Source organism: Macaca thibetana, chromosome 5 (assembly GCF_024542745.1).
Source record: "Macaca thibetana thibetana isolate TM-01 chromosome 5, ASM2454274v1, whole genome shotgun sequence".
Classification (NCBI taxonomy): Eukaryota; Metazoa; Chordata; class Mammalia; order Primates; family Cercopithecidae; genus Macaca; species Macaca thibetana.
In genome coordinates, this window is record NC_065582.1 from 120,247,355 (window position 1) to 120,388,105 (window position 140,751).

General features: G+C 37.2%; 2 protein-coding genes and 1 non-coding gene across 5 annotated transcripts; 1 reads left to right on the forward strand and 2 right to left on the reverse strand.

Moving 5' to 3' along the window:
- Positions 1–17,544: 17,544 nt before the first annotated feature.
- TMPRSS11A (transmembrane serine protease 11A) lies at positions 17,545–80,563 on the reverse strand. Of its 3 annotated transcripts, none has more exons than XM_050790012.1 (10): positions 80,432–80,563; positions 58,839–58,960; positions 56,921–57,048; positions 44,071–44,138; positions 41,992–42,152; positions 35,911–35,949; positions 34,523–34,694; positions 30,753–31,012; positions 26,283–26,425; positions 17,545–18,779 (listed from the first exon to the last, which is right to left on the reverse strand). In XM_050790012.1, the coding sequence occupies exons 1-10, from the start codon at positions 80,440–80,442 to the stop codon at positions 18,618–18,620; spliced, it is 1,266 nt and encodes a 421-aa protein (XP_050645969.1). In that variant the 5' UTR covers positions 80,443–80,563; the 3' UTR covers positions 17,545–18,617. The 3 variants fall into 3 exon arrangements, with proteins under 3 accessions (XP_050645969.1, XP_050645970.1, XP_050645971.1); XM_050790013.1 differs by having other exon boundaries at positions 17,729–18,779; positions 56,930–57,048; positions 80,432–80,501; XM_050790014.1 differs by lacking the exons at positions 35,911–35,949; positions 80,432–80,563 and having other exon boundaries at positions 18,618–18,779; positions 56,930–57,048; positions 58,839–58,924.
- Positions 80,564–111,547: 30,984 nt separating this feature from the next.
- LOC126954427 (transmembrane protease serine 11G-like) lies at positions 111,548–139,959 on the reverse strand. The gene is given in 13 exon segments (XM_050789951.1): positions 111,548–112,726; positions 112,728–112,807; positions 114,954–115,096; positions 118,326–118,581; positions 119,820–119,962; positions 119,965–119,994; positions 120,755–120,810; positions 131,168–131,311; positions 131,977–132,044; positions 135,843–135,961; positions 136,541–136,662; positions 137,774–137,901; positions 139,900–139,959. Coding segments are annotated over 13 exon segments (1,428 nt in total). The 3' UTR covers positions 111,548–112,647.
- Positions 124,873–124,979, forward strand: LOC126955771 (U6 spliceosomal RNA). Its single transcript, XR_007726071.1, has one exon. It is a non-coding gene; the product is annotated as a U6 spliceosomal RNA (small nuclear RNA).
- Positions 139,960–140,751: the final 792 nt, after the last annotated feature.

The window sequence follows — 140,751 nt, forward strand, 5'->3', positions numbered from 1 at the left end:
CCCATGTTCTTCCTGTTATAGCAGAAGAGGTTTCCTCATCCCTTGGGAGGCTAATCTTTTCATTGTGCTCTGTATTCATGTCTTCTTCTCTCCTTTTTCTAAACCTGTTTCTCCAGTATTCCCTATTTCCACAAAGTCCACTCCCATTTACCCAGTTTTGAACTCCAGAAACCTAACAAACTAAGATGTCATCCTTGACTCTATCTCTTTTCTTGGTGCCCTATGTACCTAAATATTTATTGAACCAATTTCTTTCCCTCTCATCCCCACTGCCACTACATGACTCCAGGCCATGGTAATCATCAGCTTGATCATTGTCACAGCCTTCTAATTGGCCCTTCTGCCTCTAATCCTTTTCCCACTCTGGCTTACTCAGCTATAAGAATGATGATTACAAATTGAATTATGTCACTATTCTTTTAAAAACTCTTCAATAGCTTCCCGTACACTTAAGATAGAATCTGTTCTCCTTAACATGGGTGGCAATGCCCTGTAGTATCTGGCCCTTGCCCACGTTTCATGCTCATTCCCACCATACCTCTAATACTCTACACTCTATCCATTGAATTTCTTTTAGTGACTTCAATATGCTACCCCTCTATCTCTTCCAGTTCTGTTCCTTTAGCTTGGATTATCTTTTTCTACCTCTTTCAATAAACTTTTTTCTTAGTTCCCAAATCAGAATAATCATTAAGGTCTACTTATAGGCTTTTTCTCTTTCGGTAGGTTGGTTCCTCTGCAGTATGATTCATCATCAGTTTACTTCTCCTCGTATACTCATTACAACACTCAGTATACTTTTTAATTTTATTTTGAGACAGGATCTCACTCCTCCATAGACTATGCTGGAGTGCATTGGCATGATTGTGTCTCACTGTAGCCTTGAACTCCTGGGCTCAAGCAATCTTCACACCTTGGTCTCCCTAGTAGCTGGGACTACAGGTGTGCACAACCATGCTAAGCTAATATCTTAATTTTTTGTAGAGATGGGGGTCTTGCTAGATTGCCCAAGTTGGTCTTAAAGTTTTGGCCTCAAGCAATCCTCCCGCCTTGGCCCCCCAAAGTGCTGGGATTATAGGAGTGAACCACTGTGCCTGGTCTCAGCATACTTTTTTGAAATTTGCCTAGGCAGTAGACAATAGAGTCCACAAAAGAAAGGATTGCTATGTTCTCAAAGCCAGTTATCCTTACCTGGCATGGGGTTAATCATTCATTTAATAATTTCAATAATTTATATAAATTACTCAACTAATTTATTTGAATAATTTTTGAATTATTGAGTGAGTAAATAAACCTTCACTGCTTTCTGCATACTGTAACTGTGTTTCAGCTGTTACAAAATTCACTCTTAGAGCAGACATGGAGCTATCCTTCAGATCCTTCTTCAAGACAAAGCTTAGTGCTTAACTGCAAAGAGTATGAGTGTCTGTCTTTTAATTACAGATTTGTTTTTTATTTAGGTATGGTGAGGCTAAGTGATCAGAAGAAGACTGCCACTGAAAAGACAGCTTGTTACTCCCAGTTCCCAAGAGGAGGGTGCACACCATGCCACACAGTGAAGCATGAGGGTCACTCAGAAGGAAAGGGGTGAAAGAGGTACTCTAAGGAAGACCTTTATTATTGTTTCTGTGGTAAGGAACAGGTGGGACAAGGTAAGCAGGCTTCGGATTGGCTAGTTTGAATAATTTCAGGGGCTCTCAGGTGCAGGGGGTGTCATTAGTTGCATGATACCTGGCCCTGGAGTTTAGGGCGAGGCCCTAATAGTGGCTTGGAGTATAAGAGCTCCATAAGACAGGTGGGAAGGGTTGGCTTGCATATGACAGGCTAGTCCTAAGGAGTCATTTGCTATCTTTGGGAATTAGTTAGCCCTGGGTGGGGCAGTCCCTCCAGGGTCAATAAGGCTGCAGATGTGAAAGCATCAGAAAAAAAGGACATGCTTAGTACAACATGACAGTCTAACTAATAGGTTTGTCAGGGCCTTCCTCAGCTTTCAAGCCAAGAACATGTTGTTTTCCCAGTGGCCCCCAAGCCAGTGACTGAGCAAGGTGATGATACAAGAGTCTAGCTATTTCCACTCAAGATGGATTTCTCTAACAAGTAATATTTATTTCAAATTCCCTGTTGGCCTGGGAGAAATGTTGTCAGATTGTCACTGCTCTCTGACAGCTACCCCTGCCCAGTCCTGCTTCTTTCCATTTCCTTTAACAGGTGTTACTTTTCAATAAACTTTTGTACTTTAACTTTGTGTATTTGCTGTGCTGAAACCCAACTTGTAATAGCTGATACAGAGACAACTTCAGGAAAATAGGCATCAAGATGAGACTTATTCACTACCCAGCTGGTAATGAGGACTTGGTGGTAGGTGGCAAGCTGGCAACCTCTAACAAAAGGTGGTAGTCTGTTGAAATTTTCATTAGGAGAGAGGTAGGCCAGCAAGCTAGTAGAGGTGAATGCACGAGCCAGTGTGATGATTCACATATTAAAAGGCACGGGGGACTGGGGTGATAAACATAACGAGAGTGAAATTGCATGGTTGCTACTTGGTTGCTTTTATGCCCAATAGGCAGATGATGAAAAGTCGAGGGCAATGAACGTAATTAAAAAGCTGAGTACGTGATCCAGAGACTCCTTTTGGTAGATTATTAAGAAGCCCTAACCTTAGTGGGTGAGCAGGAAAAGATGAATACCAAGCACAGAATTGGATAGAGTGGCTGAATTTCAATGATGGTTAAATGCTCAATTGAAATAGATCTGCTCTTCTGAAGTCAAGGCTCTAGTTAAGAAAACCTGGGACCTGATGCATGGGATGTGGACATCTAGCTAGATGTCCTTGAAAGTTTCAACTCTGCAGACTTCTTTTGAACCTGTGGCCTTGCAGAAGTGGCCCCACTTTTTTCAATGATAGCTGGCACTGTGAAGAGATACTGGGCAGGCCTTTTCCCCACAAGGCAATAGCTCATAAATTAGGAGCTGTGTGCCTCTCCTCTCCTGGTCACCGGGCCTATCAAAGTTAAGCTGATTATTATCACAACCAGCTGGGAATGTGTCAGGCCTGAAGAGGGAGGAAACAATCTACACCCCAAATGTGCTGCATAAAGTAGCCAGCAGGCGGCAGCAGAGACCGTGGGAGTGCCTTCTGTGGGAAAGGATCCTGACGGTGCTTGGTCAAGGGGATTGGAGCATAAAGCTGGATGAGGAAAGTTTTGTTAATTTGGGAGTAATCTCTCAGTATACAGGATTTAACACCTGACAAGGTGCCCAGGGAATGGTGTAAACTTGCTGTTGGAGTGACTCTTAGGAGTCTGGAAAAAGTGATGGCCCATCCTGAGCAAGGTTGAAATGCTAGGATTGTTATGGAAGACAGTAGAGGAGGGGATTAAAGGACTCAGAGAAACGGACATGGTGTAATGTATAACCTTATGTGAAGCCAGAAGACCCATTAGAAAATTATATTCCCTGGGAAAGTCCAGATAATAAACGAAGACCGTTAGGAATATGCTGGTGAGAGGAGCTGGTGGAATATGCACTGGGAGAGGATCAATTTGTCTCATTTTGCCTGGGACAATCCAGGCTTTGAAATGGAAAGTATAGCATCCTGGAAACCTCCTCAATCCTAGGCAAACTGGCATGATTGGTCATCTTAGATCAATATCATTAAGTGCTGGCAGGATGGACACATAAATGACATGGCCGCAGTGGGCAAGATGGAGGTCCTGCCTATGCCCAGCAGCAAGGACTCCCACTTACCAGCAACAATGTAACAAATGTCTCCTCAGAATGCCAACCTGCCATCAACCTAGATAATAACTACACCCACTGGATAATTCTGTTACTCAAGGGGGCCAACTGGACAGTCAGTGGCAAATTAGCTGTATTGAATGCCTTCTATCCTGGAAGGACCAGCCATTTCTTCTCACAGGAATGGAAATCTATGGCAGATATGGGTTTGTCTTGCCTGCCTAGAGGGCCTTAGCCAACAGCACTATCTGGGTTGTTGGAGACATTCTAACTGCATAGATACCTTATAATTGAAGGGAGCCTCTCCTGTCTCCCAGAGATTTTTTTTAAATAACTGATTTCATTGTGATTGTTATAAGTCATTAAAATATGTTGTATTGTCCTGCTCATTTGGAAGGGGAATAAATAAATTATTTTCACTTTTTTAACATGTAGAGACAAATTCCAAAGAAGTCACAGGTTGTTTGTTTTGTTTTGCTTTGCTTTCTGCTATGAAATATGTTCTTTTCAGGTTGTGACTAAGTATAATTTGAGTGTGACATAGAGTTGATTTTTTTTCCAGTATCATGACATTTATATCTATCTTTTCATCTTAAAGGAATTCTTGAGCAGTAATAAGCCTGTATAATATAGAAGGAAATCAATTATAATCTTTTAAAAGCCAGAGACATTGTCTTATTATGTATTGATGTAGATATATGGTAATATTTTAAAGTAGTTATTCTGGAAAAATATATCTATAGCTGTGCAGTGTTGTAATTTAAGGGCCTTAGAACCCATGGTATGAATTCCTATGGTGAGTGCTCTTTTTAAGAACCTAATAAGAACACACACCAGGCCTCTGCACGAACACAAACCAGGCCTCTGGCAAAGATGCAGGAGAGGAAGAACAAGTAGAAGTGTTGTGGAAAGCAAAGTTACATTAAATTTTGACATAAAAACTGTTTTGTTGATTTTTGGTTTTAGATGCTTTAAAGGAAACAACATAGGCTGGGCGCGGTGGCTCATGCCTGTAATACCAGCACTTTGGGAGGCCGAGGTGGGCAGATCATGAGGTCAAGAGATTGAGACCATCCTGGGCTAACATGATGAAACCCTGTTTCTGCAAAAAATATAAAAATTAGCTGGGCATGGTGGTGCATACCTGTAGTCCCAGCTACTTGGGAGGCTGAGGCAGGAGAATCGCTTGAACCTGGAGGTGGAGGCTGCAGTGAGCAGAGATCACGCCACTGCACTCCAGCCTGGCGACAGAGTGAGGCTTCTCTCAAAAATAAAATAAAAAATAAAAAAATAAAGGGAACAACATTTATCTGTTTAAAATGGAGCGATTAGACTACAACAAATAATAATAGCAAACAAATAGTAAAAAGTCTCCCACCAAGGGAGGGAATTACCTGGAAATATTTACTAAGGTCTCAGTTGCTCTGGGGATGGATGTGTATTGGGGGAATAAAATATAGATGATTAGGAAGTTCTTAAGAAAATATAAGAAATAAATGGTAGAAAGAAATGTGATAGAAATGTAATGTTGATTATCCCAATATATATGAATTGTTTCAACAGAAATAGTAAAAGACAATGATTCTTCTAATGGTTTTTAAAAGAAGAAGCAGTTAGCAGAAACCAATGCATTAGTAGATACATAACTGAAACAAACAAAAAAAGTTAAAGAGGAAGAACAAAAACAGCAGATTACTACACAGACACAGTATAGGTAGAAGTCCAGAGCAACAACATTAACACAGATAAGAAGTATAATTTGTATCGATAAAAAGTACACAAAAATGCAACATCTTAAAAATGAGAAAAATAATGTAACAACAGACACAGAAGAGATGAGAAATGCTAACATTATGTGAAACTATGATAAAAATATTGAATCATAAGAAAATAATTTTATGAAACATGAAAATTATTGAAATTCATTGAAGAAGTAGGAAACTTGAAGTGAAAAATAACCATGGAAGAATGGAAAACATTATATACAAATTTTTTTTTCTAAAATGATCTGGACTCATAATGTTTCAAGAAGTAGTTATTTCCTATGTTAACCATTTTTAAGAACAGAACATGCAGAAATCTTTTCAATTGATTTCATAATGTTCACATTATCTTGATTAATAAAAATCTTGTTAGAACACTCATAAATAGACTAATGTGACTCTGAGGAATTATTAACTGTATTTAAGTATATACGGTTATTTAAACATGTACAGTTAATAATTGTATTTAATTATGTACAGTTAATAATTCCTCAGAATTAACTATTTTCTCTAGATCAAGGTATGAAGGGTTGCTTAAGTGGACTTCAAGTCAAACACTGCAATTCAAAATGTTTGTTCTTATGATCAAGTTAGGGTTTGTATTTGAAAATGCTGCCATTGTTTTTGTTTTACTTGTAATAAACATAACACGTCCTGCTAGATCTTTAGTCACACGAACCTTTCATTGAACTTGGATTTTTTCCTGATTTGGCTCTGGGGATCCTCAAGGGAAATTTTATAAAGTATGTTAAGGCAGACCATTTCAACAGCACCTTTCAAAGTTGGTGAAATTTTGCTTAGCTCTCTCTGTTTTTAAGGTTTCATGATATTACATTGGACCCACTCAGAGAACTTAGAATTATCTTAACTACATGTTAATACTTGGTAGCTTTATTTACATCTGCAAAGTTCCTTTTGTCAGGTAGCATAACACATTCATAGGCTTGACACTGGCGAAATTAGGTTGTCAGGGATTTGTCAGGGAAACTTTTCTCTGGGATATCTAACTAACTGGAGAATTTGAATCATTTAGCTCCCAGGCTCCAACTAATACAGATGATCCCTCAAAGATAACTGGAGAATTGCTATGGATAATAGTGTCTAACAGAATGCCAAAACCTTCTCAGATGGCCCTGGAGGGCCCAGAATTCAGAGGTGGTTTACTTCATGAGGACAGTAAGTCAGGGAGTGACTCAACCTATGACTTTTTCTGTGCTATGATGCTACCATAGTTTATCAGTACAGCCCATGCAAAATATGCAGTAAGTTATGCAAAAATTTTCAAAATACTACATAATATCATCTAATATGCCCAAGCCAATAATGCTTATGTGAAGGCTAAGGACAGATGAGGGTAATCTGAGAAATCGCTTTCTTTTCCTGACTGTGGAAGCTACTTGTTACCTTTGATTTTTCCCACTAACATTGGTATGACATTAGCAAAGAGGTCTCCAACATCCTCATGAGGCTATTAGATACTGCACTGACCCTCTGTCTGCATCATCACCATCAGTTTCCACAGAACTTTAAGTTACGTGATATTCAGCTCTTCAATTATTTAAGAAAAATAGTTTTGGTTCCTATTCTCTGCTTATACCCATTGATCAAGAGTTTCAATTTGATTATTACAAAAATTTCTAATTTTACGTTTTCTCTCAACACTAAAATTCAGCCACAGAATTCTTCAGCTATGGAAGAAGTAATTCCCTTATTCTAACTCCCTGCACTCCTTCATCCAGAACTCTATATTCTCCTTTTATACTCCTCTATATTCCCCACATCTCAAAGGGCCTTTGAGGATCTGGTAGCTTTTTTTAAAAAAAAGATTGTGTCTGGCGTGGTGGCTCATGCCTGTAATCACAGCACTTTGGGTGGCCGAGGTGGGTGGATCATGAGGTCAAGAGATCAAGACTATCCTAACCAATCTGATGAAACCCTGTCTCCACTAAACATACAAAAATTAGCCAGGTGTGGTGGTGCACACCTGTAGTCCCAGCTACTCATGAGGCTGAGACAGGAGAATCACTTGAACCTGAGAGGCAGAGGTTGCAGTGAGCTGAGATCGTGCCTCTGCACTCCAGCCTGGTGACAGAGTGAGACTTCATCTCAATAATAATAATAATAATACATAAAAAAATAGATTTTATTTTTCAGAGCAATTTTATGTATGTAGAAAAATTAAAAGGAAAGTACAGAGAGTTTCCGTATATCTTCTTACCACATCACGTGCACAGCCTCCCCTACTATCAACATTTTGAACCAGAGTGGTACATTTGTTATAATTGATAAAGCTACCCTGATATCATTATCAACTAAAATCTATAGTTTACACTAGGGTTCACTCTTGGTGGTGTACATTCTGTGGGTTTTGACTTGTGTACAATAACATGTATCCACCATTATAGTATGGTACAGAGTAGTTTCACTTCTCTAAAAATCCCTGTGCTCCATATATTTATCCTTCCCCACTTAGCAACCCCTGTCAACCACTGATTCCTTCAAAATTGTCTTCTTTCACTTAGTAGTATACATTTAAGGTTTCCATTGTATGGATGTGCCACAGTTATTTTTTTTAATCCACTATCCTTCTAAAGGACACCTTGATTACAAGTTTTGATAATTATAATGGCTATAAACAACTACGTGCAGGTTTTTGTATGGACATAAACTTTCAACTCATTTAAGTAAATACCAGAGAGAATGATTGATGGATCATATATAACAGTATGTTGGCTGGGCGCGGTGGTTCACGCCTGTAATCCCAGCACTTTGGGAGGCCAAGGCGGGCAGATCACAAGGTCAGGAGTGCGAGACCAGCCTAGCCAACATGGTGAAACCCAGTCTCTACTAAAAGTACAAAAATTAGCTGGGCATGGTGGTGGGTGCCTGTAATCCCAGCTACTTGGGAGGCTGAGGCAGGAGAATCACTTGAACCTGGGGGGTGGAGGTTGTAGCAAGCCGAGACTGTGCCACTGCACTCCAGCCTGGGCGACAGAGTGAGACTCCATCTTAAAACAAACAAACAAACAAACAAACAAACAAACAAAGAGGATGTTTAGTTTTGTAAGAAACTGCCAAACTTTCTTCCAAAGTGGCTATACTGTTACACATTCCCTTGATAGCTTTTTTTTAAAGCACTTGGGAAATCTATAGCCCAATGCGGGAGTGCCACCAGCATAGTCTCTGGGATACCAAGATCAGGTGCAACAATAGTGTATAACCTTAGGGAAGACTGCTGGGTAGAGTATATTCTCTGAGGGTTCCTCTGGCCATTGCCAGGGTCTAGAAGTCTGCTGAATAGTTCCCTCTGAAGTGTTGGCAACTATTAATATTTCTCTTGTAATTTGGAGCTTCAGTTTCCACTCCATCTACATCTATTCATTCTTTCACAGTTCTCATCTATGCCCAGTTCACTAAGAACTCACTCTAACTTATATCTACCTATCTCAGAAACATTAACCAGAGGCAGAAAATCCAAGTGTTAGGTTCTCAGCTAACTACTGTTTCTGCATACTCGGAAGCATATTGTCTGGAGGGAGAAGTCAATGTAGTAACTCACTTCCTACCTCAGAAATGTAGCAGACACATTTTGGTTCTTTTAAGGAATAAACTTAAGGTAGTATCTTTAATTTTCCATCCTTATTTTTGCCACCAATATTGTTACTTTATTATAATATGCCTGATTTTACCATTTGTTGGGCTAAGAATTAGGCTTTAAATGTCCACATTCTTTTGAACCTATTCTCTAAGTGGGTTTGGATCCAGATTCCCTTCCCTACCAGTTACAATCTTCAGATTAAAAATGTGTAAAATGGCTTTTGATTTGTCTTCTCTCCAAAACTTGACCTCAGAAATTTTAACATTAGCTCAAAATACTAAGTTAATACTAGCTCAAAATACTAATACTACATTAGTTCATATACAAGTGGTTTTTAGTTACCGAGTCTTTCTCTAAGTTTGGATATTTCAGGTACCTCCTTATATGGAGAGTGTTGATACTCTCACTCATTGTTTCCCAGTCTTTTGTTAGCTCATGAGCCCCAGATCACTTTCATTAGTATATTTTTTGAATTACAGTGTGACATTTAGTATTTTTCTGCTTTATTTTATTTAGTGACTTCTGGTGTAGGAGGAGACTCCTGAGCTTAGAAAATATCAAAACAGTTTTAAAAGTTAGTTTACCAATTAAATCCCATGTGGGCAGTTTGCAGATGTTTTCTCCCATTCTGTGGGTTGTCTTTTCTCTTTTTTGATTGTTTCCTTTGCTGTGCAGAAGATTTTCAACTTGATGTAATCCCATTTGTCCATTTTTTGCTTTGGTTGCCTATGCTTGTGAGGTATTATTGCTCAAGAATTTTTTGTCACTGAGTGCTGCGGCTCACGCCTGTAATCCCAGTACTTTGAGAGGTTGAGGCAAGTGGATCACCTGAGGTCAGGATTTCAAGACCACCCTTACCAATATGGTGAAACTCCATCTCTACTAAGAATACAAATATTAGCCAGGCATGGTGGTGTGCACCTGTAGTCCCAGCTACTGGGGAAGCTGAGACAGGATAATTGCTTGAACCCGGGAGGCAGAGGTTGCAGTGAGCTGAGATCATGCACTGCACTCCAGCCTGGGTGACAGAGAAAGACTCTGTTTCAGAAAAAAAAAAGAACTTTTTGTCCAGACCAATGTCCCAGAGAATTTCCACAAAGTTTTCTTGCAGTAGTTTCATAGTTTAGAGTTTTAAATTTAAGTCTTTAATCCATTCTGATTTGATTTTTGTATATCATGACAGATAGGGGTATAGTTTCATTCTTCTGCATATGGATATCCAGTTTTCCTAGCATCATTTATTGAAGAGACTGTCTTTTCCCCAGTGTTTGTTCTTGGTACCTTTGAAAAAATGAGTTTACTTTAGGTGTGTGAATTTGTTTCTGGATTCTCTATTCTGTTCCATTGTTCTATGTGTCTGTTTCTATGCCAGTACCATGCTGTTTTGGTTACAATAGCTCTGTAGTATAATTTCAAGTCAAGTAATGTGATTCCTCCAATTTTGTTCTTATTGCTTAGTGTAGCTTTGACTATTCCAGATCTTTTGGGATTCCATATAAATTTTAGGATTATTTTTTCTATTTTTGTGGAGAATATCATTGGTCTTCTGACAGGGATTGCATTGAATCTATAGATTGCTTTGGATTGTATGGACATTTTAACAATATTGATCCTTCCAATCCATGAACATGGAATATCTTTCCATTTTTGGTGACTTCTTCAATATTTTTTTATTAGTGTTTTATAGATTTCAGTATATAGATCTTTCACTTCTTCAGTTGAGTTAATTCCTAGTTATTTAATTTTATTTGCAGCTATTGTAAATGGAATTATGTTTTTAATTTCTTTTTCAGATTGTTTGCTGTTGGCATATGGAAATGCTAGTAATGTTTTTGTGTTGATTTTTGTATCCTGCAACTTAACTGATTTTATTTATCAGTTTGAATGGTTTTTTGGTGGAGTCTTTAGGTTTTTCCAAATATAAGATTATGAAGTTGTTTTTTTCTTTTTTTTTGATGTAGACACTTATAGCTATAAACTTCTCTCTTAGTACCACTTTTGCTGTATTTCATAGGTTTTAGTGTGTTGTGTTTCCATTATTATTTGTTTCAAGAAATTTTTAATTTCCTTTTTAATTTCTTCAATGACCCACTGGTCATTCAGGAGCATATTATTTAATTTACATGTATTTGTGTAGTTTCCCAAATTCCTCTTGTTATTGATTTTTAGTTCCATTCTATTGTGGCCCGACAAGATGCTGGATACTATTTCAATTTTTAAAAATGTTTTAAGTCTTGTTTTGTGACCTAATCTGTGGTCTATCCTTGGGAATGATTCTTTGCTGAAGAAGAGAATGTGTATTCTGCAGCCATGGAATGAGATGTTCTGTAAATATCTATTAGGTCCATTTGGCCTATGGTGCAGATTAAGTCTGATGTTTCTTTATCAATTTTCTGTCTAGAAGATCTATCCTTTGCTGAAAGTCAGATGTTGAAGTCTCCAGCTATTATTATATTGGACCTATCTCTTTCTTTAGCTCTGATCATATTTGCCTTATATATCTGGGTGCTCCAGTGTTGGGTGCATATACATTTAAAATTGTTGTATCTCTTGCTGAATTGACCCCTTTATATTAATATAGTGACCTTGTTTGTCTCTTCATATAGTTTTTTTCTTGAAATCTATTTTGTCTGATATAAGTACAGCTACTCTTGCTCTTTTTAGGTTTCCACTGGCATGGAATACCTTTTTACATCCCTGTGTCTTCATAGGTAAAGTATGTTTCTTGTAGGCAACAGGTCATTGGGTCTTTTTTTTTTTAAAAAAAATCCATTCAGCCACTCTATGTCTTTTGATTGAAGAACTTACTCCAGTTACAATCAATGTTATTATTGATAAGTAGGAATATATTTGAGCCATTTTGTTATTTGTTTCCTGATGGCTTTGTGATCTTCTCTTCCTTATTTCTTTTTCTCCTATCTTCCTTTTAGTGAAGGTGATTTTCTCTGGTGATACAATTTAGTTTTTTGCTTTTTATTTTGTGTGTATCTGTTGTATGTTTTTTTTGGTTTGAGGTTACCATGAGACTTGCAAATACTATCTTATAACCCATTATTTTAAGCTGATAACTATTTAATACTGTTTGCATAAACAAACAAACTAGCCAACACACAAATAACAAAGACTTTATGCCTTAATTTAGATCCCCTGCTTTTTAACTTTTTATTGTTTCTATTTATATCTTATTGTACTGGCTTTGTCTCGAATAGTTATTGTAGTTGTTGTTTTTGATTGGTTCGTCATTTAGTCTTTCTACTTAAGATAAGAGTAGTTTACACAACACATTTACTGTGTTACAATATTCTGTGTTTTTCTATGTATTTCCTATTATCAGTGAGTTTTGTATCTTCTTATCTCTTATTGTATTAACATCATTTTCTTTCTGATTGAAGTACTCCCTGTAGCATTCCTTGTAGGACAGGTCTGGTGTTGTGAATTCTCTCAGCTTTTGTTTGTCTGAGAAAGTCTTCATTTCTCCTTCATGTTTGAAATACATATTCGCTGGATGTACTATTCTGGGGTAAATATTTTTTCCTTCAGCAATTTAAATATGTCATACTACTCTTTCCTGACCAGTAAGGTTTCCAATGAAAAGTCTGCTGCCAGATGTATTGGAGCTCCAATGTATGTCATTTGTTTCTTTTCTCTTGTTGCTTTTAGGATCTTTTCTTTATTTTTGACCTTTGGGAGTTTGAATATCAAATGCCTTGAGGTAGTCTTCTTTGGGTTAAATTGGCTTGGTGTTCTTTTACCTTCTTGTACTTGGATATTGATATCTTTCTCTAGGTTTGGAAAGTTCTCCATTATTATCCCTTGAATGAAACTCTTTTACCTCTATCTCTTTCTCTATTTCCTCTTTAAGGCCCAAAACTCTTAATTTGCCTTTTTTAGGCTATTTTTTAAATCTTGTAGTTGTGCTTCATTTTTTTCTTATTTTTTCTTTTGTTTCATCTGACTGTGAATTTTCAAATACGCTATCTTCAGACTCACTAATTTTTTCTTCTGTTTGATTACTTCTGCTATTTAAAAACTCTGATGCATTCTTCAGTATGCCAATTGCATTTTTCAACTCCAGAATTTCTGCATAATTCTTTCTAATTATTTCTATCTGTTAAATTTACCTGATTGCATTCCGTATTCCTTCTCTGTCTTGTCTTGAATTTCTTTGAATTTCTTCAACATAGCTATTTTGAATTACCTGTTTTAAAGCTCACATCTCTTTCTTTGTCCAGGATTGGTCCCTGGTGCCTTATTTTGTTCATTTGATGAGGTCACATTTTTCCTGGATGTTGTTAATACTTGTAGATGTTCTTCAGTGTCTGAGCTTTAAAGAGTTAGGTATTTATTGTAGTTTTCTCAATATGGGCTTATTTGTACCCATCCTTCTTGGGAAGACTTTCCAGATATTCAAAAGGACTTGAGTGTTGTGATCCAAGCTCTATCTGCTTTAAGGGGGCACCCAAGGCGCAGTAACACTGTGGGTCTTGCAGATTCATAGAGTACCACCTTGATGGTCTTGGACAAGATCTGGAAGAATTCTCTGGATTACCAGACAGACTCTTGTTCTCTTTCCTTACTTTCTCCAATGTGAATGAAGTCTCTCTCTCTCTCTCTCTCTCTCTCTCTCTCTTTTCTAAGACACTTGAAACTGGGGATGGTGTAACACAAGCATCTCTATGGCCAACACTACTAGAACAGTGCTGGGTCAGACCCAAAGCCAGCACAGCCCTGGGTCTCACCCAAGGCCTGCTGTAACCACTCCCTGGCTATGACCTATGTCCATTCAAGGCCATAGGACTCTACTATCAGCAAGTGGAAAAGCCAGCCAGGCCAGTATCCTTCCCTTCAGGGTGGTAAGTTCCCCCCACCCCTGGGCATGTCCAGGGTGCCTTCTGGGAGCCAGGGACTAGAGTCAAAAACTTTAGAAGTCTACCTGACTTTCTATTGTACTGTGCCTGAGCTGGCACTGAAACCAGAAGATGCAGTCCTTCCCTTTTCCAAAGGCAGAGGAGACTCACCCCATGGCCATCACTGCCACAGGCCCATGGGAGTACTGCCAGACTACCATTGATACTCCCCTAAGGCCCAAGGGCTCTTTCGTCAGCATGCGGTGAATTTTGCCTGGCCTGAGATTCACCCTTTAGGGTGAATAGACTCCCTTCTGGTCCAGGGAAGGTCCAGAAATGCCACCCAAGGGTCAAGTCCTAGTTGGAGACCCCAAGAGCCCACTTGGTGCTCTATCCCCCTTTGGCCAAACTAGTACCTAAAGTGCAGGACAAAGTCCCTTTTGCGTTTCCCTCTGCTTTTCTTAAAGGAAAGGAGTCTCATAGCTACCATAGCTAGAAATATGCTGAGCCTCATCTGAGCCCAGCACATCTTAGAGTCTTACCCAAACCCTTCGACATAGTACCTAGGTATTGCTGCTGGTTCTTCAGGGCCCAAGGGTTCTTTCGTTAGCAGGTGACGAATCCTGCCAGAACTGGGTCCTTCCCTTCACGGAACCAGGGAGGGTCCCTTTTGGCCCAGGGTGTGTTTAGAAATATCATCCAGGAACTAAGACCTGGAAAGAGGGCCTCATGACTCTGACCAGTGCCCTATCCTGCTGTGGCTGAGCTTGTATCCAAGATGCAAGACAAAGTCCTTCCCACTATTCCATCCTCTCTCCTCAAATGGAGGGAATGGTTCTCTTTTGGGGCTATGAGTTGTGCAGCCTGGGCTTAGGGGAGAGGTGATGAGAGTACTCTCTCAGTTGGTGTCTCGGTAGGTTACATGTCCCCTCCAATCCACTCTCTCTGCACCCAGTTCAGCACTGGGGCTCACCTAAGTGTTTCAATCCTTGTTGCCTAGCCTGCCTGTCAAGTTTATTTGGAGCCACAGTGCACTTTAGCCCATGGTGGTGAGGCTCGCAGGAACACAAAGTTGGACCACTGGGATAGATTATTCTCCTCTGATTACGGCTGTTTTATATACTCCCTCCATGTCAGCTAAGTTTAGTCTATGTTTGTTTTCTGTTATAATAGGGCAGCACTGAGTTTAGTGCCTCAAAAATACTGTCATATCTCTCTGGCCAGCATACCAAAATATTCTTTGCACCACACCGCTGCTTCTGGGCATGGGGGAGCCATGGTGTCAGTGATTCAGGACTGTTTCTCCTACCTTTTCAGTGCCTCCCTCAGTGATATAAAGTTAAAACCAGATACTATGAGTTCTCGCGTTATTTTTGGTTCTTATGAAGGTGATCATTTTGTGTAGATGTTAAATTGGTGTCCTTTGGGGAGGGGGACAATCAGTGGAGGCTTCTATTCTGTTATCCTGGTCCACTCCTCCCCAAATGAATGTTAATAATACACTAAATGGTCAGACTTCACCACTGTACATATATTCATGTAACAAAACTGTACTTTGTACCCCCTAAATTTATACAAATAAAAAATATAATAGAAAATGATTATTTGAGAACATTTTATTGGCATTGCCAGTGATGATTGATTAGATTGTGAAATCAATTTAGGAGACAGGGTAAATGTTTTTTTTTTTAAAGTGGAATAGAATTGTATAGCATAGAGTATAATAAAGTAGAAAATATTAGATTTCATTACATTTTGTAATGGTAAGTATTGTTTTATGAAACTTCTGTTTCAATTTTTGTATGTATTTGGTTTTATATGTATGGAGCTGTGATGTATAACATATTTCCTACTGTGAATTGTGGTCAAGGTAGAGAAACTGCTAGAGGGTGTTTTTCATGAAGCCCTGTTTTCATGGAAAAGGTTAATGGTGCTCTATGACTATACTCTAGTTCAGGCAAAAGCATTAGACAAATTCTTTGAGCACATTATGTTTGGGAACATCAGTCTGTATTTGAAACAGCCACAGACTGAAGCACCAGTCATGTATTCTGTCATTTCTTTTAAGAACATGCTAGTGAATGTTCAGCTTGATCAGAAAACTATAGTTTCTGAATATTTGGTGTCATAACTTTGAGTCATCTCTCACATTTCTAAAAATGATCAAATGAATCCAGAATAGTGGTTCTCAATAGTGGATAATTTTATACCTTAGGGGACTTTTGCCAAGTCGGGAGATATTTTTGATTATAATAATTTGAGAAAAGGGGTATGCTACAGGCATCTAGTGGGATGCTGCTAAGTATTCTACAATGAACAGGATAGCCCTTCACAATAAAACATTATCCAGACCAAAATATTAATAGTGCCAAATTTGTGAACTCAACTTCAGAGTGATCCCAACTAGTTATTTAAAAGAAATGTGATTTTAATGACAACTGAAAGATTCATGATATTGGCCCAAAACGAACTCAGTCATATTGTTTGTAGAATACTCTGATCACCAACTTTATTAGATTAAAAATGACATATCAATCAATATCTGCTTACATGTGACCCAAAATGAAATGCTGCACCAAGAGGTTTAAAAATACAAAGTTTATAATTCTACGATCATTTCCTGAATCTGAACATCCAAAGTCAGCATTAAATTTTACGACCACAATATAGAATAATTTATATGCCTATGTATATTTATATATGAAGAAGAAACTTTGTCTTGAAGTGAATTCAGAGAATTGGCAGCCAGCTGCCTAAATGAATCTCATCATTTAAAATTCTTATCTTAAGAGTTTTCTACCTTAATACAGGTTCAATAGCTCTGACTTAAAATTTTATAGATCTGTTGATTCAACAAAAATAGGCAATAATAAAGATACTTTACAAGAAAAAGGGAAGGTGAAACTGGTGCCTGTGTTCTAGGCCCATTGGTGATGCAGACTACCTATTGCTTCTCTGAGTCATTTATATATAACAAATACATAGTTTTCTGGCTTCAGTTCTTTTAGACATAACATAAGTGTATTGGCCTATGTGACATGCAATCTCTTCTAAGCTTTAAAATTCTATGAGTCTAAATTATGAATCAAGTGTTTTATGAATGAACTGCGTATCTCTTTCGGATATTTTAGGATTATTTTTGTGACTTCTCAATAGTACATGAGGGAAATTATTATAAAGCAAGTTCATCATTCCAATGATTTGTCTTATATTTAGACTACATGAGTAAATGACTCCCCAGTCTGCAGACTGTAATGTTTCACAAGCATTGCCAAGCAGAATAACTGCTTCCACAAAGCCTTAATTTAATTGTATTACAAAATACAATAAAACATTATCCAGACCAAAATATAAATAGTGCCAAGTTTGTGAACTCAGCTTCAGAGTGATCCAAACTAGTTATTTAAAAGAAATGTAATTTTAATGACAGTTGAAAGATTCATGATGTTGGCCTTACTCTCCTAATGACTTCAGGAGACACGTTGCTTATGGAGTATGTTTTCTCTTTTGAACCACTTTGTTTATGTGGTCCAAAAGAGAAAACATCCTATATGTTATATGTTATAACCACATGTGTTATATGCAGTAGGTGCTCAAATTTTATATTTATTTTCAAATTTTTCTAAAACTAGGGTTTTATGGTTGCAATAGTTGGGACATTGCCATAAGCTTTATAAGCTATTTGGCTGTAGAAATGCAAGGGCATACAATTTTTCTTGCTACAGAGGAAGACAATATTCTTTGATTTTTCAAGGTATTAGTGAATTCTTATTTATTTCAGGCATTTAACCATACAATAATAATGTACAAAATTTCCCCCTTGTGGTCAAAATGTGTAAGTGCATCTATGAAATGTCAAATTTCTTGTGCCTGTGTTTTGGGACTTATGAAATCACCATCACCTTCTCCCAAATTTTTAACAAATATATAGTTTTGATCAACTAATCACTCTTCCTATATATCATTCATTAATCTGGATTTTTCTGGTTATATATGTGGGATAGGAATATCTATGAGTGTGCTTGTGTGTGTGTTTGTGTGTGTGTGTGTAGAAAAGTCAACAAAAAATTAGAGGCTTTATAACTAAAAAATGTTAGAAGATCTCTGACTTGCTTTACTATCAGACTTTGTTTCCTACATATGGCTTTCTTTTATTTGTGTCCCTCAAATGGGTTTAGAAGTAGAAAATTCATTTTTTATGGTGGAAAAGTGCTTTGGAAAATCTGATTGAATAAGGAAAAAGCAAAAAATATTTGTGAGCTCTAGAGAAACCTAGGGAATTATACAAGGGTTTCTTGAACACTATGTGAGTTCAAAAATGTCTCAGTTAAAAGGAGATCCCCTTGATAAAGACATTTTAAAAATCTCATGGACTAACTTCAAAAATATGTATTGAGTCTCATTTGTACTTCAACATTCATGATTTAAAGAGCTGGGTATCTCTATTGTATGTTTCAAGCCAGATCTATTACTTTACAAATAAAAGTCCCTTATAAATTGGCTAAGGATTATTGGTTGATTAAAGTGATTCTAAATAACTTACGTTGTATGTTTCATGTTGCTAGATCCAGTAATTTAATATCACTTTGTTGTACTACACCCATTAGATAGTTGAATTCTCACGCATATATGACCTGCATACAGCTCTCTTGGTTTAACTTTTATGGCAAATTAGAGGCCTGTTTTTGAAGCAATCCAGTTTCGGTAATAAGTCACTTGTGTGTAGACTCCAGGCTTGTCCCTTTGACCACAGTTATCTCCCCAGCTCACAATTCCAATGAGATACCAGGTGTCTTTCAGATCCCTTGTGACTAAAGGTCCCCCAGAATCACCCTGAAAATAAAAACGTAAGAAAAGAGAAAGAAAATTAGCTAAACATAAAGCTCATTATTTAAGATATTTTGATGAATCACATATTTTGTTACTAGACAGTACGTGTATAGATTATCAACACAGAATAATTAATTGAGACATGGATTTTAAAATTACAAAGAGCCTTAAGGTTTAACTTTCACATTTAAAAAATAAAGTTTATTTTGTTAGAATAAACAGCACTTAGTTAAAAAAGACAAAAACGAAAGAACATGAAGAGGCTTGAAAAGCAATTATGTCCCATGTTTTCTCACACAGGCTGTTCTCCAAGAGGTAGCCACTTCATGCTTGTTTAATAATTTCTTATAGTGTCTAACTCCTTATCATTGGATAATATGCTCAAATTACAGTTTCTAGATTTAGACAGTAAACATCTATTTTTTCTTATGTAGTTAGTTATTTAGTTGTTTTACAACTTCTTTGCAACTTTTCCACACCACGTCTTTACATTATAGTATCTCTATTTTTGGTTAAATTAACAGCCTATGTTTAATACCAGTTGGAAAATTTTATTAATGGAAGAGTCAAGTAACATATTTGCATTACAGAAATCTTTTTTGGCTCTCCTAGAATTAATAACACAACTTTTTTTTTCATGTGGATAGTTTTCTATGTACCTGGTAAATGTTGAATGCTCCAAAAGATCTACCAACACCTCACAATAATCTTTACTAATGTTCAAGGACCTCAGATGGCTTGTTAGTTCTTTTGCTTCCTCTGAAACAGTTCCACCATATCAACACACACACACACACACACACACACACACACACACACTCTTTTCTTACTTCTGCTCAAATTCGAGCTGGTTATTTTAAGCCTGGTGCAGAGCTATGATGTTGGGATTATATGATACCACTCTTTAGTGTTGGATTAACAGTTTCAGGTCTTATGTCTTCCACTTTCTTGATTTATTCCCTAATTTTGCTGAGGTACCCCCTCAAGTAGTTTTCTAAGAAAGAGGGTATCAGAAGTACATTTTTTTCAGTCACTGCTTATCTAAAATTCTTAATTCCACCCTCACAATTGGTATTTAGTTAGCATGGGCAGGATTCTAGGTTGAAATAATCTTCCCTTTGATATTTGAATGCGTTTTCCACCATCTTCTACCTTCTAGAGTTACCGTTGAGGAGTTCTATGTGTTCTGATGCTTCTTCCTTCAAAGTGTTAAGATTGTTCTCCTTATCCCTGGCTTCTGACCCTTTATGATGGCATGTCTTGGAAAGAACTACTTCATTTATTGTGCCCAGCACTACTTGGACCTTTTCTTCAATAGGATGCCTGTAAGCTTCAGAACGAGGAGTCTTCTTTATTATTTTTTTTTTATATTGTACACTCATGTTTTATGTTTTCAGAACTCTTATTCATTTAATGTTGGACCTCCTGAGTTTATCCTCTAACCTTCTTAATTTTTCTGGTTATTTTTCTCCTCTGTGTCTTTTTTTTGTTCTTTCTGAGAGATTTCCTTGATTTTATCTTCCAATCCTTCCACTGGATTTTAAAAATTATGATTATATTGTTGCTACATTTCTGGAGATGATTCTTACTGTTTGGTTCTAGGGTGTGGTGCTAGAAAGCAGATTGTAAGTTCTGTGCTTTTGTGCTGGGTGATGTTATGGTTTGAATGTGTGCCCAAGAGTTCATATGTTGGGGAAACTTAATCCCCAATGAAACTGTGTTGAGAGATGGGACCTAAGAAGAGGTGATCAGGTCATGAGGGCTCTGCTCTTGTGAGTGAATTCATATTATTACCATAGGGGTGGGTTTGTTATCGCAGGAGTAAGTTCCTGATAGAAGAATGAGTTTGGCCTTCTCTCCCTCCACCCATCTTGTGCTTTCTTTGCCCTTCCACCTTTCTGCATGGGATAATGAGGCAAGATGTGGGGCAAGATGAAGACCACATGTGGGACCCTCAACCTTGGACTTTCCAGTTTCTAGAACTGTAAGAAATACATCTCTGTTCCTTATATGTACTTAGTCTTCAGCATTCTGTTACAGCAGCACAGAATGAACTAATACAGGTAGGTAGGAGGGCTTCTGGGCTGATACTCTGTATTCTAGTAGGGGCCTCTCAAATATCAGTATATGGAGGTATTTTTTTTCCCCCTCTAGACTGTGGGCTTCTCTAGAGAAGAATCTTGCAATTTCTTGCAGGGAGAAAGTTGGAGGCATTATGTATATCTGCCTGCAGCACTTTGGGAGAAACCATGGGAAGAGGTTGAGAACTGCTTTCACATAATCCCACCTTTTCAGGCCCCCTCTGCTTTCTACTATATTTAGTGTCACTGAGTTAAAGGGCCTCAGATTCAGCTGCTACAGAGTACAAACTTCCCATCTCTGGAGTTTAGATGTTTGGAGAGAGGTGGTAGAGGTGGGGAAAGTAGAGATGTGATATGGATTAGACTGATTATTTAGGATAGGGAGAAATGGGGTGTTCCAAGTACTCTCTGTGAAGTCTTTACATTTCTGCACCCATATCTCCCAAAATATTGGTTTTACTTAAAATTGGTATTTCACTCCCCTCTCCACCCAAGACATTTATGTTTTAACCTCTTCTTTACTAAGTCAGTTAAAACTCCTCCATCTTCTCTTTCTCTTTCAAAGTTTTGTTGGAGTTTTTTTCAGTTTTCTCTCTTCTGGTTTTTATTAGTTGATAGCTTTTTTAAGTACAATTTGTAGATATATAGAAAATTGTATTTTGTAGATGATGCCAAGCAGTTTTTCAAAATGATCGTTACGGGGTTTTTCTGTTTTGTGTTTTTGAGCCACTCTTTGTCTCCCAGGCTGGAGTATACTGGCGCAATCACAGCTCACTGTAGTCTCAAACTCTTGGGCTTTCGCAATCCTCTCACCTCAGCCTTCTGAGTAGCTGGGACTACAGGCGTGCACCACCACACCCAGCTAATTTTTACATTTTTTGTAGAGATTGGGTCTCACTTTGTTGTCTAGGCTAGTCTTGAACACCTGGGCTCAAGCGATCCTCTCTCCTTGTCCCTTCCAAAGTGCTAGGATTATAGGAGTGAGCCACTACACCTGACCTTATCTGCCTTTATGGTCATTTTGATGGGTTTGGGGGAAGAGCAGAGATGAATTTGAATGTAAAATCTCCATGCTTAGATATTTCAATCTACACATTTTAAAGATGAACAAAGAAGAAACCTAGAAAATCTGGCTAATACAAAATCATAGCTAAGGGTACAGTGGAATAGAGAAAAAAATAGGAAGTCCGACTTCTTGTCTAGTATCCAAATGAGGGCAAATTAAAACCCACCCAAGAGTAATAAAATGCCAAACGTAATTTAATCTTTCTTTATACATTCAAATGTTCCTTTGGGCTTTCATCAGGAACATCCATGATTACTGTACTGTACGTGAACATTTTTTGAAGCTATAGTGGACTTAGTTTATGTTCTAGAAATGGACTTTTCTTGGCCGGGCACGGTGGCTCAAGCCTGTAATCCCAGCACTTTGGGAGGCCAAGACGGGCGGATCACGAGGTCAGGAGATCGAGACCATCCTGGCTAACATGGTGAAACCCCGTCTCTACTAAAAAATACAAAAAATTAGCCAGGCGAGGTGGCGGGCACCTGTAGTCCCAGCTACTCGGGAGGCTGAGGCAGGAGAATGGCGTAAACCCAGGAGGCAGAGCTTGCAGTGAGCTGAGATCCGGCCACTGCACTCCAGTCTGAGCGACAGAGCGAGACTCCGTCTCAAAAAAAAAAAAAAAAAAAAAAAAAAAAAGAAATGGACTTTTCTTAAGTGTCTTCTATTAGCACCATGGTTTCTTGACATTCATGTATGGTCAGCTTCTGCCTCCCTTTGGAGCATTGTTTAATAGAGTTTTTTCAATTAATGTGATACGGATTAGATCAGTTTAAAAAAACAGTATAATGATCTTTTCACCATTTCCTTAAGTTAGAAAGTACAGGATTTAAAAAAAGAAAAAAACCCCAAAAGATCAACTGAGATAAGATATAACGGAATTTATTAAATATAACAAGAAACATTCCATGCACTGTGAAGGGTATGGAAACAGATAGGTGGAATTATTCAAAATCCTATTCAGAGCATTAAAAAGGCATTGGGCTACTTGTAGATGAGAAAAGATAATTATATTACCATGAGCATCCTGGAATTTATAACTGACATCAGTTTATCAGTGTTTCTCAGACTTCATTCTGAATAAACGTTATGAAGGGAAGTTCTTAAATGCAGATCTCTAATGCCCACCTCTAAAGATTCTGTTGGACCAGGGTGGGATCCTAGGCCTGCACTTTTAACAAGCATCCCCACTGATTTGTCTTCAGGCCAGCTGCAGTGCACTTTTAAATTGTAAATTTAGACAGATGATAATTCAAATAGTATTGCTTTCCCCTTCTTTCTCTCTTTCTTTTCACTAATTCTTATTTCCTCTTCCTTAAATAATCAATCACTTAAGAAAAATTCAATCAGCAAGGAGCCTCCACAGTCCTTACTATCTATTTGAAGAGGCAGGGCACAAAGACAGCAAGAAGTCATATTGAGTGTCAGGTGAATCTTGTGTCAGCTACTAACACAAAACGACAGGGGATACAGTGGTAACAGACGTAGGATTTTCACACATGAAAAGATAATTAAGCTAAAACTTGGGCTATTAATTGGTAGGAAGACAGGGGACATTCTCCTAGATAAGGAACTGGCATGGGTGGAGGTCCTCACTTCCTTACTTGTGTATCTCAAAAGCACCTCCAACTCCATGTGGCTGATGCTGGACCCATGCTGTCTTTCTAGATCTGGACCTTTGTCACTCTTTCCTAACTCATTGATTATTATTACAATCCCTGCAGCCTCTCAAGCCGGGAGTTTATTTTATTTTTGTTTTTTAGGCCATGAATTGATATATCATTCTTTGCCCCACCCCTTGTCTCCAACCATATGAAATCCATTACTTCATTTGCCACTGTTACCTCTAAATATCTTTGTCTCCATGTCACCATATTCATCCAAACTAACATATTTCACCTGGATTTTTGCAGTACATGCTGATTGATCCTCAATTGCCCTTTCCCAGATATTTTCCTTACTTTCACCAGAACACTTCTCACAATATTCAAATTTGATCATTCCACCCTTTTAATTTAACAAATGTCTGAATAGTACTCACAGTATACCAGGCAGTGTTTGGGGAGCTTTACACATATTAACTAATTTAATATAAATCTCTTGATTAAAACTCTTTAGTGGCTTTCTATTGTCCTTACAAAACAGGGAAAAAATAATGTGGCTCACAAGGTCCTGCAAAGTCTGACTTCAAACAAACTCTTCTACCTCTTCCTGTACCACTGGGTCATGTGCGTTCTGTGTTCCACCATGTGATGTTTCAGCTCCTAGAATTCTCCCTGCCCCTATCATCATTTGAAATCTTCCTGGATACTAGTTCACTCCATTCACCACTTAGCTTCACCACCCTAGCTAGTCATGTTCATTTCTTATAAATATACTCATGGAACAATGACCTTCTCCTTCCAAGTTTTCTTTTTCATTGGCATAATTTTTTGATTCATTCATATCTGATCCACTAGACAGCAGTTTTCCTGAAAGCAGGTTCCAGGAAGGTTTTTGCTTGTGAGACTACCTTCGGTATATGTACGATGTATAGTAAAGAGTAGGGCACTCAAACTTTTTTTTTAGTGAATAAGTGAAGAGAGTTAGAATAAATGGAAAAATGACCAGGGACAGTTCTTGACTAATTTTCCTATACAGCAGGTTCCCAGCAACCTGATTTTAAATTATAGGTCCTTCAGAAAAATGTTGCAAACATCCACCTATCATTTTCTAAAATGATTTTCAGTGCCACCTTGACAGAGTTCTCTAATCAGTGTAGCAGCTGCCTATGTGGTAATTACAACTAGGGATCCTTTTGTAAATGCTTAACTGAACTGGAAACAACAGTGGAATCACGAATCTTGATCAAGTTGTCCAAGCCTTTCATTTCTGGCTTTCCTATAAGCAATTCTGATCCTTTTCTCAGTTGTGTTTGGGTCTTGCTTGGCTAGACCTCTGGTTGAAAAATTAGCGGCTCTTTCTCTCTCCTTTCCCCCCAAAACATGCTTTAGGACCAATCTTGTATATACAGGATGGGATTTATTGAGTTCTATATCAATAATTCGTAAATTGGAGAAAGACTAGCTGATGGTGGTGCTTGCACTTCTGTTGTATCAGACTAGGCCCCTCACCATGTGCCCCAGTTACAATCACTGTATTCCTGTCTTGGATCCTTGTACCTGCACCGCTGCCCTGATAATTTACCCTATTTTTCTGTGACTAGAGTCTTGTTTTATCACTTACTTTGCCCAGTTAGGCAGAAAGCTTACCTCTGCTCCCCAATCCAGTGAAGCCTCTCCAATGCAGTGAAACCTCTCTATGATCACCAATCCCTCCTAAAGCTTTTCAGTAATCTCATGGTTCACCTGAATTCCCTGGTCCTGTCTGCTCCAAGACTCCTGCGCTTTCCACCTGTTTCCCCATGGTATGGTCTTTTGTTGGAATCTAAATTCTGCCTGCCTTCCTCCACGTTCTCGGCAACTGAGGCTGGCTGCGAACCAGATCCTGCTTTTGCCCAGTCTCTATGCTACATAGCTCCCTGCTCCTTTTCCGATAGAGGTCGCGCATGTGGTATAGTTTGTGAGACTGGACAGGGCGTTCTGCCACCTGATATCAATAACATTCCATCATTTCCACATAGTGTGGCCTCCTTAGAGTTCTAAAGAATCTCATGTTAAAAAGCAAGTGTCTCCAGGAAGAAACACACTTGTACCTTCACTGGAAAACATGCATGTTAGAAGGCAGAGGAGGGCACTGGGGAGGACCCATGGAATCACAGCATGGCCTATTCCACCTTCTCATGGTTATCTACTTGTTTCTCCTCTCATCCTCCTCATGCTGAGACCCAACCGATTACTTGGAGTTCCCTTAGATATGAATTGTAATTTCACACCTTCATATTTTTGGCTATGCTTTTTGTCTTTTCTATAACATTATTTTCTTATTCTGAAATTGGGTAAGTGTTATTTATTCTTCAGGCCTTATTTACATCTCATCTCTGATACGTGTTCCAAAAAATGTTTCCTTCAAGGAAAATATTTGCTTTTCATTATATTACTTATAACATCACTTTATACTTCTCTGTTTATGATTTTTTCTTTCTTGAATGTGAGCCCCTTGAGAAAATAAACTGCTTTATTAATCTTTGGATTTCTGGTTAAGAAATTCTAATTTTGTTTGTTTGATAGCATCACAGAAACTCTTACTTCAATTATCTTAATAAAACATTTAAAAGTATTTTCTGCTGTGAAATTTGCATTTGTAACTTTTTTGAGCTAACATGATACTTATGTTTTGTCCTTATGTAAAGAACATATAATATATCCTGAGCCACATAAAAAATTTTGAGTTAGTAATATTAAAAAAAACCCTCCAACTTACCCTGCAGGCATCATAAATTCCTTCCATATATCCGGCACAGAACATTCCAGATTTTATATCATTGCCATATACCTGTGGTTGCTTGCAGACATCATCACTTATGATTTTTACTCTGGCTTCTCGAAGTTCATTTTGGGATTCCCCTTAAGAAAAAATAAAGTTATTTTAGTATTTACAATCAGCATCTTTGGCTAGAGTGAAGTGAGCAGACTTTCCTAATATATTTTTCATAGTAAAATTGTCAATACAGAATGAGGTTAATATAAGCAGTTTCTACAGAAAAGAATTTCTAGTTGAATCTGGCACATCAAATGATAATTATTGTCCAATCACATTTTTATAAAGATTTCTGAAAGCAAGTAAGCCATTTGGATTCTTTTTTCTGGAAAATTTAACCTTAAAAATAATCAGTTCGTATATTTCAGGAAGGCCTTTTATCTTTTTTAAAGCTTTTATTTGTGGGTTCCAGATTGTTCCCAGAAACTTTGCATGCCTAGATAGTTTTCTCCTTTGGCTTGATAAAATGCCTATAATACTCTGTACATTTATTTTATTATTTAAAGTTTATGATGAGCTTTCATAAATATAAAATATATGTGAAATATATATGTTATATATCATACATATATATAAAAATGCATTAAATGGCAATGATTTCACTTCTAATGTATTACAAGTTGGTGGCTGCAGACTGTAAGCTAGATTCTGAGTTTTAGAAACCAGTATTTATGGCAGGCTACGTAGAAAACTAAGAATAGCACAAGCATTCAGGGATTCTTTATACCAAACCATATATTGATTGGGAAACCATGACCTCACGGTTGGCAGAATTCTAAGATGGTCCCCAAGATTCCCGTGTGATTCCCCTCCTCCCACGTATGGGCAGGATCTGTGAATGTGATGAATGAGATTCTTGTGATTAGGTTATGTTATACAGCAAAGATGAGGGAGTTTTACAGATGCGATTAAGACGTCTAATGAATTTGACTTTGAATTAACCAAATGGAGATTATCAAAGGTGGGCCTGACCTAATCTGCTGAGCCATTTCAAAAAGGGCGAGCCTTCCTGGAGTTCAGAGCCTCTTTCCTAAAGAGTTAAAGCAGCACGTTCTACAGATGTAAGTCATGGAATTCTGCGTTCTACAGATGCAAGTCATGGAATTCTGCCAGCAACCTTGAGCAAACCCTCAAAGGAGCCACAGATGCGACCACAACCCCAGCTGACATCTTGATTACAGTTTGGTGAGACCCTGAGAAGAGGAGTCAACTAAGCTGTGTCTGAATGTCTGACTCATTAAAATGTGAGATAAAAATAAATGAGTGCTGTTTTAAACTGTTTGTGGTTATTTGTTACACAGTTATAAAAAACTAATACAAGAATACAATATATCAACAGCTATAGTCACCATGATGTATGAGATATCTCTTAAACTTATTCCTCCTATCTAACTGCAAGTATGAATTTGTTGGCCAGCATCTCCCCAACCCCTTCCCCTGTAAAGACCCCCAGCTTCTGGTTGCCTACTGATGATATATTATATTCTTGAGAAATGCTACGAGAGTAGATATTAAGTGTTCTTGCCACAAAAATGATAATTATGTAAAATAAGACATTTGTTAATTAGCTAGATTTAACACTCACAATGTACATATACTATACTTCAACATACCATGTTGTACATGGTAAGTACATGCAATTTTTTACATCAATTTAAAAAATAACTAAGTACATTTGAAAAAACCCTAATACAAACACCAGTTTCTTTAGAAGACCATTTCCAAGATTTATTTCTGAAGAAATGTTTGCAAACACATTTTTAAAAGTGCTCAGAAGATTTAAGTGTGTATCTCAGAAATATGCTAAGAGATTTTTCAAATTATTCTGTTATTTGAATACAATTGGTTTATATACATTATACACACACACACACATATATATATATATTGCCTACTATTTCATCAATTAAAAACATTCATGGCCTGGCACGGTGGCTCACGCCTATAATCCCAGCACTTTGGGATCACGAGGTCAGGAGATCGAGACCATCCTGGCTAACACGGTGAAACCCCGTCTCTACTAAAACTACAAAAAAAAAAATTTAAGTGTGTATCTCACTTAAATTTTTTTTTGTAGTTTTAGTAGAGACGGGGTTTCACCGCTGGGCATGGTGGCGGGTGCCTGTAGTCCCAGCTACTCCGGAGGCTGAGGCAGGAGAATGGCGTGAACCTGGGAGGTGGAGCTTGCAGTGAGCCAAGATCGCACCACAGCACTCCAGCCTGGGCAACAGAGTGAGACTCTGTCAAAAATAAAAAAAATAAAAACAAAAATAAAAATAAATAAATAAATAAATTCATGTCCGATGCTGAGAAGAGTAAAGTAAAACTAACAATCTATATATTGTAAGTAGGTGACAGTGCAAATCCACAACTTCTTCAGCAAACCAGTTGGTAAAATGTATTTCAAGTCATGAAAAGCATAGCCCATAAATTCTGGACATCCCTGAACTATATCTCATCTTCTATAAAAATACTTCTTGCAAAATATTGATTTTATCAAACAATCAGCTTTTTATTTATTAACTTTCTCTATTTTTTAATTTTTAATTTTATTCATTTCTATTCTTATCCTTATTTCCTTCCTTACGTTTGTTTTAGGTTTATTTTTTTCTTTTTCTAGTTTCTTGAAGTGACAACTTAGTTATTGATTTGATATCTTTCCTTATAATATGCATTTTCTATAAATTTCCCTTTGTACACTATTTTAGCTGCATCTGGCATATATTTATATATTTTTGTTTTCATTTAGTTCTATGTGTTTTTACAAATTTCTTTGAGGTTTTCCCTTTATTTACACATATTTTTAATTGGTAAGCATTTGGGGATTTTTATATTATCTTTCTGTTACTGATGTTTAGTTAGATTCTATTATGATCAGAGAATATACTTTGTATGAGTTCAATTTTAAAAAACTTCTTAAGGTTTGCCTTACAGACTTGAATATGGCTTCTCTTGGTGAGTAACGAATGGGTGTTTTAATCTATTAATGTACTTAATAGATTAAGAATGATAGGATAATTTATTTAATAGATTAAAAGCACCTGTGGGTCACTCACCAAGCGAGGCCATATTCAAGCAGGGTGGAGTGCTCTGTAAGTGTCAGATTCTGCTGCCATTCACAAAGCATTATGACAGGTATTTTTCTGTGTCAATCTCAAACTCCTGAAAGACAATGATTTTTCCCACCAAGACAAAGGGGATTTGTGATGTCTTTTTCCCATGACTGTGAAGCAGAGAATGCAAGCTCTATCTTCAGAGAAAATCTATCCAAGAGAGTGCAGACCTAGGGAGGTGTCAAGTTTACAGCGGCACTAATCTACTGGAATTAATAAACTATAGGTAATATTTTCTGTGATTGGTAATAGAACCTTAAAGAAAGCAATGCATGTCTCAGTCTGTATAAGATGGAAAAAAAAAAAAAAAACACATGGAACATCTGGAGAAAATCTAGAGACCCTAAAAGCTATTCCTGCCTATGTGAGTGAAAGATTATTCCTAGTTCCTTAATGGGAGACTGACAATCAAAAGCTTATTCTTTATAATTTCTTGCATATAAATAAATTGTATAGAATCCTGCAAATAGATGTAGTCATTCTCAGAAAGCCCTTTTGCATTTTCTCAAGCCCACTGTTAAAGAAACTCTCTAGCTGTTGTTATACATATGTACCTGGACCACATGGTAGAATCCAGAGCACGTCTCACTAAGATTGCCTAAAAAATTCAATAACTAAATCATCATTATTTCTTACGAGACTAAGTTTAGTATATCAAGTTGAATCCTTTTAGAGAGGGCAAATAATTTGACAATTTATCTCTACACGATTCTTATTCACCATCACACTTAAATTAGCCTCTTCAGTACTGAAGCAAATTTTGCAACATAGGCATAAAGAATATTTGAGTTAGCCACTCAATCTGAGTTCTCCTAGACACAGCTGGAACAATAGAAATTAATGTGAATTCTGGCAAAGAAAAGAAGTAAATGTTCCTTTCTGTGTATTTTTTCTTGGTTGAGGATGATGTAAGTGTTGAGGTGTTATTAGCCACCTCTGACACTAGGTGAAGCTAGCATCCCTCTGAATGAAGCCAACACAGAGAAAAGCAGGGGCAAAAAATTCAGATTCAGAGACGCAGAGCCAGATGACATCATATAAACTCCTGTGTCTGAAGTGACACTTATTATGCTTTTTTGACTTCTAAATTACATGAGCCAAATTTGTTGAAGTTTTTGTTTCTTGGTTTTTTATTCTGCACCGGTTAATGTGAATTGAATTTCTGTCACTTGCAAACTAAGAACCTTAACTAATCCAATCAGACTGTGTGGAAATGTCTGTCAGTACAATATTGATGGAGATGAAATCACATTGCCCTAGACAGGGCTTAATGCTCTGTTAGCTATCCTGAGATACCCACCACCATAGTAAAGTGCTCCAAATCCTGTGATGTAGACAGTTGAATTTGGTTGGAAGGATGCAGAGGCTTCTGGCAAACATATCCGGCGTATGTCATCTGAAAAAGTGACTCTGTAAGAGACCTGCACGACAGCAATGTCGTACTCTCTTGATGCGGAGTGATAGTTCTCATGGACAATAAATCTTTTGACATTTCTTTTCATTAAGGGAGGGTTGATTTTTGTTCCAAAACTAACAGTCCATTGATGTGGATTTTTATACCTGGAAAAGGTTAGAAATTAACAGAATATATATAAGCTGCCCAAAGTATATGAACGACATTAATTGCATTGAGGCTATTATAAGAGAAATACAATCCTGAGAATACTTGGCTGTGGTTATAGTTTTCTTTGATCATCTAAATATAATCTATTGCTAATGTTTTGAAAGATAAAACATATATAAACACCATATTAGAACTGATATTTAATACAAAGCTATTGAATTTTGGAATTGTAATACACATAAAATATCATTCATTTATCCCTTCCACAAATATTTACTGAGCATCTATGTGCTGAGCCTTATCTGAATTACTGGAGATAAAGTGATGAACAAGACCTAAGGTGCCTGCTCACAGCAGTATAAGATTCTAGAGAAGGAAAAGGATCAAAACAAGCAACCAAGTGGATAAATAACCTTAAACATTGATAAAGGCTATGAACAAAATACAATAGGGTAATGGAATAGAGTACTAACAGGTCATTATGACTATTTTAAGAATGCATTTGGGCTAAGACATAGTAAATGAGGGTCAGTGTGAGGAGATGAGGGAAACAAATTCCCAGGCAAAAATCCCAAGGTCTTGCATCGAATGGGCTGCAGTCAGAACACAAGGGAAAGAACGGTTGGGGGTGAGCTTGGAGAGGTAAGCAGGGACTAGATTTTAGAGAGTTTCATAGGTCACGATAAAGTGCTTACATTTTATTCAAGTGATACGGGAATCTACTGGATAATTAAGACAGAGAATAATGTAGTCTCGTTTACATTTTTAAAAATCATGTTGGTTCTTTCTGGAGAATAGATTCTTGAAGGTCAAGAATGGATGTGGTAAAGTCTATTAGATGACTGCATAGTCCTTTGAGAGATGATCAAATGTGGTAAATGTGGTTGACTTCTAGCTTGTGGGCTTGGACAGTGGGTAGATTGTGGTACATACAAGGATCAGAAAAATCATTTAGTAGCAATGGAAGATGATCTAGTAAAGACTGTGCTTTATACTTAAGGAAAATAAAGCCTGGATAGGTTACACTATTTGATTCACATCACATGTCTGCCTGCCTCTGTCTGCTCTTCCCTTTATAAAACACTGTCTCCCACCAATTTATATTATTTGTATTTTTCAGAAGACTTCCTGCTTTATTTTATTATATGTGACACTAGCTACACATCTGTCTTAGTGTATTTAATTATTGGAAGCGTATTTTAAGGAAGACACTGACAAAGTCTCGAATGTTCAGAGAATAAGAACCAATGTAGTAGGGCATCTGGAAGTTGGTTCTGCAAAAAGGAGGTAAATACATATACATATTTTTTTCACACACATATATATGCATATATATGTACATATATACATTTTTAGAAATTCAGGGTTACATGTGCAGGTTTGTTACACAGATAAACTTGTGTCATGGGGTTTTGTTGTACATATTATTTCATCACCCAGGTAATAAGCCTAGTACCCATTAGTTATTTTTCCTGATCCTCTCCCTTTAGCACTCTTCAGTATAGCAAAGACATGGAATCAACCTAAATGCCCATTAGTGATAGACTGGATGAAGAAAACGTGGTATACATATACCATGGAATGCTATGCAGCCATAAAAAGAATAAAATCATGTCCTTTGCAAGGACGTGGATAGGGCTGGAGGTCATTATCCTTAGCAAACTAAAGCACACAGTAATGATATTTATTTTCACTCATGGTTTGGATATTCTCACTCATTTTATGTTTGGTCTAAAAAAGAGAAACTAAAGAATAGCTGTTACACGAATGAAGAGATAAAATTGGTTCCTGTTGTTCCAGATGAAAAAAACAAAAACAAAAACAAATATTGACGGTGGAACTTAATAGAGTGCAGATTTGGTGTTCAATGCTATAAAGATATTTGCAAAAATAGAACTATCTAGCACAAAAATGGCTAACTTTGGCAAAGTAAATTTCCCGTTACTTTGAAAAACCAGACACCAGCATAGGGGATTTCTGGCTTTCTAATATATCAGCTTACTGAGCTCTTACAGCTTTCAAACATTAAGGATTTATGTAGATTCTTTTAAAAAATAGATTACTATTTTTTAAGATGGGGACTTGCATTGTCACCCAGGCTGGAGTGCAGTGGTGCAATCATAGCTTGCTGTAGCCTCAAACTCCTGGGCTTAAGGGATCCTCCTGCCTTAGCCTCCCAAGAAGCTGGGATGATAGGCATGCACCACCATTCCCAATGGGGTTTCACTATCTTGCCCAGGCTGGTCTTGAACTCCTGAGCTCAAGTGGTCCTCTCGCCTCGGACTCCCAAAATACTGGGATTACAGGCACGAGCCACCATGCCCAGCCTAGATTCTTAATATATATTTTCTTCAGAATATTAAGAGTCTCTATAAAGATTTATGCTCTTAGGCAGATAAAATTTATTATAGTAACAAAAGTTAGAATTTTACAGGTCAAAAAGAATGTGAAAAGATCTAGTCTATCTATTACCTAATATACTAAGGTTCAATAATTTGCCCAGCTCTCCAACTGCCTGGGACATATTTTTCCCACTAAATTCTGCTGCCACCTACTATATAGAGATACTTGAGAAGTCTTTGTTATTACCATAATAATTGGTAATGAAGAAGAAAGGCAGTACAGTTAATCTACTTAGAAAAAAATCTAAAATTTTAAATGTAATAGTGATAAAAATGACTGGTTATTATCTTGAAAAGTAAAATTAAAAGTTATAAAAAGTCATTTTATCTTATAAATGACTTTATAATTTAATATACATTAATAAAATGTGTGCATTCAGAAGCAATTATATGATAGCACAATTTGCTATTCTTCACTTCAGCTTTGTGTTTTGTGGCACTATTGTGAAGAGGTGCTCTATTATGCAAAGGTCACATTGAGTAGCCCAAGGGCCTTTCTGAATCCTTTGATACTCCAGGAATCTCTTTTGAACTGCCTGTCTTTATCATGCTAGCAAGCTCTCATTTTGGTTGTAAACTGTTCTAATTCCACAGATCTCCATGTGTCAATGCTCTACATTTGATCTGCTGTTCTGGTTCTCCATCATTACAGTTACCAACTTCCTGCATTTATTGAAAATTTCCATTTTACTTTGGAATTAGTTTGATTTTTTACGATGAGTAGGAGACTGGCCCAAGTGTTTGGCAGAAACAGGCACTAGTTTTAAGTGGAGAGCATTGTTTCACAAAAGATTAATGGTGTATGTTATTAGTGAATATTTTGTGTTAGGATGTCACAAAATAGTTCTGATTCCTTACACAGTTTCCTTATTAAAAACTTTGAGGAAATGATTGATGAATACTAGGATAATGACTGTTACTTCCTTTATTCCCATCAAATTTCTGATTAAGTATGCAAGTGTAACATTATTTTAGAGAAGAACATGAAATAACTTTTTCTTACTTTACTTCAGTAATATTTGGGACATTAATTGTTACCAAGAATATGACAAAACTCGGGGCTTTTTAGCAGAAGTGGGTTCTAACTTAAGGTCAATAACTTACCTCTGGAAGCAGTGTGCTGCAGTGACAAGCCATGTATTACTAATTAAGGTGGCCCCACACTGATGGATGTTATCATGCTGAAGGGAAGCTTGCCAAGGCCAGGCCGCCTTGGGTGCAATGACTCCAGATGCTATTCTGTTGACGTGCAGTGGAACAATTCGTTTACCACAACCTGAAAAAGATGAGATCATTAAGTTATAAGAAACATCTTGTAATTACAAGAAATGACCCCATTCTTACTTGCCTGAAGACATTTTTCTATACTACTCCTCCTACCCAGGACACTCACCCTACCTGTCACTGGATTCATGGCCTCTTCTCTCTCACATTTCAGAGTTCACTTTCTCACTCTGTGAGACCAGGTTAGCTGACTCTCTGATGGACTCTCATAGCACTATGCACTTCCTCTGCCATAGCATTTATCACACTATTTTCATACTGCCTGATTTATTTATATCTTTCTCTACTTTGAAATTCTAATTTTAGAGCAGGGATCATGTTTTATTCACAATGGTACCACCAACTCCTGGTCTAATTTCTGGCACTTGGTAGATGTTAAAAGATGCTTGTTGAATGAATAAATACATGAATAAAAATACTTAGGGTGTTTGCAAGACACAGAGGCAAATGCATGAACATCACTGCTCAAATTCATCACTATTTTTGTAAAATCTTTCGAAATATAGGCCACAGTGATTTGAAGTGATTTAATGAAGCCACTGTTAGCGATTAAGATGAATATATTAAGCATATTTCTTTTCTTCTTCTTTTTTTTTTTTTTTTTTTTGAGGTGGAGTCTCATTCTATCACCAAGGTTGGAGTGCAGTGGTGCGATCTCGGCTCACTGCAACCTCTGCCTCCCGGGTTCAAGCAATTCTCCTGCCTCAGCCTCCCAAGTAGCTGGGACTACAGGCGCCTGCCACCACACCTGGCTAATTTTTGTATTTTTAGTAGAGATAGGGTTTCTTCTCCATGTTGGTCAGGCTGGTCTTGAACTCCTGACCTCAGCATATTTCATAGATAACTTGTCAGTCACAAACAATGGGTTTTATCTCCTCCCTATTAATTACTTTCTCATTATTTTATTTTGTAGCAGAAAGTACATTTTATGGAATTTTTAAAAATTAGAAAAACAAGTCCAGTATTCCCAATCAGAAATATATACTTTCTTCAAATTGCCCCAAAAGGTTACCATGGCAATTTTTTTCTTGAACATGACTAAAAGATCAGTCCATGAGTTAGAAAAAAAAAGTATTTAAATCTATTGTACAAATAGTTATTATCTCTCAAAGAAAATTTGGAGCACAGATGGGCAAATATGAGCAAATATTTGAAAATGTCCTTTCTGATGTGAAAATTACTTGTTTATATAAGCTAACTCGACTTACTTGCTTGGACAGTTAACTCCCCTGTTGATGAGCTCATTGCTGAAAAACAAGACAAAACAAATAGTGATAATTTGATATTTTCCTGGTTGGTCTCAATGACCAGGAATAATCAGAGGATATTGACCATACATGGATTCTAGACAGTTGAACATACAGATTAATTAGGAAAATGGCTATCTGATACAGTATCTGTGCACAGTTTTTGTAGAGACTTATAGGCAGCCTCTAATTAGGTGGATACTATCACAAGCAACGGGTGAGTAAGGCACAAATAGTGGATGACTACAGCCCACAAATAGTTTGTATTAATAGAGAACTATGGTTTTCCAGCAGTTCAGGGTAAAGCTTCTTTGTATTCCACTTCAGAAGATGGGTAAATGGGACAGAGGAAACAGGTTATATTAGTTCATTTTCACACTGCTGATAAAGACATATCTGAGACTGGGTAATTTATAAAGGAAAAGAGATTTAATGGGCTCAGAGTTCCATGTGACTGGGGAGGCCTCACAATCATGGAGGAAGGCAAAAGTCATGTCTTACATGGTGGCAGGCAAGTCAGAGAATGTGAGCCAAGTGAAAGGGGAAGCCTCTTAAAAAACCAGCAGATCTCATTCAGTACCATAGAACAGTATGGGGGAAACTGCACCCATGATTTAATTTATCTCCCACCAGGTGCCTCTCACAACATGTGGGAATTATGGGGGCTACAATTTGAGATGAGATTTCGGTGGGACACAGCCAAACCATATTGCAGGTAGACTGTCTTACAGGCCTCAAACTCAGCCTCAGCCAGAACAGATCTGCTTTTTCTCTTTTATTTACTTCGAATTTCACATAAACCTTTCTTTCTTTCTTTCTTTTTTTTTTTTTTGGTTAAAGGGTTTAGGATGAAAAAACCTTGAAGACTCTCGCATAAATGATATTTTAAATGCTTTTTAAACACAGTTCCTAAATACTAAAATTGCTTTTTTAAAACAATAAACTGTTATGTATTTCTTATCCGAATATTGGTAAAGGCTAGTTATTGGACACAATCCAAGATTAAATTCTGTCAACTTCCAAAAAAGTGAGGAATTTGACTAAGGAAACACAAATATTTAACTTGTATACATGTATCAAAACACCATGTTGTATACAGTAAATATATACAATTTTTATTTGTTAATTATATCTTACTAAAGCTGGGGAAAAATAAAGTTGGTGGAAGTTTTCATGAAAATTGTGATGATTTTCAAGTTAAAATGACTTAGCTTACTAAGCAGATGAGAATAAACTGTTTTACTTTTTCCTACCAGTGCCATGTTTCTCAGACACATTCTCAGTATTCTATTCCCCATTATACAAAATAAGATTGTTTCATTCTATTAACTTTCTACAAATTCCACTGGGGAAACTAGTGATGATAAACTCTACAAAGTGGGTGCTTTTGAAAATATCCAATTCAAGTATACCCTTAAAGGCACCCCAAATCATTGTATGGTGAAGAATCAATTGCTTAGGACCATCAATTGCCCAAGACCATCAATTGCTCTTGGTGCTTACTCTATGGAAGGAATTCAGTTTACCATCAAATGTAGTTTAAGGCAGTAAATTTATTTCGTTTTTAATAAAACTATATATTTTGTCCTTAGTAATGCAATAAAGTGGAAAATAGCATAAAGTTAGAACTCTTCAGTTAAAACTTTGTCAACTTAGCCTGAGTAGGATGCAAGTTATCCATTTCCAGGAATGATACCAGGGTAAGTAGTAATGGTGGTGAGTATAACCAGATTTTTAGGTAGAATGATTACACCTGGAAACAAACTGTCAATATACAAGTAACTAGTTTCTAATTTTGACCAGAGATTTTTACTTTCCAGGTACGGAAATGGAAATAAACATTAACACTTTAGTTTTGAAAGCGACCACCTCCTAACAAGGTTCGGAGTGGGAGAAAGCTAGTTAATATTCAGGGCTCTACAGGCTACAAGTATCATGAAGCAAAATCATCTGACACGTAGGCAGTGAGCTGCTTGACTACAGTCTTGGCGTTTGCAATGCAAAGAAGTTGATTTTAGCTTTGCTTTGTCACACTGTGCCTCCTGAAGGACCCACACCACAGTTTTTTTGTCAAAACAAAATACAGATTCTTGACAAATTATAAATAAATCTTGGGCTACAGGGTTATTTCTAGACTTAATCTAGAATCTCTACAGTTTTCTGTTTATTGGTAGTCGAAAAATTATGTGTTCCCAGGAAGCAATGTTTTTGTCTATAAAAATTGCCTTAAAAATTCTCCTGAGCTGTCCACTGAATGTGCCTTTCTTTTTCTTTTTCTTTTTTTTTTTTGAGACGGAGTCTCGCTCTGTCACCCAGGCTGGAGTGCAGTGGCCGGATCTCAGCTCACTGCAAGCTCCGCCTCCCGGGTTTACACCATTCTCCTGCCTCAGCCTCCCGAGTAGCTGGGACTACAGGCGCCCGCCACCTCGCCGGGCTAGTTTTTTGTATTATTTTTTTTAGTAGAGACGGGGTTTCACCGTGTTATCCAGGATAGTCTCGATCTCCTGACCTCGTGATCCGCCCGTCTCGGCCTCCCAAAGTGCTGGGATTACAGGCTTGAGCCACCGCGCCCGGCCGAATGTGCCTTTCTTAAGTGCTAGTGATGGCAGCTACAGGCTGTCTGGAGCAGTGGCAGCAAGAGCGGACGCGGGAGCAGCAGTGACGGTGGTGGGTCCCCTGTGCCCCACATCCCTGAGGCAGCCGACTGTGCCGCCCCCAACCTCATGTGACCAGGCAGGACCCGCTCCCAGGCCTGGAGCCTCTCCTACTCCGGAACCTGGCCCAACGTTGCCATTCTCGACCATGGCCACTGCAGGGTGGGTGTGAGGAGAAAGTTAATGGAGCTCATCCCTGGGAGCCCCCCAGAGCCTGCCATCCTGGAAGCTACTGCAATGGGACTGGGCCAAATTGCCCACTGGTCTGGGAGCAGGGAGGTCAGGCACGAAGGGGTGGGCAGAGAGGTGCCGGAGGCAGAACTGGGCCCTTGCAGTTGGAGAGGTAGGTGACTAGGAGATCGTGGGACTACCTGCCTGCATAGAGGAGCTAGACCACTCTAGGGCCTACTGTCTGCTGAAAGCTGAACACTCAGTGGGACAACTTGCCTGCAGAGAGAAGCTTCTAACTCCAGGGCCTCCTCTCTGCTAGGAGCTGAACACTTGCTTGGACTCCCTGGCTACGAAGAGGAGCTGCCCACTGTGGGTCTCCTGTGAGCCATTCTCTTGCTCAGTAAACTTCTTTCTCGTCTTGCTCACCCTCCACTTGTCTGCCTACCTCATTCTTCTTGGTCTCAGGACAAGAACTCAGGACCTGCCAAATAGCAAGACTAAAAGAGCTGTAACACAAACAGGAATGAAACATACCCCTTGCTGGCCACATTGTAGGCAAAAAGAGATAAAAGCTGCAGCCTTTTAGGGATCCCAGACCTGGGAGCTCCCCAAGCCAGGGCTGTGACTCCCTCTTTGGGACCCTGCGGTTCCTGTCATCTTCAAGCTTCCTGGGTGCCACCACATTCCCAGGTGCCAGCCAGAGAAGCCGCTTGCAGTGAGCTTTGTCCAGCCACAGCCTCACAGAGAGCCAGCACACCTGTGCCAGCACCTGGAGCTGCCCATCATGCTGCAGCCAGTGTGTCTGGCTGTGGGCAGTGACCAGACCCCGTGCTCACTCACACAACTCTCACAGCTCCATGCCTGGGTTGGCCTTGGTGGGCATGGGATCCAGGCGGGTAGCAGGAGGTGGGCAGTCTACCAGGTCAAGTGGGCAGAATGAGCCCAGTGGGCCAGAGCAAAACCTGAGCAAAGGCACCAACCTCTGGCCACAGAGGTTTCTGGCCAGAAAAGCAACACCCCCTAGGATCCCATATCACTAATAAACACTATTCTTTTTACATTTAAAAATTCTGAAACTTTCAAGGATCTATCTGCTACTAGTCAATCACTCAAATTAATTATTTCAGGTTTCCAAAGCATGTGCACAACGTAATAGCTTTCTCAGTAGTAACAGCCCCTTTATTCCACATTGTGTTTTCTATTTCCTTGTATATTCTTATAATCTCTCTGTGATTTCAGGAAGAACAAACATTATCATTGGAATTTTACAGATGAGAAAATGAAGACAAAGGCATGAGTCAATTATTTGGGTGGTTCTGTAGTAACTTAGTGGAGTCAGAATTGGTCAGGTAACACTCTCCCTTTTTTTTTTTTTTTTTTTTTTTTTTTTTTTTTGGAGATGGAGTCTTGCTTTGTCACGCCCAGGCTTGAGTGCAGTGGCGCAATCTTGGCTCACTGCAACCTCCGCCTCCTGGGTTCAAATGATTCTTCCCCCTCAGTCTCCCAAGCAGCTGGGATTACAGGCGCCCGCCACCAGGCCTGACTAATTTCTGGTATTTTTAGGAGAGACAGGGTTTCACCATATTGGCCAGGCTGGTCTTGAACTCCCGACCTCAAGTGATCCACCTGCCTCGGCCTCCCAAAGTGCTGGGATTACAGGCGTGAGCCACCGCGCCCAGCCTCAGGTAACTCTCAAATCAGTTTCTCCATTAGCATATTCTGCCTTTTAATTTAGTACAATTATTAAAATAAGCTGAAGTTCAGAAGCTGAGCCTATAAAAAACAAAAAGACCAGGTAGTCAATGAAAAATTTATGCTTCACTCTGGTTTCAGATAGTTCAGGCTTTTACATTCCTGACAAATTAACTATTTATTGGAAATTACACAGAATGCATCATGTAAGTTATCAGAATGGCCATTGTTTTACAATTTCTATTCATTTGCTTCCCCATCTAACAAAGAAGATGGATTAAGCACTTGTCAGGTTGCTCCCTTCTGGCTGGGAGAGGTCCTCAGCTTTATTCCCTAAGTAGCTGACTCGTTGTCACATCAGCAAACATCTGCCCATTCCATTACCTCACATTTTTTACTTCCTTATTTGGTTTCCTCTTGAAGAGTCAGCTAGACCCTTACAAGGGTAGAGTGTCCTGTTTCATGTCTGATAAAAATCGCTTGCCCTGAATCTCTTCTGTAACTCTCTTAGGTCTAGTATCCATTGAAATTTGTAGGGGAAATCTGTACTTGTCTGCTGGAAGAAGATGCTGTGAAAACAGCTTAGTGGACGAGGGTAAACAAGTTTCTCTCTAGCTGGCTGCCTTAGAATCTTTAATATGGTACCATAAGGAAGAGTTTCCGAGAAATGAATATCATAGCCAGAATTTTTAAGATGTGTTTGACTATAGAAACCTTTTTTAATTGGAGCCTTTTAAGAAATTAGAGATTTAAATTTGATTCTTAGCTCCTTTTAATTACTGAATTCCTCAACCCTTTTTGCGTGAATTTCACATCTATAAGGGTGAATTTGCATATGTCACTGGAATATAAAAAGAAATTAGTTACTTCTGGTAAAGGCAATAAAGATAGACCTTGATAAAGGTTCGTTCTCCTTAATTGAGGGAAGTGATAATGGTATAATGGGCTAAGGGTGAACAACAAAAAAAAAGAGAAAAGTGGAACAATGTACACATAGTTTCAGTGATGTTTTCCTAGACTGTGATTTTTTAAAGCATTAATGGTAAAATAACTCTAACGGCTTCAATGTTGGCTTGCCATTTTCCCAAATGCCCATAGTAAAAAAAGCTAACAAAAATTTTATGTCACCATATATAGAAACTATCAATAAAAGTATGTCAATAAATGAATTTGTGTTTTAGGAAGGTCCCACCCAGAAAAACAATTATTGCCAAACCCTTAGTATTTTCACTTGCTTAGTCACGGAGGCAGTGCCTAGCTGAGATTAGCCCTCTGTTGTAAATCCTTGCCTTTATTTTGGGATGAGTGCCAATCAGTTACTGTTGGGAAAACCACTGGATGACTAACTTCAGATGTGCTTACATTAGAGACTAATACACCTTGAAATGTCACATCTTTAACTTGAATTTTTTCATCTGAATTCTAGCTATTATTTGGAATGGAAATAATGACAAATAAATTTGAGATTAGTCAAAATATGAACCTAATAGAGAACTTCATATCACACAGAAGGGGACCTCCTTACCATTAACTTGAACTGATGAGGCATTTATTGGCAAGGCTCTTAAATTCCTCATCTTCTGATTTAAGAAGTTTTGAATTTTCTTCTCTCTTACTGCCCTTTGCTCAGTAGAGGGGAACTGGAACACCATAATGACATCTGCTTTCACACCATCTTCCTCTGGACTATGCCACACAAAAGAAAGGTACATTTTCAAAGAATACACCTAGAATTGTCCTTCAGCGTTTCCTGTATCTTCCTCCCTTGAATGATCCCTCACTTGCTGAGAGTGTCAAGTGCTGATTGTCTCATGTCATTCTGACCCAAGGTCATTTAATATGTTCCCTCTTCTAGCTTTCATTATGTTTTCAGTGCATTTCCCCCAATTAATTTGAAGGATTGTTACAGAAGCTAGGAATGACAGACGTAAAAAATCATCATCAAAATTATAAGCTTTGAGAGTGTAGAAGAAGCCTTCGTGTTTTCTTAGGCTAATCAACTGTGTATTTGATACCTGAATCACTTCTACAGGGTCCATGACAAATGGCCCTCTAATGACAGTGCAATAATTAAAAAGATAGTAAGTTTAATTTTCTAAAGAGGCTTGTTTCTCTTTGGTCAGCTCTGAGTTCATCGTTTTGAGTTGAAATATGTCTCCCTATATCTCCCATTCCATAAGGCCTAGGTCCACCAGTTGGAACAAACATAAAATAATTTCCTCCTCTAGCCCAAATATTTGAAGACAACAATATTGTGGTCCCTGAGTCTTCTCCAAATTAAACATGCCCAATTTCTTGAACTTTTATAATATAAACAGATTCAAGTTCTGTTACCTGAGGAACTAAACTTTTAAATACTCTCAAAATAGGAAAACCAATTACAGTTAAAAAAAAAACCCTGAAACTAATATATATTGATCTGTTATCTCTCCTATTGTTTTTAAACAAACAAACAAACAAAAAAAAAACTGCAAAAAACACTAGAGGCCCATCTCCCTGAATCTTTTTTGGCTAAAAGGAAATTCTGAGACAATTTATGTAATTTTGTTCATTTAGGCTCTGGAAATATAAAGATCTAAATAACTAGAATTTTATATCAAATTGGCAAACAGATGACTAATTTTACTTCTTAAATCTGAGGAATTAACATTTTTACCAAGTATTATATAGTGATGATGGCTACCATCCAAAGGACTTCACGAGAGTATGATAATGTTGCTACAATAATATGGTAAATGAGAATTTGAAAACAGAAAACATGAAATCTAGAAAGTTTTAGTATTTATATGCTTTTTCTCTCCTAAGTATTGTAGAAATTACCCAATTTATGTTATAAAATCCTTATGGAAGTCACTACTCAGTAAAGACATAGAGAACTTTGGAGTACACCTGCCAACAAAGCATTATTAGTCTATTGGTAAGAAAGTGATAATTATTTTCTTCAAATAAATCAAAATCTGAATATATTATTTTTCTTTAAGAAATATGAGTCATACAGGTTCATGCATTTATGTATATGACATGTATGTTCTACTATGTAATTTTTCAAAATAACACAATTGAAACTTCTGAGCAATATCTACAACTGATATGAGTCTTCCCCCTCCACCACAACAAAGAGAAAATTTATTACAACAGGAATATATTTTTGTTTAGGCATGCCTCATGTCGTTAGTTTTCATTAATTTGTGATCCCATTTTGTAGCCAAGTTTGCCTGCTTAACATGTTTGAAATAATATAGTTGTCAAAAGAATACAACTTGGTGCATGCAATGACAAGCTGCTGGGTTTTCCCCAGGTCACGGGTTCTGGTAAGTTCCAGGCCTCATAATAAGTTGATGGGGTTTGATTCCTGGTTCTGTCACTTTGGGAAACTGTCAGTTGGGGAACTTTGAACATATTTCTTACCCTCCCTGAATCTTAGTCTTTTTGTTGACAAAATGGTGGTCAGCCTTATACTCAAAGACTGCTTTAAAGACAATGTTTATGAAAAATTGTAGCCAAAAGCCTAGTCCATAGAGACATACAATACATGAGGGTCCCTGTCTCCTTTGTTCCTTTTCCCTCCAGTCTTGTGATTCCACTTTTGCCCAACCATACATACGTCAGTCTGACTACTTGATTCTTGATATAGTTCTTCTTCCAGGCTGAATCTATAAATATCTCATCCACCTGTTATATAACAAGAGGGAAGCTACGTGTTAGTAATATCTTTTATAATAAGAATATGTCTTTGATTAATGTTAAAGCAATGGAAAATTTTTTAACAGAACTAATATCATTATTTAAATTGGTGGATCTTAGCCTTCACAGTGCAACAGAATCATTTGCTGAATTAAAAAAAATTGTGGCCGGGCGCAGTGGCTCACGCCTGTAATCCCAGCACTTTGGGAGGCCAAGGCGGGCGGATCATGAGGGCAGGAAATCGAGACCATCCTGGCTAATACGGTGAAACCCCGTCTCTACTAAAAATACAAAAAATTAGCCGGGCGTTGTGGTACGCGCCTGTAGTCCCAGCTACTTGGAGGCTGAGGCAGGAGAATGGCGTGAACCGGGGAAGCGGAGCGTGCAGTGAGCCAAGATGGCGCCACTGCACTCCAGCCTGGGCGACAAAGCGAGACTCCGTCTCAAAAAAAAAAAAGAAAAAAAAAAAGAAAAAAAAATTTATGGATGCCAGAGACCCTCTCCAATAATTTTGATTTTGATTGGTCTAGAGGGGACGTAGGCACTCATATTTTTAAAAAAACCTACCCAAGTAATTCTACTGTGCTAGAGCAGGTTTCTGGAGTAGAAGGTATCTTGCTAAAACACGATAGAAGGAGTAGCAGAGAGATACAGAGCAGAGATGGGATATTCAGGGAGGCTTTGAGTGGTGACAAAGAAAACCCTGCCTCAGTCCTGGATCTGAGCCTATGCTACTGCTCACAAACTGGGCAACCTTGGCAAAGTTACTGAATCAATTTGAGCCTCAGTTTTCGAACCTGTAAAACAAAGATATTGGTCTGCTACTCATAAGGCTATGAAGGTTAAACACATATAAAATGCTGGGTAAGATTTGATAGTTAATTGCTGATGGTCCTCTAGCCTCCATCCTGGCATTATAGGTCTTAGCTCTGCAGGTCTTCACTTATAACGGGTAAGGAGGAGGCATTAGGGATTTAGGAGAGAGCCAAACTTTTAAAATTGTTGTTGATTGTGGACCCTAGGGTAAATCAGGGAGGAAAAAAGGATTAGGTGGTATTCCAGTATTAGCTCAAATTTGTTACTCAGTTTATGTCACCAAAGTCGGAGAAGCAAAGCCACTGCTTTTAGTTCATATGCCTGGCTTTAATCTACTGCCACAGTATTGTGATGCTGTGGTCTATCACACCTGGCATTTGGCTTGCAGTATCCCCTAGCACTCACTTCATAGAAATAGTGTCATCTCAATGTGGGATGGGGAACTACAGTTCATGTTGGACAGAGGAACCAAATGTGCACACAAAATATCCTAAATTCTCAAGGAATGAGAAGAAAAACCAACTGTCATGACTGAAACACACACACACACACACACACACACACACACACAAATATCGGGAAAACTGTTTCAGGGATCAAGAAACAAGTTATAACTTCCTTAGCACACTCAGGAATTCATAAATACTTCATCAGGAACTGAATTATTTGATTTCTTCTTTAACTCTTATTCCGTAAAATAAGAAATATTTTCATTCCTATTAGAAATCTGTGACTCAGAGGCAGTATGTGAATTTCCCTGGCATCATACAGATACTAGTAAGCTGGGACTGAAACCCAGGTCTTCTATCTGTAGGGTGCTCCTCTTCCCACTCAATCACACAACCACCCTGTTAAATGTGATGTAAATTTTACTTCAGTTTCTTTCATAGAACACATAGTAATAAGTTATCAAATAATTTATTAGCCTAAAGTATAAAACTTGTAGAGATATAGATTTGGTAATAGCCTTAAACTTAAGATCAAAGATAGCATTTAGAAAATAAATTGCTAGTATCCAAAATATGTCTTTATTGGTACTTAAAGAAAGAAAGCCTAAATGGGCTGAGGTGGTGTGGGGCTTATATGCTAGAAACAAAATTCTTTTGGAAGACATGTTTTTGAAAGGGTGACTTTGTTATAATAATTTCTCTCTCATCACCCACAGCCAGCTCTACTACTCAGTATGGAGGCAGAGGAGTTCCCCCCTCTACAAAAAAAAAGGCAAACAAAATGGAACAGGGAGAAAAGTGATACAATTTAGAAGGAAGAAAAGTAAATAGCAGTTGGGTATTTAAAGAAGTTTGTTTTGTAATTACCCTCTGAATAAGTTCAATCACAATTGATTCCTGGCCATTTGTAACTTGTTGGTGAAGGCATTGGATTAAGTTTTTGACTCTGGATAACATCATCAATCTGGCAAGGTGCCTGCTATGAATATCTAAACCAAGCATCAATTTTATCTTTGAATGGTTAGGTTGTCTGGGAAGATAGGAGCTGAAAAAATAACATAAGAAGAATCTAGGCAGAAGAAAGTTTGGTGATCACAATAATAAAAAGGATTCTTCTTTATAAAATTCTAGGACCCTCTCTCTAGAAAAGTCTCATTTACTAGATCTGAGGAGGGCTTGGAATCTTTAGGTGATACAGGTAGTCTGAGGACAACGCTTTGAGAAATGGGGTAGAGGGACTGGTAAAAAGAATTCTTATAAAATGAATTTACAACAGGAGGAAAATCAGAAAAAACATGAACATAAGTTTTATTGTTGAATGGAGCTTATGTATAAACTAGCTTTCTAAAGACCTGGAAATTGTTTCCATGGCAGATGATGGCTTTCATTATTAGAAGCATTCTCTCCGCCAACGTTCTGGCATTCCAAGTTCCCAGAAGTTTCAGAGAAACTTATACATTTAAAGCTGTGTGCCAGCTTGTTATAAATCTATATCTATGCAACCTAATAGCATTAGCAGTTTGTAAATCTATCCTACCTCCTTCTTTAGGGCATTTCTAGAATTTTGTACTTGGAGTTTGTCTCCTAGCATTGAACAGAAGACCCTCTTTCAGGGTAGTATCTCTTTCTGCTTGATGATTTTGACATGCTAGAAATTACACTGAGATTAAGTTCCAAGAGGGCAATTGAAGATTAGTTGGGTGTTTAATGAAAGAGTGAGGGAGAGGCTGTCAACTCAAACAAACAGACTCACCCAGCCATTCAGCTCTCATTCCTGAATTAACTCTGTTTATACATGTTGCCTGCTTTTCTCTGCAGATGCTTCCTGGCTGGCTCCCCTTACAGCAGTCTATGTATTCACTTAGGGAGTGTTTTGTGGCTAACACTGCAAACCGCAGGTACATATGTCACCAAAGACTGGCATATGGAATGTAAATGAAATATAAAAGCTGTTTTTTCCAACATAACACCAGGTGAGCTCCTTAGCTTTAAAGAAACCAAAACTATGCTGTGAAAAAAACTTTACATCCTATTGCTTTCTCCTAATTACAACATGAGTAATATGCAAAGGATATTATGTAAGAGGGCTTTTAAAAAACACTTTTCGCCTTAAATAAAGCTTCACTGAAGTTTCATTGCCACAAGGATTGAACTCAAGGTAGAAATAGAGAATTTGAGCTTTGGAGCCTCTGTTCACAATGTCAGACATTCAAGGTCCTCTCCCTCTGTGACAAACCTGCCCGGCCCCATCTTCAACACCACCAGTTCTTTCAGGCGTGGCCCTCATTTTCCTGCATACTCGCCCCTCTCAGGCTGTTCCTTTGGTCTGTAGCAACCTTCTCATTCTGCAAGTTCTATGTTCCTGAATCACAACTATCCTTCAAGGTCAATCTCAGATAATACCTTCTTTGGGGATATTCATTAATCTCAAACTAATCTGTCTTCCTTCTGTCTCAATTTTTCTAATTCCTCTTACACCTTCTATTCTTTAATGTAGACATTCATTATATATTTATGCAATATATTCACTATATATTTATTCAAATATATAGTCTCTTTTGTTAAATGGCAAACCCTTTATGCATAGAGCTGGCAATTTATCTTTTCATACTCTAGAAAATAGCATAGTGATTTGCATGTGTTGGTTTGAAGTATATTTTTGTTGAATAAACAAATGAATAAAAAGGTGAGAATTTATTTATCAGAAAGTTTTGCATTTACCAGGAAAATTTTACAAGACTTTTTAAAGTGTTTGCTTTACATCAGGTTGAGATCAATGCTCCTAGAAAAAAAAGAAAATTGCACATGAATTATTGGAAGGGATTTTTTTCCCTGTTTGTGGACATTTTCAGGTAATTGATTATTTGTGGAAGGCTCCTCCTTGGTAAGACTGTAATAATTATAATAGTAGGAATCACTGTTGTCTGCCATATATGCACCAAGCACAGACGTCATTGTGTTTGAACTCATTTGCTTTCAAATCAACCCTCTAAGGTGAGTACTATGATTATCCACATTTCATAGAAGAGGAAGTGACTTGCCCAAGTTGACACAGCAGTGAGCCACAGAGCTCACTGAAACAAGGGCCATGTAGCTTCAGAGCCTGTTAATGCCTTCATAGTGCCTGCCTCAAGATGAGCATGCAGGTAGGTTCTCACTAAGACCTCCTACCCACTGATGGACAGCAAGCAGTTTGTAAGTGGATCAGAAACTGTTGCACCCCTCTCCAAAGGCAGCCTATTTTCTTTACTCCCCAAAAATAAGAACCATAACCTTGGTAGTTTTTACTGCAATCCTTTAAAATTTGTGTCATATCCATATAAAACTCCAGGTGTTTTTTTGATCCAAGAAGTCAGCTATGAACCATTCTCTCAGGCCTGGATAGAGGTTAGTCAACCAGAGCACTGAGTGATGTTCACAGAATTTTGAGGCTTATTAGCCTTCTTGGGGTCAGGTCTAACTGACCAGTGTCATACATGCTGTGTGGGTGTGGAGGATGCCATGAAACTGTGACTTTCAGATCACCCTAAACAAAGAGGTAATCAGATCATCAAATGGGATGTGATACTTTGTGATGCCATCAGTCATTTCTTTGATTGCACTGGTCCTTCTTCAATGTTTCTTTGTGGAATGTCAGAAGGAAATGGACAGACATCTGTGACTAATCACATGTAACAAGTAGCAATATATGAGATATCCATATCCCAAATTGGTTTACATTTCTGAAATTATGAGGCAAAATATTTATAGAATTTAAAAGTTTGCAATTTAGGATTTTAAAGAATAAAGTATTAACTTTCGGTGTACCACAAAAACCTAGATCTTTGAATTGCTTTTTTAAAAGAGGAAAATATCTCATTTGGATCTATTTAAAGCTGTACTAAAAATATTTAAAACCAGGATACCCAAAGCAAGGGAAGGTCATTATTTAGAAAGTTCATGTCCTCTCCAGATTTGTTGTCTTCTAAATCTCTCAATTTGATTCGTTTATGAGAGAGAATCATTTTTCTTAGCCTTTTATAGTGCCTAACATGACATCATGCTGTATTTGCTGAATGATGAATGATGAACTACATAGATCCTCTTGTGAAGACTATGCTGTATTTATAACTTTATCAGGAAATTTAGAAATAGTTCATATTACTTCTTTTCTCAAAAAACTTCCCTCAAAAAGCATACTCATTCACATCTTTCTTCCAATTGTAGATTGTTCACACTAGATATATATACCTACGTCAATATATCCATCAGTTTCCTTCATCTCTCTCTATTACAGTTCCTTCTACCTTTGCCTTCCTCACCAAAAACTGATACAGGGAAATGAGAACGAGAATATTTTTCTATAGTAAGTGTATCTAATGTATCTGTCAAGAAAAAGTGAGCTAGCACAGCATAGAGGATTTATAATCTTTATGGATTTAAAAAATTAAATGAGAGAAGAATTGATTTAGATTTTAATAATTTTCTCTTCTATCTTAGCTGAGTCCTTTCCTGACAGTAGAACAATTTAGTGGAAAGAGCACATGTATGGAGTTACCTAGATGACTTCAAATCTCCCCTCCATCATTTTCCAGCTATGGACCTTAATTTCAGAAGCTTGGTTCTCTTACCTGTAAAGAGGAGATAACAGTGCCTTCCTTGTGGTGTTACATCCATGTTGCTGCAAAGGACATTATTTCATTTTTTTTTTATGGCTACATAGTATTCCATGGTGTGTGTGTGTGTGTGTGTGTGTGTGTGTGTGTGTATATATATATAAAATATATATGTATATAGATACCACAATTTGTTTGTCCAATCCACCACTGATGGGCATCTAGGTTGATTCCACATCTTTGATATTGTGAATACTGTGGTAATTAATGTGACAGTGCATCTGTCTTTTTGGGAGAAAAGTTTATTCTCCTTTGGGTATACACCCAGGAAGAGGATTGCTGGATTGAGTAGTAGTTCTATTTGGTACTTTGAGAAGTCTCCAAACTGCTTTCCACAGTGGCTGAACCAATTTACATTTCCAACAGTATTGAAGCATTCTCTTTCTTCCACAGTCTCATCAGCATCTGTTATTTTTTTACTCTTTAATAATAGCCATTCTAACTGGTATGAGATAGTATCTCACTGTAGTTTTGATTTGCATTACTCTGATGATTACTGACGTGGAGCAGTTGTTCATATGTTTCTTGACTGCTTTGTATGTCTTCTTTTGAGCAGCGTCTTTTCATGTTCTTTGCCTACTTTTTAATGGGGTTATTTGGTTTATTTTGCTTGATGAGTTGTTTAAGTTCTTTACAGATTTTGGACATTAGACCTTTTCAGATGCATGGTTTGCAAATATTTTCTCCCATTTTGTAGGCTGTGTGTTTACTCTGTTGATAGTTTCTTTTATTGTACAGAAGTTCTTTAGTTTAATTAGGTCCAACTTGTCAATTTTTGTTTTTGTTGAAATTGCTTTTGATGACTTAGTCATAAATCCTGTGCCAAGACTGATGTCTACAACATATTTCCTAGGCTTCCTTCTAGGGTTCTTACATTAATTGTTTGTGGTCTTACATTTAATTCTTTACTCTATCTTGAGTTAGCTTTTGTATGTGGTGATAGTTAGGGGTCCAATTTCATCCTTCTGCTTCTGACTAGCTAGCTATTCCAGTACCATTTATTAAATAGAAAGTTCTCTCTCCATTGCTTATTTTTGTTAATTTTATCAAATATCAGATGGCTGTAGATGTGTGGCTTTATTTCTGGGTTCTCTATTCTGTTCCATTGGTTTATGTGTCTGTTTTTGTACCAGTACCATTCTGTTTTGATTACTATAGCCTTAAATTATAGTTTGAAGTTGGGTAGTGTGATGCCTCTGGCTCTGTTCTTTTTAATTAGGAGTGCTTTGGTTATTGAGGCTTTTTTTTTTTTTTTTTTTTTTTTTTTTTAAGTACTGTATGAAGTTTACGAAAGCTTTTTCTAATTTTGTGTGGAAAATTATGTTGGTAGTTTTGTACAAATAGCATTGAATCTGTAGATTGCTCTGTGCAGTAGGGCCATTTTAACAATATTGATTCTTCCAATCCATGAGCGTGGAGTGTTTTTCCATTCATTTGTGTCATCTCTGATTTCTTTCAACAATGTTTTGTAATTTTCCTTATAGAGATCTTTTACCTCCTTGGTTAAATGTATTCCTAGGTATTTCATGTGTGTGTGTATGGCTACTGTAAATGGGATTGTGTTCTTGATTTGGCTCTCAGCTTGGACATTATTGTTTAGAAATGCTACTGAATTTTCTACATTGATTTTGTATCTTGAAAATTTACTGAAGTTGTTTATCAGTTTTGGAATCTTTTTGTAAAGCCTTTAGGGTTTTCTAGGCATATAATCATATTGTCAGTAAAGAGAGATAATTTGGCTTCCTCTTTTCCTATTTGGATGTCTTTTACTTCTTTCTCTTGCCTGATTGCTCTTTCTAGAACTTCTAGTACTATGTTGAATAGCAGTAGTGAGAGTGAACATTCTTGTATTGTTCCTGTTCTTAAGGAGAGTGCCTCCAGCTTTTGCCCATTCAGTGTGATGATGGCTGTGGGTTTGTCAAAGATGGCATTTATTATTTTGAAGTATGTTTCTTTGATGCCTAGCCTGTTAAGGGTTTTTATTATCAAGGGATGTTTAATTTTATCTAAGCTTTTTCCACATCTATTGAGATGATTGTATGATTTTAATTTTTAATTTTTTAATTTTTTTTGAGATGGATTTTTGCGCTGTCACTCAGGCTGCAGTGCAATGGCGTGATCTCAGCTCACTGCAGCCTCTGCCTCTTGGGTTCAAGTGATTCTCCTGCCTCGGCCTTCCGAGTAGCTGGAATTACAGGCACCTGCCACCATGCCACCATGCCCGGCTAATTTTTGTATTTTTAGTACAGATGGGGTTTCACCATGTTGATCTCAAACTTCTGACCTCAGGTAATTTGCCCACCATAGTCTCCCAAAGTGTTGGGATTACAGATGTGAGCCACTGTGCCTGTATAATTGTATGGTTTTTGTTTTTAATTGGGTTTATGTGGTAAATCACATTTATTGATTTACATATGTTGAACCAGTCTTGCATCACAGAAATAAAGACTACTTGATTTTGGAAAATTCACTCTTTGATGTGCTGCTGGATTTGGTTTGCTGGTATTTGGTTGAGGATTTTTATATCTATGTTCATCAGGGATATTGGCCTGTAATTTTTCTTTTTTCATTGTGTCTTTGTCAGGTTTTGGCATCAGGGTAATGCTGACTTCATAGAATGATTTAGGAAGAAGACTCTTCTCAATTTTTTGGAATAACTTCATTAGAATTGGTCCTAGCTATTTCTTGTATGTCTGGTAGAATTTGGCTGTAAATCCTTCTAGTTTGGGCCTTTTTTTCCTTTTGGTTGGTAGGTTTTTAAAATTATTGATTTAATTATGAACTCAATATTGGTCTGTTCAGGGTTTCAATTTCTTTCCTATTAAATCTTGGAAGATTGTGTTTTTCCAGGAATGTACCCATTTCCTCTAGATTTTCTAGTTTATCTACATAGAAGTGTTCATAATAGTCTCACATGATCTTTTGTATTTCTGTGGGATTGGTTGTAATGTTACCTCTGTCATTTCTGATTGTGCTTATTTGTATCTTCTCTCTCTTTTTTTCTTTGTTAATCTAGCTAGCAGTCCAGACTGGTTTTGGCTGACTCACAGAGGACGCATAGTAAGGGTTTCGTGTCCTCAGCTTCACCTTTTAACATCAAATGGCTGAAAACTCCACCCTTGGATCATGCTAATGCCACCATTTTTTGAACATGCAAAACAGTAAGAGGCATAAAGCTCAATTGCACATGGTCATGTTTCTCCTTTCATAAGTATTTGTGACTTCCACTAGAACTTATTGAACATGTATACTTAGCCAGCTCATTCAGCATAAATTCCTGGCTTATCCTTCCCTCCCTCGAAGTGCATGCTCTCAGCTTCTGCTGGATGCCATGCTTCTCTGCCTGCAGGATGACCAGCCTACAGTAATCAGACATCAGTAATGTCTGATTAATGGACTCTTCTCTGAAGGATGATATGAGAGATGAGATATATCTGCTCCACTATCTCAGGGAACAGGGATGGATTATAGCAGTATCTAAATATGAACTCATTTTACTTTTGCATCTCAATTTGCATTCAAATCAGTAAAGCCCAAAGAGAGGAAGAACAGGACCTGCCACCTGTCTTCCTTGGTTGTCTAATTAGCACCCATGTAGGACAGAAAGAAGAATCTGGTTGTATTCATCGGGATTTAGCAACAATAAACAGGTGTGGCTCAGGATGAGGCATAAACTCTTCCCGTAATTCTTCTAAAGCTAACCTGGTGGGAGATGGGAGGAGAAAAACACCTGTCTTATTTAAACAGAGTTAAAATAATATAAAGCCTTTTCTGACCATGGGAATCTTTGTCCGGTTTTGAAGTTTTTCTGTACTTACTGTGCTCGACATATAATTTAGCCCTTAATTACATCATGTCATGATACTCAGTTCCATGTGTGTTACTCACATCTCTCCAAAAAGATTGGAAGCAGTTTGAGGAGACAGATCATGTTTCCTCTTCTGCAAGACCCAGGTGCCAAGAAATGCATGCAATGAGCTCAATAATCACATCACATGTTAGGAAAAGCCAAGATATTTTAGCTATTTATATTTAAAAACTGGCTCACTATATGAATTAAAAAACTGAATCTACCTAACCTCTCATCCAAAGGTGGATTCCACATGTACTAGAGACCTAATGTAAAAGATAAAACTATAAGGTTAATAAATAACATAGTAAAATATTTTTATGTCTTAGAAGGGAAGGAGGACTTCTTAAAGAAAAGCTTCAAAATACAATCATAAGGCAAAACAGTGAAAAAATGATTACCTCAGTTACAGATTTCTGTTTTGTAAAGAACAACATGGTCAATATTAGTAGAAGACAGAATGGATAAGTGCAGTGTCTACAACCAACACACTATCAATATCTAGAAAATGTAAAGAACTTCTGCAAAGCAATACAAATAAGGTAAAAAATGAAGTCTAACAGAAAAATAGGCAAAGAATATGTACAGGCAATTTATAGAAATGAAAGTCCAAAAAGTTAGTAATTATACATAACAATGCACAAACTCATTAGTAATTAGAACATGCAAAGTAAATCACAGATAAAATACTACTTTATACTTATTAGTGTGGCAAATTCAGAAAGTCAAATAATTTGAAGTGCTGTGGACTGAATGTTTATGTTCCCCTGAAGTTTATATTTTGAGATCCTAACTCTCAAAGTGATGATAGAGGAGATGGGGCCTTTGGAGGAGAGTTAGGTCATGAGGGTGGAGTTCTCATGAAAGTCATTCGTGTCCTTACAAAAGAAAGTTCTCTTATGGCTTCTGCCATGAGGGACACAGCAAGGTGGTGTTCTATGAACCAGGAAGCAAGCCCTCACCAGACATCTGCTAGATCCTTGATCATCTTCATCTTGGAACCTTCAGCCTCCAGAACTATGAGAAATAAGTGTTCATTGTTTAAGATACCCAGCCTATGGGATTTTTTTGTTGTAGTAGCCTAAACATACTAAGATACTAAGTGTTGGTTAGATGTGGGGACATGAAATCCTCATGCATTGTAGATGGGAGTGCACACTGATTCAGCCATTTTGAAGAGCAAACCTGCGCCAAATGGTCAAATTAAGTATATGTGCATTCAATGACCTAGTAATTCTGCTTCCAGAAGTACTTGCATGGTCTATAAGGGGGTAAGTAGGAGTCTGTTTAGTGTGGCATTTCTTGGCATGACAGGCAGGTAAAGTATAGTAGATACACACTATGAATTAGCAGTTAACAGCAATAAACTAAAGGTATATATAGTAACATAGATCTTTTTAAAAGTTCTCAGTAAAAAGAGGTGAAACAAAAGTGATTTATAACACAAAATGTAAGTTAAAAGCATGTGCATGCAAAACAGCAAAACATATTTTTGTAAGAATGAATACAAACAAAAGAATACCTCATGAAACAGAATGGTTGCCTGGAAGGGGGAGGGTAAGCGCTTATGCTATGGTGATAAAGGAGGATAAATAAATAATGCAGGTACCCATGATGATAATATGTCCTTATTTAACTTAGTCTTAGCCTTTGAAGGAACACATGCTTAGCTGAAACTTAAAAGTCCATTTTTAAATAGAGTTTCTGTTCATCATGCACTTCTGCTTTTCTCTCACTTCTTTTAGAGCCTTTGCATTCTTGTCCATTTACTTCAGTGAAGACAGAATTGCTTAGTTAACTTACAACAACAACAGTAACCATAGTGTTGGCCATAAAACATCAATTAAACAAATTTCAAAAATTCCCAGTAAATTGTAACATTTTCCATCATTCAAATAATGTGTTTATCTTTTTAACTAAGGCAAGTTAAGAGTTTTCTTTTTTTACATTGAGGAGGTTATGTGGAGTCACTTAGGACTGGAGGAGTAGAGGAGGTATTTGGGTGTATAGGTGCAGGCTCCAAGTTCATCCTAGCATAACTCAAGAATTGATTGCAAATGCTCTTTTATAAGATGCTCTGCATGTGAAAGAATGAAGAATCTATATCAATCTGTAGACATTAACTATTGGTTGGGAAAGATGAAACCACAAAATTAAAAAATTGTGCATGATTTAATGTTAACTGAAAATAGAGATTATAAACTCTACGATATTATTGTAAATATGATGCCATTAGGTATACTATGGACAAAGAGCAAATGATCACAGGAAGAAATGATAAATGATTTGAGAAAGAAAGTGTCTTAAAAATGGTTCTTTGACTAAAACAAACCAACACATTTGTCCTTTCTTTCTTTTTAAAATAACTCTCTGCTTCTGTGCTTCCTTGTCAGAAAAATTAATTTAAACCTCGTTATCGAGTGAGAGTTCATGGGCATTCTGAGTGGAATGATTATATAACTGAGTGTGCTTTTTTCTTTTTGGGAGCAGTCTTGCACTTTAGCTTTAACAAAATTATTAGCATTTGACTTGATTACTACAAAGTAAGTCTGAGTTTTTGTCTTTATCAATACACTTACAAGATGAATGTAAATTCTGAAAATACTCAAAATCTTAAAATGCAGTCTTACAAAAAAGTGTGTGGACTTATAAAAACTAGTTTTGGTATGATTAGGCTTTTCTTCTGGGGAAACTAAGTGGAATTGGGGAAGAAATGGGCTAGGATATCTTGGCCTCAATTCTCTTACCTTTAAATAAGGTAGTTGAGTTAGAAAGGGGGGCTTATTAGAATCACCCATTTGTTAGACATGCAGATTCCCTTACTCCCCTCTCCCGACCTACCCATCTCATCAGACTCTGATTAAGCAGATCTGGGATGCGGCCTAGCAATCTGCAAGATGATTCTAATGTGGGTGGTCTGAAAATCATGTTTTTAGAAATGGAGAAATGATCCACAAAATTCCTTCCACTTACATTATTCTGTGATAAAAAGAAGTTTACCTGACTCACCAAATTTTCGGTCGTCTCTCGTAAGTCCTTAAGTTGATATGTGTTGCTTTGTCCAAAATTGTTATTGATTTGTGGATCTAAAATTTTAAAGGAGCCATGATAGTACTCCATTTTTTGGTCTGTAATGGAAATGAAAAATAGGAAACTAAATGGTTTGGACAAAGATTTCAGAACCCAATTATAGTGGGGCCAATATAAAGTCTTGAATATGTCCCTGAGCTCCTTCATATTTGAATTTTGTTTTAAAAAATTAATGTTTTATATTAATTATAATAGCTGCCATTTATTGAGTTTCTACAATATGCCAGACACAGTCCTGTGCAGTTTTCATGAATTAGCTCATTTAATCCTCACACCAGCTCTCTAAGATTGGTATCATCTTCATTTTACAGATAAGAAAAGTAAGGCACAGAGGCGTTAAGTAACTTGTTCTATAACTAGTAGGTGGCCTGTCCAAGCTTTAAATCCAGTCTAGCTGTAGATCCTGAACATTTCATTGCTACATTGCTCCTTGCTGAGTTGAAATGTGTACCACCATACACTCTAGTGGAAGTAGAGATAAGTGAATGTCCTTGTGAATTTTGATTTGTAACAAGACTGTCAGGCACACTAAGAAAAACTTGAAAAGAAAGTGTAGAGAGGAGCTGTCTTGAGATTGAAGACGAGACTAGTGTGCAACAGGGATAAATCTATTAGGAAATATAAGAAAGGAAAGTAGTTGGGACTCCTAAGGAATTTGGTAATCTGAGGAGTAAGGCCCAGAGTGGGTAAGACAGCTACAGAGTTAAAGATAGAGAATGGAATAAACACAAGACAACCTAAATCCTTGAGAAGCCTGGCTCAGGGAAGAGGCAGTGGGTTTCCAGACTACAAATCAAGGAAAGAAACAGGGATATCAGGAAGGCATATGTCTTAAGTGGGAAATCTCTGACCTTGGAATATCTTTTTGGACGTCCTGATTACTTATCCATGTAAGTCATACTGTTATCAAACCTTACTCTCATTGGGCTTTTATGCAACCACATAAACAGACCTGAGAATCTTTTGCCAATGGTATAAACTACAGCTGGAGTTGTCATATAAGGCCTAGGACTATGATCTTAAGCCCTTTAAGGCTCCAGATAGAGTCTTTGCTCCCCCATTTAGTCTGTGGAAGGTGACAACAGATAAGACCATTAAAGTGAGCAGCCTGAGTTATTTATCACATACATTCATGTGAGAGTGACATTGTAGAGATTTGTCAAAAAATATAAATGGCTTGTATTCTCAGAAAGAGACTCAATATGAAAAAAGAATCTTGAAACGCATTATTTGTGTAATTACAAGTATATTTATTGATAAAAATATACTCCCTGAATATTTTTTTGGCAAGAGTAAATTTTTTTCTCTAAAAATAAATGATAATATTGTGTCATACTATAGGTTTTCAATCATTTTAAAATTCCTTATTTTATTAGACAAGTGCTTTTCTTTTGCCTTAGAAATGTTGGACAGAAAATGATGGTTCATGAGTAAAAGAGCCAATTTTAATAACTAATTTATCATACCTTTACATTTTAATATATAATAAGTGATGAGTTGTTTATTATAATTACTAGTAAGTTTCAGACGATTACAATTTTTGATCTTTTTGTGTAGATTCTCACACAAATCTAGATTGAGAGTTCTAAGGAAATTGGAAATCTGTCTACTTTGATTAAGCTGTATCCTGAGTATCCAGAAAAGTAGTCACATATAATAAGCATTTAGTACTTGCTTATTGATGAAATGACTGAAACAATTAAACATACTCTGTGGAAATTTGCAGGTAAATGTGCAATTTTTTAGATGAAATTACATTTACATATATGTAAATGAAGCTTTGCTGAAAAATAAAATCATATAGAGTGAAATCCTTAATTTTACTTACGAAATACTAGGAAGTGAACCAGGAGACCTATGGTCACTGCCACCACTGTCAGGGACAACACAATGAGAACGGCAATCATCCATGGCTTCAGATACCTTCTTTGGGTGCCAAATCCTACCGTCCTGCAAAAAGGAAGGGCCCACTGGTCACTCTCAGATAGTAATGCTGCAGGTTTTCAGCTCTCCTTAGACAAGTTCAAGCTGCTGTAGCCTGCCTTTCCCTGCAACAAGTTGTTGGTCTTTAATTTTGTTCAACGTCATCTTGGCCTGAGGAGATGTGTTTAAAAAAAAAAAATCAGGATCTGGGAATCCTAATGTTGCTCCTGGTTTCTATTCTACAGGCATTTGATGGCCTCTTTGTGGCAGTCAGGAATGGTTTCTCTTAGCAGCATGGTTCAAGGTGGCACATATGCTTGAAAAGGGACCATTCCGCCTTTCTACAGCACTTTATTATCTCTTTCATCTATCTATCACTTTAGAGTTTACGAAGTGATTTTAAATCTATATTATTTTTATCTTTTATCTTTTATTTTTAACTATTATGAAAATGTTCAGACATAAAAAATTACTAAGAATATTATAATTGAACATCCATATATATATTATTATATATATATAATTATATATATATAACATCCATATATATTATATATATATAATATATATAATGTTATTACATCAATTGTTAACACTTTTGCCATATTTGGCTCATTTGTTTTTTTCTGCTGCTCTATTTTAATGGGAAATAAGACATCATGTCTTTTTACCAAATCATTGTTATAAACAATTAGGATATGTCCAACATAACCATGATACTATTAACACTCCTAAAAAATTAATAATATATCTGCCATATCATCTAATGCCCAGTCCATCTTCAATTTCCCTCCATGGTTTCATTATAATTACAAATGGTTTGTAAAAGCCAGGACATAATCAAGGACCGTGTAGTGCACTTGGTTGTTATGCCTTTTTAATCTCTTTTAATCTAAAAGAGTCCTGCTTCTTTTTGAGTTTTTAATGACATTGACCGTTGAAGAGATCAAGCTAACCGTCCTTTAGAACATCTTACTTTCTGGACTTGTCTGAATGCTTTCCTGTGGTATTATTTAACTTGTTCTTCTATATCCCTCATTTCCTATAAATTGGATTACCTTTAGATTTTCTTTAGATCTAAAGTCTCGATTAGATTTTGGTTAAATTCATTTGGCAAGAATACTTCAAAGGTGGTGCTGTGTATTTTATATTACATCACACCAGGAATAAAAATTTTTCCACAATTTTGGAGGAAAAAATAACTCTGCTGTTCTTCTGGCACCTATGACCAGCAACAGCACTTATCACATTGAATCAAATATTAGTTTGCGTGTATGTTCACTTACAGATAGCTTCTCAATGGGCTACATTAATCTTGTTCATCTTTTTACCACTAAGACCCAATAAGGCACCTGGTACAGAGTAGGAATCATATAAATCTGTGAGAGTCAGCCAGGAATGATACTAACATTACACAGGAAATAACAGAAGATGAGAGGGAGGATATCTGTTTAAGGGCCCAGGTCAACTAACTCCTGTGCTTGTTCTCTAAAACTTGCTATCATAGTGAATTTTACTTATCCATTTTATCGGAGTTCATCTCTTTATGTGTATATATTGATAGTCTAAATTTTTTTTGGAAAGAGAGGATATTTTTCATAGTTTCTTCACAGGATCGGTTGATTTATAAAAAGTTTTTCTTTTGACTACAAAACAGGGGTTTTTTTGGTTGTTTTTATGTGGTTTTTTTTGTTTGCTTGTTTGTTTTTTTGAGACAGAGTCTCGCTCTGTCACCCAGGCTGGAGTGCAGTGGCGCGATCTCGGCTCACTGCAAGCTCCGCCTCCCGGGTTCACGCCATTCTCCTGCCTCAGCCTCCCGAGTAGCTGGAACTACAGGTGCCCGCCACCACGCTCCGCTAATTTTTTGTATTTTTAGTACAGACGGGGTTTCACCGTGTTAGCCAGGATGGTCTCCATCTCCTGACCTCGTGATCCGCCCACCTCAACCTCCCAAAGTGCTGGGATTACAAGCGTGAGCCACCGCGCCCAGCCTTATGAAACTTTTTTTAATATATGAATGCCAGGATAAAAGGTAAAACTGTTTGGACCTAAAATAGTTAAGAAGATAATAGTTTGGCATAAGTAATAAAATTAATCAAGAATCCTAGTGGAATGTGAGAGAACTGAATTCTATTGAGTAAATATTGACCATGTGCGCACTGACTGATTAAAAATAATCTAGAGAACTGGCTGTGGAAAGGCAGCAGGTCCTCTGATAGACACGAGCTAACATGCTTGAATAGAACAACAAACAGAAGTCCCATGGGACGTGACATTATTTAACATCTTAAATGGCTTAAAACATATATTCATAAGTGAAGGAGAAGTTAAAGACTGTTTAGTGTAATTGAATTACTTTCCAAATGAGGAAAATGAAGTCCAGTGATGATTAAGTAATTTCTCCCGTATAATAGAACTACTAGTTATCTCAAACTCAGGTCTTCTAACTTCTAGGACACAAATTTATTCTCAGTGCCTCTCGATTGATTTCATTCAAATTATTGAATAAATTTATCATTTATGTATTAATCTATTCATTCAGTCATACATGTTCAATTTGTTCAACCCTTCATTTTCTCATAGAAGCTTATCAATATGCCTTCAAGTCATTTGAAAAGAAAAAAAGACCAAAGGAGAAAAGTTAAAACTCAAGGAAATTTATAAGCTTTCAATCCATTTTCCAATTAGAGTACGGTTCCTCTGAGTAAGATAAATGGAGAAAGTAGATGAAAGAATCACATTTCCCACCACCAAGACACACATAAAGTCACACTGATAGGAACTGAACCGTGGGATCAGAGCTGAAGAGTGGTTCAATACCCATTGACATACTGATCAAGTGTCATGGAAGTCATATCTTCAAATCCCACAGAAGGAGCTGTGAGCATCTGAGGGAAAATGGTGGCCAACAGACTAGAGTGATAAGTTGTTAAAGAGTGTTTCTCCTTCTGAGGAAACATTTAGATAGTATAGCAGATGTGCGCTGCCAGATTACAAAAGCTGCAGAAGCCATAGGATAAAGCTGCAGCTACTAAATCCTACATGAATAAATTTTCAACTTACTGCCCACTTTTATCAATATAAACAAGGAATACATAAAAACAAAAATGTATCACCACTGGGCGCGGTGGCTCACGCTTGTAATCCCAGCACTTTGGGAGGCTGAGGTGGGCAGGTCACTTAAGATCAGGAGTTCAAGACTCTCCTGACCAACATGGTGAAACTTCATCTCTAGTAAAAATACAAAAATTAGCTGGGTGTGGTGGTGTACACCTGTAATTCTAGCTACTTGGGAGGCTGAGGCACCAGAATTGCTTGAACCCAGGAGGCGGAGGTTGCAGTGAGCCGAGATGGTGCCACTGTACTCCAGCCTGGGTGACAGAGAGAGACTCCATCTCAAAAAGAAAATATCATCACCTTCCCATTCTGGAGAGGTCATATTAGTCATTTTTGGAAGATTACTTCAGATTTGAAAAGAAATACACTTGGTAAAGGCTTTTGGAATCTAACCTTTTTGAAATTAAAGATGCACCATTTTGCTCCTGCATTTTTTTATGATTTGCTTGTGTTGATAAAACAAACACAGGTGTATTAATTTTCTATTGCTTTGTAACAAATTACCACAAATTTAGCAGATCAAAGCAACACCTATTTATTAGCTCACAGCTCTGTATGTGGCATGGATGGGCTTTCTGCTCAGGATCTCACATGGATGAAATCAAGGTGTTGATTGGGGCTTTCTCATCTGAAATTTGTGATCCTCTTCCAAGCCAATTTAGGTTATTAGGCAGAACTCAGTTCCTTGAAGCTGAACTGAGGTCTCTGTTATCTTGCTGGCTGCGAGTCAGAGGCCTCTCTCAGCTCCCAGATGCCATCCATTACTTGTCACTTGGCCATCTCCGTCTTCAAAGCCAGCAGTGGAGAATCTCCCTCACAACAAATCTCTCTCACACTTTGAATCTCCCTGTGGGAAAGTCCAGGCTCTTTAAAAATGTCATACGATTAAGGTAGGCCCATCAAGGATACTCTCCTATCTTCAAGCCAATTGATTTATTGGGACCTTTATTATATCTGCAAAATGTCCTCACAGCAGCACCTAGATTTAGTGTTTGACTGAATAATTGGGAGAAAGTGTATGTACACCGGAGGGTGGGAATCTTAGGGGCTCTCTTAGAATTCTGCCTGCCATAACTGAAAATACTATGACTTTCAGGAAAATGAACAGAAACCTATAGCCTTCAAAGAAAGCATGTGAGATTTAAATATTCTTTCATTTTTGTAGGGGTGGTGAGGGAGAACTATTTGATGAAAAGGGAATTTTATGGTAAGCATAGAATTAAAAATAACTAAGGGATATTTTACTGAGGTAGTAATTTTGGAAATACAAAGTAAACTCTTAAAAATTAAAATGGGAAGAAAGCTAAAAGTAATCCCTGATTATGACTACTTGACACTCTGCAGTCTTTGGGGATGTTATGGTGACTAAGAAGGAGCCCGTGGTGAGGTGGAAGAGCCTTGGTGGGCCAAGGCAAAGGTAGGCATCACCTTTGGAGGTGACCTGGCCAAACAAGAGATGGGGCAGACCCTTGTGGGACAGACAGCCCAAATGGATGTGAGTCCCCAGAGTACAGATGATCCTTATTCACAGTAACACATTATCCTTACTCAGAGTAGCACAACCTATAATTTCCATGAAATCCAATTAGACCAAATCCATTAGACCTTCATTCAGTTTGATTATTTGGGATTTAGAAGGATGCAATCATGCCAGTTTTTTTCTAAATATGCTGTCAATAAAAACATGGCGATAATTTGAATAATTTCGTGACTTTTCTTTCTGCAATCTTGCAGACTGAAAGACACATTCATTGAAGAATATACAAAGCAGGATGGATTGTTAATGATCAGAGCTGGGAATTGCAGTTTCTCAGTAAGAAAGTTCTAAGCTGGCAACTTCTGTGTACGTGAATTCAAAGACAACTTGAGTCAAGACAAAGACATTGTAAACCCTTTACTTCACAAGGGTCTTACTTTTCCTAGAAAAGCCTTTCCCTGCAGGCAGCCACTTAGGCAACTCCAGGATCAACCATATGCCTTTATCATTTTATCTCTAAGCTCCAAGTCTCTTCTTTTGGGGAGATTTTTTTTTTGTTTTTTTGTTTTTGTTTTTGTTTTTTTGCTTTCTTGTAGATATATTAACAGTGTATAAATGTAGATGCATGTGACTATTACACAAATGCCAATTTACGACAGGATATTTTTCCACAAGTCTTCATAAAGAAGTCCAAAATACACTATCTGATTTTAAAAGGGATTATTGGTCAGATTTTCAGGCCAAACTACAAGTCTACTTAACTCCTAATGTAACAGAACAAAGGTTCTAAGGTACTAAATTCTGTGGAGCCATTTCACCCAGAAAGCTTTGCTTCCATTTTTCTAGCCTAGGACCTATTTCTGAAAGAAAGTTCTTATAGAAGCAAAGTGATAACTCTACTTTTACTAAAGGAAATTCTGATTCTTTTTGAGAGACTGAACTTAGTCATTTGCTACAAGGAAAGCAACCTTTTGTGGTGACTTAATATACTCTGATAAGTGGATATCTGTCTGGGTATTCTATGACTGTTGTAGAATGACCATTTAATACCCAAAATGATAGAATATAGAACTGCTATTTAGGAAGTGCTGACTTTGTAGGGATTGTTGATATATTTTATTCTACAAACATTATTGTCAGTAGAATAATTTGTAGTCATTTTGTAGGTGAATAACTTGCTCAATTCATGCAGCCAGTACGCAGAGTTAAAACCTACTGTGGCTGTTATGACTTAGAATCCTATTTTCTCTGTGATGTCAAATTGCCCTTGGGAAAGACTTTTTTTCCTTCTTCGGAATAGGCTTCCTTTTTACCCAAATGGATAATTTGTGGAACTTTAAGTAGCATAAAAGGTAAGTGAAAGGTTTTATAAAGTGAGTGTAGAGGTGGTTTTACTGATAAGAAGCTCCACCAATCTTCATTGTGATTATGTTTCAAATTTGACTTTGCTTTCATATCTCTTCCCTTTCCACTGGCTTTAAATTCTCACATACTTTCAAAAAGTTAGAATTCCTTTGCTCCCCATCCCCACAGAGGTTCCCATAATGGTGGCCAAAGTAATGTCATGGAAAAGAGGCATGTGAGATAAATGTGTATGGAAAAATTAGTGACCATATTTGGAGTTGTTTGTAAACTTCAAAGTCTTTTACTTAATTTGACACTTTTTTCTATTCTTCTAAATATTCTCTATATGTTTTAATTCTTGATATGTTATGTGTACACATATCTTCTTCCTCCTAAGTGTGCAAGATCTTGAAGATGGTGAATAAATCATACACAGCATTGGGGCATTTCTTAAATGGTGTTTCCAAGTAGTGGGGGGAAGAGAGATTTCACGTATTCAAATAGATTTGGAAAAAATAGTTTAAATCAGCAGCCCCAGCCTTTTTGGCACCAGGGACTGGTTTTGTGGAAGACAAGGTTTCCATGGATGGGGGTAGGGGGGATGGTTTGGGAATGAAACTGTTCCACCTCAGATTATCAGACATTAGATTCTCATAAGAAGCGTGTAACCTGGGTCCCTTGCATACGCAGTTTACGATAGTGTTCATGCTTCTGTGAGAAGCTAATGCCTCTGCTGATCTAACAGGAGGCAGAGCTTGGGTGGTAATGCTCACTTGCCTACTGCTTACCTCCTGCTTACTGCTGTGCTGCCTAGTTCTTAACAGGCCATGGACTGGTACAGATCTGCAGATCTGCAGCCCAGGACTTGGGGAGCCCTGGTTTAAATAAAGTTAAATAGAATCCTCACTTATGCAAATCTTAGCGCCTTTAATGGTTTCAAATGAGATTAAAGATGAGCAGCTTTTCTTAGTGTTTTTTTTTAATATATCTGAGAACTAATATAACCCCAGGGCCTAATACACCACCTAGCTCTTACAGACTTGAAAACTACTGGTTGAGTTAGATTGAAATAACAGTTTTCCAAATATACTTTTTACTCCCATCTCTACTGGGATGGTGGTAAAAAAGTATTTCTTGGGGCCAGGCGTGGTGGCTCATGCCTGTAATCCCAGCACCTTGAGAGGCCAAGGTGGGCGGATCACGTGAAGTCGGGAGTTCGAAACCAGCCTGACCAACATGGAGAAACCTTTTCTCTACTAAAAATACAAAATTAGCCAGGTGTCGTGGCGCATGCCTGTAATCCCAGCTACTGGGGAGGCTGAGACAGGAGAATTGCTTGGACCCAGGAGGCAGAGGTTGTGGTGAGCCGAGATCGCACCATTGCACTCCAGCCTGGGCAACAAGAGCGAAACTCTGTCTCGAAAAAAAAAAAAAAAAAAAGTATTTCTTGGGATCCTTCTGCTCCACAGAACAGTTTTGAAAAGGTGGTTCTAGATATATTCTCATGGGATATCTCATGGTCAGGTAGGTCAACAGAAGAGGAAGAATCAAAGAAAATATTTTCTATTCCTTCTGTCTCTACCTCCCAGATATGAGTAGGGGTGAGGTGCAGCAAAGAGGGAATTGCAACATTGAATAAAATACCACCGTGAATCCAGACCAATGTAATTCTCTGCGGAAAATGATGAAGAGATTCAGGCTGAGCTGAGTTTGGGGAACTCAGGGAAGGAAAGTTAGGAGCCAAGAAAAGAAAATATGTCATTTCCTCACCTGCCTAGAAAAATGCCTTCATCCTGGTCCCAGGGACAGAAATTAAGCAAACTAACCAAAACAAAACAGAAAAAGGGAAAAATTAAAGCATAACTGAGGAGATCGAGGCTGAAGGCGATTGAGAGCACCTTTCCTGGGTTCCCCATGGATGTATACTTCATCCCCTTGGAGAGATACTTCAATCGCCTGCCACTTCAGGACAAGCACACAGATACTCACTGTTGATCACATCTGGCCTGTCAGGCCAGAGTTCCTACACGTTCCTGTTGCCCTGCCTTTCCTCTAGCATCCATCCAACCCTTATCAGTGAAATTAATTTCAGTTTCTTATCCCTTCTAGATCTCCCTGCCCTCATTCAGTTAATGGTCTCTCTCTAGTTGTATCTTGAACTATGACTGGCATTTAACTCCCTCTCACCTTGAGATATTAGCAAAATATAGAGTTTTATCATCCTAGCTTATAGCTGCAGAGGCTTTCTTCAATAGCATTGAACTCAGACTTTGAATTAATGATAGAGCACAGTCACATATTAGTTTAAATTAATGTGATGTGAGTGAACTGACTTCTAATTGGGAGTGGTATAGCATTAACAATAAGAGCCAATATCTGGAGCCAGACTGCTTGAGTTCAAGTCCCAGTTGGCCACTTGCTAGCTTTGCAATGTGAGGCAAAGCATTTGACCCTTTTGTGTCTTAGTTCTTCCATTTGTAAAATGCAAATAAAATTGATACCTATCTCATAGGATTTGTATGAAGATTAAATGCATGAATACATATTAAATGTAACCTACATAGAGTAAATAATATATAAATGTGAGATGTTATCATTCTTTTTATTGTTATTATTATTACATACTTGATAGAAATCAGCCATGCTGAGAAAATGAGCATTTTCATGTGAGGATATATTTTGTATGTAATTTTGATGACAGTAGCATTTTGGATTTTAAGATCATCTTGGAGTTGTCCCATATGAGGGAGTTTAGTTAGGTAAGGTATCAGGAAGTGCCAGAACATTTTTAATGCAACATTAACCAACAAAAAGTGTACTCAGTGTGGCCTAGAATGACATAATAAAAGGAAAATGCTATTTAATTAGTACACTATTAAAAATTGATTAAAGGGTTGAGCCACAAAGTAAAACTTATTACAGAATGTTCTACTTTTCTAGAAAAGGTATGTAATGCTTAACATTATGCAGTGTGTGTGTGTGCATGTGTGTTTATGTATGCATGTGTGTGTATGCACACTTAGCTTTAACATGTTTTGGCACTAGGTACAGTATCACCTACAAAAGTTTGTAAAGTATATATCAGGTTGGCGGTTAAGGATCATGTTGAAATGATATGCCTGTGTGCAAAAGGAATTGTTTGTATTCAAATGCCTGTGTCAGGGTCCTGTACAATGTAAATATGCCTTAACAAACTACTTCTATGAATTTACCAGCCATTACAATCTTTATGATTTCTTCTTTGTCCTTTCTTTTGTCTGTCTCAGGATCCATTCAGCTGTCCATCTATCTATCCATCCATCCACTCATCCACCCGTTTTTGTTTCCCACAACGTTTTAGTGGGCCTCTACTATATTTTAGATGTCGTGTTTGGCTTAGGGAGGCAGGGATGAGTAAGACATGGTTTCTCTACCCTCATGCAATTCATAGTACAATCTTTACTACTTTAGTCTCAAGCTGTGCTATGACATCGAAAATAATGAAGCATTGTAAACTTATTTTCTGTAAATATTTAAAATAACACAAATAACAAATTTCCATTAAGTTAACAAAAAAATGAGAGTTTAAGACTTAAAAAAAAGAGACCTTCTGTGGGCATCTTGGTATTGCAGATATGGAACTACCTTTTAAGGTCAGTAGACTTTGGTGTCAGTCCTTGCTTATGACTCTAACATGTATCTTGAGTTTATAAAACCTCTCTGAATTTCAGTTTTCTCCCCTGTAAACTGATGATAATAAATACTACCTAGAGATGTAAAGCCATGAAGTGAGTAAATGAAGGACTCTAGCATAAGTCCTACTCTGGGTCAGGAGTTGTCATATAGGTGATCTCATGTAATTGTCGCTACAGCTTGATGTGGTAGGCTTTATTATTGCCATTTTACTAATGAGGAAACGGGTTCAGAGAGGAAAAACAACACAAGTGGCAGAGGTAAGGTAAGGGAAGTACTTATTTGTCTCACTTAAAAGCTATCTGTTCTGTTTGTAACCAGATCACCTTGATAATGTTGTAAAAAAGCCTTTAATAGTGTATATTCAGATCTTGCTTATATTACTTTCGTATCTCCAGCGGGTAAATTTCTTGTCATTGCCAGAGATATTTCAGAAACATATCTATGAATCTGTTGGGAATAAGAAGATATGGATAGCTTCAGTTTAATGTCCAGTAACTCTGTGATCTGAGGCAACATTTTCCCCCTATAAAATAGGGCAGGCATAGGGACTAACTCACACGAAGATTGTAAGGAATAAATGAGATAATGTGCACAAAGTGATTCAAATTTAGTAAGTGTATAATAAATGGTAGCTGTCGATGTGTTACAAATGAATCATCACCCACTGTGGAATCATATATTTATCTGATCATAAATTCTTACAAACTAGGCTTCCAAGTACTTTATACACATTTCTGTCATCCTCTCTCTTTATCTATCAAATATTATTCCTTATATGGCAGTGATACAGTTTGGCTGTGTCCTTACCCATATCTTATCTTGAATTGTACCTCCCACAATTCCCACCTGCTGTGTCTTGGGAGAGACCCAATGGGAGGTAACTGAATCACGGGCGTGGGTCTTTCCCATGTAATTCTCATGATAGTGAATAAGTCTCATGAGATCTGATGGTTTTATAAGGGGGAATTTCCCTGCACAAGCTCTCTTCTCTTGTCTGCCACTATGTAAGACATGCCTTTCATCTTCTGCCATGATTTGAGGCCTCCCCAGCCACAAGGAACTATGAGTCCATTAGACCTCTTTCTTTTGTAAATTGCCCAGTCTTGGGTATGTCTTTATCAGCACTGTGAAAATGGACTAATACAGTAAATTTGTACCAATAGAATGGGGTGCCACTGAAAAGATACCTGGACATGTGGAAGCAACTTTGGAACTGGGTAACAGGCAGAGGTTGGAACAGTTTAGAGGGCTCAGAAGAAGACAGGACAATTTGGGAAAGTTTGGAACTCCCTAGAGAGTTGTTAAATGGCTTTGAACAAAAACCTGATAGTGATCTAGACAATGAAATCCAGGCTGAGATGGTCTCAGATGGAGATAAGGAACTTGTTGGGAACCAGAGCAAAGGTGACCCTTGTTATGTTTTAGCAAAGAGGCTGGTGGCATTTTGCCCTACCCTAGAGATTTGTGGAACTTTGAACTTGAGAGAGATGATTTAGGGTATCTGGAGAAAGAGATTTCTAAGCAGCAAAGCATTCAAAAGGTGACTTGGGTGCTATTAAGGCATTCAGTTTTATGAGGAAGACAGAACATAAAAGTTCAGAAAATTTGCATCCTGACAATGTGATGAAACAGAAAATCCCATTTTCTGAGGAGAAATTCAAGCTGGCTGCAGACATTTGCATAAGTAATGAGGAGACGAATGTTAATCACTGAGACATGGGGAAAATGTCTCCAGGGTATGTCAGAGGTCTTCAAGACAGCCCCTCCCATCACAGGCCTGGAGACCTAGGAGGAAAAAATAGCTTCGTGGACCAGGTCCAGGGTCACTTTGCTGTGTGCAGTCTAGGGACTTGTTGCTCTGTGTCCCAGTTGCTCTAGATGTGACTAAGAGAGGCCAAGCTACAGCTTGGGTCATGGCTTCAGAAGGTGCAAGGCCCAAGCCTTGGCAGCTTCCATGTGGGGTTGAGCCTGAAGGTACACAGAAGTCAAGAATTGAGGTTTGGCAACCTCCATCTAGATTTCAGAGGATGTATGAAAATGCCTGGAAGTCCAGGAAGAAGTTTGGTGCAGGAGTGGGGCACTCATGGAGAACCTCTGCTAGGGAAGTGCAGAAGGGAACTATTGAGTCAAAGCCTCTTCACAGAGTCCCTACTGGAGTGCTGCCTAATGGAGCTGTAAGAAGAGGACCACTGTCCTCCAGACCCCAGAATGGTAGATTCACCAACAGCTTTCACCATGTACTGGGAAAAGCCACAGACACTCAATGCCAGCCCATGAAAGCAGCCAGGAGGGAGACTGTACCCTGCAAAGCCACATGGTTGGAGCTGCCCAAGACCATGGGAACCCACCTTTTGCATCAGTGTGACCTGCATGTGAGACATGGAACCAAAGGAGATCATGTTGGAGCTTTAAGATTTGACTGCTCTGCTGGATTTCAGACTTGTATGGGGCGTTTAGCCCCTTTATTTTGGCCAATTTCTCTGATTTGGAATGGTTCTATTTATCCACTGCCTGTCCCTCTGTTGTGTCTAGGAAGTTACTAACTTGCTTTTGATTTTACAGGCTCACAGATGGAAGGGACTTGCCTTGTTCCAGATGAGACTGTGGACATTTGAGTTAATGCTGAAATCAGTTAAGACTTTGGAGGACTGATGAAAGGCATGATTGGTTTTAAAATGTGAGGGCATGAGATTTTGGTGGGGCCAGGGGCAAAATGATATGGTTTGGCTGTGTCCCCATCCAAATCTCTTCTTGAATTGTAGCTCTCATAATTCCCATGTATCATGGGAGGGACCTGATGGGAGGTAATTGAATCATGAGGGCGGTTCTTTCCCATGCTATTCTTGTGATAATGAATAAGTCTCACAAAATCTGATGGTTTTATAAGGAGGAGTTTGCCTGCAAAAGCTCTCTTCTCTTGTCTGCCACTGTGTAAGAAAGACAATCATGCCTTTCACCTTCTGCCATGATTGCGAGGCCTCCCCAGTCACATGGAACTGTGAGTCCATTAAGTCTCTCTCTTTTGTAAATTGCCCAGTCTCAGGTATATCTTTATCAGCAGCATGAAAATGGACTAATACAGGTAGACATTTGGAAAAGAAGCTAAACAAATCAAGAAGAGGTTGCTACAAATCAGCTTTTACATTTGAATGATAAGCACATTATTTCAATTCATTGACTATAGACAGAACCTTATGGATTGACTAGTATTGTGAATATTTTACTCAAATTCTAGAAAACCTAGGAAATAACCTTCTTAACATCAACCCTGGTGAAGAATTTTTGGTGAAGTCTTCAAAAGCAATTGCAACAAAACAAAAATTGATAAGTGAGACCTAATTAAACTAAAGAGTATCTGCACAGCAAAAGAAACCATCAACAGAGTAAACAGACAATCTACAGAATCAGAGAAAATATTCACAAACCATGCATCTGACAAAGGTCTAATACCTAGAATCTATGAACAACTTAAATCAACAAGCAAAAAACAAATAACCCCATTAAAAATGGGCAAAAGATATGAACAGAAACTTCTTAAAAGAAGACATGCAAGTGGCCAAAAACATGAAAAAATGCTCAACCTTACTAATCATCAGAGAAATACTATCTCACACCTGTTAGAATGGCTACTATTACAGAGTCAAAAAACAGCAGTTGCTGGTAGGGCTGCAGAGAAAAGGGAATTTTTATACACTGTTGGTGGAAATGTAAACTAGTTCAGCCACAATGGAAAGCAGTTTGGAGATTTCTCAAAGAACTTAGGACAGAGGTATTTAACACAGCAATCCCATTACTAGGTATATACCCAAAGAAAAACAAATCATTATGCCAAAAAGACATGTGCACTTATATGTTTATTGCTGCGCTATTCACAATAGCAAGACATGTAATCAACCTAGGTGCCCATCAATAGTGGATTTTGGTTTTTTAAAATGTCATAAAGATACTCCTCGAGAAGAGCAACTCCAAGACACATAATTGCCGGATTCACCGAGTTGAAATGAAGGAAAAAATCTTAAGGGCAGCCAGAGAGAAAGGTTGGGTTACCCACAAAGGGAAGCCCATCAGACTAACAGCAGATCTCTCAGCAGAAACTCTACAAGCCAGAAGAGAGTGGGGGCCAATATTCAATATTCTTAAAGAAAAGAATTTTAAACCCAGAATTTCATATCCAGCCAAACTAAGTTTCATAAGTGAAGGAGAAATAAAATCCTTTATAGATAAGCAAATGCTTAGAGATTTTGTCACCACCAGGCCTGCCTTACAAGAGACCCTGAAAGAAGCACTAAACACGGAAAGGAACAACCAGTACCAGCCATTGCAAAGACATGCCAAAATGTAAAGACCATTGATGCTAGGAAGAAACTACATCAACTAACGAGCAAAATAACCAGTTAATATCATAATGACAGCATCAAGTTCACACATAACAATATTAACCTTAAATGTAAATGGACTAAATGGTCCAGTTAAAAGACACAGACTGGCAAACTGGATAAAGAATCAAGACCCATCAGTTTGCTGTATTCAGGAGACCCATCCCACATTCAGAGATACACAAAGGCTCAAAATAAAGAGATGGAGGAAGATCTACCAAGAAAATGGAGGACAAAAAAAAAGCAGGGGTTGCAATCCTAGTCTCTGATAAAACAGACTTTAAACCATCAAAGATCAAAAGAGACAAAGAAGGCCATTACATAATGGTAAAGGGATCAATTCAACAGGAAGAGCTAACTATCCTAAATATATATGCACCCAATACAGGAGCACCCAGATTTATAAAGCAAGTCCTTAGAGACTTACAAAGAGACTTAGACTCCCATACAATAATAATGGGAGACTTCAACACCCCACTGTCAACATTAGACAGATCGACGAGACAGAAAGTTAACAAGGATATCCAGGAATTGAACTCATCTCTGAAGCAAGCGGACCTAATAGACATGTACAGAACTCTCCACCCCAAATCAACAAACTATACATTCTTCATAGCACCACATTGCACTTATTCCAAAATTGACCACATAGTTGGAAGTAAAGCACTCCTCAGCAAATGTACAAGAACAGAAATTATAACAAATTGTCTCTCAGACCACAGTGCAATCAAACTAGAACTCAGGACTAAGAAACTCAATCAAAACCACTCAACTACATGGAAACTGAACAACCTGCTCCTGAATGACTACTGGGTACAAAACGAAATGAAGGAAGAAATAAAGATGTTCTTTGAAACGAATGAGAGTAAAGATACAATATACCAGAATCTCTGGGAGACATTTAAAGCAGTGTGTAAAGGGAAATTTATAGCACTAAATGCCAACAAGAGAAAGCTGGAAAGATCTAAAATTGACACTCTAACATCACAATTAAAAGAACTAGAGAAGCAAGAGCAAACATATTCAAAAGCTAGCAGAAGGCAAGAAATAACTAAGATCAGAGCAGAACTGAAGGAGATAGAGACACAAAAAAACCCTCCAAAAAGTCAATGAATCCAGGAGTTGGTTTTTTGAAAAGATCAACAAAATTGATAGACCTCTAGCAAGACTAATAAAGAAAAAAAGAGAGAAGAATTAAATAGATGCAATAAAAAATGATAAAGGGGATATCACCACCAACCCCACAAAAATACAAACTACCATCAGAGAATGCTGTAAACACCTCTACACAAATAAACTAGAAAATCTAGAAGAAATGGATAATTTCCTGGACACTCACACTCTCCCAAGACTAAACCAGGAAGAAGCTGAATCCCTGAATAGACCAATAGTAGGCTCTGAAATTGAGGCAATAATTAATAGCTTACCAACCAAAAAAAGTCCAGGACCAGATGGATTCACAGCTGAATTCTACCAGATGTACAAGGAGGAGCTGGTACCATTCCTTCTGAAACTATTCCAATCAATAGAAAAAGAGGGAATCCTTCCAAACTCATTTTATGAGGCCAACATCATCCTGATACCAAAGCCTGGCAGAGACACAACAAAGAAAGAGAATTGTAGACCAATATCCCTAATGAACATTAATGCAAAAATTCTCAATAAGGTACTGGCAAACCGAATCCAGCAGCACATCAAAAAGCTTATCCACCATGATCAAGTGGGCTTCATCCCTGGGATGCAACGCTTGTTCAACATACACAAATCAATAAATGTAATCCAGCATGTAAACAGAACCAAAGACAAAAACCACATGATTATCTCAATAGTTGCAGAGAAGGCCTTTGACAAAATTCAACAGCCCTTCATGCTAAAAATGCTCAATAAATTCAGTATTGATGGAACATATCTCAAAATATTAAGAGCTATTTATGACAAACCTACAGCCAATATCATCTTGAATGGGCAAAAACTGGAAGCATTCCCTTTGAAAACTGGCACAAGACAAGGATGCCTTCCCTCACCACTCTTATTCAACATAGTGTTGGAAGTTCTGGCTAGGGCAATCAGGCAAGAGAAAGAAATCAAGTGTATTCAGTTAGGAAAAGAAGAAGTCAAATTGTCCCTGTTTGCAGATGACATGATTGTATATTTAGAAAACCCCATCATCTCAGCCCAAAATCTCCTTAAGCTGATAAGCAACTTCAGCAAAGTCTCAGGATACAAAATTAATGTGCAAAAATCACAAGCATTCTTATACACCAGTAACAGACAAACAGAGAGCCAAGTCATGAATGAACTTCCATTCACAATTGCTTCAAAGAGAATAAAATACCTAGGAATCCAACTTACAAGGGATGTGAAGGACCGCTTCAAGGAGAGCTACAAACCACTGTTCAGTGAAATAAAAGAGGACACAAACAAATGGAAGAACATACCATGCTCATGGAGAGGAAGAATCAATATCGTGAAAATGGCCATACTGCCCAAGGTAATTTATAGATTCAGTGCCATCCCCATCAAGCTACCAATGAGTTTCTTCACAGAATTGGAAAAAAACTAATTTAAAGTTCATATGGAACCAAAAAAGACCCTGCATTGCCAAAACAATCCTAAGTCAAAAGAACAAAGCTGGAGGCATCACGCTACCCAACTTCAAACTATACTACAAGGTTACAGTAACCAAAACAGCATGGTACTGGTACCAAAACAGAGATATAGACCAATGGAACAGAACAGAGTCCTCAGAAATAATATCACACATCTACAGCCATCTGATCTTTGACAAACCTGACAAAAACAAGAAATGGGGAAAAGATTCCCTATTTAATAAATGGTGCTGAGAAAATTGGCTAGCCATAAGTAGAAAGTTGAAACTGGATCCTTTCCTTACTCCTTATGTGAAAATTAATTCAAGATGGATTAGAGACTTAAATGTTAGATCTAATACCATAAAAACCCTAGAAGAAAACCTAGGTAATACCATTCAGGACATAGGCATGGGCAAGGACTTCATGTCTAAAACACCAAAAGTAATGGCAACAAAAGCCAAAATTGACAAATGGGATCTAATTAAACTAAAGAGCTTCTGCACAGGAAAAGAAACTACCATAAGAGTGAACAGGCAACCTACAGAATGGGAGAAAATTTTTGCAATCTACTCATCAGACAAAGGGCTAATATCCAGAACCTACAAAGAACTCAAACAAATTTACAAGAAAAAAACAAACAACCGCATCAAAATGTAGGCAAGGGATATGAACAGACATTCCTCAAAAGAGGACATGCATAGAGTCAACAGACACATGAAAAAATGCTCATCATCACTGGCCATCAGAGAAATGCAAATCCAAACCACAATGAGATACCATCTCACACCAGTTATTATGGGAATCTCTAAAAGGTCAGGAAACAACAGGTGCTGGAGAGGATGTGGAGAAATAGGAACACTTTTACACTTTGGTGGGATTGTAAACTAGTTCAACCATTATGGAAAACAGTATGGCGATTCCTCAAGGATCTAGAACTAGAAATACCATATGACCCAGCCATCTCATTACTGGGTATATACCCAAATGATTATAAATCATGCTGCTATAAGGACACATGAACACATATGTTCATTGCGGCACTATTCACAGTAGCAAAGACTTGGAATCAACCCAAATGTCTATCAATGACAGACTGGATTAAGAAAATGTGGCACATATACACCATGGAATACTATGCAGCCATCAAAAAGGATGAGTTTGTGTCCTTTGTAGGGACATGGATGCAGCTGGAAACCATCATTCTCAGCAAACTATCACAAGAACAGAAAACCAAACACCACATGTTCTCACTCATAGGTGGGAACTGAACAATGAGATCACTTGGACTCGGGAAGGGGAACATCACACACCGGGGCCTATTATGGGGAGGGGGTAGTGGGGAGCGATTGCATTGGGAGTTATACCTGATGTAAATGACGAGTTGATGGGTGCTGACTAGTTGATGGGTGCAGCACACCAACATGGCACAAGTATACACATGTAAGAAACCTGCATGTTATGCACATGTACCCTAGAACTTAATGTATAATAATAAAAAAAATTTTTTTTAATGTCATACATGTAAACCATGGAATACTATGCAGCTGTAAAAAAATGAAGTCATGTCCTTTGCAGCAACATAGACGAAGCTGGAGGCCATAATCCTAAGCAAACTAATGCAGGAACTGAAAACCAAATACGACATGTTCTCACTTATAAGTGGGAGATAAACATTGAGTACACACAGACATAAACATGGGAATAATAGACACTGCAGACTACTAGAGAGAGAAGGTTGGGAGGAGGGCATAGGTGGAAAATCTACCTGTTGGGTGCTATGCTCACTTGCAATATATCTGTGTAACAAACCTGCAGATGTATCCACTATAGCTAAAGTAAAAGTTGATATTAAAATTAAATTAAATTTAAAAACAGTTATTCTTCTCTTAGAAATGACTAAAAAGAAACAAAGACAGTTAAGTTACCCTATTAGTTAAACTCAGGCTCTGGCTCTATTGTTCAGGTTGAAATTCCAGCTCCTCCACTTATTAGCTTGTGATATTGGGCTACTTTCTTCACCTATAAAATGGAGATAATATTACCTAAATCATAGGATTGCTGAGAGAATTAAATGCACCAACGTAATGTAATATGTATATTATAGTTTGAATGCTTATTTATAGTAAGCACTATGAGTTTGCTGAAAACTAGCCCAAAAAGTAATATTTAATTGGTAATTTATAACAAGTTTAGTAATTAGTAACTAACATGGAGAGTTTGCTAGTTTTAATTCTGAAGGTATAAATTTAGAATATATTAGGAAATGCTCATGGCAAATTAAAAGCTGATTAAAGCAATCATCTGAAGTGAAATTAAAATATAAAACATGAAAGCTTACAAAGGACTTGCCCGGGACTATCTTTTTCTCCAAATGTGAAGAGGAAGAGGAGAATTCTGATTTTTTGTATTTATTAAACAATACTGAAAAAAAAGAGCTATGGGAAAAGAGAGATGCCAGACTTCTGGGAACAGGATAAGAATCTCACCTGAAGAAGTCATTTGGTATTTTATCTTTTGTAAGAAAGATAATTGAGGTACTTAAGTGAGTGAATCATTCAATTAACAAAAGTGTAGGAAAAAGTAGGTGTATGGCTATTCCTAAAGGAAAATTCAAACAGAGATTTACACCAAAACAGAAAGAATCCCTGCAATATAGAGAAGAGAGTAACAGAACCCATAGAGAAGAGATCTAAGCATATGAAAGAGCTTAGATCTTTCTTTCATAAGCAGAAAGAGCAAACATATGAATCGAATATATTTGACAAGGCTTCCACATTGTGTTTCTTGTTAATAGAGAAGTAAGAATGGCAAGCATGACTGTAGAACATATTGTGGAATGACTGTAGGTGAGACATAGGGTATTGTAGTAATTATTAACCATCTGCTTTGCCTCAATCCTTAAGCCTACCTGTTGGTGTGATGTGATATCTCTTGCAAATCTTCCAAATCCTAAATTAATATTGCATGAATTTGGCTTAAAGAAACCATAACTATTCAATGTTTCCCACCATTTCCTTTCTTTTTCTTTTCTTTCTTTCTTTTCTTTTTTTTTTTTTTTCTTTTTCTTTTTTTCCTTGAGACAGAGTCTTGTTCTGTTGCCCAGGCTAGAGTGTAGTGGCATGATCTTGGCTCACTGCAACCTCTGACTCCCGGGTTCAAATGATTTTCTTGCCTCATCTTCCCAAGTAGCTGGGCCTACAAGTGCATGCGCCACCATGCCAAGCTAATTGTATTTTTAGTGAGATGGGGTTTCACTATGTTGGCCAGGCTGGTCTCTAAGTCCTAGCCTTAAGTGATTTGCCTGCTTCGGCCTCCCAAAGTGCTGGCATTACAGGCATGAGCCACCACACCCAGCCTGTTTCCTTTCTTTATCAGCAGGTCTCACTGATGTCTGGAACAATGGCATTGACCACTGATTCTACCCTTGTAACTTACTTCCTTAAGCTGCAAACACTCCTATAAATATATTAATGTTCATAGAAAAGGACACTTTTGGTGCCCATGAGTTTGATATTTTAAAAGAATGATTTGGAGAATACGAAATATGAAAAACTGAAAATCCTGTTTTACAATATCATGATTCTATAAACATGGATATGCATTTTCACATTCAATATACTTCAATAATTTAATAGTAAAATATTAATTTTAAAAATATTTTTTAAACAGTATAACATTAATGCTATATATTTTACATCTGCTTACCCATTCATTTGTTCAACAAATATTTATGGAGTGCTGGTTATGTTTGAAGCATTGAAGACCCTTGCTGAGGGTCTCAAGAGACTTTTTGTCAATTACTATGTGGTTACTGAGGGACTGATACAAACATGCATTTTATAAATGGGGAAGGAAGCCTAGTGAAGTTCACTAACTTAGTGATCAATCTCATATCAAATTACCATCTCTGAAATTCACCGAGTGGAATCCTTGCCACCCAGACAGGCTGCAGTAGCTGATAAGGAAGCCTGGATTCTAAGGAGATGAAGACTCCAAGGAATTATAGCCATGATTCTGGCTTCCGACAGCCCTCTAGACCTGGAGATGTCCCTTAACTTCTGTTTTCCTCAAATTCCTTGCTTTAAAATGGGAGTTAATGATACTTGCGATACTTGTTCTACTTAGCCACAAGGCTGTCTTAGCTATTAAAGGAAATAACATACATAAAGATGTTTTGAAAATAGTTTAAATCTAAACAATGGTGAAATATTATTATCATCATGGCTATTTAAAATCACTATTTTAACTGTATATAAAGTTATGCCAAGGAATCTTATTTTTTCATATTCTTTGCACATGGCATACCCCATTTTGAAAAACAATATCCAAATAATTTATGTATTTTTCTTCAAAATGTAATAGGAAGAATTGTAGCAAATAGGCATATTTTCTCAATATTGAGCTCGTTTTCTCATTTTCCCACATGGAAGCCCTGAGTCTTCTACAATGGGGGCAGGTGTCTCTGCAGCTTTTTACCTCTCAATCTGCATTAGTCCCACAAGGACCCACCAAAAGTACAAGTAAACACAGCGAAAGAGAAAACGCTATAGAAGCTAAATTTTATCAATATTGCTGAAAGGAGGCTTGTTTTAAAACACATAAACACCCTCCTTCCACAGACACAAAAAATCAAAACCAATTAAGACACAATGTAATATAGTTTTTCATTAGCCTTTTCTAAAATCTTACCTATTGAACTTGGCCACATGAAATAATGCCAACTATTTTTATGCAAAAATGTTGATTTTACAGACAGAAATTAATTAATCCAGGATGCTATAATAATTCCAGAAATTTTAAAAAATCCAATGCAGATTGAATCCACTAAAGACACCTCACTAGCAGTCCTCTACACATCAGGAATGTGGCCACTGATAGTACAGCAAACAAGCCATCTATAAAACAGAACTGAACTTACCGATACATCATGTACAGGAGGAAGAATATGATCTTGCAGGTCTGCACCCACTGAACTCAACTTTCTAATCAACTATATGACATCTCTAAATGTATTAGAAGTCTACGGCTCAAAGAAATAAGGAAACAAATTACAAGTAGTTGAAATGAAACTAGTTAGACAAGTCTGAACAGAGAAGTTTCAACCCATGGAATACCTTGAAGAAAGCCACAGACAGCATAGTCCCAACAAGAAAGCAATATTTTTTTTGGTATGGACTAATTTTGTTAAAGGAGGAGAAACTGGTTACAAAGATTAGAATGAGAAATATCTTAGGAATGTACTAGAATTCAGAGTTTAGAAAAGATTATGGTAGGTATACAAGTATCTTAAAGAAGCTGTCACATAAAAGCTCTAGATAAAAACAAACAGATCTTCTTGAAATCTAAATACATAATAAAAATATAACTCAAGAAACATTCCATAAATTCATGTTGAACAGCAGGTATCTCCACATCTTACAGAAGTATAGTGAATTTACTAGTACATAATAATTTTTTTAAATGCCTACTTCTGAGAGTACAGGCAAATAAATTAATATAAAACTATATGTTTCCTCAAATGACTTAATGTGATAAAAATTGAGAGACATTTATCAGAATGAAAAAAAGAGAAGAAATAAACATTTTCAATTAGACAAACAACATATGAATACATGACCTTTGTAAAAAAAAAAAAAAAATGAGACTAAAACCATATTTGATCATGACCTAATCTTGGTCCCTTTCCTTCTCCCTCAGAAGCAACTAGTGTTAGGAGGAGGGGTGTTAGTGCTTATAATGCATAAAAACCATTCATGCATTTTAATTTAAAAGTATCACATTGTATACATTATTGTGTAGTTTGGTTGTATTCTTTTAACATTGTGAAGATCATTCCATTTTGCAAAACACAGATCTCCCTTATTCTTTTTACCAAGTGTATGAAGGACGAAAATATTTAGTGTTTAGCCTTGATCATACTCTTATAACCAAATGGTACCCATTTAAGGGGTAACACTACTTTAAATAGAGGTTTTCCACAGTCATTGCTTCTAGCACTTGAGGAAAGCACATTTGAAATCTTTCTACACGGTACAACAGAGTGCTTTACGTGCATAGCCTCTCTAGGAGGGCCAAGGTTCAAATCTCAGAAGTTTCCAAGTCTGTAAAATAGGAATAATACTAATTATCATCTTTTGGGTTTTTTTGTGAAACATATATGAGTTAATGTTGTGCACGTAAAACGTTTAAAATAGTGCCTCATGCAATGGAAGCATGGAAGAAACATTGGCTATTATTATTAGGACTGTGCTTTGTTTGCATATGTTTTCTTAGCTAATATTTAATAGATAAAACCTTAATGAAGGTTATTCTATTGATACAAAGAACACACATAGGAACATTCTTTCCTTCCTTTTCCTTCCTTTCCCTCTTTTTCCTCCTTTTCTTCTGGCACAGTGCTTCACAGAATACTGAATAGGGCATGGACTTAGAATGGAATTCTGACTTTGTTAGTTAATTTGAACAGGTTACTTAAATCCCTTGAACATCATTTTTCTCCTATTTACAATGGGTTAATACCATCTATATGCAAGACCTTTGTGAGTATTAAATTGCGTAATGTATGTGAAATTGTCTAGCACAATGGCAATAAACAACAGCTTCCATTGTGAGTGGTAGAAGTCCTCATAGACAGAGCTCTAACATTGGAGAGAGATACACCTGCCTGCAAATCCTGGATTTACTCTGTAACTGCTGGTTGATCCTTTTGTGTCTTAACTTCCTTGTCCATAAATGGAATTAATAATAGCTTTCCAGACTATTGTAGGAATTATATGGAACAATATATGCAAAATGCCCCTCACACTATCTGGTACAAATAAGGGAATCATGGACTATATTAAGGTAAAAGATGACTGCTCTGAATGCCAATGTGGCAGAACATAAGAATTTTGTTCAGAATCTCTCTGTGCATCCTAATGCAATCTGGCTTCTTAGCTTTTTGTGTATTTAATGGTAGGAGTGTAGAAGACTAAATGTCTGAATATCAGCATAAACTCCAGAATTTGCAGTGGGAATTTAATAAGCTATAGGCCAACAGGAGGCAATATGACAGCAAGCAAGAAACATAAAACTTTGAAATAACCAGAACCAAATTTCTGTCTTCTACTAATTACAGATTTGAGTAAATTACCTAACTTTCTGTACCTAATTTTTCTTCTCTATTTATAGTAATATATGTACAAATTAAATGAGAATAGCTCAATGGTATTATGCTGAATAAAAGAATCCAGATTCAAAAGGTTACATATTGCATAATTCCATTCATATGACATTTCTAGAAAAGGTAATACCAGAAAGACAAAAACAAATTAGAGATTGTCACAGTATGGTGATGGCAAAGAGGGGCTTCATGACAAGGAAATTTTGGGGGAGATGAAATTTTTCTATGTCTTGTGGTGTAGATTTTAAGACTATATGTGCTTGTCAGGGGTGGTTCCAAGATGGCCGAATAGGAACAGCTCCAGTCTACAGTTTCCAGTATGAGCGATGCAGAAGATGGGTGATTTCTGCATTTCCAACTGAGGTACAGGGTTCATCTCACTGGGGCTTGTCAGACAGTGGGTGCAGGACAGTAGGTGCAGCCCACCGAGCATGAGTCGAAGCAGGGCAAGGCTTTGCCTCACCCAGGAAGTGCAAGGGGTCAGGGAATTCCCTTTCCTAGCCAAGTAAAGCTGTGACAGAAGGCACCTGGAAAATCGGGTCACTCTCACCCTAATACTGCACTTTTCCAATGGTCTTACCAAACGGAACACCAGGATATTATATCCCGTGCCTGGTTCGGAGGGTCCCACGCCCATGGAACCTCACTCATTGCTAGCACAGCAGTCTGAGATCGAACAGCAAAGCAGCAGTGAGACTGGGGGAGGGGTGCCCACTATTGTTGAGACTTGAGTAGGTAAACAAAGCGGCCTGGAAGCTCCACCCACTACAACTCAAGGAGGCCTGCCTGCCTCTGTAGATTCCACCTCTGGGGGCAGGGCATAGCCAAACAAAAGGCAGCAGAAACCTCTACAGACTTAAATGTCCCTGTCTGACAGCTTTGAAGAGAGTAGTGGTTCTCCCAGCATGGAGTTTGAGATCTGAGAATGGACTGCCTATTCAAGTGGGTCCCCATCCTCCAAGTAACCTAACTAGGAGGAACCCTCCAGTAGGTGCAGACTGACACCTCACACAGCCAGGTACCCCTCTGAGATGAAACTTCCAGAGGAACGATCAGGCAGCAACATTGACTGTTCAGCAATATTCACTCTTCTGTAGCCTCTGCTGCTGGTACCCAGGCAAACAGGGTCTGGAGTGGACCTCCAGCAAACTCCAACAGACCTGAAGCTGAAGGTCCTGACTGTTAGAAGGAAAACTAACAAACAGAAAGGACATCCACACCAAAACCCCATCTGTACGTCACCATCATCAAAGACCAAAGGTAGATAAAACCACAAAGATGGGGAAACAGAGCAGAAAAGCTGAAAATTCTGAAAATCAGAGTGCCTCTCCCCCTCCAAAGGAACGTAGCTCCTTGCCAGCAATGGAACAAAGCTGGATGGAGAATGACTTTGATGAGCTGAGAGAAGAAGGCTTCAGCTGATCAAATTTCTCCTAGCTAAAGGAGGAAGTTTGAACCCATTGCAAAGAAGCTAAACACTGAAAAGAGATTAGACGAATGGTAACTAGAATAACCAGTGTAGAGAAGTCCTTAAATGACCTGATGGAGTTGAAACCATGGCATGAAAACTACCTGATGAATGCACAAGCTTCAGTACCCGATTCAATCAACTGGAAGAAAGGGTATCAGTGATTGAAGATCAAATGAATGAAATGAAGCAAGGAGAGAAGTTTAGAGAAAAAAGAGTAAAAACAAATGAACAAAGCCTCCAAGAAATATGGGACTACGTGAAAAGACCAAATCTATGACTGATTGGTGTACCTAAAAGTGATGGGGAGAATGAAACCAAGTTGGAAAACACTTTGCAAGATATTATCCAGGAGAACTTCCCCAACCTAGCAAGGCAGGCCAACATTCAAATTCAGGAAATACAGAGAATGCCACAAAGATACTCCTTGAGAAGAGCAACTCCAAGACACATAATTGTCAGATTCACCAAAGTTGAAATGAAGGAAAAAACACTAAGGACAGCCAGAGAGAAAGGTGAGGTTATCCACAAATGGAAGCCCATCAAACTAACAGCAGATCTATCAGCAGAAACTCTGCAAGCTAGAAGAGAGTCGGGACCAATATTCAACATTCTTAAAGAAAAGAATTTTCAACCAAGAATTTCATATCCATCCAAACTAAGCTTCATAAGTGAAGGAGAAATAAAATCCTTTACAGACAAGCAAATGTGAGAGATTTAGTCATCACCAGGCCTGCCCTACAAGAGATCCTGAAGGAAGCACTAAACATGGAAAGGAACAACCAATACCAGCCCCTGCAAAAACATGCAAAATTGTAAAGACCATCAATGCTAGGAAGAAACTACATCAACTAACGAGCAAAATAATGAGCTAACATCAAAATGACAGGATCAAGTTCACACATCACAATGTTAGTCTTAAATGTGAATGGACTAAATGTTCCAATTAAAAGACACAGAAGGCAAATTGCATGACGAGTCAAGACGCATCAGTGTGCTGTATTCAGGAGACCCATTTCATGTTCAGAGACACACATAGACTCAAAATAAAGGGATGGAGGAAGATCTACCAAGCAAATGGAAAACAAAAAAATGCAGAGGTTGCAATCCTAGTCTCTGATAAAACGGACTTTAAACCACAAAGATTAAAAGAGCCAAAGAAGGCCATTACATAATGATAAAGGGATCAATTCAACAAGAAGAGCTACTACCCCAAATATATATGCAACCAATACAGGAGCACCCAGATTCATAAAACAAATCCTTAGAGACCTACAAAGAGACTTAGACTGCCACACAATAATAATGGGAGACTTTAACACCCCACTGTTAACATTAGACAGATGAACAAGACAGAAAGTTAACAAGGATATCCAGGAATTGAACTCAGCTCTGCACCAAGCAGACCTAATAGACATCTACAGAACTCTCCACCCCAAATCAACAAACTATACATTCTTCTTAGCACCACATCACACTTACTCCAAAATTGACCACATAGTTGGAAGTAAAGCACTCCTCAGCAAATGTAAAAGAACAAAAATTATAACAAACTGTCTCTCGGACCACAGTGCAATCGAACTAGAACTCAGGATTAAGAAACTCATGAAAAACTGCTCAACTACATGAAAACTGAGCAACCTGTTCCTGAATGACTGCTTGGTACATAACGAAATAAAAGCATAAATAAAGATGTTCTTTGAAACCAATGACAACAAAGACACAACATACCAGAATCTCTGGGACATATTTAAAGCAGTGTGTAGAGGGAAATTTATAGCACTAAATGCCCACAAGAGAAAGCAGGAAAGATCTAAAATTGACACTCTAATATCACAATTAAAAGAACTAGAGAAGCAAGAGCAAACACATTCAAAAGCTAGCAGAAGGCAAAAAATAACTAAGATCAGAGCAGAACTGAAGGAGACAGAGACACAAAAAAACCCTTCAAAAAAATCAGTGAATCCAGGAGCTGGTTTCACTCAACAAAATTGACAGACCTCTAGCAAGACTAATAAAGAAGAAAAGTGAGAAAAATCAAATAGACTCAACAAAAAATGATGAAGGGGAGGGGGCGGAGCAAGATGGCCGAATAGGAACAGCTCCAGTCTCCAACTCCCAGAGCGAGTGACACAGAAGACCGGTGATTTCTGCATTATCAACTGAGGTACTGGGTTCATCTCACTGGGGAGTGCCGGATGATCGGTGCTGGTCAGCTGCTGCAGCCCGACCAGCGAGAGCTGAAGCAGGGCGAGGCATCGCCTCACCTGGGAAGTGCAAGGGGGAAGGGAATCCCTTTTCCTAGCCAGGGGAACTGAGACACACAACACCTGGAAAATCGGGTAACTCCCACCCCAATACTGCGCTTTAAGCAAACAGGCACACCAGGAGATCATATGCCACACCTGGCCGGGAGGGTCCCACGCCCACAGAGCCTCCCTCATTGCTAGCACAGCAGTCTGCCATATCGCGGCAAGGCAGCAACGAGGCTGGGGGAGGGGCGCCCGGCATTGCTGAGGCTTAAGTAGGTAAACAAAGCTGCTGGGAAGCTCGAACTGGGTGGAGCTCACAGCAGCTCAAGGAAACCTGCCTGTCTCTGTAGACTCCACCTCTGGGGACAGGGCAAAGTAAAAATAACAAAAACAGCAGAAACCTCTGCAGATGCAAACGACTCTGTCTGACAGCTTTGAAGAGAGCAGTGGATCTCCCAACACGGAGGTTGAGATCTGAGAATGGACAGACTCTCTGCTCAAGTGGGTCCCTGACCCCTGAGTAGCCTAACTGGGAGACATCCCCCACTAGGGGCAGTCTGACACCCCACACCTCACAGGGTGGAGTACACCCCTGAGAGGAAGCTTCCAAAGCAAGAATCAGACAGGTACACTCGCTGTTCAGAAATATTCTATCTTCTGCAGCCTCTGCTGCTGATACCCAGGCAAACAGGGTCTGGAGTGGACCTCAAGCAATCTCCAACAGACTTACAGCTGAGGGTCCTGACTGTTAGAAGGAAAACTATCAAACAGGAAGGACACCTACACCAAAACCCCATCAGTACATCACCATCATCAAAGACCAGAGGCAGATAAAACCACAAAGATGGGGAAAAAGCAGGGCAGAAAAGCTGGAAATTCCAAAAATAAGAGCGCATCTCCCCCGGCAAAGGAGCGCAGCTCATCGCCAGCAACGGATCAAAGCTGGACGGAGAATGACTTTGACGAGATGAGAGAAGAAGGCTTCAGTCCATCAAACTTCTCAGAGCTAAAGGAGGAATTACGTACCCAGCGCAAAGAAACTAAAAATCTTGAAAAAAAAGTGGAAGGATTGATGGCTAGAGTAATTAATGCAGAGAAGGTCATAAACGAAATGAAAGAGATGAAAACCATGACACGAGAAATACGTGACAAATGCACAAGCTTCAGTAACCGACTTGATCAACTGGAAGAAAGAGTATCAGCGATTGAGGATCAAATGAATGAAATGAAGCGAGAAGAGAAACCAAAAGAAAAAAGAAGAAAAAGAAATGAACAAAGCCTGCAAGAAGTATGGGATTATGTAAAAAGACCAAATCTACGTCTGATTGGGGTGCCTGAAAGTGAGAGGGAAGATGGAACCAAGTTGGAAAACACTCTTCAGGATATCATCCAGGAGAACTTCCCCAACCTAGTAGGGCAGGCCAACATTCAAATCCAGGTAATACAGAGAATGCCACAAAGATACTCCTCGAGAAGAGCAACTCCAAGACACATAATTGCCAGATTCACCAAAGTTGAACTGAAGGAAAAAATCTTAAGGGCAGCCAGAGAGAAAGGTCGGGTTACCCACAAAGGGAAGCCCATCAGACTAACAGCAGATCTCTCGGCAGAAACTCTACAAGCCAGAAGAGAGTGGGGGCCAATATTCAACATTCTTAAAGAAAAGAATTTTAAACCCAGAATTTCATATCCAGCCAAACTAAGTTTCATAAGTGAAGGAGAAATAAAATCCTTTACAGATAAGCAAATGCTTAGAGATTTTGTCACCACTAGGCCTGCCTTACAAGAGACCCTGAAGGAAGCACTAAACATGGAAAGGAACAACCGGTACGAGCCATTGCAAAAACATGCCAAAATGTAAAGACCATCGAGGCTAGGAAGAAACTGCATCAACTAACGAGCAAAATAACCAGTTAATATCATAATGGCAGGAGCAAGTTCACACATAACAATCTTAACCTTAAGTGTAAATGGACTAAATGCTCCAATTAAAAGACATAGACTGGCAAACTGGATAAAGAGTCAAGACCCATAAGTCTGCTGTATTCAGGAGCCCCATCTCACATGCAGAGACATACATAGGCTCAAAATAAAGGGATGGAGGAAGATTTACCAAGCAAATGGAGAATAAAAAAAAGCAGGGGTTGCAATACTAGTCTCCGATAAAACAGACTTTAAACCATCAAAGATCAAAAGAGACAAAGAAGGCCATTACATAATGGTAAAGGGATCAATTCAACAGGAAGAGCTAACTATACTAAATATATATGCACCCAATACAGGAGCACCCAGATTCATAAAGCAAGTCCTTAGAGACTTACAAAGAGACTTAGACTCCCATACAATAATAATGGGAGACTTCAACACTCCACTGTCAACATTAGACAGATCAACGAGACAGAAAGTTAACAAGGATATCCAGGAATTGAACTCATCTCTAAAGCAAGCAGACCTAATAGACATCTATAGAACTCTCCACCCCAAATCAACAGAATATACAATCTTCTCAGCACCACATCGTACTTACTTCAAAATTGACCATGTAATTGGAAGTAAAGCACTCCTCAGCAAATGTACAAGAACAGAAATTATAACAAACTGTCTCTCAGACCACAGTGCAATCAAACTAGAACTCAGGACTAAGAAACTCAATCAAAACCGCTCAACTACATGGAAACTGAACAACCTGCTCCTGAATGACTACTGGGTACATAACGAAATGAAGGCAGAAATAAAGATGTTCTTTGAAACCAATGAGAACAAAGATACAACATACCAGAATCTCTGGGACACATTTAAAGCAGTGTGTAGAGGGAAATTTATAGCACTAAATGCCCACAAAAGAAAGCAGGAAAGATCTAAAATTGACACTCTAACATCGCAATTAAAAGAACTAGAGAAGCAAGAGCAAACACATTCGAAAGCTAGCAGAAGGCAAGAAATAACTAAGATCAGAGCAGAACTGAAGGAGATAGAGACACAAAAAACCCTCCAAAAAATCAATGAATCCAGGAGTTGGTTTTTTGAAAAGATCAACAAAATTGACAGACCACTAGCAAGACTAATAAAGAAGAAAAGAGAGAAGAATCAAATCGACGCAATTAAAAATGATAAAGGGGATATCACCACCGACCCCACAGAAATACAAACTACCATCAGAGAATACTATAAACACCTCTACGCAAATAAACTGGAAAATCTAGAAGAAATGGATAATTTCCTGGATACTTACACTCTTCCAAGACTAAACCAGGAAGAAGTTGAATCCCTGAATAGACCAATAGCAGGCTCTGAAATTGAGGCAATAATTAATAGCCTACCAACCAAAAAAAGTCCAGGACCAGATGGATTCACAGCTGAATTCTACCAGAGGTACAAGGAGGAGTTGGTACCATTCCTTCTGAAACTATTCCAATCAATAGAAAAAGAGGGAATCCTCCCTAACTCATTTTATGAGGCCAACATCATCCTGATACCAAAGCCTGGCAGAGACACAACAAAAAAAGAGAATTTTAGACCAATATCCCTGATGAACATCGATGCAAAAATCCTCAATAAAATACTGGCAAACCGGATTCAGCAACACATCAAAAAGCTTATCCATCATGATCAAGTGGGCTTCATCCCTGGGATGCAAGGCTGGTTCAACATTCACAAATCAATAAACATAATCCAGCATATGAACAGAATCAAAGACAAGAACCACATGATTATCTCAATAGATGCAGAAAAGGCTTTTCACAAAATTCAACAGCCCTTCATGCTAAAAACGCTCAATAAATTTGGTATTGATGGAACGTACCTCAAAATAATAAGAGCTATTTATGACAAACCCACAGCCAATATCATACTGAATGGGCAAAAACTGGAAAAATTCCCTTTGAAAACTGGCACAAGACAGGGATGCCCTCTCTCACCACTCCTATTCAACATAGTGTTGGAAGTTCTGGCTAGGGCAATTAGGCAAGAGAAAGAAATCAAGGGTATTCAGTTAGGAAAAGAGGAAGTCAAATTGTCCCTGTTTGCAGATGACATGATTGTATATTTAGAAAACCCCATTGTCTCAGCCCAAAATCTCCTTAAGCTGATAAGCAACTTCAGCAAAGTCTCAGGATACAAAATTAATGTGCAAAAATCGCAAGCATTCTTATACACAAGTAACAGACAAACAGAGAGCCAAATCAGGAATGAACTTCCATTCACAATTGCTTCAAAGAGAATCAAATACCTAGGAATCCAACTGACAAGGGATGTAAAGGACCTCTTCAAGGAGAACTACAAACCACTGCTCAGTGAAATCAAAGAGGACACAAACAAATGGAAGAACATACCATGCTCATGGATAGGAAGAATCAATATCGTGAAAATGGCCATACTGCCCAAGGTAATTTATAGATTCAATGCCATCCCCATCAAGCTACCAATGAGTTTCTTCACAGAATTGGAAAAAACTGCTTTAAAGTTCATATGGAACCAAAAAAGAGCCCGCATCTCCAAGACAATCCTAAGTCAAAAGAACAAAGCTGGAGGCATCACGCTACCTGACTTCAAACTATACTACAAGGCTACAGTAACCAAAACATCATGGTACTGGTACCAAAACAGAGATATAGACCAATGGAACAGAACAGAGTCTCCTCAGAAATAATACCACACATCTACAGCCATCTGATCTTTGACAAACCTGAGAGAAACAAGAAATGGGGAAAGGATTCCCTATTTAATAAATGGTGCTGGGAAAATTGGCTAGCCATAAGTAGAAAGCTGAAACTGGATCCTTTCCTTACTCCTTATACGAAAATTAATTCAAGATGGATTAGAGACTTAAATGTTAGACCGAATACCATAAAAATCCTAGAGGAAAACCTAGGTAGTACCATTCAGGACATAGGCATGGGCAAAGACTTCATGTCTAAAACACCAAAAGCAATGGCAGCAAAAGCCAAAATTGACAAATGGGATCTCATTAAACTAAAGAGCTTCTGCACAGCAAAAGAAACTACCATCAGAGTGAACAGGCAACCTACAGAATGGGAGAAAATTTTTGCAATCTACTCATCTGACCAAGGGCTAATATCCAGAACCTACAAAGAACTCAAACAAATTTACAAGAAAAAAACAAACAACCCCATCAAAAAGTGGGCAAAGGATATGAACAGACATTTCTCAAAAGAAGACATTCATACAGCCAACAGACACATGAAAAAATGCTCATCATCACTGGCCATCAGAGAAATGCAAATCAAAACCACAATGAGATACCATCTCACGCCAATTAGAATGGCGATCATTAAAAAGTCAGGAAACAACAGGTGCTGGAGAGGATGTGGAGAAATAGGAACACTTTTACACTGTTGGTGGGACTGTAAACTAGTTCAACCATTATGGAAAACAGTATGGCGATTCCTCAAGGATCTAGAACTAGATGTACCATATGACCCAGCCATCCCATTACTGGGTGTATACCCAAAGGATTATAAATTATGCTGCTATAAAGACACATGCACACGTATGTTTATTGCGGCACTATTCACAATAGGAAAGACTTGGAATCAACCCAAATGTCCATCAGTGACAGATTGGATTAAGAAAATGTGGCACATATACACCATGGAATACTATGCAGCCATCAAAAAGGATGAGTTTGTGTCCTTTGTAGGGACATGGATGCAGCTGGAAACCATCATTCTTAGCAAACTATCACAAGAACAGAAAACCAAACACCGCATGTTCTCACTCATAGGTGGGAACTGAACAATGAGATCACTTGGACTCGGGAAGGGGAACATCATACACCGGGGCCTATCATGGGGAGTGGGAGGGGGGAGGGATTGCATTGGGAGTTATACCTGATGTAAATGACGAGTTGATGGGTGCTGACGAGTTGATGGGTGCAGCACACCAACATGGCACAAGTATACACATGTAACAAACCTGCACATTATGCACATGTACCCCAGAACTTAAAGTATAATAATAATAATAATAATAATAAAAAATGATGAAGGGGATATCACCACCGATCCCACAGAAGCACAAACTACCATCAGAGAATACTAAAACACCTCTATGCAAAGAAACTGGAAACCCTAGAAGAAATGAATAAATTCCTCGACACATACACCCTCTCACGACTAATCAAGGAAGAAGTTGAATCTCAGAATAGACCAATAACAGGCTCTGAAATTGAAGCAATAATTAATAGCTTATCAACCAAAAAACTCCAGGAGCAGATGGATTCACAGTCAAATTCTACCAGATGTACAAGGAGGAGCTGGTACCATTCCTTCTGAAACTACTCCAATCAATAGAAAAAGAGGGAATCCTCCCTAACTCATTTTATGAGGCCAGCATCATCCTAATACCAAAGCCTGGCAGAGACACAACAAAAAAAAGAGAATTTTAGACCAATATCCCTGATGAATATCAATGCAAAAATCCTCAACAAAATACTGGCAAACTGAATCCAACAGCATATCAAAAAGATTATCCACCATGATCAAGTGGGTTTCATCCCTGGGATGCAAGACTGCTTCAACAGATGGAAATCAATAAATATAATCCAGCATAAAAATAGAACCAAAGACAAAAACCACGTGATTATCTCAATAGATGCAGAAAAAGCTTTTGACAAAATTCAGCAGCGCTGCATGCTAAAAACTCTCAATAAATTAAGTATTGATGGGACGTATCTCAGAATAATAAGAGCTATTTATGACAAACCCACAGCCAATATCATACTGAATGGGCAAAAACTGCAAACATTCCCTTTGAAAACTGGCACAAGACAGGGATGCCTTCTCTCACCACTCCTATTCAACATAGTGTTGCAAGTTCTGGCCAGGGCAATCAGGCAGGAGAAAGAAATAAAGGGTATTCAATTAGGAAAAGAGGAAGTCAAATTGTCCCTGATTGCAGATGTCATCATTATATGTTTAAAAAACTCCATCATCTGAGCCCAAAATCTCCTTAAGCTGATAAGCAACTTCAGCAAAGTCTCAGAATACGAAATCGATGTGCAAAAATCACAAACATCCTTATACACCAGTATCAGACAAACAGAGAAAAAAGTCTTGAGTGAACTCCCATTCACAATTGCTTCAAAGAGAATAAAATACCTAGGAATCCAACTTACAAGGGATGTGAAGGACCGCTTCAAGAACTACAAACCACTGCTCAGTGAAATAAAAGATGACACAAAGAAATGGAAGAACATTCCGTACTCATGGATAGGAAGAATCAATATCGTGAAAATGGCCATACTGCCCAAGGTAATTTATAGATTCAATGCCATCAAGCTACCAATGAGTTTCTTCAGAGAATTGGAAAAAACTAATTTAAAGTTCATATGGAACCAAAAAGGACCCTGCATTGCCAAGACAAACCCAAGTCAAAAGAACAAAGCTGGAGGCATCCTGCTACCTGGGTTCAAACTATACTACAAGACTACAGTAACTAAAACAGCATGGTACTGGTACCAAAACAGAGATATAGAACAATGGAACAGAACAGAGCCCTCAGAAATAATACCACACATCTACAACCATCTGATCTTTGACAAACCTGATGAAAACAAGAAATGGGGAAAGGAGTCCCTCTTTAACAAATGGTGCTGGGAAAATTGGCTAGCCATATGTAGAAAGCTGAAACTGGATCCCTTCCCTACACCTTATACAAAAATTAATTCAAGATGGATTGAAGACTTAAATATTAGACCTAAAACCATAAACACCCTAGAAGAAAACCTAGGCAATACCATTCAGGACATAGGTATGGGCAAGGACTTCATGTCTAAAACACCAAAAGTAATGGCAACAGAAGCCAAAATTGACAAATGGGATCTCATTAAACTAAAGAGCTTCTGCACAGCAAAAGAAACTACCATCAGAGTGAACAGGCAACCTAAAAACTGGGAAAAATTGTTTTGCAATCTACTCATCTGACAAAGGGCTAATATCTGGAATCCACAAAGAACTCAAACAAATTTGCAAGAAAAAAACAAACAACCCCTTCAAAAAATGGGCAAAGGATATGAACAGACACTTCTCAAAAGAAGACATTTATGCAGCCAACAGACACATGAAAAAGTGCTCATCATCACTGGCCATCAGAGAAATGCAAATCAAAATCACAATGAGATACCATCTCACACCAGTTAGAATGACAATCATTAGAAAGTCAGGAAACAACAGGTGCTGGAGAGGATGTGGAGAAATAGGAACACTTTTACACTGTTGGTGGGACTGTAAACTAGTTCAATCATCGTGGAAGACAGTGTGGTGATTCCTCAAGGATCTAGAACTAGAAATACCATTTGACCCAGCCATTCCACTACTGGATATATACCCAAAGGATTATCATGCTGCTATAAAGAGACATGCACATGTATATGAGGCGCTATTCACAATGCTAAAGACTTGGAAGCAACCCAAATGTCCATCAATGATAGACTGGATTAAGAAAATGTGGCACATATACACCAGGGAATACTATGCAGCCATAAAAAAGGATGAGTTCATGACCTTTGTAGGGACATGGATGAAGCTGGAAACCATCATTCTCAGCAAACTATTGCAGGGACAAAAAACCAAACACCGCATTTTCTCACTCATAGGTGGGAATTGAACAATGAGAACATTTGGACACAGGAAGGGGAACATCACACACCGGGACCTGTTGTTGAGTGCGGGTAGGGGAGAGGGATAGCATTAGGAGATATACGTAATGTAAATGACAAGTTAATGGGTGCAGCACACCAATATGGCACATGTATACATATGTAACAAACCATGTTGTGCATATGTACCCTAGAACTTAAAGTATAGTAATAAAAAAAAGACTGTATGTGTTTGTCAAAACTCATAGAACTATTCACTAAAAAGGTAGATTTTATTTAATGTAAATTATACCTCAATAAAATTTACATTCAAAATAGAAAAACAAATATCATAATTATTGCAAATAAACAGCACTCATCAAAGGTCGGCCATTGCCATCACTACTTTACATGCATTATCTTATTTAATACTTCACAACAGCCCTTTGGGGAGGAATTAACCTCATTTTACAGAAATAAAAACTAAGGCTCATAGATGTGAAATAATTTGACTAGTCTCACATGTCTGTAAATGATAGAGCCAGCATTTCCCTCCAGGTCTTTCTGACACCAAAGGCTCTCACCTTTATCATTTAGAATTACTATATGAATGGTGCTTGATACAAATCTAGCTCTAAAAAATAATAGTTTACTTTTTTCCCCATCACCAGCTGATTATGGAAGTTGGGGGTGGGGAATAGCAGCCCTTGTCTACTATTTAAGTCTATCTTTTATGATGTACCCCCTCAAACAACTACAACGTCCCAATATAACTTCCCTGATGTGATGGGAACAAAGATGTAAACTAGTATGATTGTGAACAATCACATTTTTAGTGTGGAGGTAATTATTTTTTGTTTCCCTTTGGGCATCTACTTGAGTACCTCTCAATAATTCATAATATGTATAAATCACCTGGACTAGTTTATGCCTAAACCTTACTTGTATAGTTGAAATTTATTGCAGAAAATCCTTCTTAAGATTTTTAAAAATTGTTAATAATTTAAATAGGCATGGTACTGCTTTGCTATTATCTCATATTAATGTGCCATTATAATGAAAAAATACTACAGTGCATAGGAATTATATCATGAGACAATAACAACATACTTACCTTGAGGAGGATGTAAGATACTTCTCTGACTGAGATTTTTCTTCAACGGATGTTATTCTCCTCCCTGCAAAGAAGAAATTACAAAACTGATACCGGGTAACAGGTAAATATTGTCATGTTGTAAATGAAGTGAGAAATAGAACATAGCTTATGAGTCATTGTACATGGTAGCTCATACCCTATTGTGTTACGGTATTTCAGAGAAGCCTAATATGGTAAATGTCATGGCATTCCACAGGTAATTTGTTCAGTTCCTATTATATTCCTATGATGTACTTTAAGATTAGGACAGTAAAACAAACATCATTAAGATCTGCTCCTTACATGTATATCATCAACTCTTTTTTCTTCGACTTTTATTTTATCTTCTAAGGTACATATGCAGGATGTGCAGGTTTGTTATATAGGTAAATGTATGCCATGGTGGTTTGATGAACATTCAGCCCATCACCTAGATATTAAGTCCAGCATCCATTAGCCATTCTTCCTGATGCTCTCCTTCCACCCACCACCCATGACAGGCCCCAGTGTGTGTTGTTCCCCACTATATGTCCATGTGTTCTCATAGTTCCATTCCCACTTATAAGTGATAATATGCAGTGTTTGATTTTCTGTTCCTGTGTTAGTTTGCTGAGGATAATGGCTTCCAGCTTCATTCATGTCCCTGCAAAGGAAATTATCTCATTCTTTTTATGGCTGCATAGTATTCCATGTTACATATGTACCACATTTTTTAAAACAGTCTATCATTAATGGGTATTTGAGTTGATTCCATGTCTTAGGGGTATTGTGGATAGTGCTGCAATGAACATACACATGCATGTATCTTTGTAATTTAATTAAATCCCATATGTCAATTTTTGCTTTTGTTGCAATTGTTTTTGGAGTTTTTATAATGAAATATTCGCCTGTGCCTATGACCTTAGTGGTATTGCCTAGATTTTCTTCTAGGGTTTTTATGGTTTGGAGGTTAACATTTAAATCTTTAATCCATCTTGAGTTAATTTTTGTATAAAGTGCAAGGAAGGGGCTAGTTTCAATTTTCTGCATATGGTTAGCCAGTTCTCCCAGCACCACTTATTAAATAGGGAATCCTTTCCCCATTGCTTGTTTTTGTCAGGTTTGTCGAAGATCAGATCTTTGTAAATATGCAGTCTTATTTCTGAGTTCTCTATTATGTTCCATTGGTGTAAGTGTCTGTTTTTGTACCAATACCATGCTGTTTTGGTTACTGTAACCATGTAGTATAGTTTGAAGTCAGGTAGCATAATGCCTCCAGCTTTGTTCCTTTTGCTTGGGATTGTTTTGGCTATTTGGGCTCTTTTGTGGTTGCATGTGAATTTTTTTTTGAGACAGGGTCTCATTCCATCCCCCAGGCTGGAGTACCGTGACATGATATCATCTCACCGCAGCCTCCACCTCCCAGGTTCGAGTGATTATTCTGCCTCGGCCTCTGAAGTATCTGGGATTATGGACAATCTAGTGGGTGTGATTGATGTCAAATTTTGTTGACCCTTTTCTGTGTCAATTGACATGATTATATATTTTTCCTTCTTTAGCCTGTTAGTATGGTATATTGCATTAATTGATTTTCAAATATTGAAACATACTTGCACACTTGGAATAAATTTCATTTCATCATGGCGTATTCTTCTTTTTATATATTATTAGATTCAATTGGCTAAAGTTTTGTTTAGAATTTTGTGTCTAAATTAATGAGAGATATTCATCTGCTGCTTCCCATTTTTGTTTCTCTGGGTTTAGTATCACAATAATACTGTCTTCATCAAATGAATTAGAATTAGAAAATGTTTCCCTTTCTTCTGTTTTTTTTTTTTTGTTTGTTTGTTTGTTTTGTTTTTTTTTTTGTGGAAAGGATCATGTAAAATTGGTGTTAATTGAATGTTTTTTGAAAAATTCTCCAGTGAAACCATTCATGCCTGAAGATTTTTTACTAGAACTTTAATTAAAAATTCAATTTATTTAGTAGTAGGAATATTTAAGTTATCTATATTATCTTTGCTGAGTTTTGGTAGTTTGTGGTTTTCAAGGAATTTGTCCATCTCTTCTAAGTTGTTAAATTTATTAATGTAAACTCATTTCTGGTATTCCTTAATTAACATTTGAGGGCTGCTAGCTCTTTTGTAATATTCCGTCATTTCATTCCCGATACTGGTGATTTCAATCTTCTCTATTTTAATCTTTATCAGTCTTTCCAGAAGGTTATCAATGTTATTAATTTCCTCTTAAACAGTTTTTTTGTCACTAGTTTTTCTCTGCTGTTTCTTTGTTCGCAAATTTATTGACTGAAGTTTTTATCTTGATTAATTTTGCTCTTTATTATTTCCTGCCTACTCCTACTTTACATTTATTTTGCTCTCATTTGCTTGTCTCTTGTAGTAGAAACTTAGAGTATTGATTTTACTCTTTATCTTTCTATAATGGGTTCCCAGTTTTACTCCATTACAAACAGAGCACTTACTTTATATGATTTTAATTCTTTTAAATATGTTGGGGATAATTATCCAGAATATGTCTATCTTGAAAACTGTTACATGGATGCTTGGGAAAAAAAAGTGTATCTTGCTGTTGAGTGAAGTGTTTTATAAATGTCCATTGGACCCTAGTGATTGATAGTGTTGTTTAAATCTGTATCCTTGCTGATTTTCTGCCTGGTAATTCTATCAATTGTTGAAATCAGAGGATGTTGAACTTGCCAATTACATTGTACATTTTTCTTTATCTCCTTTTACTTCTCTCAGTTTTTGCTTCATATATTTTGAAGCTCTGTTGTTTGGTGTATGAACATTTAGAACTGCTAAATATTATTGGTGGATTGATCCTTTTAGAAGTACATATGTGCCTCTTTGGCCCTAGTAAGTTTCTTCGTTTTGAAATTTACATGTTCTGATACCAATATAGCTATTACTTTTTAAATAGTTTTTATGATTTATCTTTTTCCATCCTTTTATTTTCAACTTATCTATGTACCTATATTTGAAATGAATTTTCTTTTTGTTGATTAAAAAATAAAACAAAACTTTTTTTTTCTTCAATTTTTAAGTTCAAGGGTAGATGTGCGAGATATGCAGTTTTGTTACATAGGTAAACATGTGCGATAGTGGTTTGCTGCACAGAACAACCAATCACCTAGGTATTAAGCCCAGCATCCATTAGCTATTCTTTCCTCCTCCTATGCCCCACTCTCCAACAGGCCCAAGTGTGTTGTTTCGCCTGTGTGTGTCTATGTGTTCTCATCATTCAGCTCCCACTTATAAGTGAGAACATGCAGTGCTTGAATTTGTGTTCCTGCATTAGTTTGCTGCGAATATGGCTTCCAACTCCATCATTGTTCCTGCAAAGGACATGATATTCCTTTTTATGGCTGCATAGTATTTCATGGTGTATATGTACCACATTTTCATTTTCTGCTCTGTATTTAATAGGCATTTGGGTTGATTCTGTGTCTTCGCTATTGTGAATAGTGCTGCAATGAACATACATGTATGTGCATCTTTGTAACAGAATGATTTATGTTCCTTTGGTTATGTAAACAGTAATAGGATTGCTGGGTCAAATTGCATTTCTGCCTCTAGATCCTTGAGGAATTGCCACACTGTCTTCCACAATGGTTGAACCAATTCACACTCCAACCAACAGTGTAAAAGCATTCCTTTTTCTCTGCAACCTCACCAGCATCTGTTATTTCCTGACTTTTTAGTAATAGCCATTCTGACTGACATGAGATAGTATCTCATTGTGGTTTTGATTTGCTTTTCTCTAATGATCAGTGATGTCGAGCTTTTTTTCATACGTTTGTTGGCTGTATGTATGTCTTCTTTTGAGAAGTGTCTGTTCATGTCCTTTACTCACTTTTTAGGGAGCTGTTTTTTTTTTTTTTTTCTTTCTTTTAAATTTGTTTAAGTTCCCTGTAGACTCTGGATATTAGACCTTTGTTAACTGGATAGATTGCAAAAATTTTCTCCCATTCTGTAGGTTGTCTGTTAGCTCTGATTATAGTTTCTTTTGCTGTGTAGAAGCTCTTTAGTTTAAACGATGCTATTTGTCAATTTACTTTTGTTGCAATCACTTTTGGCATTTTCATCATGAAATCTTTGTCTGTGATTATGTCTTCAATGGTATTGCCTGGATTTTTCTTCTAGGATTTTTACAGTTTTGGATCTTCCATTTAAGTCTTTAGACCATCTTGAGTTAATTTTTGTATACGGTGTAAGGAAGGGGTCCAGTTTCAATTTTTGCAGGTGGCTAGCCAGTTCTCCCAGCAAAATTTATTAAATAGAAAATCCTCTCTTCCTTGCTTGTTCTTGTCAGGTCTGTTGAAGATCAGATTGTTGTAGATGTGCGGTCTTATTTCTGAAATCTCTATTCTGTTCCATCAGTCTATGTGTCTGTTTTTGTACCAATACCATGCTGTTTCAGTTACTGTAGCCATGTGGTATAGTTTGAAGTCAGGTAGCATAATACCTCCAACTTTGTTCCTTTCGCTTAGGGTAGTCTTGGTTATTTGGGCTTTTTTTGTTCCACATGAATTTTAAAATAGTTTTTTCTATTTCTGTGAGGAATGTCAATGGTAGTTTAACAGGAATAGCATTGAATGTATAAATTACTTTGGGCAGTATGGCCATTTTCACAATATTGATTCTTCCTATCCACAAGCATGGATTCTTCCTTTCCACAAGTTTTTCCGTTTGTTTGTGTCCTCTCTGATTTCTTTGAGTAGCAGTTTGTAGTTCTCCTTGAAGAGGTCCTTCATTTCCCTTATTAGCTGTATTCCTAGGTATTTTATTCTTTTTGAGCAATTGTGAATGAGAGTGCATTCATGATTTGGCTCTCTGCTTGCCTGTTGTTGATGTATAGAGATTTTTGCACATTGATTTTGTATCCTGAGACTTTGCTGAAGTTGCTTATCAGCTGAAGAAGCTTTTGGGCTAAGACAATGGAGTTTTCTAGATACAGGGTCATGTCATCCGCACACAAAGTTAATTTGACTTACTCTCTTCCTATTTGAATATTCTTTATTTCTTTCTCTTGCCTGATTGCCCTGGCTGGAACTTCCAATACTATGTTGTTATTTGTGAATTTTATCCTGTCATCATGATGCTAGCTGTTTATTTTGCAGACTTGTGTATGTGGTTCCTTCCTAGTGTCACTGGTCTGTGTAGTTCAGTGTGTTGTTGTAGTGGCTGGTAATGGTTTTTCCTTTCCATATTTAGGGCTATCTTCTGGAGCTTTTGCCAGGAAGGCCTAATGGTGATGAATTCCCTCAGCATTTGATTGTCTGAAAAGAATCCTATTTCTCCGTCGCTTATGAAGCTCAGTTTAGCAGGACTTGAAATTCTGGGTTGGAATTTTTTTTCTTTAATACTGTTGAATATTGGTCCCCAATATCTCCCAGCTTACAGGGTTTCTGCTCAGAGGCCCACTGTTAGTCTGGTGGACTTCCCTTTTTAGGTGGCCTGGCCTTTGTCTCTGGCTGCCCTTAACATTTTTTCTTTCATTTTGACCTTGGTGAATCTGATGATTGTGTCTTGGGTTGATCTTCTCATAGAATATCTTACTGGAGTTCTCTAGCTTTCCTAAATTTGAATATTGGCTTGTCTTTCTAGGTTAGGGAAGTTCTCCTAGATGATATCCTGAAGTATGTTTGCCCACTTGGTTCTGTTCTCCATGTCTCTTTCAGGTACCCCAATTAGTTGTAGGTTCAGTCCTTTGTTTTACATAATCCCATATTTGTGTAGCTTTTGTTTGTTTCTTTTCATTCTTTTTTCTCCATTCTTGTCTGCATGTCTTATCTCAGAAAGCTAGTCTTCAAGCTCTGAGATTCTTTCCTCAACTTGGTCATTCTGCTACTGAAACTTGTGATTGCGTAGTGTAGTTCATGTATTGTGTCCATCAGGTTCATTATGTTCCTCTTTATACTGGTTATTTTTGTTATCACCTCCTGTATTGTTTTATCATTATTCTTAACTTCTTTGCATTGGGTTAGAACTTGCTCCTTTAGCTAAGTGATGTTTGTTATTACCACTTTCTGAAAACTACTTCTGTCAATTTAGCCATCTTAGCCTCAGTCCAGTTCTGTGCCCTTGCTGTAGAAGTGTTGTGGTCATCTGGAGGAGGAGCACGCTGGCTTTTTTAGTTTTCAGCATTTTTGTGTCATTTTTTTCTCATCTTTGTGGGCTTATCTACCTTTGATCTTTGAGTTTGCTGACCTTTGAGTAGAATTTTTGTGAGATCTTTTCTGTTGATATTTTTGCTGTTGTTTTCTGTTTGTTTGGTTTTTGGGTTTGGGCTTTTTTTTTTTTTTTTTTTTTTTTTTTTTTTTTTTTTTTTTTTTTTTTTTTGAAGATGGAGTCTTACTCTGTTGCCAGTCTGTAGTGCAGTGGCATAATCTTGACTCACTGCAACCTCTGCCTCCCTGGTTCAAGCTATTCTCCTACCTTAGCCTCCTGAGTAGCTGGGACTACAGGCACGCGCCACCATGCCCAGCTAATTTTTGTATTTTTAGTACACTCCAACCCTAGTTGCCTTGGTCCCTCCCACACCTGAAGGTATCACTAGTAAAGGCTGCAAAACAGCAAAGATGGAAGCCTACTCCTTCCTCTGGCAGCTCCATCCCAGGGGGACACCAACCTGATGCCGGCTGAATGCTCCTGTTGGAGGTGTCTGGAGATCCATGTTGGGAGGTCTCACCCAGTCAGGAGGAAATAGATCAGAGACCTGCTTAAAGAAACAGTCTGACTGCTCCTTGGCAGAGCTGGTGTGCTGCACTAACCGCCCAGCCTCTACAGAGCCAGCAGCCTGGAAAGATGAAGTCAGCTGAACCACAGAGACGGCAGCTGCCCTTCCCCTGGAGCTCCGTTTCAGCGAGACATCAGAGTTCTGTACATATAAACCTGGCTGGAGTTGCTGAAATTCCCACAGGGAGGCCCCACACAGTGAGGAGGGATGGTTCCCGGTCCCACTTAAAGAATCAGTCTGGCCACAATCTGCAGGGGAACTTGGTCCATCTCAGGCAGGCTCTAGCCGGCTGCTGCTGGCCAGCTCGAATTCCAAGCCAGTGGGTCTTAACTTGTGAGATACCATGGGAGTGGGGCCTGCAGAACCATGCCACTTGGCTTCCTGTATCCACCCATTCCTAGGGGAATGCATGGATCTCTCACCTTGCCATAATTCCTGGATTTGGAGTATGCAAAACTCCTGGATCTCTGTGAGTGCCAGTTAGTGCAGTTAGTATTTATTATAAATATGAGATTTTTTTTACATTAAAAGTTTGATGTCCCAAACCTGTCTCTTTATATTGCCTGCAACTCTGAGAAATGAAATTATGTTGGATATTTTGGAAAGAATGCTAAGGTAATTCTTTACTCCCTACTCCAACAACCTTGAGATATTTATTCAGGGTGAGGAAACCTCTCTTCTTATTTCAACAATTAAATACAAAGATAGATCATTGATCCTAATCTAATCTGAAGAAAATGCACTGGCATACAATCTGAAAGTGACTTAATACGTGATATTGGGTGTCGCAGAATTCCTGAGTCATAGAGCATATGTTTATGTAATTCGACTAAAATGTACTGCTACTACTAGCATTCTGTGAAGGTTTCACATCCTTGCCTACACTGGACTTATTCCATTGGTTTATTAGGTGTAAAGTGATGCCTTAGTTTTGTTTTAATTGTATTTCTCTGAATACTAGTTATTTCAGCAATTTTATAGGCTTGCTAGCTTTTTGTTTTTGTAAATTTCCTTTTCATGTGCTTTACTCATGTTTCTACTGAGATTACTGTTTTCCTAGTTGATTTGCAGGATTATTTTGTATATTGTAGATATCAGTACATTGTCAGTTTTAGATATTTTAAGTATCTTCCTCAATTCTGTCCATAATGTTAGTTTGTTAGCTGCATAGCAGAAATAGTCAAATGTATCTTATTTTTGCCTTACATTTAATACTTTCTATGCTTTGCTGTAACAACCTATTCCTTATCCTATGTTGCAAAGATATTCTTCCTTTTTTAGTATTAACATGATCAGTTTTTCCCTTCTTACTTAGGTCTCTAATCCATTTTTGTTGTCTACCTTTGTGCATAGTTTTAGGTAAGGTTCTATTGTCATGGTGATCTTGAAAATCTGTCTCTTAGAATATTATTGACATATGACTCAAATTCTGTGCTTTGAGCCCAAAGCTGCACTCACACTGAGGCCACATTTCCCACGAGCTCCTCCCAGCCTATGACTAAGCACAGGAGGATTTTTTAAGGTAAGTCCATTTCTGGGAGATGTGGAATTCCCTTGATGAGTAACTTTGACTTGAGGACTCCCCAAAGACTTGGCCAAATCTTCTTAAAACTGCAATGCAATGTGGAACTCTTCCTATTCAACTCTTTTTACTTCCTTCAGTACTACACAAGAATCAGAACTGCATGGCATTGTGAAGTGGCTCTCTGACTCTTCCAACAAGCATACTATTTTCTTCACATATGTTTTCCTTAATAATTATCTTGCACCTCAGATTCCACCTTGAGGTCTGATAGAGTAGTCTTAGAAAATGTGGAACTGATTAGCTCACCTAAGTATATGTTGGGCAGAGGATGCCATGCTGAATGGCTGCAAGGCACAGATAATCCCAGGCATAAGGTGGCAGGTGCATTGTTAAAGATTTCACCAGCAGTAGCCTGGGAAAATTTTCTGGTGCTTCCTGATAGAGGGAACACCATTGCAGCTGATAGTTCAGGCAGCTGAAAGATAGGGAGGAAGAATGCCTCTTACAAAGATATTGGAGTTGGCTGGTTATGTTACATTGCATCGCTGTCCTGCATAGGGGTAAGGAGAAACTGAAGGCCATTTAAAATATGTTAAAGGCTAAGCGTGAGAACCAGTTACAAAAACCTTTTATTTCATGCAGAGGAAGAGTAGACATAGCCAAGCAGCAAGTTAAGATCTAATAGTTAGATTCCCAGAATTTGAATGCTTAGTCAAAGTTGATCTGCTATACTTTGATCAAGGTCCTAATTGGAAGAACCCAGGAACTTGAAATATAAGATGGGACAACTGGATTGATGTCTTTCAGGATGTGGGTTCTGCAGACCCCCTGAAACCTCAGAGTTTACAGAAGTAATCACTGTCTCCTTAGTAAAGCCAGCTCTTCTCCCCTGCTGAAAGATGCTATAGAGCTGTTTCTCCCACAAGACAACAGGTGCCTCCTTAAGAGATATTCTTACCTTCTCAACTGACAACCAGGCCAGTGGCTCAGCTAGTAACATACTGTGGTTGATAAGATAGAAAAAGAGACTATGTACTAAAAGAATTATAAGAACTGGTGTGTATCTATTGGCTCCTGACATTAGGTTTTGAGGGTGGTAGGTCATGGAGGGGTAAATGAAAGATGGGATAAGTAAGAATTCATTGACTTAGGAGCACTTTCTCAAGACATGGAATTTGACAACCTAGCAAAAATCCAAGGAGCAAACCTGCTAGGGTGGCTCTTAGCAACCTGGAAGAAGCCATATCCAGGATTGAACACAGATGAAATGTCCCAGTTGCTCTAGAAGACAGTGGAGAAAGAAATAAAGAGGCTGAGGGAAGTGGGCATATTGAAAGGGGTATATTATGTGAGGCCAGAAGACCTACCAAGGTATATGATTCACAGGGAAGCCCAGAAAACATATCATTTATGAAAGTCACTACAAATGGGCTGGTGAGAGGAGCTTGAGAATAATTAAGAAGTTCAATGATGGCTGTCTATTGCAGATGGAGGCTGCAATAAGGGAAGCACCTACAGTCCTGAGATTGTCCATAGGGATGATGGGGTCCTGAAGTAACAGAGGCCAAGTGTCAGTGCTTAACTGCCAAAGCCAGGAACCCACAGTGAGCTTTAACAAATGGCAAGGTTAGAGGGACAGCTGTGGAAGTTTTTCCCACAAAGAATTGTGGCGACAGTTCAAAGAGTATGGTGTTTTTAGGGGAAAATAAACAGGCAGCTAACCAGGGTGCCGATTAACATCTACAAGCAAAGAAGAAAAAAATGCAAAAATGGAAGATCAGGAGGCTCTGGGTGATCACCCCAATAGAAAGCCATGATTCCTTTCTTAGTTCTTAGACTTGAGACAATTTTTAGATCCAGAATCCATTGGCTGAAGAGGTGGCTAAGTCCCTAGAAGGAAGAACCCTGTTACCCCATGGTAATTATATACAGTGATGATTCCCTAAGTGCTTCCCCAAAAGGACCTGTAACACTTTACTTACTGGTGACTATACAAAAGGCAAAGAGATTACCCAGATAGTTCAAAAACTATTAGAAACGGGATCTGAGTTGATACCGATACCGGAGACATAGAGCATCATTATAGCTCCCGTAAGTGTGGAGATTTATGGGGGCCAATTATGTCCTGGAGATGAGATTCTAGGTATATAGTTCCTTTCTTTTAATACTTTAAAAATATTACTTCATTGACGTCTCGTTTCCAGTATTGCTGCTGAGAAAACTGATGTCATATGCTTCTTGTTTCTTTATAGGTGAACTTCTCTTTCTCTCTGGTAGCTTTTATAATGTTTTAAATTTAAAATCCACTTTAACATATCAAGATATGTTTTTTTCCTTATTTCTTCTATTTGGAACTCTATAAGCCTTTTTTATATACAGTTTTTAAGTTTTCTTTTATTACTAAAATCTTACCTTCATTAGTTTTTAAAATATTTCCTCATCTCAATTTTTAATTTTTTTTTCGGCATTTGAGAATCTTGTAATTGGGATATTGGCATCTCTACTTCTCTATCTTTCATATCTCTACTTTTTTAAAATTTATTTTTATAGTATGAGTTGGTTTTTATGGCATATACTTGAAAGCAAGTTTTACTAAAGGAATTAGAGACAATCTAAATATTCTGGTATATCTTCAATATACCTTACTACCACACTTGTCACATTATATTTTAATTTTGTACATGTTTATTAATATACTCCCGCAATTCAGCAATAAACTTAAACTCAAAAATTAAAAAAAAATTTATTTTTATATTTTTGTCCTTCCCTTCTTCCTTTTTGAGAGTTCTTCAATTTGAACTTGCAATTCATCAATTTATTTTTCCATTGTAACTATCCTATTATTTATCTAATCAACTGTGCTTTTGTATTTCAACTCTTACATTTTCCATGTCTAATATTTTCATTTTCTTTTTATGCGTGCTTCTTCTTATTTCAGATGATTAAAGTGACAATGACAAATAGCTCATATCTTCCCTTATATCTTTAAGTATTGATATAATATGTATTTTACATCCTTTGTTTATACTAATGCTTCTGTTTCAGAGGCTATATGTTATCTTGTCTATTGTCTTTCTTCTGAAGAAGTTGTACAATTGGAGTTTACATATTTTAAACTATGATTTCATGTTTCTACAGGAGCATCAGCTGCTGTATCAGGGAGCATGGGCTGTGGAAGGGTCAAAGGGCAGGTGTTTACTTGTGTCAGTCAAAGTGAATTTAAGGAAAGATTGGAGATGAATCCTAGGGCAGAGAGTCCCAGAGGCCACAATACCTATTATTGATCATTCTCACTCATTGACCTTCTGTCAGTTGACTTTTCCAGTGGGAATTTCACTGATAAATTCTCAAGAGTGAAGCAGCACTAGGAGAAAGCAGGTTCTTTCAATTTAAATGCAACAGCCCTGGAGATCTGGAGGGGTAAAGGTGAGAAGACAGCACCTGAAAGCAGCTGATTGGTGCTACCTTTTCCAGAAACTTCTCTCCTCAGCAGGCTTTTTCTCCCATCCTTTCAAAATTGGTGGTCTGAATTGCTAAGACTAGTTTCTGGTATGATAAGAAGGTAAAGATTGTCTCAAGGCAATGTAGGGCATCACATGGTGTTGGGAGATGTAAGAGAAAACTTAAAAAGCCTTTCTCTTAACTATCCTCTCATTCTACTCTAGGCTTCAGCCACCTAACTCCCTACACACTCTATCTAGTTCAAGATAGCTCTAGTCTCCTAGTTCTGGCCTAGAATCCAGGTTCACTTCTTTTATCTGTAGTGTGTCTAGGGTTGATTTGGAGGAGGGAACAAGTGTCCTATGCTAGCACACCATTTTTATAGAAGCGAAAGCCTATGTGTATGTATACATATACATACATATGCACACACACAAGTATACTTACCAAATGATCTTATTTTTGAAATGTAAAGTGTATAAACCCTTTGTTAGTGAAGATATATATGTATTTATTTAATAGGCCTTTCGTTAGTGAATATATTTATTTATGTTTGTATAAACATAAATAATGTAAAAAGATATACAAAAGTTTGAACTTTGATTTGCTTAGCAGAAAATCAGGGAGAGATTGTTAGATTTGCCTTTGTATTACTCTTTGTTGGGAAACAGCTCACATAACTTTGTAGCTTGAAATGAAATTACACTTGACCCTTGAACAACATGGGTGTTAGAGTTAATGAGCCCACATAGTCAAAAATTCATGTATAACTCTTGACTCTCTCAAAACTGAACTATGCATAGCCTACTGTTGACTGGAAGTCTTTTTGATAAGATAAAGAGTTGATTGACATATGTATTTTATGTTATGTGTACTGTATACCAGTAAGAGAAAAGAAAATGTTATTAAAATCATAAGGAAGAAACAATATATTTACCATTCATTAGGTGGAAGTGGCTCATCATAAAGGTCTTCATCCTCATTGTCTTCCCATTGATCAGGCTGAGGAGGAGGAAGAAGAGAAGGGATTGGTCTCACTGTCTCAGGAGTGCCAGAGGTGGAAAAAATCCACCTATAAGTAGCTCTGATATGGTTTGGCTGTGTCGCCACCCAAATCTCATCTTGAATTGTAGCTCCCATAATCCCCATGTGTCGTGGAGGGACCCAGTAGGAGGTAATTGAATCATGGGGGTGGATCTTTCCCATGCTGTTCTCATGGTAGTGAATAAGTCTCATGAGACCTGATGGTTTTATAAAGGGCAGTTCCCTGCACAAACTCTCTTGCTGGCCACCATGTAACACGTGCCTTTGTTCTTCCTTGCCTTCCACCATGATTGTGAGGCCTCTCCAGCCATGTGGAACTGTGAGTCCATTAAACCTCTTTCCTTTATAAATTACCCCGTCTAAGGTATGTCTTTTTAGGAGCATGAGAACAGACTAATACAGATCCTGTGCAGTTCAAATCCAGGTTGTTCAAGGGTAAACTGTAAAATAAACTATGTTTTTTAAATAACATGCACCAGCAGATGGCAGCATACTATAACACATTTGGTCAAACTTTATTGCTTTTCCTGAACAATGTGGGTCCCAGTGACCTGCTATTTCCACATTTGCTGTATTTAACTACAATAAAATGACATTAATGGATTATGCAATCCAATTCTCATTGTATTTGGGTTGGCTTCTTGCTTAAATAGTCATATGTGGTTTTTAATCTGTGTGACTAAGTCATTCTGATGCTCTTCCATTAGTTATTACTCTTGCTTTGTTGCCATTAGCATATCTTCCTGGCTTAAAAGAAATACTCTCTTGATTTAAAAAACGACAAAAACTCTTTTGATTATTTAATATCCTATTAAATAGAGAAGTTCTTTCATCTTTTTCTAAGGTCAGTTGAAATTCCAGTTTCTGACCATCGCAGCCTCAACCATAAGTCTCTGGTGGCCCCTTTTCCACCAGTGGACTGGTGCCAATAGAAGAAAAGGGTCTAAAAATAATGCTGTGCCTGGCAAAACACAGCCCCAAAAGAGTATGTTACTTTAGACAGTAGCTATCAAAAACACTTCACGTGACTTTGAGAATGGAGACTTAGTTTTATATACAAATGTATATTCAATGGCTAGAGTACTCAATACCTGACACATAGAGGTTTAAGAAATGCTCGTTAGATGAATAAGTAATTATGTAAGTGGGTACTTTGAATATTTTAGTTCAGCGATGTCCAATAGAACTTTTTGTAAAAGATGGAAATGTTCTATATCTGTGCTGCTCAAAATAGTAACCGTGAATATTTTGTGCTTAAAATGTGATTAGTATGACAGTAATGACTAAATGTGATTCGTAAGAGGAAATACATTTTTATTTTATTTCATTTGTCTAAATAACTTCATCCAGTTAGTGGCTTTCATATTGGATAGTGTAGCTTTTAGTGCTTAGTGACGTTATGCAATTTTGTATTCTCCACTGCTAAGTGTTAATGGATGATGAAGGGCTGAGCCCTTCTGTCTCAGCTGAATACATAAGCCCCCTTTTTGAATACTGTCTACACATTCTGAAAATATTAAATAAAGTATACTTGGTGCAATTATTCAAGACAAATAACTCACTATATATTCATGTATGTTTGCCTGTAGGAGCTCAGCCTTCAAACGGTCTTCTTTCTCTAACTTTCTCCAATCAGGAAGATCAGTTTCCAGATGATCCTAATTTGGCTAAGATGGTATAAATATGAATGTAGTCATACTAGGCTTTTTTCCCTAGCGTTTTCAAAGCGTCAGCATTATAAAAGAGAGAGAAGAAAAAAAATTCCAAACTCATGTAAGGAAATTGTGAGTGCATGATTTTTATTTTTTTATTTTTATTTTTTATTCTACTTTATGCTCTAGGGTACGTGTGCACAACATGCAGGTTTGTTACATATGTATGCATGTGCCATGTTAGTGTGCTGCACCCATTAACTCGTCATTTACATTAGATATATCTCCCTGCCCCCTCCCCCAACCCCACAACAGGCCCCGGTGTGTGATGTTCGCCTTCCTGTGTCCAAGTGATCTCATTCTTCAATTCCCACCTATGAGTGAGAACAGAATGCATGATTTTTAATAGTGAATTTTTTTCCTATTACTATTGATCCCATAGCAGGATTTCTTAACTGAGGGTCATTTTGCTCCTCAAGGGACATTTGGTAATGTCTGCAGTAACTTTTGGTTGTTGGAACTTTGCAGGGGAGTACTACTGGAACCTAGTATGTAAAGTTTAGGAATGTTGATAATATCACAATGCATAGGACAGTTTCTCCCCCTCCCTCAATAAAGATTTAACTGTGACAAAATGTCAATAGCACTGAGATTGAGAAATCCTGCATTGTAGCGATGACTCAAACAGAATGAATTTGAGTTTGTTGCCACATATATATTTTAACATATACAATATCCTATTATGTGGGGCAAGAGAGACTCAATATAAAACTCCCCAAAAGATGTTAGCACAGCAATTATCTCATTAACTAAATTAATTTTAAAAGGGAGGTGGGAATAAAGGTTTAGACACACAGAATAAGCATGGATTTTGTTAAATACTAGTCCACAGTCATGTACAGTACTATAAAATATGCAATTAAATACATATAAAAATGACGACTTCAACATAATAAGTAATTCCAAAGATATTTTCTTTATTATCTATAAATATTAATATACAAAAAAATGCTGGCCACTTTTAGTAATAAATGTAAATATTACACAATAAAGTCTTTACCAAAATCTTGTATCAAATTGTTTGTGAATGTCTAATTTTATAATGACTTCTCCTGTAAGGTGTTTCTGAATATCTAATTTATATTGATTTCCCATTCTGCAGAACCCTTAATTGTTCTGAAGTTTGTTGAAAATTGTTTAAAGAAAATACATTGAGATAATTTTAAAAAGTGAAAAGTAAGTTTACACAAAGATTGAAACTTCTCTCATTTTAAAGATGAAACTGAAACTAGCTCTTTCTCACCGAATCATTGCCTCTTTTCCTTTCAACTTAAAAATGCCAAGAAAGGTTGCCTTTAATTTATGAGTATATAAAAGCATTTTTACATAGTTCAGAGCAGAATCCTGTACAAAGCAATCTTGACAGTTCTCTTGACAGGGATTTATTGATTGCTCCAAAATAAACATCAATGTAATTGTTTAAAGAGACTAAGATCTACATCATTGAGTGTAAATATAAATGTCAATCTTTTTCAAGTTTCTAAGGAAGTTAAATGCACTTCTGAGGGCAAAGGGGAATGGATTCACAGTAGTGCCATCTCTTAAGCCCTAGTTTCATGCCTAGTGTCCCTTCCATCATTTGTGTTAACAATGGTGAAAATTAATAACCTTGACTTATCTAGTTCAGTGAACCCACACATTCTTAATGAGGAATATTTGACAAGAGAGACTAAAGCTGTGGAGCCATCAGGTACAGGAGATATGCTGTTTCAGTGAAAAAGTAGAGCATGCTTAGCCAATTGGTACTTATCTGATTCAACTGCCGGCTCACTCTGAAAGGAATATTGTATGTCTTAGAAGAAGAAAAATGAACAAATCAGAGACACTTAGCAGCAATGGTAGATCTTTGTGTAGCTGAAATATCTTCTGTGCCCATAGGAGAAAAACACTTCAGATGATGTGAAGGAAAGCCTGCCTTCTCCGTGTTTAAGGGGAAAGTCATTAGATCACACTTTTTTGGATTTTGAACTCGAAGATAATACACATGGCGACACACACTAAACACAATTTTCTAGAGACCACACATGACATTTATAGTTTGGATTTGAGATGATGGTTGCATTAGATGCTAGTTTTAGATTTAATCCAGTCTCGATAATGAGTCACTTTGGTATAGAGTCCCGGCTTGTTTTCTTTTCCAGTCTATCCCCCAGCTTACTATTCCAACGAGGTACCAGGCGTTTCTATCACGTGCAATAACCAGAGGACCTCCAGAATCACGCTGGAAAAGAACAATATGATCAATTTGATAAATAAAGGGATGTCAGAAATGGGTTAATTGGCATCTGGATGTCTAATAAACTAACACCTTGGATCAAAATATGTAAAATCATTGTATTTTACTTACCATTAGTATTAATATGATAATTGAGCTTATTACTTACTCCCTGTTTATGCCTTCAGGTACAAGGTAATGTGAATAAAGCTAAGATTTCAGTTTTACCCTTGTACAATTTTTAGTTTTGCTGTCTAAAATTTTTAGTTTTAGTTTAGACAGAGCAAAACGAAATTCTATGACACTAGGCATGAGACTAGGAAGGCTTAACTAAGACACAGGACTGTGTTCTTCTATGTCTTACATAAATGATAACCTCAAGACTCAATAAACAAGTCACCTTGTCCATAAGCCTCTCCCAGGTTCATGCCTAGTGTCTCTTCCATCATTGTTTCTGTTAACTAGAAGGAGTCTCTGGCTGTGAATTTGAATCTCATCTTATTCCACTCACATTAATTGACAGGAAAATGTCCTGGATATCATATCACTATGTCTTAGTAGGTTTGAGAGGAGCAACATATGCAAGGGGCACTCCATGCAAATGTGCGCTATTTCTTGCTGAAAATATTCTGCTCCCAAACTAAGGTGGAATCCCTAGCTCTAGTGGACTGGTCTAAAGTTATGAGGACTTCCCTCTTATCTTTAAACCTTGGTATAGACAAATGATTTTAAATTGATCTTTTAACAATGTACCTATTCATTCAAAAGAACACTATGTGGAAGCCCATTATAGAGTTTTTAAACAAGAGGAAAAATCCTGTTTGAAGAAGACATGGGTTTCTAGAGTCTTGTGCTTTTAACTCCCTTCCCTTCCATTTTCTTCACATACTTCTTGACCTCCTTCAGAGTTGGTGGACAGAGTGTGAAAACCTTGGTCTACCAAAAGAACTCCTCCTTAGCTCCTTTTCCTTAGGCCCACATCCTAACTTAGGTCCTTGGTATTTCACTATGCTAGCAGTGAAAGGAAGCAAGGGTATATGAACCAGTGGAAAGAGAGATCTGCTTTTACATAGATTTATTTGGGTTTCTCTTTTAAGCCATGTGATCTAGTTATATCTCGGACCACCCACATTGCTTCTCCTTCCCCTCATGATGGAAAGTGAGTGGAGGGAGACCCTGTATTCTAGAATATGTAGCCAAGCCCTCGCCTTTCATTTATTTGAATTATTTGTGTGCTATATTTTTAGATTGTAAATTCATTGTGGATTCATTGTGATTTTAACAAATACTTATGCTTCCTTCAGTAACTGCTACAGTATCTCGCGGTTGACAAAAAATGGAATGAATAAGTGAATATGTTTATTACCATCACATGACAGACAGCCAATGGCAGATCAACAGCGGCACCTTTGCATATAAGAAAAGTGCACATATATATCAAATTCTCAAAGCCATTCTTAATTCTTCAAAAAATCATTAAACTGTTCCAGTTTCAAATGCTACAAATTCAAACTTTTATTATTTTATTTGCTTATTTTTATTCTTTTACATAGCCAGAATTTAAAACTTATATTCTCCTAAAATGTTTAATGATTATATTATTTATTGAATTGGTTTCTAAATGTGATCTGTGAGGTAACACTTTACCCTGAACAAATGTAGATAAATATGTACTTTTTTGTTTTGTTTCTAATAGCATAATTATGTCTATTAGAAGTATGGAAGTATGTTGTTTAAAGTCAATGGCTTAGGTACCTGTGGGACCTGTGGGATGCTACTTTACTAGCCATAGATGTAGATGCAGGTCCCATCTTGCAGTGCCTTGCAATTAGTGGGGATTAGATACCTAACTACTGGTTATGATTGTGGCTTGACGCAATTATTGTATGGCTTACTGACTTGGTTTCTACTATCTGCTTTCAGTATGTTTCTCTAATGAGAGCGCTATTTGCAGCTGGTGACCACGTTTTAGGGATAGTTCTCCTCAATATGGTGTTAAATGGGAATTACGTCTTATGATTATTCCACTCCCTCATTTTACACTCTCCTCCACAGGTTAATTTCATGCAGTCATGTGAAATGATATTGTTCTATGGTCAGTAAGGCCATTCCTACTAAACAGTCATTTTTGTGGATTTGGATCTATTCTTACCTTACAGGCATCTAGTTTTCCTGACAAGAATCCAGCATATATCATTCCTGATGATACAGCACCACCATACACATGAACTTGATTATATGTGTCATTACTTATGATCTCTACCTCAACTTCTCGCAGCATGTTGGGAAAGGGACCTGAAAGAAAGAAAAAATAAATAGATGAAGAACTTCTGCATTGCTGCCATGATAGTTAATTGTGTCTTACAAAGAATGGACCAGTGATAAAACCTTAATCTTGAAGTTGTAAGATTCTGGAGAATGACAGTGCTCAGAATCAAGTTACATTTATAGGGTGGCTTCTATTCACTAGGCGCCATATTTGGCTTGTTTACTCCTGCTACCTTATTTAATCCTTGCAGCAGCCACCAAACAAAGATATAAATATTCTCTTTTTCAGTTGAGGAGACCAAAGCTTACCTGGTTAGGAGTCTTGTCATGATCACACAGTTAAGGAATAATGTTAGAAGCTTTTTAATTGAGGTGATCTTTTTAAAACCAGAGTATTTCGTATCACCTGGGAGAATATGCTACAGCTTACCTTAACCTTACTCGGAAATCTTCTTCATTACTTTACAAAGGACATAGCTATTTTGGGAACTGTGAATCTTGAGGAAAAGCAGCACAGAACACTACTGTACTACCAGATTTAACTTTAATATGGATGGAATGCTATTGCTTCGTAGGAAAACCATGCTTACTCTGATAATAGCTTAACTTGCTATCCAAAACAAATACCAGAGTAAGTAACACATACCAAGAAAAGACACAGCTTATATTTTATTAACCACACACTTATTGATTGCATGTAATATTGTTTTAACTATTATATTCTTCTCATTTCTTTAAAATAGGAGCAACTTCTATTTTAAAGACTGTACTAATCTTTCATATAAAGATGGATGATTTGTTTACAACAGGGTCAAAGACAACTGAGAGGATGAGGGAGGGCAGTAGTATTGATTTGAACAATGAATTAGCATAATTATGTGCTTAAGGGCCTTGAACTTAGAAGGAGCAGATATAAGTTTGAGCACTATTTGCACAATTTACAAGCTATGTGACTTTGGGAAAGTTACTAAGCATCATTTAACTCACCTGTGAAAAGGAGAAAATAATGCCTTGCTCAGACGTTTATAAGTTAAAAAACAATGAATATAATCAGTTATGACAGTACCTTGCATCATATTCATTTAGTAATAAAAGGATGCTATTAGAGTAAATTGTAGAGATTAGGGTATATACTTAAGATCCTCAGGGTCTTAAAGCTGCACTTTAAGGTTTATGTTGGATGGAGAGAAAGTTAGCGCTTTTATAAGGAGAGATCTAGGTTTCTAGGGATTTGGCCATTTGCTGTCAAGAAAACTAATTGTTTTAAAATGAGTAAATTTACTCACCTAAGATTGCCAGTCTTGCTGAGAAACTAAGTCCAGATTCTCTACAGTCATTAAAGATTTTGTAGGGTCTTGTGAATTTCTCCACCTCAGTCATCATCTTTAAAAGGGTCATTATATGGCCATTTTCTCTTCTAGCTCTCATTCTGCTTGAAATGTTCCCAGTGAGGCAGTCTGCTCACCAACTGCTCTTTATATAGACTTTATGCAATCTATTTATTTGTGTCAATCCCTTAGCAATATTCAATACTATCTATTTTGTTGTGTATAGTGTCATTAAAATGTTTAAGGTATTCTCAAGTTTTAATCAATTGTATTCTATTTGTAATTTCTGTGTGCGAATATTTATTTTAGCTAACTGGTCTAAAATGCTCAGTCTCAATTTTCAAATGCTTATAGTCTTAATCTCAGCTTAAAAAATAAATTCAAGTGCTCGACAATATGACAAACTACTTTACATCACCAATTATTTAAAGAAGAAACTATCCAGAGAGTAGAATATTTCTGTTTTGCAAGCTGTCTGGTAACAAGATTTCTTTTCTTTTAAAAAAATTATTTTAGATTCAGGGGTAAACTAGTGTCTTGGGGGTTTGTTGTATAGGTTATTTCATCACTCAAGTACTAAGGCTAGTACCCAATAGTTGTTTTTTTTTTTCTTTTTTTTTTTTTAATGCTCCTCTCCCTCCTCCCATTCTTCACCCTCAATTAGGCCCCAGTGTCTGTTGTTCCCTTCTTTGTGTTAATAAGATTTCTAATTAGATATGATTGGCTAAATCTTGGGAGGCAGGAGAAGAGAACCTGAGTAGGTCCTTATCTCCGTTTCAAAGTGCAGGAAAATAAAAAAAACACAATCAAATATCCATTAATTTGGTTTGATGCCTTACAAATCCATAATGTTATTGTGAAATGTATTCAACTTATGAGAGTAGATAGCTCATTGCACAGTAATCTGCACACTGTTGGGCTTTGAATGATTCATGATGAAGTACCAGATCACTCCCAAACTCTGGGAGTAGGAGGTGTTAAGTTTAGTTAGATTATAGAAGTAAGCGTAATGGTGTTACTCAAGTAGTAGATGTTTTCCTTTTCTACTTTTATCAGGAAGTGGCTTTAAGTCTTAAAAGATTTAATTCCCCTTCATACTCATCACCATTTCCTAGAGAACAATGCAGATCACTCAGAGATTAGGAAAATTTGATTACATAGTCTGAGATTATAATGATAGTGTATCAACCTAGACTCAACATCAGAATTTTAGAGCGTATATCGGAGGGAAGCCGACTTCTATAAAAATTAACCGATTAGACTCACATGACTTCATAACAAGAGCCCGAAACAAAAATTAGAAATTTGAGAGCAGATTAAACCCTCATATGTAAAAGTCAAGCAGTAGACATAAAAATGGGAAAGTCATATCAGGATCTAAACATCTATGTTTGCAGTTTATTGTCAAATTTATAGTTTCAGGTTGAAGAACAGCTCCACAGATACATGGACCAGAGGGACCCATTTAATATTTAGGGCCAGGTAAAGAGTAGTCATTCAGTTTATTCACTTAAGGCTGTTTCTGTTTAGCTGCATGATGCATTGCAAAAGCTTATCATTACTAGTGCTTGCAAATTATATACTTTATGAATCAAGCCGTCATAGCAGAAACTACACATATGAAAGATAGCATTTGAAAGAAAAAAAGATGTAAAAATATGCTTTAATAAATTTGGAAAATAAAGCTCTAACCAGTTTCCAAACAGTCCATATAAAGACAATAAACATAGGTACCGTGTAATAGTAATGGTGCTAACATTTTTGAAATTCACCACATCTGTTTCTTATTTGCTTGTTTTTGCCATATTTATCATGGGACATCTGATTTCATCTCTTATTTATTTCGATTTTGTATTTTATTTCATATCCCTGTTCAAATGAAGGATAGGTTTATATTTTTTGCTTTGTTGTTTTACTGAGATACTCACCATCTAATTTAAGTGCACCCCATCCAGTGACAAACACTTTACTCTTAAGCAAGGCTTCAAAAGTAGCTTCTGGAAGACAGACTCTGTGCACCTCATTGGAAAATATGATGGGGGTGAAGAGCTTCACTACAGCGATATCATCATCGTGTTTATGGGTGGCATAGTTCTCATGAATAATAATTGACTCCATCTTTCTTCTCATTAGTGAGGGACTCAGGGTTATTCTAAAACTAGCCATCTACAGTTTGGAATTTTTCTCACCGATCACAGAGTAAAAGGAGTACAGTTGGTTCATTTCTAATTTAAATTTGCCCAGGACTCTGGATGGGCAGAGGACATAAATGTGGGAGAGGGGCAAATTTTTTAAGGCAATAATTGATTGGAACCATCTCACCTTCTTATCTGAGGCTTCTCTCCTATGACTGCTTTGCTTTCATCTACTTGATAACAAACCCCTATTCCAAGGCAGCTTAAATTACTCTCCTTGAAGGAAGCTTGTATTTGTATATTATTCTACATTATTCTATATTATTGCCATTTTTGATTATATAAATAACACAAATTAATTTAAGAAAATATAATTATTAAGTAGACATATACACACACAGATTCACGTATACACTCATATCAAGGCACGATCATATAAATGTATGTATAGTTATAAAGAGAAAGAGAGGTAAAATTGGAGTGATATTTTATATATTTATATTGTTTCCTCATGCTTTCTTTTTATTTAACATCTTACCCAGAATATTCTCCCATTTTATATAAATTTTACTAGGGCTACTGTATCTCTGTATTATTTCCAAGTGTTCTATATGTTAAATTGTCAAAAAACATACAAAGAATAAAAGCACAGCACCAAAGATATTCATGTGGGATCATCAGCTATAACCTATAGTTCAGGAAACTATTAACAGAGTTTTTGTTTGTTTGTTTGTTTGTTTGTTTTATCTAAAATATCTCTCAGGAGAACAGGTGAGTGTGCATAATCTTTGACAGTGCTGGCTTGTTCCTAGTTAAAATTGAGATTGTTGGAGAGTATATTTTCAGTTGGAACTGAAGATATTCTCTCTAATTTTTTCTACTATTCTTCAGTTAACTGTCATTTATTCCTAAGCCTGCAGGACAATCATAAGTGGCACTGGGAGGTCTAAGATGTTTTCTTTTTTGGGTGTTTGTTTGTTTGTTTTTTGAGACGGAGTCTCACTCTGTCACTCAGGCTGAAATGTGCTGGTGTGATCTCAGCTCACGGCAACTCCTGCCTCCTGGGTTCAAGCGATTCTCCTGCCTCAGCCTCATGAGTAGGTGGGACTACAGGCACATGCCACCATGTCCAGCTAATTTTTGTATTTTTAGTAGAGACGGGTGTCACTATGCTGACCAGGCTGCAGCCTAAGATGTTTATAAAGGAAATGTAAAAGAGAGAACTATCGGATGTGAAGAGATGAAAAAGAGGCAAAGCTAGTGATCCCATGTGTATAGACTGGGAACCCACAAGTCAAAACAGTGAGCCGCGGTCAGGAGCCACTCTTCACTGATCAAAGATGCGCCACACAAATGGATCCCCTCCACCTCCAGGCTCGCTTGCCAGGGCCAATCACCTTTTCTTGTAATCCGACCATTAGCAATCCTTCCACGGATGGAAACTCCTTCCCTAAACCACAACCTGTAAGAAGGGAATAAGATAGCTAATTTCAGGTTATAAACATGTGTAGGTATGTTTGGCACATAGTTAAGAGTAGAAATATCTACAAATGTGTCTTACCTTAAAAAAACTTTTGAAGTTAATGTTAAATAAACAAATAGTAATATACATTGATAAAATATTATTATTCACACTTCAAGTAAGTATTAACATTTTAAAAATTATTTAACACTCTCTCTGGTGAATTTTAAAAACCATCATTTTAAAATGTGGCTTTTCACATTCTTCCGGGTCATGCTGTTAGGTGCAGCAGTGTACCCTAATAACATTTTTTGAGTGCCAAGTGTACACTATTTATTGCAGAAAATAACATACGTAGGTTTTTTTAAAATGCATGTCTAATATTACAACCAAAATACTACTATAGCATAAACATCAAAGTTTCTATATTAAAGTTTTCGGGTGTCATTTAACCACTAAGCAAAATTTGCTACTTTAACAAAGGAGGCCAAATAAAAATAAATACAATGAAATAAAAGAAAACTGTTAAAGAAGACATTAACAAAACTTTCTGTGAGGGAGAGCAAACCTTTTCAAGGAATACATATAGATATTCTCAATTATGACTAGTAATTTTTCCCTTGAGGAGAGTCAAATCGCATATCCATCTAGAGATATTATATAGTTTTGAGAAAGAGTAAACATGGAAAAAGAGAAATGCTAAATGTTTTGAGTTTTGTTCTTTGGTTTATAAACATCTCAGTGATATTCTTGAACTTACAGCTGTTAAGAATGTGCTCTGCTTGTGCTGCATTCATATCTGAAAAAAAAACCAGAAGATGCTCAGTGATTAAATTATTATAATTTAAAATACTATTCCTACATGATATGACTTTTTCTGGTTGAGAGGAACTGCATCAGTCAGGAAATTTTTAATTCAAAGGCAATAGAATAAAATCCTACGTAAAGGAGAAGGCTAGATGTAAATTGAACTCTTTTGACTGTATGTGGACTCCAGGAAAATCCTGGTTTATGGTTACAAGATCATTGGCACAAAGAAAGATACAGTTTGCCATAAAGGAAGGAGCCTTCTAGTTAATCAATGCCACACCATTTTTTCAAAATATAAGTTAAAACAGAAGAGTCCAGGAATAGTCTTCGCCGTTAATGCGTCTTGGAAGTCTGGTAATCTACGCTTGGTCCAGGGATGCTCCCTGTAGAATCAAAATTCACCAGTGTGCTGAGAAAACCTCAAAACATGCTATCTTGTTAGTCATTTTTTTCAAAATGTGAAATAAAGAAAACCATAATCTGTGACTGTCCTCCCAAATTATTTGAATTGTTCTGTATTCTAGTTTGTATAATGAGCAATCTAGACCCACATTTCGTAAAGATGAAAGCCAATGTGGAGTTTCGGTGAGCCTGAAAACCAATAAGTCTTTAATTTAGGTCAGACTCTAAAGAGGTACATTGAGTTCATCTGCAGGAAAGTATGCTTAAGTGTATTAGAGTAAATCCCTTAGAATTAAATTTTGCCACTAATGGCTTCTAGAATAAACCAAACTTCCTACCTGGCCCTACATGATATGGTCCTTATTTACGTCTCTGATGGCAAGTGGCTCTGCTGTTGCTTTTAGTCATGACTCAATGGCCACCTTGGCCTTCCTATTTTGTGCAAAGGTATTTCTGCCTGCAATCTTTGTTCTAGCTGTACCTTTTGCCAGGAATGCTTATTTCCCTTGGCCTTTTTATGGTAGGTTTCCCTTTGCCACTCAGATCTCAGCTTTAAAATCCTCTCCTCAGAGAGAACTTCCATTACAACCAAATCTAAAGTAGCTTTTTCCTCTCTCTGTTCTCTGCATGGAGTTTCAAATTATCTGATATTACTTTGTTTATTTTTTATCTAGTTATTATGTTCCTTACCACAATTAGAATATTAGTTCCATGAAGCAGAGACTGTAATTTTTGGCACAAATAGGTTCTCAATAAATACTTGCTGAGTGAATAAATAAATGGCAATCATAACTAATAGTTTACTAAGCCTTGTATATTAGGTTCTGTGACAAAATTTATTTGCTTATTATATCCTCACATAATATTATGAGGCAAATTTATTAAGAACATGATTTATTTTTATTTTTTTAGGGACAGGGTTTCACTCTATTGCCCAGGGTGGAGTGCAGTGATACAATCATAGCTCACTGCAGCCTCAAACTCCTGGCCTCAAGCAATTCTCTCGCCTTGGCCTTCCAAAGTTCTGGGAATACAGGAGTGAGTTGCCATGCCCAGCTGGAACATGATTCAATAATTCGTGAGGCAAAAGCTTGTGTTGCATACATTTCACTGTAACATCAATTATAGTTTAGTGCCATTCTCTGTAGGTTATGGAGCAGTGGGAGAGGGGTAGAATTACAGTTAGTTCACAGCTAAGTTTAGCTCAATCCTAAACTCATCTCCATTTATGTAAAAACTATTGTTGAACTTCCATGATGGTGCTGTATATCAAATGTGAGCATTATGTAATACATGTGTTCCATCTGCAGGATAAAAGAGGTTTAATACCTCTAGTTCTAGAACAAGATTGTGTAGACTCACTTTTCCCTGCTCTTCTCTTGTAAAAACAACTAGGTAATCTAAAAATTATTCATCAAATAACAATAAAAGAACTCTGAAAGCTGGAAGGAAGAAGACAGAATGGCTAGAGACTTCAGAATTTAAGGAAGGACAAGTGGTGCATATTCCTGGATTTTCTTTTTATTTCACATATACGCTGGACTGGGGACCTAAGGCCTGCAATTTGTAATCATCAACAGGAATAGACAAAATGATCCCAATACAAGTCTGTTCTCTCTCTCCAAAGTACTGGGAAAGGGAGAGCACAACAGACAGCTAATGGGAAATTCAAACCTTCTGCTTCGCAGCCAAGTCCTGGCAGTCCATTCTGCCAGCAGCAGCGATAGCAGAAAGCCCTTGGCCATCCCAATCCACACTTCAAAACCAGGAACTATCTGGCAGACTGATATACCCACAAAGACAGTGGCAGAAGAGACCTGCAACTACTCAGAAACATAAGGAGACTCAGGCCCAGCACCCCTCCACAAAGGGTGGCCCACTGATTCAAGGCAGCCCAGGGAAGCATGTTCTACTCCCACAAAAGGCACGGGAAACAGTAATCAAGAGAAGTGCAGAATAGTATTGCAAGGATATAAAAACTAAATTGTCACTGAAACAACAAAAGTAAGTAAGAATCTGTACTCTAAACCTAAACAAGTTGCCTATCTGTTAAAGTGGAAGAATTAAATCGAATCAGAAGTCTCCTAATGTAACTAAAATGTTCAGAATACAAAGAAAAATTGCTCATCATACCCCCAAACAGGAAAACTATAATCTAAATGAGAAAAAACAACCAATGCCAATCCTGAGATGAATAAGATGTTGGATGTGTCTGATGTGTATTTTAAAGACCTGCCATAAAAGTGATTTAGAAATAAGTACAAATTATCTTGAAACAAAAAAAAAAACTAGAAAATCTCAGCAAATAAATAGAAATTATAAAAAAAGGACCAAATGAAAGATTATAGGACTGAATAATACAATAAGCAAAATAACAATAACAATAATAATGAACCAATCTGATGGATGGTGCTAATAGTAGAGTAGAAAAGATGGAGAATGAAGTTAGTAAACTTGAGAATAAGTCAATAGAATTCACTCAGTCTGAAGACAGAGTATAAATGGATTGAAGAAAATGAACAAAACCTCTGGGATCTGTGGGACAGTAGCAAAAGATCTAACATTGGTATCATTGGATTTTCAGAAGGAGAGGAAAATAAGTGTGAGGCTGAAAAATATTCAAATAATTAATTATTGAAAACTCCCCAAATTTGGCCAACGATAGAGACCAACAGACTCAAGAAGATGAGTAAATCCCAAAGAGTATGAATTGCAAGAATCCATACCAAGACCCATTATAACTAAACTACTAAAAATGAAAGAAAAAAATCTTAAAAGCATACAGAGAAAAACAATGCATTACCTGGAGCAGAACACCAATTCAGTAACAGTGGTTCTCATCTGAAACCACGAAGGCCAAATGAAAGTGGTACAGCATTTTTCAAGTTCTGAAAAACAAAAGAACTATCAACCCTGAATCCCATAACCTGTGAAACTCTTTGAGACATATAGAAGAAATAAGTATATTCTCAGATGAAGAGAAACAAAAAGAATTTATTTCTAACAAACCTTCCCTTAAATAATGACTAAACAACAGTATCCAAACAAAAAGCAAATGATTACAGGAGGCTAGAATGTGCAAAAAGAAAAGAAAACTATGGAATGGATAAAAATAAAAGTAAACAAAAGACTATCTTTCACTTAATGAGTTTCTTAAAGAAATATATTTTATGGTTGAAGGAAAAAAATATGACACCAACTGATGTTGTGCTGAATGTATGTTGAAGAAATATTTAAGATAAGTATACTTTAAAAGTAGGTAGGTTAAAGAGACCCAAACTGAAGTATATTCAAATGAAATGTTACCACTACATTTCACTTGAAGTGGTAAAATGTCAGCACCACTAGGCTGTGATTAGTTATGTATATAATGATAATACTCACAATAGCCTCTAAGAGGACTGCACAAATTAATGAATTTTAAAAAGCCACAAATAAATCAAAATAAAATTATAAAAAGTATTCAAGTCACTCACAAATGGATAAGAAAAAAGGAACAGAGATATAAGACACATCAAACAGAAAACAAACTATAAAATGAAAGCCTTAAACCCTAACGTATCAATAATTAGTATGTAAATGGTTTAAACATAACAATTAAAAGACAAGGGTTGGCAGAATGGATTTTAAAAACATAACTCAACAATGTGGTTTATAAGAAACTCCGTGCTCACTTCAGCAGCACATATACTAAAATTGGAACAATACAGAGAAGATTAGCCTGGCCCCTACACAAGGACGACACAAAGATTTATGAAGCCTTCTATAATATTCCACTACAAACACATGGAAGCACACAGTCCAATGACACTAGGAAGCAGCACATAAACAAGTCTGCAGAATAACCAGCTAGCATCATGATGACAGGATCAAATTCATATATAATAATACTAACCTTAAATATAAATAGGCTAAATGCCCCCGTTAAAAGACACAGAATGGCCAGCTGAATAAAGAGTCAAGAGCCATCAGTATGCAGTCTTCAATGGACCCATCTCATGTGCAAAGACAGACATAGGCTCAAAATAAAGGGATGAAGGAAAATTTACCAAGCAAGTGGAAAACAGAAAAAAGCAGGGGTCGCAATCCTAGGTTCTGACACAACGGATTTTAAACAAATAAAGATAAAAACAGACAAAGAAGGGCATTACATAAAGGTAAAAGGTTCAATTCAACAAGAAGAGCTAACTATCCTAAATATATATGCACCCAATACAGAAGCAGATTCATAAAGCAAATTCTTAGAGATCTACAAAGAGACTTATATTCACACACAATAATAGTGAAAATACTTTATTATCTCACTAACAATGTTAGACAGATCATCGAGACAGAAAAATTAACGAAGATATTCAGGACCTGAACTCAGCTCTGGATCAAGCAGACCTCATATATTTCTACAGAAATCTCCAGCCAAAACAACAGAATATACATTCTTCACATCGCCACATGGCACTTACTCTAAAATTGATCACATAGTCGGAAGAACTGAAATTATAACAAGCAGTCTCTCAGACCACAGCGCAATAAAATTAGAACTCAAGATTAAGAAACTCACTCAAAACCACACAACTACATGGAAATTGAACAATCTGCTCCTGAATGACTCCTGGGTAAATAATGAAATTAAGGCAGAAATCAATAACTTCTTTGAAATTAATGAGAACAAAAAGACAATTTACCAGCGTCTCTGGCATTCAGCTAAAGTAGTGGTAAGAGGGAAATGTATAACACTAAATGCCCACATCAGAAAACTAGAAAGATCTCAAATCAACAACCTAACATTACAACTAAAAGAATTAGAGAATCAACAGCAAATAAACCCCAAAGCTAGCAGATGACAAGAAATAACTAAGATCAGAGTAGAACTGAAGGAGACAGAGACATGAAAAACCCTTTAAATAATCAACAAATCCAGCAGTTGTTTGCTTTTTAATTAATAAAATAGACTGTCAGCTAGACTAATAAAGAAGAAAAGAGAGAAGACTCAAATAGACACAATCAGAAATGATAAGGGGGATATCACCACTGACCCCACAGAAATATAAACAACCATCAGAGAGTACTGTAAACACATCTATGCACATACACCAGAAAATCTAGAAGAAATGTATAAATTCCTGAACACATACGCCCAACCAAGACTGAAACAAAAAGAACTGAATCCCTGAACAGACTAGTAATGGGTTCTGAAGTTAAGGCAGTAATAAATAGCCTATCAACCAAAAAAAAAAAAAAAAAAAAGAAGCCCAAGACCAGACAGATTCAAAACTGAATTCTGCCAGAGGTACAAAGAAGACCTTCAAACAATACTACAAGGCTACAGTAACCAAAACAACATGGTACCAGTACAAAAACAGACACATAGTCCAATGGAACCGAATAGATATCTCAGAAATAAGACCACACGTTAACAACCATCTGATCTTGGAAAAACCTGACAAAAACAAAAACAAGCAATTGGGAAAGGATTCCCTATTCAATAAATGGTGTTGGGAGAACTGGCTAGCCATATGCAGAAAGTTGAAACTTGACCCCTTCTTTACATCATATACAAAAATTAACATTTGGGAGGCCGAGGCAGGCAGATCATGAGGTCAAGTGATCGAGACCAGCCTGGCCAACATGGTGAAACCCTGTCTCTACTAAAAATACAAAAATTAGCTGGACATGGTGGCACATGCCTGTAGTCCCAGCTACTCGAGAGGCTGAGGCAGGAGAGTCGCTTGAACCGGGAGGTGGAGGTTGCAGTGAGCCGAGATCCCACCACTTCCCTCCAGCCTGGTGATAGAGCAAGACTCCATCTCAAAAATAAAATAAAATAAAATAAAATAAAATGACACAAGATGGATTAAAGACTTAAATGTAAAACCCACAACTATAAAAACCCTAGAAGAAAATTTAGGCAATACCATTCAAGACATAGAAATGTGCAAATATTTCATGACTAAAGTGCCAAAAACGATTTCAACAAAAGCAAAAATTGACAAATGGGATTTAATTAAACTAAAGAGCTTCTGCACAGCAAAAGAAACTATCATCAGGGTGAACAGAAACCTACAGAACGGGAGAAAATTTTTACAGCGTATCCATCTGACGAATGTCTACTATCCAGAGTCCACAAGGAACTTAAACAAATGTACAAGAAAAAAACAATTTCAGTAAAAAGTGGGCAAAGGACATGAACAGACACTTCTCAAAAGAAGACATATATGCAGCCAAGAAACATATGAAAAAGAGCTCAATATCACTGATCATCAGAGAAAAGCAAATCAAAACCACAATGAGACACCATCTCACACCAGTCAGAATGGCTACTATTAAAAAGTCAAAACAACAGAGGCTGGCAAGGTTGTGGAGGAAAAGGAATGCTTTTACACTGGTGGTGGGAATGTAAAGTAGTTCAACCATTGTGGAACACAGTGTGGCGATTCCTGAAAGACTTAGAGGCAGAAATATCATTTGACCCAGCAATCCCATTACTGGGTATATACCCAAAGGAATAGAAACCATTCTATTACAAGGATACACACACGCGTACGTTCATTGCAATACTATTCACAATAGCAAAGACACAGAATCAACCCAAATGCCCATCAATAATAGCCTGGATAAAGAAAATGTGGTGCATATACACCATGGAATACTATGCAGCCATAAAAAGGATTGAAATAATGTCCTTTGTAGGGACATGGATGGAGTTGGAAGCCATTATCCTCAGCAAACTAACACAAGAACAGCAAACCAAACATCACATATTCTCATTTATAAGTGAGAACTGAATGATGAGAAAACATAGACACATGAAGGGGAACAACACACACTGGGGCCCGTTTGGAAAGCAGGTGGTGGGAGGAGGGAGAGCATCAGGAAGTATAGCTAATGGATGCTGGGCTTAATACCTAGGTGATGGGTTGATCTGTGTAGTAAACCACCATAGCACATGTTTACCTGTGTAACAAACCTGTACATCTTGCACATGTACCCCTCAACTTAAAAGTTGAAGAAAAAATTTTTTTAATGTTTTATTTTTTAATTGACAAAAAAAGAAACTCATTTCAAACATAGCTACATAGATAAACTGAAAGTAAAAGAATGGAAAAGATAAATCATAAAAACAATTTTAAAGAGGAGTATTGGTATCAGATCATGTAAATTTCAAAGCATGGAAAATTACTAGGGCCAAAGAGGCACATTATGTAATGATAAAGGATCAACCCATCAAGAACTATAGTAGCCAAAACAATTTTGGTAGAGGAGAATAAAGTGGGATAAATCATTTTTACCAGTTAAGGCTTAATATACTGCTGCAGTAATCAAGAAAGTATGGTACCAGTGAAAGGATAGACCTAAATCAATGGAAAAGAATGGAGAACCCAAAAGTAGATTCATACAAGTATGCCCGATATACCTAATTAGTTTTTGATAAAGGAGCAAAAGTAACTCAATGGAAGATGAATAATGTTTTTACAAATGGTACTGGAATAATGGAACATCAATTTTAAAAATTTTAAAAGCCCTTACCTAAATGTCACGGCATAGAAAATTAACTCAAAATGGATTATAGACTTAAATGTAAAATGTAATGTAAAACTACGAAACTTCCAGAAAAAATGTAACATGTAGAAAAAGTATAAGTTTAAAATGTAAAACTTGCAACACAGACACAAAGAACTGATCGATAAGTGTTCAGGATATGAAATTAAATAAAGTTTATTATAATTCTAAAACTACTAGCTGCCTCTCAGGATTAGCTTTGAAGTTGTCATGTTTTACCAGAACTTGTTTAACTTTTGCAATGAGATTATAAGGCTGATCGAAAATTACAAATTATCAGTAAATCATCACTCAGTACCTTTTCCCAGAACTATTCTGGGAGGTTAGAAAACTTACAGAAAATAGCCTAGATATCTGAGAAAGTCCATCAAATAATACATTAAATTCACTTATTCTTTCTTAGTAATTTTGAAAGCATTTTTACACCTTCCTAAAGAGTAAGTTCTACATTTATTATCTTATTTTTGCAAAACAGGAACTGATCCAGTTTCAGCAACTTTTGCAAGGTTGACTACTGTCATTATTGCTAGAATACAGGTCTTCTAAGTCCTAGACTAGCGTTCTCTCTACCATCATCTGCAGTCTCTCTGAATGCATTCCATGCATTTTTTCTTTATATTCTTTATATTTAAATAATGTTTCTTATCCTATAAAATTCAACTCTAGTTTTAAAATTGTGAAATATGCAACCTCTCACTTTTTTCCCCTATACAGTTCTAAAACTCTATGTGGAAAGAGAAATGATTTTAAGGTCTTCAGTTTTCTGTTGTATTATTACTTTTAAAAGTTCCCTCTTTTTTCCTGCCCACTTTCAAGAGATTGAGTTGTTTTATAGAGTTAAAGATAAAACATCTCACAAACACCATGTTCCTGTCCTGTGTTGAGTTCTATGCTAACGCTGGGGATGTGCTTGTGACTACAGCAGGCATATTTCCTGTGTTCAGAAAGTTATATCTTTTGGAGAGAAACATGAAATAAAAAATATACAAATCAAAGCAACTCCCAAGCACCCTGGTGAAGTACGTAAGTATAAGGAATTACCATTGCACGGAAGCCTTTGGTTGGGAATAAGGATCATCTCAACAATAACTTGCTTAGACAAGCAACTGAGTATCTGGTGATGGGTGATGCATCACCAGTGGATGCCTACACAAACCAATAATGAGACCTAAATCACCCCCTCCTCCCCACATCCAGCAACACTGTGAAAGGATCTAAGTTCCTCTAGCACCATAAAGCAGATACTGGGGTAAGAGTGAGGGATAGGTCCAGAAATAATGAGTTTAAGATTTTAACATTTGACTTAAAAGTAAAGTTACACTTGACAGATACCTATACCTCCTCAACAAAACATTTCCTTCAGGAAGTGTTGTCTCTGCTATCTATAGTCCAGTGCTTTGAATTCAGGGACTATTCTGTCCTGTCTGCATAACTAATGGAACTGAAGGTTGGGTATTACTCACAGAGACTACTCATTCTTATCTTCAAGCTATTTTTTCTTCTTTCTGACTTTGGTCAAATCTACAACATAATTTTATCTTCTGTTAACATACTATAATGTACATGCTCTAACCTCCCAGAATAGTTCTGGGAAAAGGTACTGAGTGAAGATTTACTGATAATTTGTAATTTTCGATCAGCCTTATAATCTCATTGCAAAAGTTAAACAAGTTCTGGTAAAACATGACAACTTCAAAGCTAATCCTGAGAGGCAGCTAGTAGTTTTAGAATTATAATAAACTTTATTTAATTTCATATCCTGAACACTTATCGATCAGTTCTTTGTGTCTGTGTTGCAAATAAGATGGTGTCTTCATGCCTCAGACAGATACTGTCTAAGTCCGATGTCTTTCTTGTCATTCTGCCCACTCCATGTCCCGGGCCAGTCCTATCCTGTGTGCTGTAGGGAGGGTATGAGAGTGTATCATACAATGCCAGGCCTCTTTCCTCCTTCCTCCCATATTTTGTTTGTGCCCTATATATTGTGACTCGTGCGTCCATACCACTTTCACATTCTGGATTCAGATTGGAAAGAGTATTTCAAGAGAGTCGGACACTATAGATTACTACTGTATATCAACAGTAGAGTGTTGGTTTTTATCATATGTATGCTGCATGAACACAAACAATTCCACTGAGATCTTTTTTAAAAAGGAAGAAATGTTATCATATTTGGGTTATCATACAATTCTTACTTATAATTATTTCCATACTAGCCAAAAGAAGATAATCTTCCTTATCACAATCAAGAGATTTGTTCATTATCAAGTAAACAAGAGACTTAAAATGAAAAGTAGTTTTCTTTATGGTGAAATAAAGCTCTCTCTGTATATGAGAAGGTTATTAAAATGAGTAACTATAATATAAAAGAAAAATAGTATTTCCTTCCTCTAAGATAAGGTAATGAAGGTCTATCTTCAAGAAGCTTTCATTTGATTTCAACTTCTGATGCAAAATGTTATCAGCTTGCATTTTTATTGTGTTCTCATTGTTAGGAATAAACTGATATTTAAGCAATACATCTGCTTTCAGATTGTCATTACTTGGCCTGAAAAACAAAATAATCAGAATGAATAAGGCCACAGCCACAGTAATTATTATGTCATACTTTATTACTTAAATATTAGTTATATCTTCAAGAAAATACAACATATATATTTTACACATTTTATTGTCATAGATTTTCTCCCCTTGTGTCACACAGGTATTAATACCTAAATTATTCCCTGCTTGTAAAACTTGATCCTATTTAGGGAGGAGAGAGTATCTGACAGTTCTGGAATTATTTTTTCTAAAAAAGAAATCTAAAGCACTTGTTACATCCACCAACATTGTATATATATAATCATAAACTATATATGTGAATATATATTCAATATATATTCTTGTGATTCAAAAATTCATAATAGCTGTTTGTTATTTTTTAAAGTCAGTAAAATTGAGAGCAGTAGTTAATAATTGAAAGAATCTTCCATAAGAAAAGCAAAAGACTTTAAAAGGACAACCCGTAGAATATATTTCATCACTACTGAAGAAACTCTCTCACTACAGGAACTCTATACAGGAGGAACAACAAATGTAATAACATTAAGCTATTTTCGCTCTTGATATATCTAAGAGCTTTAGACCTGTATACAAAGCAAATAACTGAAGAATAACTGTATAATACAAAGCTGCCTTTTATAATCATACAAATTAATTAACTGTGATTACCTAAAGTTGACAACATGACACTTGATGTAATGATGGTTTACATTGGATCTCTGAAATATCTTATCTATCTGAGAAAAGAAAAAATACAACAAAATAGAGCTTTGTTAAATACGAATTTCACACATTTCAATGTACCACAAAAATGCTTACATAAAGCCTGCCATGATGCAAATAACATTTACTTCAATGTTTATTTACTGTTAGCCCCCCCAAACCTCATTTGGGCATAATCCCACCATCATAAATATTATCTCTATAATCGGATGATGATACTTGAACAACTTGTCACATGGTCAAAGATGACTATCTAAAGGGTTGACTTAATGAGGCATTTCAACCTCTATTATAAAATATACATGGAGAAGGAGGCAGAGAGATTTGAAAGTTTGATATATATGGATGCATCACTCACTCATACTGAGCTCAGTATCATTCCAGCTCAGTTATCATCCTCATGGATGTGATTGAAAGATCAGCTTTTTAGGCTCTAAATAAACTTTTTTGGCCAGATTTTGATGCTGTGGCAAATGGGAGAAAGGAGGAGGACATATATTATTGAACAGCTCTCTAGAAGCATCATACTTACCAATAAAAATGTCAGAAAGGATTACTTAGAATAAGATAAGACTGTAAATGCCACTGTGTGTCATTTTAGACTTCCTACATAGGATAATTTGTCTGTGGTATGAATACCTAGGTCGAATTATTTCTTAATAAAACCACAGCTTGTTACAAAATATGTGGTCTCATAAGCCTGATTATAGACTCATCAAGCTGGCTTGTCAGAAAAAAGACTGACTATATACTGAACCTTAAGTGAACCTGAGTCTGCACAGTGAGTTTCACAAACCAGAAGAGAAGAGCTGCTAAGTTGTGAAACCGGGTATATGTCAAAGAAGTGCTTTTCATTTATCTGACTTGATTTATGAAATTTTCTTTGGTGAAATGCCATGTAATATCATCTTGAATAGGCTGGTGAGCACAAGTTAATTAATAAATCAATAGTTACTCAAAACAAATGGTTATGTGTTTTTCTCCTAATTAACTATGAAGGGAAATTTGTTTTTGAAGAATGTATTTTTATATACACATGCATATTTATATGACAAAACTAATGCATATTTATTGTTAAAAAATTTTAAAGTAAACAATATAGAAAATATATTGGAAAGCATTAAAGTCATTTTTAAATCACTGTCTAGAGAACTTGTTATTTACATTTTGGTATATATACTTCCACATTTTATATTTACATGTTTATATATACATAAAATATATTCTCTCTATATGTACAAATATAGATGTTTATATAATATCTGTATGTTTTCTGCCTGCCTCCTTCCATTCTCTTTCCAATTTAATAATTTTTTTTCTGAGTAAATCTCAGCTTCATGAGTCACACATAAACAGTCCTGATTATTGAACTCCTCAGGAAAGTATAAAATTCATTTTAGGTACTGGTTTTAATCTACTCTTTTAGGAATATGTTTGCTGTAACTGTAACTCAACTCTGCAAGAATTGGCAAACTATAGCCTATACACAAAATCGAACCTGCTACCTGCATTTATATTGCTCACGATCTAAGCACGGTCTTCATGTCTTTTTAATAGTTGAAAAAAAGAATGAGAAGGGTATTTTTGATATCCAAAAATTTTACAAAATTCAAGTTTCAGTGTTCATAATAAATTTTTATTGAAACATTGTCACACCTACTTGTTTATGTGTTGTCTGTGGCTGCTTTAACACTACAATAACAGCTGTGAGTAGTTGCACAGACACTGTGTGTCCTGTAAAGTTGAAAATATTTACTATCTTGCATTTTATAGAAAAAGTTTGCATTTACCTCTGGTCGAAATTACTGCATTGCCTTTCTTGATGTTATCTCCATTTATGCATTAAGGAACAGGACCAATATTAGTAAGCTGATCATTTATTTACTAGTCATCTCCTTGATGAGTATTTGTATGGGCCTACCATGTACAAACACTGTGAAAGGCACAGGAAATATAAGAAGAAATGGAGTTACCTCCAGCACAAATGAATTCGCAAGTTAAAAGGGGACATAGACATACAATGTTTTCATAACTTATGATCAGTGCTTTAGAAAAGGTATATAAAAAGTTCTGTGAGAGCACTGGAAACAGATGCTAACGTTTATTAGGATATTACCGTTCATGCTTTGTATTCACTACATTTGGTGATCCTTAAAATAACACTACGAGTTGAGTGAAATTATCGCCCTTTTGTAGTGCAAATTTTTAGGGGTCAAGCAGCTTTTTGAAAGTTATTAGGATGACAAAGGATAAAACTGGAATATCCTTTGTGGCATCAAGATATCTATGACTTCGAAGTTTGGGCTGTCTCTAGTTCAATATCTTAACTCCTGTAACAAAATATTCTTTACACTGGCCTGCTTTTTTCCCCGTCAATGAAAATTCCCTTAAGATGTATTTTTGAAAAGGCATATCCACTCCACTCAGTAGCATTCTTCAAACCATTTCATCAGCTTCTGGTTTGAGTTGTGAAATGGCTGAAGAAATAAGTCTGAACGCATGGTAAGAGTGATCTGCCTTCTTTGATTGGTGAATGCTGGGCTCAGTAGTGGCTGCGAATACAACTGAAGTCTTCAGAGGAAGAGCTAGTCTGTGTGTTTCTGTGGTATATTTTCAAGAGCAGCCTAATGGAACATATATCAGGGTCATCCATAGAGTAGGTACTTAATAAATGGTATGTGGTAATGTTATTTGTGCCTGAATGATAGAGTTAAGATTTTAGATAACTCTAATAGTTGGTTTTGTATTTGCCTTTTAATTTTTCTGTTGGGGCCAGGTGCAGTGGCTCACACCTGTAATCCCAGCACTTTGGGAGCACGAGGTGGGTGGATCACCTGAGGTCAGGAGTTCGAGACCAGCCTGGCCAACATAGTGAAACCCTGTCTCTACTAAAAATACAAAAATTAGCCAGGCGTGGTGGCAGGCACCTGTAATCCCAGCTACTCAGGAGGCTGAAGCAGGAGATTCGCTTGAACCTGGGAGGTGGAGGTTGCAGTGAGCCAAGATCACACCACTGCACTCCAGCCTGGGCAACAAAGGCAAGGCTTGGTCTCAAAAAAAAAAAAAAAAAAAAAACCTGTTGGGCTTATGTTGTTCAGTCTCTGGTGCCATTATCGTTTGTCTAGTATATTTTTCTAGGTGTCCTGAGGTGATGTGGGTGATAGGTTTTAGCTGTGTCCCCACCCAAATCTCATCTTGAATTGTAGCTCCCACAATTCCCATGTGTCATGGGAAGAACCCAGTGGGAGGTAGTTGAATCATAGGGACAGGTATTTCCCGTGCTGTTCTCGTGATAGTGAATAAGTCTCAGGAGATCTGATGGCTTTATAAAAGGGAATTCACCTACACAAGCTCTCTTTTGTCTGCAGCCATGTAAGATACCCCTTGATCTTCCACCATGATTATGAGGCCTCTCCAGCTATGTGGAACTGTGAGTCACTTATCTTCCCTTTATAATCTTTAATAATCCTTAACAATCTTTCCTTTATAAATTACCCAGTCTCAGGTATGTCTTTATTACCAGTGTGAGAACAGACTAATACAGTGGTTACAGTTTCCAGAATTAGCAAATAAAAACACAGTTAAACTTGAATTTCAGATAAACAATGAATTATTTTTTAGTACAAGCATGTTTCAATACTGCATGAAGATATTTTCAGGACGATCTGAAATTAAAATTTAACTGGGCATTCTGTTTTTTTCAGGAAATTCTAATGTATATGCAAAAAGCAGCGCTTTCAACTCACCTTTTGCCTTAATTTTAACAATAGTATTGTCAGGAGAGGAATGATGCCAGCAAAGATTTAGCTTACCTCATTACTGACTTTTTGTTTCAGATCAGTGCTAAGTTTTGAGTGTTCTACTGAAAAATCAGGATTATATTCAATACTGGGCATCTGGAAGGAGGTCTGGTAATAGTAAAACTTCTGGCCTGAAAGGGAAGCAGACAGGGATGGTTTCTGTTTAGTAAATTTGAGTTGTATAATTGTGAGAAGTAGAGGGGTTGAAAACAAAAAATGATACAATTGGTGAACTCCCAAGAGTTAAAAATTCTATAGCGGTAGTCTATACCTCCCTCTAACTCTTTTTTAAGATCACACATTTTCATAGTCACCATGCTTGTCAGTTATGTCATAACACAATTATCACCTGTTAGTGATCATTCATAAATTTAAGCTGTAAATTAAGTAATGGTAGAATGTAACATATTTTCAGAAGTTAACCTCAAATTTAGAATTTCTACTAAAATAATTTACTCTTAGCATATTAACTAATATTATATCACAAAATTACATAGGATATATTTATTGCACTGTTCAAGAAATAATATAAATCACATCAAAATTTAAACTCTAGACATAATTTTTATACATAAAAGATTATTTCCCCAACCGTATATAAATGTATTCAAACGGAAATTGCATTCTAAAATATTAGAAAACATTAAAGTTTTAAAATAAGTAAAGTGGGTTTTCAAATATTCAAAATAAAACAATGAATAGATACTTACCATATGCCAAAAAATAAACAAGGAGACCAATCGGTATTACCAGAATCAACACAACAGCTATGACAATAAGGGCAATCATCCATGGTTTCAGTGAACTCACTCTTCTACCCAGTGTCAATGGCCTTTTGAGAAAGAATAGTATGTTAAAAATGAATAGAATTTTAAGACCAAATATTCCTTTTTCTGTAGAATTTTTTTTTTCTGGAATTCATATTTAGCTCATATTGCACTTGGTAACACTTAAATATATTTTCCATGAAAATTTCTTAAATGCTATAAAAATATGATGGACATTTAACATTATATTTTCTTTTTTTAAAATCAGCAATATTTTGCCATTCACTACCTTTTCATATACTTCCTGGTCCATTATACTATATGTTCTAATTTTTTCTTTGTAAATGAACTAACAATATATATTTGATTCATGTGTTTCAAATCACAATGAACCTAAGAAAACAAGAGTATCTGGGTCACTCTTCTCATTCTAACATGAAGAGACAGAGGTTCAGAGATTACCAAAACCTCAAAGTTGGATATTAGGGGAGCCAGAAATAGGACTTGGGTTGTTTGGGCTCCTTTTACACCTCTATACCTAAAAAACCTACTACACCATTTACAGTTCATGCAACTCATAGTGCATATGAAGAGCATCTATAACAAGGTTGATTGAAAAAAATAAAATAGAAGAGAACTATAAGGAAAAAATAATTAGCCAAACAAGAAGAGATCATTCATATGATGAACAAGCAAATCAATTGTGGTAGCTCAGGACTTTAGACCCAGGAACTCTGTGTTGTGATAAATATCTATTTCATAGGGTCATAAGAAGTCAAACCTGTGATTTCAGTAGATGATATTGTTTATCATAAAGCCAAATTTATTTGAATAAATTAAAAATAAATTTTAAGAAAATATCAAGGCAATGATAGGGCCAGTATGCAAATAGGGCAAAAGCATAAAAGTGGTATGCAAATGACTGACATTTGGGAATCCCTAGTGCAAGCAGGAAAAGGTGACAAAGCTCTCTCCTCACCCCAGTGCTGGAGCCCACAGTCTAAAAACAAAATCTGAACAGTTACAGAGTTGAGACAGGCTAAGATAACACCAACATGGGTTGTTTAAAGAGATTTAATCCATAAGGAGACTGGACAAGAATATGATTCTGAGAAAGGTGCTAGTTCTTGTCCTGTCTGTTAAAATCACACATGGAAAGGAAAAAGAGGGAATTACCTTTCCTGAGATTGGTACCTGGTAAAGTGGATAGTAGGCCTCAGGTTATAACTGAAGACATCAGTTGAGTCTCCTCTTTGGGCATCACTGAACTGGAAGGAGTCAGCCTTCTCCTGACATTCCTGGGTCTGGGAAAGGAGTATATAGAGGCAATTTCTCCATCCCAGAATCATCAACCTGAGCTCTGTTAAGTATTCAAGTAGCATTAATTCTGAGTTCAGCTGGTATTCTAGAAGGATCTTACGTTACTCTGTCTTGTTGCTTTTAGGGGGGTAGCAAAAGAAAAACATTACAATCTGGAAATATCTGAAGTGTCTCTAGAATCACTGAGTTGGAGCTGGAACACAGGCAAGAGCTGATGAACATATCCATCACCTTCACTAATAGAAGACCATGGAGAATCACGAGCCCATTGTCAACATTCACTGAGTTTCTTCTGCGTGTCAGTGAGACGCTTCTAGAGATTCAAAATGATTAAGACATAGTCTCTTCTCTTAAAAGATGTGTAATCTAGAGACACATGAAGTAACTAGTATAATACAAGTCTCAAAATGCTATTAGAGATGAGTGGATACGAATGGTTTTGCCTTAGAGAAGCTGTTCTGAGAACTAGGTTCTAAAGGCTGAGAAGGAATTGGCAAGAGTCATGTGTGCATCAGGCAGAGAACACCATAAGCAAAGACAAGAAAACATGAGAACCAAGGACATACTTGAGAAAACCATACATTAATGAGAGTAGAGGTAAACTTAATTAATGTTTATGCATTAATTAACTCAGCAGGTATTTTATTTAGGATTACTATGTACAAAACAGGGGAATGTAAAGACTTTTCAACAGATCTTTCTTTTGAGGAACTTATAGTCTGATAAAGGAGGAACACAATGGACACAAATTGCTATCAGAATTGCAGAAAATTTAAATGAGAATTTCAAAGAAGGGCCAACGATTCCTCTTTGGAGGAAATAATGGCTGAAATAAGGATACAGTTTTTTTAAACTTAAAAAGGGTGGACATATCTTCTCACTATTTTCCTCTCTGAGCCAGTTACAGAAAACAATTCATAAAGGGGAGTTTTTTTGCAACAGAATTCTCATCTTCAAAAAATGTGGTTACCTGTTGAATTATGCTACTTCTAACACCAGAACCATTACTGTGACCGAATTAAAGTCTTATATGTCAAAGTGAGAAGTTGTTTCAGTTTTTTTCCTTCCAGACATTCCCTGAAATATTTATTCCTCAATGTTTAAAAAATAACATTTCTCTCTCTATTTCTTTAAGTACTAACCTAATTTTAGCTTAAACATTGAAGAATTTCCATGGTTATTCTAGACTGCTGGGGAGCTTGCTTCATGGAAGTACTTGGTAATAATTTGTCTACTGGATGAAATAATGTGTCATAAAGTAGTAGACAGCTCTAAAGCATTTGCAAAACAAACAACTATTTTTAGCAAAATGTATTGCTATATGTGCATTGCTTTTTCCATGGCAGGAATGGAAATGAGATTGAGCATTTACCTGGAATCAAGATACAATTTAAAATTTTGTACAAAATTTGTACTTAATAATCACTAAAGGATAATTCTGTCTTCATCTTTCTTTCTTGGCTTCTCCCTATCCCTAACACTTCCAATTCAAGGAATTTAGCTTTAGTAAGACTATCCCAGAGAGACTACTAAACAAGTTCACTACTGTACAGGAAAATCCAGCTTTGGAGAAACCTCTGACCAGCAAACCAAAGAAAAATGTAAGTGACTTCACCCTTGAGGAATACCTGAGGCAGTGTTGTTTTTAAAGAAAAAAAGGTTTGTTTGGCTCACTGTTCTGCAGGCTATATAAAAAACATGGTGCTGGAATCTGCTGGGCTTCTGATGAGGGCTAAAGGCTGCTTCCAGTCAGGGAAGAAGGCAAATTGGAGCCAGAGTTTGCACACAGCACACAACCAGAGAGGAGCAAGATGGGGTGCCAGGTTTTGCTTTGTTTTTTGTTGTTGTTGTTGTTGTTTAACAATTAGCTCTTGTGGGAACTAATAAAGTGAAAACTCACTCATCTTAGGAAGGGCATTAATCTATTCTTGAGGGATCTGCCCTGATGACCCAAACACCTCCCATGAGGCCCCACCTCCAACACTGGTGTCAAATTTCAGGATGAGGTTTGTTGGGTCAAATATCCAAACCCTAGCACCCATATTATGTGGGATCATAGCAATGCCTGAGTTAATATATATGTAAGAGTACTTCAAACAGTAGTTGAAACATGGTAAGGATTTAGGAGGTTGGGTTATTTTATTACTATTATTATCCAGGCCATACTAAAAATAACATCAAGTTTTTCAAAAGCAGCTAGGAAAGGATACCAAGGAGTCTGTGAATAGATGGAGTGGAGTGAGCTGGTAGATGGTGAATGTGCTGCTCATGAAAGAAACAGAGGTGGTGCCCAGGACTTCAGAATTCGAGTGACAACACTGGACACTAACTACTCACTGACTGGGGAGCAGCTGAGTAGCCTAGCAAATTGTGGTTTATCCCCCGAGAATGTTCCAGCAGGTAAGAGATTCTAAGCTTGGGGGACGGGGGGAGCCTACAGGAGAAGCCACAGGTTCAAAAGTAGGCAGTATATGGTGAGCACATTTTGAAGTGTCCACAGGGAAAGAATTACTGGACGAAGATAATGAATAGGGGAAATTTTAGAACAAGATGGGTGAATCATCAATTAGAATTTTACTTCATTTCCTAGGTAAAACACAGTAACTCTGGAATAAAGTTGTTGTCATTCAAATACCAGCAAGTGGTGGTGTTACTATTCATAATCATGATGGCTTAATAATAATGATGATGATCATTCTAATTGTCCCACCAGATGCAATGAGACTGTCATAAAATCGATAATGTGGACAGAAATACTGAAAGTTGTGTAAAAGGTTAAATAAGGTTTGTGCTTTCTTTTACATTTCATGTTCTGTCAAGCTGTGTGTCTTGTT

Bases quoted from the DNA above. Each gene is read 5' to 3' on its own strand.
- TMPRSS11A (XM_050790012.1), bottom strand. The intron at 44,139-56,920 runs GTAAACTTCTTT...GTTATATAACAG, and splicing joins CCGAAAATTTGGTGAGTCAG to GTGGATGAGATATTTATAGA. The intron at 35,950-41,991 runs GTAAGGAGGTCC...CTTGTTTTTCAG, and splicing joins CTCATCAGTTCAAGTTAATG to CAATGAGCTCATCAACAGGG.